Source organism: Solea senegalensis, linkage group LG19 (assembly GCF_019176455.1).
Source record: "Solea senegalensis isolate Sse05_10M linkage group LG19, IFAPA_SoseM_1, whole genome shotgun sequence".
NCBI lineage: Eukaryota > Metazoa > Chordata > Actinopteri > Pleuronectiformes > Soleidae > Solea > Solea senegalensis.
The window spans coordinates 8707767-8851575 of record NC_058038.1 but is presented as its reverse complement, the minus strand read 5'-3'; the positions used below and the strand labels follow the sequence as shown (position 1 = coordinate 8851575).

Here is a 143809-nt window from a genome sequence, read left to right as displayed (position 1 = left end):
AGGGTTCTAACAGACTTGTTGGAACATCCTGATAATAAGGAGTTAGAGTAATCTAATCTAGATGTAATAAAATGTAACATGAACTAGTTTTTCAGCATCCTGTAAAGACAGAATGTTTCTAATTTTCATAATGTTCCGCAGGTGGAAGAAGGCTGTTCTGGAAATTAGTTTTATGTGTGAATCAAATGATTAGGTCAAAAGTAACTCCAAGGTTCCTCACAGTGGAACTGGAAGCCAGGGTGATGTCATCTAAAGTGACAATGTGATTGGAAAGTTTTTCTCTGAGGTGTTTCGGGCCAAATATAATGACCTCAGTTTTCTCTGAGGTTAAAAGTAGAAAGTTACAGGTTATCCAGGACTTAATGTCTCTGAGACATTCCTTAGTTTAGTTACGCTTTAAATTCTGATCCTATCAGTTGGAGGGAAGCAACCTTTTCATCCACAGTTTAATGCTGTGCCACTGAGCTATATCCTCTCATGTTATATTAAACTGTCTGCTGATCAAATGTCTTTTACTGTGTTTTTTGAGAGCTTTACTGAGATTGGACACTACAACTCACACATTTTAATAATAATTCGGCAATTCCAGATAAATACAGTATAGACATCTGTAGTGTGAAACAACAACTCAGTTCAGTTTTAAAGTCTTTAGGGGACACTCAGATTTGAACTGAGGACCTCTTGATGTGCAGTCAAATGCTCTACCACTGAGTTATACCCCGTACTTCTGAATATGCATCTTTTAATTACCTCTGGCTGCACTATATTGTCTGACGTTTGAATCTAATGTGAAACCATGACATTTTATGGTTCCTTTTTTTTTTTTAGCCGAGTAGCATATACTGTAATAGTTTTGGAGTTTCATCACCATAATTTAGATTGTGTAATAATTAACATGCCCTTAGGGGGCACCGAGATTTGAACTGGGGACCTCTTGATGCAGTCAAATGCTCTAACACTGAGCTATACACCCTCCTCTACAGTGAGGTGGTGAGGAGATGTCACAGATGTCATAAACAATGCACACTATATAACTATATATAGCCTAGTGTTGCACACTAATGAGCAAACCATCCAAGCGTCACATGCTCACGTATAGCACAATTTACTGTACACAATTTCAGTCTCTACAGAGGAAACTGTAACCGTCTTTTTTAACCGCGTCTGCTCACAATTTATTTTTGGAACGCACGAATACAAACATTCACGTTATCGCTGTGTAAACACGCACGGGGGAGAGAGTGAGAGTGGAGGCAGCCAGAGCTGCAGAGGGAACCTCCTGACCTGCCGTTAAGTCGTCAGCCTATGAGTTACAACCGTGGCCGTGACACCAGTGGACCTTTGTCCACACATTTCCCTTCTCCCTCTGTCTCCACAAACAGCACAAAACATCATTTGAGCCTTTCTTTTCTTTTCACTTTTTACCAATCACCACCTAAATCGAATAGTTCCTGACTTTGACCGCAACCTTCATGTCATTATAAGCCACCACTTTAGTTATGGATAACAGGATCACAGGATAAAAATGCAGCCAAAAGCATAACTTCCTTTGCGGAGGTGCAAAAAGAGATCAGAAGGCTCCACATCACAGTTTGACAGTGCAGTTTTATATTGTTTGACTCTCTAATATTTACACTGCACGCGTAACTTACAGTAGCAGCTACTATTCCTGCACATGACTGTGTATAAAATATGCAGACAGAGTCGAGAGGTTGCAGTTACTGGTAGGCAAAGTGATTCAGCGGCATTTGAAGTCACTCGACGATGTTGAAACAGGATGTCGGGGAGGAGGAGGAGGACATACCGATGAGAGTGTCGACATCTCTGTTGTCATGGAACCTTTGTGGAAATCCCCCTCACAAGTTGACCACTCAAAACACACCGCGGCGTCGTCTTCTTGTTGAACTGCACAGTTTTTATTTTCATCTTTAACTTTTAAGGCCCGGTTTCGTGATGACACTGCTGTCTCTTCTGCTGCCGCTCATCTATGGCATTAGATTTGTGTCAACAACACTTTTCACAAAGCAAATAAAATATCGATTTAATCATTCAAAAATATGGTATTTTATTGTTTGAAAATACACTTCTTCTTAACGCTCCCTCACTTCTTTGCACCGTAGTTTTTTGTTTGTGGGCGGGCTTTAGGATTGATCAATTTAGCTGGTTACTAAGTTTTGGAAGTAAAGTCTCTGACGTTTATAATCTGACAAATGTTAGATATTTACAATTATTTTGTCGGATGTCGACGGGGAAAACTTGTCAAAACTCAGTAGCCAATCAGCAGGCAGCTTCCTAAGGCCCGCCCACAAACAAAAAAACATGGTCGAAAGAACAAAACAGGGAGTGCAAAGAACAAGAGTATTTTCAATCTATAAAATACAATATTTTTGAATGATTACTTCGATATTTTTCTTTTTTAAAAGTGCTGTTTGCTTCGTAAAAATTGTTGACACAAATCTAATTCCATACTCCCTGAAATAGAGACACATCTGTCTCCTGTTCCCATTTTATTATGAAAAACACCAACAAGAAAGCGACTGACACACGTGTCACTCAAGCCTTCTCATAATGCTTTCATGTTTCTGTGGATGATATGCTGTCAAATGAGCCAAATTATGTTGGCTTTTGCAATACAGGCTGAAGGATTTTGTTAGAGTTAAGCAACTCCATCATAATCTCCTCCGTCCATGATCTGTGAGTGTGATTCATGAGGACGGAAGATTTGAAATGTTGCATTCATTATGACAAGCAGTGACACAGTTAATATGACTAATACCCATGACTACATGCATCATAATACAGTATGTATGATATATATATATATATATATATATTTATACAAAATCTGCTGAGCTACATACTAGTATAATTTTAATACTTACATCAGGACAGATTTATGCAGCAAAGTATTTCTCTACTCAAATCCAAACAGGTAAATGAATTACTCAATTATGGAAAAAGTAATAATCACGATTTTTTGGGTCAAAATTTAAATCACGATTACTCATTGGCTTGAAAGTTGCTTTAAGCATGACATTTTGAAGGAACCTTTTGAATTTACCTTAAAATAACTATAAATTATTGTATATTATACATATCTTTACTCACGCTGTGTGGAATGAATGGATTCCCCTGAATACCTGTGTTCTATTTTTGCCAGATATCGAGCAGGACAGAAAGTCAAACACCATTACAACATTAAAAGTGTTTTGTAACAATAGTTTTGTTTCGATTTTTTCGCTTTTGTAACTGTTTGGGGCCATAATCGTAATCGAAACACAAGTTTTGATTAATAACACAGCACTAACTCCAATGTTTTTTTTCTTTTTCGTCTATTTTATTGCTAATAAACACTTGTCAACATCCAGATGACAAACATTCACTAGTCAGAGATTGTAACACAGTTACCTGAATTAAAACACAAGATTTACATAACAGATCCTAAATCTCCGTTAAAAGTAATCACTAAGACCTTAAAATCTATTCTAATAAATATCGGGAAACAGTGTAAACGACAAAAAACAGCAGTGATGTGATCATGTTTCTTATACCAGTTCTGGGCAGTGTGAAGTCGATCAATAGATTTTGGGCACAAGCAGGTAAAAAGGGCTGTTGCAATAATCCAGCCATGATGATTTTGAGGCGTGACAAATGGCCTCTCTGACTAACTACAATCTGGGAACTTTTCAGCAGCAACCAGGCTGCAATTTGTCTTACCTCCTTCACAGCAGTCGGTGTCGATCGACAGCCTCTGCATCATTAGCGCTGGTCTCTGTCAAGCTCGTCGTGTCTGTAAGGAAGCCAGGACATCATTGCATGAAGGCACCACAGGCGGCGAATAGGAAGTTTTCATCTTTCCAATGCTGGACGGAAGACAAGAAACCCATCATGATTATTAGCTGCTGCACAAAATGGCTCTTCAAAAACATTTGCCAAAACAGCTAATCTTAAATTAAAGCAGTGGAACACGTCGTATGAATGAATGAATGAATGAATGAATGGAGGGGGATGGATGATGATGAGAATGCGACCTCAGGGCCAACATGTAATGAGGTATCAGCATCTCAGATATCTGCTGATATTCATTTATTTTACTTTATTTATCCTTTATTTAGCCAGAAAGGTTCCCATTGAGATACAACATCTCTTCTTACAGGGAGACCTGCTCAAGATAGAAGCACAAATAGTACAAACAGCTACGAAGACAAAACAATTTCACATATAAACCTCACAACAGAATATAGAAGGGAACTAGTTAAAGGAGAATTCATAGAATAGAAGCAAAGAAGGAAAATGCAGTTTTCACGGAATTCTGAGGAACATTTAAAAAACAAAAAAGTTGAGCGGTAAACCTCTGGCTTTGTGTAACAGAAAAGGATGGAAACCGGCGTGGGTTTTTGTAGGTGGAGCCGATCTTACAGCAACTCAAAGCACTTCAAATGTCCTTTTCTGTTGCCGTAGAAACATGGCAGCACAAGATGGCGGCATCCTTAAAGCAAGACCCTTCCCTAAAGTACATATATTCTAAAATTAAGAATATTTAAAGTGATTGTACACATTTACAAACATGTAAGTACATATATGTGTCATTTCTGCCAATAAACCATCTGAAATGTTACATACTGGACCTTTAAGATAATGTATTTGGTCATCACTTTCACCACCAACCACAATTTTAGACACTCCGTAAGTGAGGAAAAGAGATGATGAGATCTTCTGGTGAGATATACTTTGAAAATACTTCTCTTTATCTGTAGTCTCCACTGCAAACAGGAAGTGACAGTAAGGGGTGAGTTGTTTTAAAAAGTAATCCATCACAGAAACCCTTTGGCCGGCTGACTCTGCAAACACGGGCATGGTAAACAAATGAGTTAGTGTTTATTTCTGACAAGTTAGAGTTTGGGCATCACACAACTTCTTAATAATCTGCTGTCAAAACACTTATAAAAGATGCCTTAAGTCTGAATGACTGTCAGTAATTGCCACCATTAGTGCATTAGTGCTTAATGCTCGTCATATAATTTTACCACCAGTGGATTATTTCATTATTTAATTTATTCCGTGATACTTTTGAATAATCATAAGCCGTTATATTTACATCTACATGTCCATAAAAATTCAATATGGTTATTAAAGTGAAACTGTCAAATTATTCAAGGTTACTGCCAGGATGAGAAAATATAATAATTTCTACTACTTAATTTTTATGGAACCCCACACACACACACACACACCCACAAAATGCAATATATTAAAGAAAGTAGTGACTTTGAAGTATGTGAGACGAACTTGATGAGGATTTATACTCGGCACCCAGTCTGTGATATTTGCTGGGTCATTTATAAATTTAATCCCCAGTGACTACAGACCTCTGCACACAATGTCATATCAAACAATCCCATAGATGGGATTAATATTATTATTATTCTTATTGATGAAATCACAGTGAACTGAATATTATTCTTTTTTAAGAACAGACACACACACACGGTCTAATAAGGCGGCAGCAATAATTCCTCCCACTTATATATTTTATGGAGCTCAGACACTTTTTATGAGGTGTTTGTTTCCACTGAGACTTTGTTATACAAACACGTTTCCTTTCTGCCAGCCAATCATACTTTTACTATGTCTCTACTCAGCCAGAAGCATTTAGTATAAAGTACATAAAAGAGATACTTGAGAAAAAGTACAAGAAAAAGCACTTTTTTATAATATTACTTAAGTAAAAGTCTTAAAGTATATGACATTGTCTCGAGTTGAGTTGTCTTTCAACTGGAAGGTTGTGGGTTAAATTCATGGCTCTGCTAGTCTGTATGTGTCCTTGAGCAAGGCAGTTAACCCCATTGCTGTAAAGCAGCTCATCAAGAGTAGAAAAGCACTATATAAATTAGGGACGTATCTACCGATACCGATATTATTCCGATACAGTCACTTATGAACATTTATGAGCGTATCAACACATTTGTGCCGAGTCATTTCAAAGACATAATTCTCCAACTGTGTAACAAATATCGTTCTCCCAAAAAGAAGAAGAGATAAACAGCCCCAACCATGACTCGGTTAAAATACTTTTGCTGATTTTTATTTAAATTGTTTTACAGTCTGTGCAAAGTGAAGCATGCGATGTATTGGAATTTTGGATTGTATCAGATTTTACATTTTCATCTGTCTGACAGCCGATCTAGTGATTTTGACCAGTATCAGACCGATACCGATACTGACCGATACCGATTCCCATCCCTGATATAAATACAGACCATTACTGAAGCTTCTTCTTCTTCTGATTTTATTTGGTCATAAGGAGTAACAAAGACAGTAGTGGATGTACATAAAGTGCACATAGGAGAATTGTGTACAGTAATGAAGTATTTGTATTTGTAGAAGCTTAGAAAAGGTCATGCAAGGTCTCAGCTCAGCAGGCCACATTCATTTGTCTAAAATACATTATTAGGGTTGTAAAGCTTTCTCATTGCTACCCTCACCATTTCCTAAAAAGCCCCGTCCTGTGCAGCTCCTCACTGATGGACAGAGGTTTCAGAAACTCAGTGGCATGTGAATCATTTACCTCCAAAAACCACACACTTCGACTTCCATCCTCTTACTGTCTTTCAATCCCAGACCCCCCCTCCCTTCTCCCTCACTCTGTGGGTCATTAAAACCCCACCATGACCACCACCACCTCCTGCTCATTCATTCTCATCACCACCACACAGACAACACACACCCTCCGCCCCACTCCCCGCCCCCAACCATGACCCAGTTTGGAGAGGATGAGGGGGTAAGTGAGGACCATTATGAGTACCAAAGAGAGAGAGAGAGGCAAGATGTTCTGCCTCCCTCATTCCTCTGGCTTTCAGGAAGAGCTCGCACTTGGTTAAGCACACACACTGAGTCTCTTCGTGAGAGGTCGGCTGCGGAGGTGCATGTTTTGTTTTCACTTTTTGTTGTTTTGGTTTTTTTTGGATGTCAGCTGAGGTTCATGGGAATGTACAGGAGGGTAAGTGAGGCAAAGAATCACAGATGAGGGGCCTCAGGTTAAGAGGCAGAGGACACGGGCGCTGGCATCTGGCAGAGGAGTAGACGAGTGAGTATGACGCTTCATCATTGGAGTTTGTGTTTGGTTTGTGCCTACTTTTTATTATTTTGTATTTTTGTATTCGTTGACATTTGTTAAGTTGATCAGGACAATCTGGACTGGATTAAAAGTCTGGTGTGGTACTGATCTGATAAGTTATAGATGTATACGACTACACACACACAAAGAGGCTGCTTCCGCCGCAGAGATTCTTCCCGTGACATATGGAACCGTTTTTTTACCCTTTGGACACTGTTAATGAGGGAATGTTTTAGTTTCCCACGCACACAAACACTTCCACCCTCCCGCAAAATGAAGAAGAGGAAGAGCAGCTCATTAATATATCCTGCCGAAGAGAAGACCTCATCTCCACAATTACCGACAAAAAACAGGCTTTACGTTCAACCCACGACAAAATAGCATAGTTGCTATTTTTGGACATTAAGATCACCTGATATGAATTCCTTTATGTCTTCTGTAATTGGTATGAGTCAGAGGCCCAAACTGGGGCACAATGTCAACTCAACGCTTTGGAATTTATACTTTATTTGTGTTTCATGGCCACGTGCGTGCCTGTGTGTGTGTGTGCGATCATGTGTGTTTATGTAAACACATGCACCAAACAAAAGTGGTAGAGATTAAGTCTGTGTAAATAATGTGATGAATAACTCTGATAACCTTATATTGGCATGTTTTTAATCACTTCAGGGAATTGTTTTATAGGAAGTTGCAGGTCAGGAAAATAAGAAAAATCCATTTTATACATGTATATATTTCTGAGTGCTTTTAATAAAGGAGCTTATCCAGCTCTTCTGAGCAGGAGAGGGGAAACCACAAAATAAGAAACCCCCTTGTTCTTTTTAAGCCAAGCATGTGCTGACAGTTGCTACCCTGAGAATTCTCGAGCGAAAGCTGTGACCTTTATCGTGACATAAAGTCTGCGGGTCATCAGCATCAAAGCAGCCACGGTTTAACGCACACATGATGAGGATGATGATCTATATCTGAGCAGCTACTGCGTGCGCACGTTAGTTTGATGATCTGTGCGGGAACAGGTTGAAGGCAGTGGCCGTCGAACAACGACAGTCAGGAGAACACGAGCTCTTCTGCAGAACCTGCCTCACTTGTTGGCATTGGGTTCATTATTTGGTAGTTTATGTCATTTTTATTCTTAGTTTAACCCTTAGAACACAGAGCAGCTATGATAATACATACAGTACTGTATATTTTATTCAGACATGTTTTTTCTTTTCATTTTCACAAACTATATCAACACACCTGGACAAAAAGTAAAAAAAAAAAAAATTAAAGATTGAGTTAAATTTGTGAAATTTGATCTGTGCCACGTGAACAGTAAGGGTTAATAGAGTGTGAGCACTGTGTGGCGCTCACATCACAGACCTAGATTGTGCCTGAATTTCTGTCTTATCCCAATTAATTATTCTCGACTTTGCCTAGTCTTTAATGTAAAGGTGTTTCCTTGATAGCCAGAAAATGAAATGTACTTGTATACGCGCACACACACACACACACACACACACCAAACTCTGCAGGGGCATTTTAACAACTGTCACTCAGCATAATCAACCTCTCTCTGTTCTCTCAGTTGGAGGCTTTAATTCTCTTTCTGACTTCCCCTGCCTGTTTCCTCGCATAGATTTATGTCATCTCTGTGACTGCAGATAAACAATCTCCTCAGCTTTCTGTCCTTATCAGCTTACTTCTTCTCCACATATTACAAGTAATACTCAAATTAAAGTTTAATAAATAAAATCATATGTGTCTATTTTCAACAACCATCCATTTTGTATAATAAAAAGTTGCTCACCTAATATTGTTTCATAAATAAACATGGGCATATCATGATATTTTTCAAACATTCATGTAGCTGGTGAAAAATGTATGAGAACACGTAGAGTATCATGATAAAACATCTTTAGGTTGCTGCGTCCATCATGCTACTTCATGTAACATTCATTCATTCATTCATCACGCGAGGCGGAAAAGCCGAGTGCATTTCTGATGAAACAGCAGGAAAAACCTCGTCGCTCCGTAAAAAGACTGCACTGAAAGTAATCAAAACCATGCGAGAATTAGTGTTTTAAAGGCAGCAGCGCTCAAGACAACACAAGATCAGCAGCGTCGGGAGATTGGATTTATGTGCATTTTATCTTATGGATGGTGTTGTGTGTTGTAAGTGTTTGTGGCAGATAATGATGCCTTGAAACACTTTAAACGTTAATGCGCATTCCTGCGCCTTTGTGGAACGAGTAGTGCAGCGGGAAACCTATTTTAAGATTTTCCCCAGCAACAAGAAATGCTGTTTTCTGATTAGCTGATAGGTTGCTAATTCAAAACAGATGTATGAATGAACTACGCAGAGCAATCTGCCTTTGCACCGTCGATTCATAGATTACTAATTTATGTGAGGCAAGTTTTATCGCTGAGAAATGTCACATGTGGCGTGAAATATGACGCGATGCTATGCGTGCGGTTGTTGTTATTTCCACGCTTCGATGCTGGCAGGATTAGATGACAGTAGCCACAAACACCACACGTTACAGCAAGGAAATCGGCACAGTATTGACACTGATGGGCCACTAGGCTGAAATGCACTAGCTAGAACCCTGCTATGTTCAGATCAGCAGAAACAAAATAGTGATAAAAGTAACAAGGAAAAAAAGCCAATTAATGTTTTAATTGATTTGCATTACGTACAGTAATTTGACACTGCAGTGTGATACGTTTCATGTCCATAAATGTATGTTCTTTGCTTTAGCAAGGCTAATCAATATGTTAGCCTTGCATTCACTCATTAGTTTCCTTTACAGTAAGTCCATTATTCAGACAGCCGCTGGCCTACACTCATTATAAATATTGTGGCTGCATGAGTGTTTGTTTATGCATGTTCTGTATCAAAGCTTACGCACGTACAGCTTATGTAGACAAAGGAAGTAACGGAGAGGATTTTCTTTTTCAAAATGTGGTACGTGTACCACCAATGGTACATGAAATACTGAGCTGAGGACTTCACCTTATCTCCCACTCCATCTTAATCCAAATTCACTATACCAGTGAGTGAAGTATATGTGAGGAAGAGGAGGAGGAGATGAGGAATTAATCTGCTTCCTGTGAAAAGTCTTACATTGAGAGCGCAGTATTTTCTTGGGTTTGGGTTTTTTTTTGTACCTTTTTATAGCCCCAGTGTGTGACGAGTCAGTTGAGAGCTAAGTGCAGGCAGGCGAAGAGGCTTTGCCAATGGTTTATTAACAAACGAAGAACAAAAGAATACTGCAACAGGATGTGGGTGATGGTGAGGATAAGACACAGGAGTTAATAGACTGGCAAAAAAAACACAAACAATGAGTAGACACTCGTGTAAAACTGGGACATTACCTGCTAGTTAGACTATAACCTACCATAGCGACGAGTGACTGCAGACCCACAGCATAACGAGGCTGTGCTGACGAGGAGATTGAGAGCAGGTTTGCTGTCGACGCAGGTGAGGTGATTGCATGCAAGAGGAGGGGACGCAGGCGGAGACAGGGGCGGAGCATGATGCAGTATCTGTCGTATAATATTAAGCTACATTAACACAGAAAAATACATCAGACAACCCCACGACTCTCATGTGGAGGATAAAGCAGCAGAGGCAGCCAGATACAGTACAACAGACAAGAGGAAAACATTTTTCACATAAATTGTAGCATAAAAAAAGAAAAGAAATGCTACAAACCGATTTATATTGAATACACTACTACATTTAGCAATTCTATGTGAAATATAGCACCGTGGCAAGTATAATATTAAATAAGGAAGTGTATAATTGCTTTAACATAATAATAATAAAAAAACGGTTTGGTTTTTGCAGCTTTGCACACGTCGTCTTTCATTGACATGTTTCTGCAGAATTGTCTTTAGAAGTGGAAGCTTGCTCTGTAAACAATAAAGAAAGGCATCCTTTCTGGTGTGTAAAGCCAACATAGTTCCCTGACACTCTTGGGAAAGAGAGGTGAGGTGAGAAGTAAGCAGAAAACTCCACCATTTTTTGCCAATTTGCAGTCTCAGTCTTTTACATCTCATTCTTACACACTGGACCGATCTTTAACCCTGACTTCACTTCTCCAAGTATGTTTGTACCTGTGAATTCCCCTTGATGACACACGCAGTGACAGCATCTCCCTGTTATGCAATTACAACACCGTCCGTCCACAACCTGCACTTCTCCCATGGTGGGTCTCATTCCCCTTGTGTGTGTGTGTGTGTGTGTCCCAAAAGCCTGTGGCCGTGCTCACGCTCTGGGTCACCAAAGTTCAAGGTTCAAGATTCAAGAATTTTTTAGTGTCATTATGAGGACATAATGAAATTTTGCGGATACTCCCAGCTTAAGGCACACAATAAAATAGCAAAAATAACAAAAGACTTAACCCTTAAATAAGACACAACAAAAGACTTAACCCTTAAGTAAGACACAACAAAAGACTTAACACTTAAATAAGACACAACAAAAGACTTAACACTTAAATAAGACACAACAAAAGAGAAGGGATGCGAATTGTTAGTTGAAGAAGAAGAAGTTACCCATTTACATTCACATTTGTGTCACTGACGCACATTTGCCTGTGCATGCATGTGAGTGTATACTTGTGATCCTCTGGGATGGAAGGCAGTGACTGAGGCGGTCCCTGCAGTGACATTAGGAGTACAGTTGTAACTGTCTGACTGACTCAGAGCGTGAGGCCGTGATGTGGAGTTCACTGCTCAGGAAACTCTTCTGTTCTGTTAGGACCATGAGCTATGTTGTGTGCTCAGATGCATCAGAGTGACTGATGCTTTGATGACCCATGATTAAACATGGTCACGGTCTTTTGAGCTGACGGCTATAGAGCCATTGATCCTGAATGTAACTGCCTTTCAAAGCTCATTAGTCACCCTCTACTATATATATATCTATATATATATATAGATATATATATAAAACCCCTGTGAACTTCAGCGGCACAGAGCAGAACCAGAGTCTGGCGTTTTTCTTTATTTTCACCAAATGGCTGTTCATTCTTTTACCTGAAAGTGACAGAGCAAAACAAAAACCTGCCATGATTTGTCTGTCTGGTGCTGACTCATCTCGCACAGAGTCAACTTCTCAACCTGAACTGACCCTTGAGCTCTCACATGCGTAAACTGGACGCCTGGTTGTATGTGGTGGGGTCAGCAGGATTATTATTAATTTTGGGGCCGAGGTGAGTCTTGGCTGGAGCATCTGTCCTGGTGTGACAGTTCCTGGAGCCCAAGGAACAGCTCACTGATCGGGACTATTCCAGCTACAAACTGTATTAAACAGAAAAACAGAACCACTGTGCACTTTGAAATATGGTGTGAAATTAGCAAAGAGTCTGGAATTTTAAAAAGACCAAGGAAATGTTCCATAATTGCCAAAAGAAAGAGAGAGAAATATCATATAGAACGATGTTTCTCAAACTTTTTCAGACCAAGGACCACTTAACCTATAACAAAACACTCAAGGACCACCTAAGTCAAAAAAGCCCCAAAACGGTTGTGGTCACAAACCGGTCCACTGCACTGCTCAAGTCAGACAATGCCACAAAACAAATATTTGTTGATTTTACATAGGCTTACTAGTTGATTTGATATTGAAAACAACAACAACACATAAACGCAGACGTTTTGAGAAACACTGACATTTTAAATTTTAAAACATAACATGTTACTTGCTTGTCACCTCGCGGACCACTAGGGGTTGCTCACGGACCACACTTTGATAACATTATAAAAAACATTTCTTAAAGGCTCTGTTTTTACGTGTGTGTTTTTCTGGTCTGTTTTTATGAGATTTTTTTTTCGGGTCTGTTTTTGTGAGATTTTTTTTTCGGGTCTGTATTTACAAGATTTTTTTCCGGTTCTGTTTTCATGAGATTTTTTTTTTCCGGGTCTGTATTTACAAGATTTTTTTTCCGGGTCTGTTTCAGCCAAACTGCAGTTATGAATGCTTCAAAATGGGAGTTCAGGCTCTTAAGGGAGACTATATCTGAGGAAAACCTGTGCTACACAGAAGGAGAAACACTTCTATTTTCTGGTGTTTTTCTCCTGAAATGCAGGAAAAGTCTAAGACTAAGCTCAAACCTGAGACCTGGGACACTGTTCTGACTCTGCAGCTCAGAGATCTCTACAGTTACCGCTCACACCTCATACAGTCATGTCAGTGATAGTGCATACTGTAGTCTACACACACACACACACACACACACACACACACACTCCCGACATCCAACTCCTGTCCCAAGCATTTCCTTATATGGTCAGAGTGATCAATACTCAGCACATGTTTCATAGCAAGGCTTGCTCAAAAACATCCCACCCTCTCTGCTCCTCCTGGAGACACAAAACAGAGGACCTGGGAACTGCTGCTGCTCGCCCAGCTAAATGTCCCCAATGGCTGCAGCTCCAGGTCTCTCATGTTAATCTCTCGACCTGCATGGTGAGGATAGCGTCCTTGGAAGCACTTTAAACCGCAAACTAAGCTCACGTTCACGGTTGGATTTTCCCCTCAGTCTGGCATTACTGCAGCTTCACGATGGGAAGCGCTCTGTGGAGGTGTCACACTCATCCCTCAAAGCCGCCCCGAGGGACGGCAGTGTTTGGGTTCAGCTCCACTGCTTGAGTTAATGTGGGTCTGCTGCTGCCTCCCCGCTCCAACAGTGTGTGCCATGCCACCTGCTGATTCTGCCGGTTTGGAAGGCCTGCCTGGAGCCCAGACCTAACCTACATAGGCAACATGTCCCTCTTCCTTAACTGGTCACACATGCACGAGCACACACACTGTGAGACAAAGAGAAGATACTTGTGACTGGACCATGACTTTTACAATGGACACAAGTGTTTAAAGCTGTAGTGAGTAACTTGTCAGGCACGGATTATTACATAACCCTTTGCTGTTGTTCGTATGGTAAAAACTAAACTAAATTCTGCGCTCACACATACACACACCATTTACCTCCAAACCAGGCAAGTTAATACAATCCTCCAAACTGCACCTCACACAGAAGACGCTTTACTAAGAGGATTTATTTCTTCAAAAAGAGATGTGTGTGCATTTGGCGATAGCAAAATTCGCTGTTCGGATTATAAATTTCTCCCCCTTCTCAGAGCTGCTTGATGGTATTTTTTATACCAATATCCTCTTTCCAACCCGTTTGGTTTTCTAATTCTCTAAAAAGCTTGAACTTGACAGCAACCTCTCTGCGGCTCCGAGCTTGGTCTGTGCGCGCATTAGTCCCGTACATAGCAACAGATCAAATTAAGGACGTACTGATGCCTGAGCTCAGAGACGACTCTCATTTTAATTAAGGCAATTATTATGTCCGTGCCTCACAGTTACATGTTGCCACTGAACTCGCAGAACTAATAGTGTCTCCACAGGGATAAACGTCTGACAGGAAACATTCGGACAAATCCTACAAGTTGCTTTGATCGCATTTGATTTGTTGTGACACCGTACTCCTTTTTCACTTTCTCTTATCCTCTCCCTTCTCTGTGTCTCTTTTCTTTTTCTCCAGAGTCTGTGAGCAGGTGAGAGAGGGACACTGTCTGCCCCACTGTCCAGCAACACCATGAGCTGGAGCTTCCTCACGCGGCTGCTGGAGGAGATCCACAACCACTCCACCTTCGTGGGGAAGCTGTGGCTCACCGTGCTCATCGTCTTCCGCATTGTTCTCACCGCAGTCGGCGGAGAATCCATTTACTATGACGAACAGAGCAAGTTTGTATGCAACTCGGGCCAACCTGGCTGCGAGAACGTCTGTTACGATGCCTTCGCCCCTCTATCTCACGTACGGTTCTGGGTCTTCCAGATCATCTTGGTGGCGATGCCCTCTCTCATGTACATGGGCTACGCCGTCAACAGGATTGCGCGATTAGATGAAGCTAAAGGAGGTGGGGGATCTGTTGCAGTCAGAACACGAGGAGGGGATTACACACACAGGAAGCCAAGGAAAATCTGCTTTGGCGCACAGCAGCACCGAGGCATCGAGGAGGCCGAAGACGACCAGGAGGATGATCCCATGATCTATGAGGTACCAGAGATTGAACCTAAAAGGCCTCGGGATCCACTGCAACCTACGCCCAGACCCAAAATTCGCCATGACGGGCGCAAGCGCATTCGAGACGAGGGGTTGATGCGGGTCTACGTTTTGCAGCTGGTGTCTCGTACAGTTCTAGAAGCGGGCTTCCTTGCAGGACAGTACTTGCTGTATGGATTCCGTGTGAGGCCAGTGTTCGTGTGCTCGGGGGAGCCTTGTCCTCACAGTGTTGACTGCTTTGTGTCGCGGCCTACAGAGAAGACCATCTTCCTGCGCATCATGTATGGCGTCACTGTCCTCTGTCTCATACTCAATGTTTGGGAGATGTTACATCTGGGGATCGGTTCCATCTGTGACATCCTTCGCCGGCGGCGCAGCCCACCTCAGGAGGACGAGTACCAGCTGGGTTTGCTGAGCAACAACAGCGGTGTGGAGGGCTCCGTAGGGGGAGCAGGACCCGAGGCTGGTTCTGAGGGAGGGGTGGGTGGAGATAGTGCCGCTGATTATGTGGGTTACCCCTTCTCGTGGAACACTCCATCAGCTCCACCTGGCTATAACATTGTGGTCAAACCTGAGCAGATCCCCTACACGGACCTTAGCAACGCTAAAATGGCGTGCAAGCAAAACAGGGCAAACATTGCTCAGGAGGAGCAGCAGCAGTTCGGTAGCAATGAGGACAACTTTCCCACCGGAGGGGACGCCCGCGTGGCTCTCAACAAAGACATGATCCAGCAAGCTCATGAGCAATTGGAGGCGGCCATCCAGGCCTACAGTCAGCAGCACCAAGCTGAGGAGCAGCTCGGGGACAACCAGGACGACAAGCCCCAGAGCAACATCATCCAGGCCCAACCTCAGCCGCAGTCACAGCCTCAGAAAGAGCGCAAGCATAAAGTCAAGCACGGGAAAGGTGGCAGCAGCGGAGGTGGCAGCAGCAGCAACAGCAGCAGCAAATCAGGAGAGGGAAAGCCCTCTGTATGGATTTAAGCCCAGAGACGGGGACATGTGTTGAAACTGTACGTATAGATCTTCAAGATTAGATGATGAGCTGTTGCAATCAAGGTTGGATATTTAAACACCACAATGCCTTAAAGAATCCTGCAAGCTGGAGAAGTTGTGTTTAGGTACAAAGGTGTGTAAAAAAAAAGTGATGTTGCAGCTGACGATTCAGTTTTGTCTGGGCTATCACTTTTTAACTTGAAACCTCACACCAACACGTACTGTATTAGGCCAGAGTCTGTCGTTTACATGTCGCCTGAAGTCGTCGAGCAGATTATTGACCTCTGTTGTCATCCCGTCCATCTTTTTATTGGGAGACTGACTTCTCTTGCAAATCAGATTCGTCCTTGATTTGGCGTAGCTAATTTTATTTCCACTCCTCTGCAAAGAAATGGAATCAATGAATGACTGCGTTGCATCACGAGTTACGTATAGGACATGAAAATATAGTGGCATCAAAAAAAAGGAGGCAGTACTGCAAAAAGAAATGACTTCTTATGACATAAAAGAACATTACAACATAAAAATGCAATGCTTGAAGCATTATTCAGTGGCAGCACCTAAAGCAAGGACTTTAAATGCAGCAAGAACATCACCTTCCTGAGGGCTAAGTCCTGTCAGTTGCGTTCTGTGTCAGAATTTTCCTCCAGTGTTGATCGCGGTGTCGTATTACTGAGACTCTGCATTTGAAAGTGTTTCTTTATGTTTTCTGAATGTTTTGAAAACTGTGCAACGCCAGCTGCTACTCAGGAACCTCTGGGAAGAGCGGGTGGATTCTTTTTTTTTTTTTTACTTGTCAACATCAGAAATGTTCTTAAAGTAATCATTAACATGAGGAAATGCCGTTTTTATATCTTCAACTTCTCTGTTTCCATCTCTGGCTTTTAAACAAGGCGTCTCAGTGCGTCACTGTGGCTCTATTTGCCTTGTCATTGACTGCCCCCTAGTGGCTTTTTAAACAGGGTTTCTTATACTGATCAGATGGTTGCCAATGCTACTCATCCAACAGTAGTTAAACCAGCTGCAGAGTTCCTTTTCTAGTGAGTAGCCTTGTGTTAATTAAGTCTTCCCAGTGCCACAAGTTTGCTCCACAAGGCTGAAATATCACCACTTTGTAATGGAAAAGGTACAAAAGCCATTTCTGTAGTGTAACGAGACCAAACACTGTTTGTGTAATGCAAGTGTCAGTGCCAAGATTTTAATGCTGGGCTGCTATTAAGCCCAGCTGTTTGTAGCTTTGGAATACTGTGGCCATGCTACTCCAATTGTGGAAACATATGCCTACATGAGACCAACCCTTTTATAAAAGCCACTTGTTTTTTCTATTACAATACGTCTGTTGTTTTTTTACAAAGGGATTCAAAATAGCAAACTCCAACATGGAGTCATTTTTTTAAGTTTGAGCCTGCGTTTTATAGGAAAACTCGTTTTTTTCAAGGTTTTTTGTAAAAAAGAAAAGAAAAAAGAAAGAAACAAAGGCAAAGACTACTTGTTTCAATGTTGTATTGTGTTTTAAGTTGCCTTCCAATTGTAAAAAATGTGAAATATGACAAAGTATATTTTTATAATGTGTCGGCTAATGTGATGAAAATTTAGAAAGGACAAAAAAAAAAGAAAGAAGAAAAAAGCCAGACTTCTTGAATATAAGTATTTAATAATTGTATGTTGTTGTACCCTCCGGGCTGTATTTTAATAAACAGTCTCACTCCTTTTCCTACATGGTTCTGAGATCTGCTGAACACCTGTGTGTGGGGAGACAAAGAGGCCGAAGGACATGACAGGGTGATTCCTTCAGCAAACTAAGAGAAAGTGCAAATGCTGACACGCTGACACGCTCTGTCCCTGTCCCAGAACAACATCTTTATCCAAAGAGCTGAAACAAACCACAACCATTGTGATGCTGTATGATGTGATGTATGTAAAATAAGAACAACATCAACCCATCAACATGTTACTGTAATCCCAATTCAAACGAGCGAAGGAGAATTTTTTGCGAAATTGTCTGAAACACCACGTTTATACGCTTACATGCACAGAACTGCCACTCTGTCTGTTTCACTTAAATGTTTAAACTATGTTGTTCATTTTAGCGTGTCGGCTATAGACGGAGATTGAAAGTGAAAGTGCGTTTAGGAGACGACAAGGTGAAAATAACAGACTGTAAAAATGTTATACTCTTCACTTTCATCCGTCTATATTTCCACACATTCTCCTCTGGTTGAGATATTTTTGAGGGGGGTAGTGAGGCCTTTAAGGTGGCAATGGCCGTCATAAATCACCAGTGGCTCTTCATTCAGGGCGCTCCCCACAGCAGAGACTGACACTGGCTCCTCTGACACAACTTGGAATCCAATAAGTCATGAACAAAGTTGCTCAACTGAACTCCAAACTATTGAAAGAGAAGGAAACAAGAATGGAGAATGAATAGATAAGATAACGCATAATGTTGTTGGGAGTTTTAATGGAATGCATGGCCCTGAATCTCCAAATATTTTATCTTGTGTGGCTAAAACTGTTGTTGTTTTTTAAAGGGGAACGTAAGTCATTCTGGCAGCTATTCAGGTTAAAAAATGTCACTCGTATGTGTTTGTCTCACCCTGGTCTCCACTGAGAAACAGAAATGACCTTTTTCTTGCTACTTTATGCGACCAAATATCAAAAGGCACAGGTCTTTTTGTTCGACGAGGTGCGACAATGCCTCATGAGATAGGATTCATTTATTCATATTTATTCACTCTGATACCAAATGGCTTTTAAAAAAGAAACGGAAACAGGCACGAGGTTTGTGAACTTTGTGCAACGCCGTATGGGACAATAGTAAACGGTTGATATTTACGGTACTTAGTCGATGTGTTATCAAATGTCACAAATGATTGATCTCTGATAATCGGCTGTGTCTCAAAAACATAATACATATTCAGTCATTCAGGTTTACACCCCACTAGAGGCAAAGGCATTTACTTTGCTAATAAATTTAACTCTTACAAGATTTTCAGTGAACAAAAACAGTGATGTGAAAGAATATAGGTATTTAACATGGTTGTTTTTTTGGTTTTTTTTGCAATGTTCCTCAAAAAAAAGAGAGAAAAGGAATACATTTAGAAAGACAAGAGACAAACATGTCCTCTGAGCACATCAGACACACACCTTAGTCGGAGACAGTCATTATATATAAGTGCAGGTGTGATGCTGCCATTCACAGACACAACAGGATGTGTGTGTTTAACAGCGTTGGAACAATATTGACAGAGATGATCATTCCCCTGTTATTCAATGTGTATTTCTACAGCTAGAGAATCAACACCGCGGATACGTCAGTGTTCATGTCGTCTGTCTGCGTAAAAAAAAAAACAACGTCTGTGTTCAGACGGAAGACTCTAGTGAGGCCGTGTTGTTCGCCCTCCATCTTTCTCGATGTGACAGTGAAACCAGTCGTGTTACCAGTGCAAACGGACTCAAACATGCATTTGTGTTCCTTTTTGTGTGCGCATCCTTTTTTGTATTCCTTTTGTAAAAAAAAAAAAAAATATGTACATTTCTTTCAGTGCCATTCATGGTCTCCCCCCCTGGCAATTTTGATGAATATGTTTTGATTTGCATGTGTAAAGAGCTATTTTCCTACAAAAATAAATGACAAATACATATTGAATGTAAGTCTCGGGCCTCTTTTGTTTTGGCTCTGGCTTAAAAAAAAAGGACCAAACACAGAAAATGAATGAATAAATGAAGGAAAGACTCTTGAGACATTGATTATTGTCCCGCATTTGTTGTCAGTATGAAAAAGTGAGTTTATTTGGTGGAGAGCAGCTCTATCGGGACAATTACAGACACACAAGACGACGACGCGTCCAGGAAAAACACAGGAGACGTAAGAGCTTCTGGTGCAGGAGCAGCTGCAGTGTTTGGTACAATCTGCCAAAAACTGAATTCACTTTCACAATAGAATTATATCAAGTGATCTGTTATCATTCAGCGCTTCCTGGACATAAAAAAAGAAGAGAAAAGAAAGACGATGGTGTTGTTATTGTGGGAGTTCACAGCTACACTGTCTGGAGAAACAATAAAGGGTGGGAAATTATTGTTTGACACTTACACTCTGTAACAATATGGTAAGAACTCTGGAATTGAGAAGTAATATCATGGTAACACCATCTTATTTCAATATAATAGCAAAGTAGTAGCTTGGTAATAACAATGGGGGGAAAAAAAGGATTCATTTCAACTTTGATTCAAAAACAGTTGTATGTGCTGCCAGGTCCAGAGCACCTGTCTAACCCGGGGTGGGGGGGGACTCATTTAGTTCAGGGGCCACAAATGGCACAATTTGATCCCACATGGGCCAGAGCAGTAAATGAACATGAACTCCCGATTTCCCCCCCTTTGTTTTACATGTAATCACATGTTTTTAAGGACATGACCTGGGTATTATAAAGTGATTATCTCCACCGTCAATACCAAGCTGGAAATGTCATTATAAATTAGATACAGTTACCATAATTACTTCCATATTAAAAAGTTATGCTGTAACTTCACTGTAATGTAAAAATAATAATGATAATAACAATAATAATAAAAGAATTTCCCAGAGAAACTAGGCAATGAGAATGAGAGGAGTGCTGCAGCTGGATGCACAACAAGGTCATTGTGAACATAAGTGGAATCCCATGACCAAAGTCTTAAGAGGGCTACTGTGGCAGCGGGCGATTTCCTCTGAAAACAAACAAACCCCCACAGAGATGTCATTTTAGAGCTGGTGCACACAGTCTATTATTACGACTTTGGACACTGGGGAAAAAAAAAACTAGGATATTTCTCATCCCTCACAGATGTGTGTGTGTGTGTGTGACCGTGCAGGACGACGTACAGGGTGCAGTTACAAAAAAAACAAGAGGCCCAATGATTTGGAAATACACGATACATCTGTATTGCAAACCTCGTGCTGTATATGAAGCAGCATTACACTAAGATAATTAATATAATTAAGAATGTCTATAAATGGATGATGATACGATAAGATAATGAATAAGTGGATCATATGTGGTTCCAGTTATGAAATGAGTAAGATGTGCCTTTTATTAAACAATCTTGGACAGAGTTGGAGCATTCATAGCTCAAAGACACTGACATGTTTGGGGAAAACCATTTGCTGTCGGGTTTAGGCAGAATTCCCCCCAGACTTAAATACAAATAACTTTTTTTTCTTCCCTTTAATTTAATTTTCCCTCTCAACCCATGCTGGTCATGCTGACAAATACAAAAAAAGAAATCACAATAATTCACATGATCCTGCCAAGGGCTCAGTGAAAGTTCTCAAGTTTGTTAACCTACAGCTGGCAAATATTTCTTATTAAGTACTTAAATCAGCTACAGTTTTTCACCCACAGTGCACGGGTTCACAATCTTTATGGAGTCTGTAACATTGTCAGCCACTGGTTATCGATGCCCGTCTCTGTGACGCAATGTAAAACAAGGTCACCGTGGCAACACTGTGTTAACCGGTGTTATAACTGTGCCCCTGCTCGGTCCTCGGCTCGATGTCCCACTGTTCCTCAGTGTTTTTACGTGAAGGGACATGACCTCGTACTTCATGTGCGCATCACATCCTGGAGTGTCAGCTTCCACAACCAGTAACAGCCATTTAGTAACGGTGTGTGTGAATAAAGTGTGCGAGTAACGCACATCACCCCCTTTAGTTTATCATGGTGACCACTGAGTATTATTCAAAGTGGTTGTGAAATGTCCTTTTAACATTCTTTACATTCTATGTGCTGGTGTTTCGTTTTTTTTCAGCCTCATGTTGAGAAGATATTAGATTTTTTTCAACATACATTCGGTTTCATCGAAATGTTCGTATGGTCAGTTACACAACAGTCATTACTAAATTATTAGCATAAGGCACTTTCATATAGACCATCACAAAGGCCTGACAAAGGATTCCAAGTAGGAAAAAAATTACCCTCCAGACTCCAGCTGGAACATTAGTGTTAATAAATAGACTTGTACGTACACTACACGAGTATTTACAGTTGTTTTCAACCTGATTTCAGTGCAAATGTCTTGGCTGCTGGTGATTGTTGCATCCTCTTTGCTTGCATACTCTTAATCCATGTTATCAGCCAAAAAAAAGGATCAGTTCAACTATAAGTGCATTGAAATGCGTGTGATTGGCTTCGTCGTGAGAAGGCACTCCGGTCCTTCTCTTTTCAATCCCAACCCAGACCCATCAAACTACTTTTCACCTGCTTGACAATCCCCCAGGTGAAGTCTGAGCACACCCTGACTGTGCAGACGCAACAGGAGGTCAAACTCAGCTGGCATGGCATGGAATTTCTTTTTAGTCTGCCTGTCATCGTAGTAGTGGTTAGTCAGGGCACGGAAGCCGTGTGGGTGATTAGCGAAGGGCCAGAACCCGTACAGGTGCACATTGGTGCAGACCTCCAGCGCCATGCTAGCCATAATTATGCCGGTGCTGAGCCGCACCGCTCTCAGGCCCTGGGAGCGCCAGAAGGCCGCCAGACTCTGCAGGTACTCTGGGTTGAAGAAGATGGGCCGAGTGGGGCTTTCAAAGTCCTCAATAGTGTAGACGGCACGCATGGAGAGCGGGGTGTTGTGGCCATAGGAGAAGGCGGGAAGGAGCAGCAGGGAGTTGCCGTAGCTGCGCAGGCTCTCCGCAAACGGCCGCCGGCGCCCCATGAGAGCCCCATACCTGAAAATAAACAGCAGTTTATTTGTGACGCCCCCAAAAAAAAAAAGCGAAGCAAACAAGGGAGCGTTATCAGGTGAGGTTGCGTCGCTCACTTCTCCACGAATATGCTGGGGTTTGCCGTCACAAGGTCAGTCTTGATGCCCACATGTTTCTCATAGCCGTTCGCCAAAGGAGGTAGGTTGCACCTGAACACGGAGTCAAGACAGGCAGCGGTACAATTAATTGGTGGGGTGTGGGGGCTCAATTAACAGTGAGTCTTTTCAGTGACATTCTCACCTCATAACAAACTGGGCAGAATCGATCATCTGCCCACAGCTGCTGTTGGACAGGATCCCTCCATTCCCAACAACGGCACACGTGTCCCATGTTTTATTTGAAAAAGGATGCTCCTGCAATCAAGAGTCGTGGGGGAAAAAAAGGGGCCACCAATCAGACGCATTCATTCTGAAGTCACAGACAGAGTGCATAATCAGGGGAAGTGTACGCTTCCTCTTCAGTCCACACAGGAGGAAATGCCATTGCAGCACATGCAGTATGCATGCTACCACAAGTCGTTTTTTTTTTTACACCACTTAACACGGAGATCAAATTGAAACTTCTTCCATGCAGGACAACCATGTTGTGTTTTGTTGACCTGCTTATCAAAGAATCATTGCTCAGGCTCATTTGATATTACTGATTACTATTAAGATATTAAGATTACTTTTGAAACCTGGGCAAGAAGCTTTGAAAACAACCTGACTGCGCTGTCCTGACAGGGATCTGACCTTGCTTGTTTGTTAGAGGTGCAAAGGATTTTCCAAACAACAAAAAAGCAACTGTTTTTCCTTAAAAGAATTGATTAAAAATGATTTTGGGAGAATGGCCTCGTTCATTCCCACTCACCTGCACCTAAACCTCTGCCCTTGCATGGTGTGAATTTGGTGGGAACACGGTGGGAAGAGTGATATTTAATCAGACATTCAAACAGCTCTGCATTATTTCAAGAACAATGCAGAGCTGTTATAAGACCGGCCTTTAAGACCAAAACAAAAGTCACGTAACACTAATCTCCTCCTGCAACGGGAGGTCAAACTTAGTCGCCTTGAAAATGACAAACCACTTGTACCGTATCATGCAGTGGTTCAGAGAATCACTGCGATCTATATTCTTTCTATAAACGAAGACAGATAAAGAAGAAGCGGACGTGGCAGCAGTTCCATCAGAAAGTGAAAGCAACAAATTGTCAATCACGATATAGATTGTCACGGCGATGCAGAAACAGACACACAAGCTTGGACTCCGACGGCCCTGTGAGTCATTGCTGCAGACTATGACGGTCACTTCCTCTCAGACTGGATATTTTAAGATGAATCACTTCCACGTTATCACACACACAACCGTGCAAAACGGGGATATGGAAAACAAAAAAAGGAGTAAAAAAAGAAATAAGACCTATAATTCTATTCTTTTCTATTCTAAAAATGTCAACGTTAAACGGTCACATTTAAATTGATATATCAGTTACCAAATCTTTAAACTACCATCTCCATTTTTCAGATATACTTAGCGACAAATACACATTCAACATATCACATATAGACTTTTTGAGCTTATATTATCTAAATATGGCTGCATGGCTGTCATGATGACACAGAGGCATAAAAAACTTACTTTCCTGGACTGAAAAGGCAGTGATTTTAATTTCAAGTAAGAAAAACCACATCCTCGGTGACTAACAATAATATTTATCCCCGTCTGCAGTTTTCATGACTTTCACGCTACATTTTCACTCAATGACATATGAATGGAAAGTCTAATACTTCCAGGTCATGTTACTACATGTCATAGTGATTAAAAAACCAAAAAGACTTAAACTGTTCTTTGGGCTATTCATGAATAACACTGTGCAAATGAAGTCAAGGAGATATTAAACAAATTTGAAGGTGGTTGAACTTGAAAAGTGAAATGAAAGTTCACGTAAAAACACAACAAAGTAAACTCAATTAAATGAATGTTTATAATGCTAATTTACATCTGCATTCCCAGACAAAATCATGGACACAAAAAAATAGTGCAATACAATAAACAATGCAGTAAAAACAAGAGTTCAATTAAAACTTCCTTTTTTGTAGTGCATACCAGGTAAGGCAGTGTCTATCATAAAGTGCTTCCTTTTTCTTTTGTTTTTGATTTGTCCAGGTTCCCTTTTTCATGCGGTGTATTCTAATGTTTGCTTTAAGCCGTTTCTTGAAGGACGAAGAACATGTCAGTGGCGCTCTCTCTAACACCCAACGGCGACGTATGCCAGCGCGTGAATCCTTTTACTGACAAAACATTCAGTGCAAAAGTGGCTTTCCTGAACCGTACTTTCGCAAAAAGAAAAGACTTATCTCAAATAAATGAAGGAGGAGAAAGGTAGAGATCAAGAAGTCCCCAGTCAACAACTCTCACCTTTGTAAAGGTGCTGAAAATCTCAGGCGTCACCTGCAGAGTCCTCTTCTTCTCGCCGTCGTACACGAGCTTTGAGCCCACCGGAGTGTTGGCCTGAGTGATGACAGCCTTGTGAAAACCATGGCACTTGCTGCTCAGCTGAGATCTGCAGAACCGAGATAAGGTCAGGACATGTTCACACCTACTGTGATGTACTGCAAGTCATGTGACGTCTCCGAAGGAATACACTCAGACCATGTGGCAAACATGCTCTGTGCTCAGCAGTGTTGTTATGTTACTTAAGCACAAAATTCACCTATCAGTACTTTGTTATTCATATTTCTAGCAACTTTTACTTTCACTCCACTACGGTTTCCTCTAACTGTATTTGTTACTCGTTACTACCAAATAAAATCAGAAGAAGGAGAGTTGGTAATGGTCTGTATTTATAAAGAGCTTTTCTAGTCTTGATGAACTGCTTTACACTACATTTTTCACCCATTCACCCATTCACACGCTGCAACATGGGGTTAAGTGTCTTGCTGAAGGACACAACCTACCAGTTGAAAGACAACTCTGTTATCAGTTCTGATTAACCTCAGGCGACCCTAACGACTGTGTTTCACCTCAGTTTTTTCTTTCCTCTAGTTCATAAAAATGAGCAAAGTGAACTTTGAACTGTGACGTAGTTAATGATTTTTTATTTCATCAGATTACCTACAGTATAGGTTGTTGCTGAGGGAAAAAAAGGATATAAGACACTCTATATTGCATATAAAGCCTCTGCATATACTGTACGTTTAAACATAGTCATGGAAAAAAGGAGCCAAAATGCTCTGTGTTCTCAGGGTTAAGATTTGTGGCGCCCAAATGATTGTTTGTGCCAGAAAACAAAATGAACTCAGCTAATACTGCATTCTGATTTATGTCCTCCTTCTGAGTGTGGATTTGGCGTAAACGATAGTGTAATTAAAATGGACATGTACATCCGGGGAATGTGACGGCGCTGTGACACTTCAAACCACAGATGAGTGTGAACTTGCACTTCTGAGCCAAAATGACAGATCCTTTTGATAGAGTTTTAACCACAGTTTTGAGGGAATGAATCAACACATTTTATTACACACTCACCACAAACATTCCAACGCTATCGCTATACAAACCACTGATATTTTGCAAATATGTTAATATGTTTGCGTCACTTTGCGTGCCACATATTTCACTTTCATGGCGCGAGGCAGTGCCATGAGGAACATGCGGTTGGGTTTAGGCATGAAAAGCGACTGCTTGCCGTTGAAAACTGATAGTGGTTTTCCTCTTAATCACAACATCCTTCCTCTCTGTTAGAACACACGAGAATGACACTTCATAACTGCAACAAACATTCTGACATTTGGTCTCAAACTGCAGTCTGCTTTGTCCACGCCACTGCAAAACTGCAGGAGATGATGCTTTTAGATAAAGGTGACATACAGAGACCGAATGTGGCGTTAAATGATGGCATCTTAAATGGGTAGAAGATGAAATGTTTGTGAGTGTTGGTGTGCTGATATTTTTTGGCATGATAAGAAATCAAACATTTTTACTGGCCTTAACATCCACACTGTGAAGACATGCGTGACAGTAATCATGCAATGTCCTTTTTATTTGAACTATTTATTTCTACAGTTTTCTTGTCACAAAGTGGAAACTGCCTGAAATGTGTGTCTGACAGTGAAGCAGACAGACTGTCTCCGTGCTGCAGCTGCATCGCTGCTCCTATGAGCGCAACAGCGATAATTATTATCTTGTAACGTTTGGCAATTATGTGTTATTCCAACAAAATGTACTTACTTACTACTTAGCAGCACATGATATCTGCCCTCACATGCAGACGATTCCATTGATAAAGTAATGTGTCGGCATAATGAAAAATATAATGTTTCCCATCGGTTTTCAGAAAAATATAACATAATAATACAAAAGTGTTTGTTTTCTCCGGGGAGAGCAGGCGGCATCTTTCATTTTACCTGAATTTTTTGTAGTTGTCCTCTTGCCTTTTCCAGGTTTGAGAGTAACGCTCAACTACTTTGGTGATGATTTCCCTGTGACACATGCACAAATACAAATACGTCGTTAGATGCTTGAATCTCAGGCATTTTTTTATATGTATATATATGTACATATACATATACATATATATATAAATAAAGGCAGAAGTTTGGAGGAGCGGTGGCGGCGGTCACTCTCACCCGCAGCCTTTGCAAATGTCAGCTGACTGAGGGACAAGGTGCCTCTCAGTCCTATGAGGAGTCGGTCTGCGAGGGTCCACATTACTGTGAAGAAAACAACAAATAGGTAAACAAAGACATACGACAAATAATACGATAGCGGTAACATTGAAAAGGGAAATATGACCGAGGAAAAGCCAGACAAACATTATCATTCACAAATCTGTATTGAATCCAAAGAATGGAGATTCTTAAAACGTAACATTTCTAAATTAAAAAACCCTTGTGTCTAAGGTTGAATTGGAGATAGGGCTGCAAATAACGATTCTTTTCATAATCGATTAATCTGTCGATTGTTTTCTCGACTAACCGAATAATCGTGTGGTCCAGATGTCAGAAAATCTGGGAAGGATGATGTTCTCAAATGTCTTCTTTTGTCCAAAAATGATTCAGTTTTAATGATTTCTTTGTTACATGGAGCAAAGAAACCAGAAAATATTCACATTCATGAGGCTGAAAAATCTGAAAACTTGTTTTAATTCCTTAAAAACACAACATCAAAACAGTTGACTAACTAAAATAGTTGATTAATTTAGTAATCGATGAATAATCGATTCATTGATTCATCCCTAATTGGTATGATATTCACACTTTTACATCCTCAAGTCTCGACTATTATAAGGTAATAGTCCTTTTACCTTAGCCTGCAGGGCTTTTAACTGGAACTCACAAAAGGACGTACATCATGCCCGTTTAGAATCCATTTCAAAATCTTGACCCTAACTTTTAGAGGCTCGCACGGTCAAACACCTCCTTCTATCTCTGACCTGCTACGGCTTCACACCCCGACCCGCACTCAGTCTGAGGTCAGCAGGTCAGATGTTACTTCAAGATGTGAGGTGATCAGTAAAACCTGGACTGTGGAACGCTGTCCCCCTTTTTCCCTTCACACTGTTTACGTTTTTAAAAAGCAATTAAAAACTTTTCTTTTTAATCAGTCTTTTAGTTAGACTCAGGTTCTTAGTGTTTTTCCCTGTTTTTTGTTGAAGCAAACCTGTGTTTTTACACTGTCAGTATTTTAAGTATTTCACTTTGTGATTCTCTATATGTGAAATGTGCTATATAAATGAAATTTACTTGCTTACTATAGTAAAATATGTCAGAACTGGGTGTGCATTTGGGCCGCAATTAACGATTATGTTTAGAATCTAGCATTCTTTTGTCCATAAAATGTAGGAAAATGTTGAAAAATGACCATCAGTGTTTACCAAACCTGGAAATCATGATGTTCTCAATGTCTTTACAGTTTCAATGATTTTTCTTTTGTCAAATTTTGTCAAACGGTGTCTTTCCCACGGAGGTGGAAACCCTGTGTACATGCTGTTGCTGTATCGAAGAAGCCCTGATCTTTTTTCTGAAATGCAGTTCAGCATTACTCTACTACTCTACTACTATGCTGGGCCTGATTCCTTTGAGTTCGAGTCCTCCACCTTGTCATTTCAAGTAAGAATACGAAACGTACGATATGCAGATCGTGCAACGACAGAGGTTCATAAGTGCAGAGGGGAAATGAAAGAGGTACCACAGTCTCACACAATTACAAAATCAAAATGATTTTGAAGCTGTATTTTAAGCTTAAAGAAATTGCTTCTTCCTTTAATAATCCCCCCGAGAAAACTCTAAAGCAAGTGATCAAACTTCTGTTAAAGTTAAAGCGGTGTTCAGTGTTTGATCTTAAATGTTCCATAAATGAACAACCAGTGTACAAACTCACAAGCAGAGAGACCTTTGCTACTTGTGTTCCTCGCACACTAGTGTAAAGTCCCCACTTCCTGTTGTCAAGTTTTCAAAGGGGAATAAAGTAATAAAACAACCTTTGTCAGGTTCCTATGGGAGAACTGTGAAGTGAAACTCTGCCTGTTTCCCAGCATTCACACACAGTGCTATGATGCACTGTTATTAAATATCAGTGTCATTTCATATGGTTATCGCTGGGATTGGCTCACGTTAACCTTACAGAGCATCTCAAGTTCGGTGAGAGACACTTGAATGAATCGCCTGATCAATGTCTATGTCCACATTATTCTGCTGGTATCTCAAGAGTATTGTAAAACAAATCACATCACTCAAGCACATACCGCGTGTGTCCCAGGAGGATCCATGAGGAGAAGTTAAGTTTTCTTCTTCTTTTTTTTCAAGATGTTTAAGACCGAATGTGAAACATTCTTGGAAACAAAATAATAATAACAATGGACAGAATTCCGAGGAGAAAGGTCTCAATTCTGAGAAAACAACTCAGACTTCTGACTTTGTTTTTCTCACAATTCAGAATTGAGACTTTTTCTCAAGAATTTTGACACACCACACCAACACTTTCCACCGCTACTACAGATGAGCATTTCAGCAAAGATGATACTGGGGGAGGAAACAACTCACAATGCCTCTTTATCATCACCATCATCATCATCATCTGTCAAGTCAGCATCTCCTGCCTCTCCTGTGACAGAACGTGTCTTAGCCTCACCACTAATACACCCAGAGTATAAATAGTGACCTGTCTGTGTTTGTATTTGTTACCTCTTTTAAAACCTAGAAACACTGGCCTTTGGCAGGACCAGTAGTCCTCATGGAGACCACAACACGGTTGAGTTTAGATGAGATTATGAATTGTAGTTTAGGTTTGAGAAGGTTTGAAGGTTTGTTAGGGCTGTCTGAAAAATGAATGGAAGTCAATGCAGTGTCCTGAGCAGGATAGCTGTGCAAACCTATGTGTGTGCGTGTGTGCGGGTGAAAGTATGTGGGAGAAAAAAGTCACACACACTTACTTGTCGTTGAACACGTACCAAATGACAGTGGTCAGCAGGCTCCCCACACAGACCAGAGTGAACATCCAAGAGAAGAATGACTTCAAGAGGTGTCCCCTCATACCTCTCCCCCACTAGCCCCTCTCCCGTCCTTTCGCTCTTCTGTCTCTCTCCACTTCACTTCAGCTGGGTGAAAACTAAACTGCCGCCTGCTCTCTGTCACCCCTCCGCCTGTTTTCACATTTCCTCCCTCTTCTCCTCGCTCGTTCCGTCGGCTACAGCACAGTCTATCGCGCGAGTGTTAACCTTTCGCCTCTCCGCTCTCTCTTATATCTTCTTTTAACCCTGTCCCCTCTCTTCCTGTCTGTCTGGCCTGACTCAGTGTTCTCCCCTCCCTCCCCCCTCACTGAGAGAAAGAGCACGCCTCCCTCTCTCTCTCTCCCTCCCCTCCCTCTGTCTCTCTCGCTCTCCCTCCCCGCTCAGAAGCATTGATTTCGCCCATATTCAAAATAACAGAATTCCCAATGCTGTGCTAATAATGTAAACATCGCCTGACAGCGTGTAAAGTAAGTACGTAAGTAAACATTTGTTTGTATTGCACCTTTAAAAACAGCAATTTACAAAGTGCTTTCACATACATGAATCAGAATACACAGAAAAGGATCAAAGCAATGAGATGAAAGGATAAACAGCTGAAAAGATTTCATTAAAAAAAGAGAGCCTCACATAAAAGCAAGTCTATAAAAAATGAGTTTTAAGAAGAGATTTAAAAGATGACACTGAGTTGGCAAGCCTTATCTCCGGGGGCCGGCCGTTCCAAAGCCAAGGCTCTCTGACGGAGTTAGACAGAGGCTTCTCAGATCGTTGGGTCTCAGCGGGAGGTATATCTGTATGTTGTCAGCAGCAGTGGAAAGAGACATTATGCCATTGGATAATTTGGCTGTGGGAGCATGTTAATAGAAAATAAAATTGGACCTAAAATAGAACCCTGCAGTACACCATAGGCTATTTGGGTTGTAGAGGACTAGTAGTTGCCTATGGTGACCGCACAGGTTCTGTTGAAAAGGTAAGACCAAAACCAACCAAGTGCTGTGTCCCTGATACCAACCCAGGATTTAAGACGGTCAATTAAAAAGTTGTGATATATTGAATCGAAAGTGGCACTTAAGTCTAAAAGAATTAAAATAGCGCTCTCCCCTCTGTCTGTAGTTAAAAGCAGGTAATTTCAGTGCAGTTTCAGTACTATGTAAAGCCCTAAAACCGGATTGAAATTTCTCAAATGAATTATTTTGTGCCATAAAAGATAAAAGTTGGGAGGAAACTACTTCACTTTTTCTAAGACCTTTGATAAAAAGAGAAGTTTAGAAATTGGTCTACAATTATTAAAATCGGTGACTCTCGGCATGACAACATCATGCATCAGCTCGCTTGGAGCCTCGCCAGAGCAGGTACTAAAAAAAGTTCCAGGTACTATCGCTAATGGAAAAGCAAATCGTGCCATGCCGGTACCATAGAGCAGAAAAGCGCCAATAGTAATCGGCTCGGCTCACCTCGTCAGAGCTGTTACTAAAAACAGTACCAGGTAAAAAAACAAAACATGCTGAGTCGCGCCTTGCTGGATCTGGTTAGTGGAAAAGCAGACTGCCGGCCACTGATTGTATCATCACTGGAAGAGTCATGCGCACCACGTCCAACATAGGAATCAAAGGTTAGTCATTTAAAAAAGACTTAAAAATCATGAAAACTTGTGTTAATCCCTCATCTCAACACTTAACAGAGGAGTCTGGTATGTTTAGCGTCAGCACTGGCAAAAGCGGCGATCCCTTCCCACTTGAATGACTGTGTCAGGTGACGTCACAGAAGTTTCATGGAGCCGCGCCATGATGGCTCTGCCCATGTTGAGGAGGTTCAATTGTAATGGAAAACGATACCAAACCAAGCAGAGACGAGCCGAGCTGGAACTGTATAGTGGACAAGTGTCCTACGGTCTGCTTGTGAGCTGTTGCTGTAGTAATAGTGCAGCACTAGAAATGGCAGACACGTGTTATTGACAGTTTGAATCTCCACAGCCTCCTCAGGACGTACAGCCTCTGCTGAGGCTTCCCGGTCATGTGATAGGTCCAGGTGAAGTCATCATTGACATGGACACCGAGGGACTTGAAACTCGACACTCTTTTCACTTGTGACTCACTAATATTATATGTCCAGACTTGACGGTGTAAAGTGGTGAATGGGGGTGTCGGCTCCTCGCAGGTAAACTATCCCTGACGGCCAGGTTGTTATTTAGACACCACAGCACCAGGTTGTTGACCTCCCTATGATACTGGTTGTCTCATCGTTGTCTCTGATGAGGCCCACAGTTAAGTCCTTGTGTGACGAGGTACAGTTAAGTCTGTAGAGTGTGTACAGAACCGGGCTCAGTACATAAACCTGAGGAGTGCCAGTGTTAGTAGTTATGCTCCTGGAGGTGATGTTTTCCTGTGTAGTTTGTAAGTGTGCTTGGTGGGGATGACAGCAATAAACAGCATCCTGATGTATGTGTCCATTATGCAAACTGGAGGCTGATGTGAGTGCCACTGGTCGGTGGACATTCAAGGAGGATACTGGGTTTTCCTGATGGAGGTAGTCTCGAAACAAGTTGGCTTGACTGTGGCTTGAGTGAGGGATGTGTTTGAGTAAGAGGTGAAAAACATCAGCCGGTTCTGCAGCTCCCTTCCCGAAAGTCCGTCCAGGGATGTAATTTAAGACCTGCACCCTTATGGGGGTTGATTTTCCATCAGGGTGTTGCAAACATCCGCCAATGACACGATGGGTGGGTGGGTCATGCCTATGTTTGTATACAAGTGTGCCAGTGTGATTTTTTTGTTGGAATATTGACATGCTGGTGGTATTCGGGCTTCACAATCTGTAAAATGCAATCTCACAGAATTATAAAAGGAGTGTTGGGGTACCAATTTTCACTTCCCTTTTTCTGTCCACCCATTGTTCCCCTCTTTTTCCCACATAAACTCTCAGTCCTCGTGACAGCTAGAGCCTGGTCTGTTATCTGCCCCACCTTGGAGCCTCAGCCTTCCTCCCCCCCCTCAGCCCCCCAGAACTCCTTAAGCACCTCTCCCCTTTGCACAGGAAGCAGGCAGTTACATGAGTGCCCGGTACTGATTTAGCCCACAGTTTGCCCCCTAACTAGTGTGTGTGCACATCAGGAAACATGTTTAAACCTTATGCATATCCCTAACTTTAACCTGACCACAATTCTGCCTCATAAGACCAGGTTTTGTTTGCCATGAGGACAAGGTCAGTGTTTATGCCAGAATAGGTCCTAAAGAGGTAACAAATACAAGCATACACACACGCATACGCGTGCATTTTATTGTACTGTTAACTTTTATAGCTCTATCATCTCCACTGGCGACGAAAACAAGTGTTTCTGGGGCAGGGAAGTCCTCGCTTAGCTGGGAGTGGAGTTTGTTTCCAACATGGCAGCACTGCTGGCTGGATCAACAGAGGAAAAAAATGACATTAAAAAGCTCAAGGTTTGAATGAAAAAAGTCCAGGAAAGAGAGAGAAAGACAACAAGGCTGAAAGAGGTTCTTCAGGGATTTGTGTATGTATTTGGATATTACAGTATACACAAATCTGTTTAGTTGGCACTATAGTTTCAGTGCAGGCAGTGATGTACTCCGTGACACATGTTTACGACTGATTTGCCATTAATCGTGGTAAAAAAAAAATAGCAGTGTTTGTATGGTGGCAGCCATCCTAGAATCCCACGTAGTTGCTCCGAGTTCTGACTACAAATGGAATGAGTGTCCAAAGTGGGGGCAGGCGCTTTGTAAGCATAGTGTTTGTTTGATTGTTTGTATTCCTTTTTATTTGGGCATTACAGTGTGTAAATTGCGGTGATTCAGGGTACACTTTTCCACCTGTCTTTCTTTGGGCCACTTATTCTCGTTCCCCACTTTCTCTCATGCGCTCACACACAGACAAACTCTCAGTCTTCACACCAAAACTAGAGCTCCTTGTCTGCTATGTGCCCCCACCTCAGGGCCTCAACCTTCCCTCCCCCAGTCATCCTCCGCCCACATCAGTTTAAGCCCCTCTCCTTGGAGCAGAAAGCAGGCAGTAACATGAGTGCACAGGACTGAATTAGCCCACAGTTTGCCTCCTAACTAGAATGTACGTGCAGCTACTTCCATTCATTTGGACAGTCTAAACAAAGCATTATACCTAACATTAACCATAACCGGTTAATGCTTAACCCAAACCCTGACCTAACCCTAATCAAATTTTGGATTCAAACAGTTCCTCAGAAATAAGATTCTGCCTTATTAAGAGCAGGTTGTGGTCTCCATTAGGACTACTAGTCCTGACAAGGTCAGAGTTCAATCCGGAAAAGGGCTCAAAGAGGTAACACATAAAGAGAATAAAAAGATGAGTGTTTCTCAGTTTGCAAGAAGTGGGAAGTGGGTTGGGGGCCGATCAAAGGGAAGTCCCCACTCAGCTGAGGCCGGAGCTTGTTTCCAACATGGGAACACCACCGGCTGGATCAACAGAGGAATCTGACTTAAAACACTCAAGATGTCACTGAAAGAAGCAGAAAGTCCAGAGAAGAGAGGGAGAGAACGAGATAAACAACAAAGCTGGAAGAGTTTGAGGAGCTGATGCCCAGAGGAACTGTTGTTTGGCTTTGGGAGCGCTGTGTTGCTAGCTGTGCGGTGGAAGGGTAATTAAGACATGGTGGTAAAGCTTAAGGAGAATTATAGGAAATATGGGATGCATTTGAACAATTAACACCCACAAATATAGATGACCACACCCCAAGTGTCCTGAGTGTATTCCTCTGGTTTTAGTTTTCCCGTGGAAAACGTCATGCTGAGCTTTTTTGCAATAAAACAATAATGCCGACTAATGACATGCTGTGTAAGCCGAGCTGTGCCATAGCAACCCAAATACCTGACTCACAGAAGGTCCAAAACAAAACAGCCCCTCGGATTGTTTTGTTTTGTTTTGGCAGAAGTCTGCGTGTTTGCAGAAAAACCTGTGTGGTTTGAGGTCGCTTTGCTCTGAGCAGACAGGGTGATCAATATAAAGTGGTCTGCCATTGAACCAGGCTAATTGAACCAATAAAGACAAAGTGGTGATAAAGAAAGAAACTTGACCTGCTTTTTACTTCCAACACACATCCATGTAACGGGACCTTGACTGATGAGCAGATCTGGTGTCTACACCGAGCAGCTGGCCCTCTTTATGGGGGAGTATGCGGTGTGTGTGTTTGCGATGGTGCAAGTGTATTGCGTTCTTGTGTGTGGATAAAATGACCATCTGGGTTTTGTATATGTTCTGACCAACTCTCAGTCCACACACACGTCTTCATTACACCCAAAATGATCTCTGAAGTGGAAACAAAAGACAAATCACTCTTCCTTACCACGCTGGCATTTTCATATCACGATCTGAAGGGAGAGAAGAAGAAGATAGGAGATAAAAATGTGAAGCAAAATGTGGGGGAGAAGGTAGCGTTCTGGAAAGCCTGGAAACTCCTTGATAATCACAAGGCTGTGGGGAACAAAAACAACAGCCGCTGCACAGGAAAACTGAAAAGAGAGTTCTGCAGAAGAGGCACAGCACCTCCCTTCTGATGTGACTTGTTAAATAAAATGTCCAGACGACGTCTGACCTGGATCCCCCCTCACTACAGGTAATCCTGCTGCCCCTTGCTAACAACAGGTCGTCATTAGTTTATTACACAAAAAGCCATTTTCATCTAAATACTCTATATGCTTATTTAGCCACTTAAGGATATTGTTACACAGGATATTTTTCAGTATTCCATAACTTGTGTGTGTGTGTCCGCAGAAAGGCCCCGATGTCTTTTTCTTAGCATTAATAAATCATTCTTGAGTCATCCAGAAGAGTCCATACAACGTTGACAAACCATAAATTCTGCAACATTCCACAATTTAATCGTTTCGGCATGTGCCCGCAAAATTGGACACTAAATAAGTGTCAACACTGTTTTGTTTTTCCCCCTGTTTGCATGGGCGATGGTTGAAAAACAGGCTCAATGTCCTCTGCACACGGGTGCGCATCTTGACAGGAAGTCTGAATGGAGTGGGTGACTGTTTGCAGGGGAACAAAGTACTTCCCCTCCAGAGTCCATGGAAGGACAAAGGTCCCATTTTCACAGAAACAAAACCTCAACTACCTGGTTGACTTATTTGTCTGTTTGCTCAGCAGTGATGATGCTTCCTCTCAAAAAACAGAGGAGACAGGATGTGAAACAGGTATGCCTGTCTGACATTTCTGCTCAGTATCTCAACAGCTCTGAATGAAGGGTGTTTCCCTGAAAACAAGCTTCCTGTCAGATGCCAAGCTGAGTATGAACACACACACACACACACTTCTTTAATATATTGTACAAAGTGGATATCTAATCACATTGCAGCAAGTCAAGTCGACTTTGTTTCTTGAGCACATTTAAAAACAATCAAGCTTGACCAAAGTGCTTTACAGATTTAAAGGCACAGCAGCATAAAAGGTATAAAACATAACATCAATAAAAAATAGAAGTAAAACGGTAAAAATAGTGAGATAATATAGTAAAATGGTAAAAACGACATACAAGTTTCATCCTGAGTGAAGGCCAAGGAGAAGAGGTGGGTCTTTAAAAGCGATTTAATTTCAAAGTTTAGGGGCAGCTACAGAAAAGATCTCCCTGGGTTTTTAGTCGGGAATTTGGCAACATCTAAAAGCAGCCTGTCATTAAACCCCAGAGCTCGGGATGGAACGTGAAGACAAAGACGTTCCAAATGGGAAGCCAGTGGAGAGAGAGTGCAACACAGGTGTGATGTGGTCTCTATTCTTTTTCCCATACAAAGAATTACAATAATCCAGCCAAGATGTATGGATTAGTGTCTCTAAGACCTCGTGAGGTCTTGTGTGGATTCTTGGGGCCGGAGGACCCAATGCACCCACATCCACTCGATCAGGGTGAGCAAGCACTATCACTTCTGTTTTATTTTCATTGACATCATGAATGTAGTCAAGTATGGGCTGAAGAGAGTCTTAGAGAGTTTTAGTTTCCCCATTTAAGTGGCAGATACATTCGCACGTCGTCAGCAAACCAATGGAAAGATACGCCATGTTTTTGGAATATTGATCCCAGACGCAGCATGTACAAGGAAAATAGGATGGGCTTGGATTGAGGAATGTGGACATGGTCAAGAGGATCTATGAAGTTTAAAGAATGGTAAAGAAAGATGATCCAAGTGACTCTGGGTGTGGCATGGCTTTGATTCCAGAGTGAAACTATTGATTTACTGTGATTTTCACACACAAACATCTCTAGGGTTTACATATTCTGGTATGATGAAAAAAACAGTGAGCGACAGTTCTCTGAGGGAAAATGATGGAGGAGGAGGAGAATTTGTCAGAATGGTTGGAAATGATGAAACTCACAGCACTAACTCAAATAACTTGAAGCAGATGTGTCACAGCAGCAGAAGACCACACTAGGTGGTGAGTGCCTAATAAAGTGGCTTGTGAGCGCATCATGATAATAGATATATATATATATATATACAAACGTGCACACACACATACAGTATGTACACATACATGTACACATAAGGATCGAGTATCAGACAGGATGTGTAGACTGTAATTATGTGACGTGTTTGTGCACTTCTATTTCCAACTTCAGTCTGACTCACATCTGTTGTCTGTGCACAAAATCTTGCAGAAACCACTGCAACAAAATGTCAAGTCGAAGCTCGGTGGGCACAGACCTGCACGGTACTGTACTGTCAGACACGCAAGTTGTACGCAAATAACATCTCTGTGGTGATCAGAGGTGTCAGACGCGTGCATGTTGATATTTCTGAGATGACAAGAGGCAGAGGAAAACAAAAAGTAATGACATTACTGGTCATAGTATAACAACATACTGCAGGTTTTTGCCTCTCATCTGGATTCCCCTCTTTACAGAGAAGTATTGCAGAATCCTGCTGCCTCCTGTACACAATGGGTCATTAACGAATTACAGATAATAACTGAATGTTGGCAAAATCACATGCAATGTGAGTGAATATGAAGATGACCAAAAGGATGTGATACAAAACATCTATTATTAGAAAACAATGTAACAAAGTGTTCCCTAGCAGGCATTGTAGAGAGATTAAAGGTGCATGCTTTGGTTTACCTTTAAATATTTAAACATATGTGACACTTTTCTCATTATCCTCCTGTAGCAGAGATCTAATCCTGAGCTCTGGGACTGGTGGGCCACTTGATGGAATCATTTCCTGGGTTTTGTCCAGCTGTCAGCCTTTCAGTTGGGGTGGCTGATGGCGGGCGAATGGCTCCAGAGGGAGGTGTGATGGGAGAGGCAGGCCTGAGGGGGGCAGTAATGGGGTCATGTGGTTTCGGAGCAGCTGATCCCGCCGCATTCCACAGCTGCTTAGCATGAGATCTGGAGCCGCTGCATGTTCCACAAACGCACACGTAAACACAAACCCCCCACGCTGCACACGAACCTGAGGACCACACTGCCACACACTGTGGCCACATACACAACCACTCAGAGGGACACATGAATAATTTACACTTCCTGCTGTGGGTGTAAGGGGCCCCCATTTCAAATCAATGCCCAATAGCTTGAATTTAGTAGATCCCCGTTGTTAGCGTGTATTGTTATGATTAGATGAACCTTGCTGTTACAGTAAATCCAGATTCGCTGACAGAAATCGCTACACAAATACCTCGGCGCTAAAACAAATACACCACTCATCTGCAGAGAGAGGCGCTATAACTGTGCTGTGTCTGGAACAACAGTGGACTGTGTCATCATCTGGTCCGAGATATTTGAACTCACACAACCCTGCAAAACCTTTGGCAAATCACACACATCCACAGTATGTCCTCCTGGTTAATATTTTTGGACATTTGGACACTTTTATACCAGGTGTGACCACCAGGCCTTCACTTAAAGCTGCAGTGTGTAACATTTGGGGTATGTCTGACTGTATCGCTCTATAAGTTTGGGTGTATTGAATCAGTTTCCTGTTCCTGACTTTTACATCACAGAAAAACAAACAGTGAATGGCGAGATCAACGGTGAGATGAGTTGTGCTCTGGTTCTGTTTCATGCTAACCGTGATACAAATTAGATCGAGCATGGCTCTTGTTGTTGCTGTGTTGTCCGAAGAAAGACACTGCCAGTCAAAGAAGGGGGGGGGGGTTTCACCAAGTCTGACTGTAGTCCGACTAGGCGTCTACATGCAGGAGTAATCAGACTATGAATCACATTATCCAGGTATGTTTCATTTGCCACCCTCTGTTGTGTACGGTGCCTGTTTGCTGTGTGTAACTGCATTTGCTAATAAGAATGTGGTGTTTTGAATTTGTTTGCATGTTGACATGTTTATACATATGTATATTACATTACATTACATGTCATTTAGCAGACGCTTTTATCCAAAGCGACTTACAAGGGAATTGATTACAACCTGCCAGGGGTGGAGTTAACCACTGAGCCACTCCACTAAAAAAACCACCAGCTAAAACAAATATACCAATTACCTATAGGAAGAATACTAATAACTGTGCTGTGCCTATAATAAGATTGAGCTGTATTATCATCTGGCCTTAATGTCATAAAGCTGCAATACCATCAACAGTTGCATTGATGTCTATATTTGTCATAGCAGTTGTAACCACTAGATGGCAGGAAAGGGACAAATACATTTAACTTCTTCCAACTATGTAGTTTTCATCAGTTTTCAACCATGTCAGAGTAGTTGAAGACAGTAAGTCTGCCCCTCACACTGTTGAGCTTGTTGACATCAATAATTTTACAGTCAATATTATGACCTCGCTGCAGTTGCTCAGGCTCCTGCACTGAAATCCCAGCGATCAGATATTTAGTCCCTCAGCTACAATAAATACATTCACGCATACTCTATAACCACTGTTTCTGCACACGGCCAGTCTGATCCTTAATGGGGCCCTAAACTGAATTTAATTTAGCCAGCTCAGAGTTTAACTCATACAAAATGTGTATGTGAAGCTCAAGTATGTCATAAATAATCCAGGTGCGATAGACCTTTTTCTCCAAGGATATTGATCAGTGTTACACTCCAGTTTTAGGAGATCCAGGGTCCTTCGAGTGCAAGGGTAGGGCACACCCTCTAATTGTGTAGTCATTTTAGCATTGCTACAAAAACAAATGTAATGGTGGCCTAAAATTAAATAATTGCATTTTGGGGTAAAAAAAAACGATCAAGTCCAAACTCGACTGTTTGGAGCTTAAACAGATAAGAGATTCTAACTTTGGATCAATCACCACACTGCTGCTGAAATTAAAGCAGTCAACTGCTTCAGCTGGTCTGAAAATAATTGGCATATTAAGGATGATATAGTTCACATTTTCGTCCCCATCTATCTCCAACAATCCAGCAGCTGTTTATAAAGCAAAAGAAGCCAAAAAATTATTGGTGATGGATATTTACTGCATAGCCAGATTAAAAATGTATAAGTCGGAGGGAAAAGACTTATCAAAGACGCACTGAGAGTTTCAACTCTTTCCTTTAACTAGTTATTTCCAGCTAATGACACATTTCCACAATGAGGCAGACAAGACTTTATGTGTCTTTATGTACACTTTTATTGTCAGCACTTGACTGGTGGCAGTCAAGATTACTTCTTGGTCTCCTCCTCCTTGGACAAGTTCTTGATGATCTCCTCCTTCTTGGCCTGGAGACGCTCCTCTCTGCGCTTGCGGGCCTCCTTTGTCTTGGAGCGACGAGCCTCGGCCTGGTCACTGTAGGAAAGAGGAAGTGATAGATGTTCATGTTCACATGTATTTACAGTCAACAATCATGTCCTGGCTTAAAAAAAATATCATTAAATACATAATATGGAACACTGACTGGTCAATTGTTTTTCATTTTTCAATCCCAGGCAAATTAATGATTAACAATTTCGACCAAAGAAACTTGTCAAAATACTGGCCTTACTGCCTCAAATCAAGATTTCAGAACCTGTACAAAACAAGAAACCAAGTTTGAGTGTTGACTTACGACAAGAGCTTCTTGCGGGCCTTGTCTGCCTTCAGCTTGTGAATGTGCTCCATAAGGATACGCTTATTCTTGAACACATTACCCTTGGCCTTCAGATAGAGACTGTGGTACCTGAGGGACAACGGGACAGGACGGGGCAGATATATTAAATTAACAGATCACACAATGTGTCACCATGCTTACATTTACATTGGAAAACAACTTCAGGAGAACTAGTTGATATGAAGTCAGCCAATTGCAACAAATGAAGATGAGTTTCCCACAATGACCATATACTACATCCCCAGAAAGTTTAATCATGATCTTTACAACTTTGCAGTTTACAATCATAACATCTTTGGCAGATGTAACAATACTCAACAGACAAAACAGCGGTCTGACACAAAAGTCTATGAACCTACATGTGCCTGTCAATCTTCTTGGACTCCCTGTAACGACGCAGCAGACGACGCAGGATCCTCATGCGACGCATCCAGATCAACTTCTCTGGCATACGGGCATTGGCTGTACCCTTTCTCTTACCTAAGAGAAGACATCAAATATGTAAGCTCAATTGTACAGTTAATATAACACAGGTGGTATTCATACCACAACACAGCTTAATACATAATTAAATATGGAATCACACAGGTGGCCCTTTAGTCAGTTGCATTTCAACTTACCGACACCCATGTGTCTTCCCTTGCGGCGTGCCAGCGTGTTTTTGCGGCAGCGGGCCCTGGAGTGGACCGTAACAGGTTTACGAATGATGAGACCATCTTTCACCAGTTTACGGATCTGCTGACCTGAACACACAAGGAAGCAATTCTGTTAACACGGTGGCGCTGAATAACACCACTGAACCAATCCAGAACACAATTCAAGACAAACACCACCTCTGAATATGATTAACAAATAACATTAAAACATATATTATACAGACATAAGAGTAGTACAGTTTGGAAAAGTATCCTGATCAGACCTCCAATCCTGCCATGAGGCATGTAGACCGAATGGTAAGACCTGCATCATCTACACAAGTGCGACATCACACTTGTTTTGGGGGGTTTATTAAATAAGGAAACGTAACATAATGTTTAAGATGACATGTTTAATATTTCCATTGAGGCTTTGAAATGTTAATTATGTCAGTTTGACGTGTTTCAAGCTCCAAAGTGATGGGCTACCAATGACAAATAATTGGACTGTATGAATTGGAGCTGTAACTAAGGAATGTCGACAAGAAAACACTGTGTGAGCTATGTTATGAGCGTTTAATAAAGCACAGGACATCCAAGCAAGGACATATACGCAACTACAACACAACTCCATTAACACAGGTATTTTCTACGGTCCTCATTTGGGGTGAAACTTACTCAAAAATCTAATTCAACTCAAGCAAATCAGACATGCTACCTTCTTCAGTGGTGGAAAACTTTAGATTTAAGCAAAATACTGGTTATTGTTACCTTCATATTGTTAATAAATAAATAAAATTTGACAATATTTATACATAGTGTGATACGTTGCCATTATCAGTCATGACACCATGTAGACGGGAAATTAAAAATTCAACTAGTTATCATGACATAAACCAAAATGATCCCAAACTACACTAAGCAAGACTAAAAATGGCAGACCCATCGACGCTAAAAAAAATCGAGAATCGAATAGACACATTAAAAATCGAATCAAGGACAAACGTGACAGGACAGCAAGAATATCAATACACTTATCGACTTAAATTTACTTTCCCGAAGACTGAACATTAGACGTAAAGACAATTTAGCCTGGTGGCGTTAATTGTGATGTAGCAGTGAGCGTTAGCAGTGACAGAACGGTTTTTAAGTCATTAAATGTATATGATATACAGGACAAATAAATATTGTTACTTCACTCACGGGAGTTGGCGTTGGCGATCTCATTGGTCTCGTTGGGATCCAGCCAGACCTTCTTCTTGCCGCAGCGTAGGACGCTGGAGGCCAGCCTCTTCTGGAGCCTGAGCATGCTGCGAGGCGCACAGACAACACACGGTTCAGACAATTAAACAGTCAACCCCGTGCTTCTACGTGTTTGTCATCCATAACACTGCCTCGGTTTTAATTATTTTAATCACTTTATTTTGAGTGAAATAGGGGATATAAGCCGTTAGCCGCACCGGTAGCATTGAGCTAGCCGCCAGCACAACATGGCCTCTCCGTCCGCCACATCGTGTTACACCGACACATGTGAAAATGAAGGTTTTTAATCGTGTATTGAAGCACACGGGTCCAGTATCGACTAACAACACAATCAACAGTCTTAGTAGAGTCACTCGGGGTCGATAGAAGTACATCTTAACCACTAAATAATGTCTTTTATTGTAACATCGGCTCGAATCCTACCTCATGGCTGCTACTTCAATAGGAAAAGGAAGGCTAGAGAGACGGGCTGGAAGATACCATTACAGGGGAGAGTCCATCTATAAACACCAAACAGCTCGCTCATAGCCCATACTTAACTAACACCCTAAACATTTTGAAGTGCTGCTATTTTCCAAAGCTCTAACACATGGATGATTTATAGAGGCAAATTTAATTCGAGATTTACTTTAAAATGTAAACATGTAACCCCCCCTTTGTATAATTATGGCTGCGACCACCGTTTTTGCAATGCATGGTGGGTTACGTAGTATTTGGGTGCTTTCTCAAATTCTACCACGTGGAGGCGGTGTTAAGACCAGCAAAACCAGTAAGATATATATATATATATATATATATATTATTCTCTTGTATTTTTATATTGTTGATATAAGATTTAGATTAAAATAAATACATTAAATATATTTTTTTTTTACCAGGCAATTTATATTTTTATGATAACATGTTTTCAATTCAATGCCAAAAAACCTTGCTAAATAATAACATACATATGTACAATTCTTATTCTTATCATAGATGTAAGTAGTAATTAGTGCCTGCTGCTGCAAGTCATACTAGTTTGTTTTAGTTAGGCTATTAACAGCATTACAAGCTATTAGGCGGAGACAAAAAAAGTTATGTTCCTTAAATACCAGTGTAACTTAACAGCCTGAACTCTTAAGTGATGCACTGTAAAATTCACCCCTCTGAAGATGTGAAAGATGCCCATATTAGCACACAATCAGCAGGGTTAAAAAACAAGTCTTGACGAGGTCTAAAATATGCAGCTCAAGGAAAGTTAAGAATAACGACAAGTTATAGCTGAGCGTTTGCACTCCACTGAAGGAAGCAGCTCAATGGTCCAGACGCAGCAGTTTGCAGGTTTTAGATGTGAAAAAGCCCAGAACCACACACAATCTTTAGACCAATCACATTTCTGTCAATATGAATGCTTATGTTCCCAAGGAAAGAACTGAACAGCATCAAAATAATTGAATAATTTTTGTATCTTGAGTTGTAAATCAGTAAAATGTTCCCGCATACACATTAATATTTGATATTTAGGGTGCTTTGTTGCCTGTGGGTATGAACCAAGATTTATGATTGGACAAAATCTCAAAAATATAAACAGGATTTTTTAAGCCTTTCCTTTTGGGAAGATTGCTGTTTTATTTTCACCATATGCAAATAAGCTGGATTTGTGAGTCAGATTTTGAGCTAATTATTGAGAGGTGTAGTATTTCCAACATTTGATTTTTGATTTGTCATTATTGTTCCACCTTCTGGCATTTATTTTTGCCAGGTTCTGTGGGTTTTTCTTTGATAAAAAAGAGACAAAGAGGAAGACAAGTTTACACACTGTCCCTTTAAAAACAAGACAATTGAGGACAGAAATTAAGTTAATGCAAATTTGCACTTAAAGTGAGTTTTTCAGGACGGCCCCTCAAAGTACAAAGACATTTATAATAACTGGTATATTGCTATTTGACAGGCTACATATTAGGGTTGTTGCAACCTTGACTGTGAGACAGCAGCGTCACCATGGCAACAGTGCACGCTCACTGTGTGGGAGCATGAGGAGCACTTTTACCTCAGATAACCCAGAACACCAAATGAAATCATCGTCTGGAAGTAAAGTAAAAACCCAAAATAGCAGATCAACAGCTGGTGAACGAATGCATTTTGACTGTGTTTTTCTTCCAGTCTAACATTGTTACGTCGCTGATGTTTGTAAAATATTAGTTTTAATTTACAATCACAATGTATGTTTAATCTTGCTATGAAAGCACTGAAATGTTGACCAAACCTCAAAAGCAGACAACATAGTGTACTAATATGGAACAGACGCTACAACATCATTTTTACTCAAACCTGATTTTTGGTCCATCTATTATCACAAGGTGGCAGCAGCAGCAAGCAGTCAGTGAGTGGACTGCATGTTAGTTTGCAAGAGGTTTCTTGAATGCATCTTGTTACTGTAGCTGCACATCTGAGCTCAACACGCTCTAAATCAGGTGTCTCCAGCTCGCGGAGAACATTACTTTCTGAAATGTTGTTTGTTGTTGTTTTTGTAAAAATAAACCCACACAAGATGGCGATAACCTTGACATTAAGTCGTAATGTCCCTGGTGTGTTTTTCATGACTATGGACAGTCAGAGAAGGTATTTTGGGATATTGACAGTAATTAGTCCGTCCATACTCACTTGTTTCAGGTCAACAACACTTATTTGCTTTTAACTTTAGCATTCAAGTAAAAATTCACTTATTATTTTTACATATATTATACTGTATATTATTAAATTCAGATGCTCTCCTGTTCAGGGAAATTGTGCAGCAAATAAGCAACAAGCAGGTAATAAAAACATTTTCATTTTCATTATTTTCCCCCAATTTACATACAGTGTCTTTAAAACAACAATGTACATACAGTATATCTAGTCCACCTCTAGTCGGAGCAGACATACAGCCATGCAGTATTCTGAATTCTTCAACTTTCTAATAAACTTTCCCTTGTCCTACGTCGGAAAACGCTCTCACATCACAATACAAGCATGTAAAATAAAGAGGATATTAAAGGTAGTCAGCGTTGGCTCTTGCTTCTCCGCGACTGCTTTGGCTGCACGGCTATCCACCATATTCTCTTTTTATTAACACAGTGGAGCAATGGATTATGGGTGTGAGCAGCACGACTTCCTGCCAAAATGGTGGTCGTTTTGATTGCTGCTGATGGGACCGCGTGACGTCTACACAAGCACAGAGCATGAGCTAAATGGAGACGCCGCTGTTGACTCAGTGTCCTTTCACACAGTTACCTCGGGCAACGAGCTGAAACGTAAGTGAGTGACACAGCGGAGAGCAAAGTGAAAACTCCCGTGTTTCCAGCTGCACTTTGTTGTCCTTGGAAGCGGATGTGGACAACCAGCTGCAGCAGGGGACCTGGGGACTCAATGGAGACATCATCATAGATACCTCATCGTACACTCGGCGTCCTCCCACCCATTTCTTCCGGAAGTACGTATGCGCTACAACTGCAGAGGATCATCTTCTGTGGGTGTTCAATCGAGTGGCATCATGATCAGCTCCCAGAGATTTCCCTTCACCTCTCTGGGTGATTTGTATGAGAGGTGGACGAGGATGAATCATCCCCATTGTTATCTCACACTCACTTAGTTGATGAACATGATATCATGGTTTGCTGTGTGGCCTTAAAAGTTGTCTTCATGAGAGAGCCACACATGGTTTATGAGTGAATCAGAGACTATAAGCTGGTCTCAAGGATAAATTAGTCACTCGTTGTCAAACGCTTAGGAGCTGGAGCCAAACCCAGCTGACATTAGTCCATCTCAGAGACAAAGACAATGTAGAGTGTCCAATGTTTTTGGACTACGTTTTGTACCTGCAGAGAACCACGTTCACACAGGGAGAACGTTCAACAATAATAACTCATAATGAACACCCTCAGTCGAACCCGGGATTCAAACTGGTGACATGTAGAGAGTTTATTCACATGAATTGGTTTAATTCTTTTACATGAGCCTTTTCTAGGGAGTGGTGGGTGGAGGAGTCCTCCGTTTGAGTTCACTAATTCTTTTTGCCGCAGGGATGAGGATTTGGACAAATATACACATAAATAGTATTACAAAGTGTTTTCATACATGTCTCACTTTTCTGTATGGGTATTTTCTTTCATTTTGTTGCTGTCTTTATCCACAAAAAACATCTTAAACTTAAAAAAAAAATAAAAAATACCTCAGGAGCATTTGCCTCATTCCTGTTTTTCAGCACTCACAGACTGGACGGTCCCTGGAGCTGCTGCAGGGGCTTAGGTGTATATTTTTGGTCAAGGCCACGTCACTTTTTCATCACATGGACAGTTGAGGGAGACACTGGGCCTCCTCCCCTGCTGCTGTAACTAAGTAACTGTGAAATTGAAACAGTTCTCACATCATTACAGCCCACCAGTGGATCAGGACTCTGGATCTCAGTGTGGAGTGGCACCAGTGTCAGTCTGACCACACTCTCTTCCTCTCCTCTTCCTCCTCCTCCTCCTCCTCAGGGCTCTGCTGTTTCCTCCTCATCAGTCGATAAGTGAAGGTGGGGTTTGTTCAGCGGGGCGTGGACCGCGGCTCCCAGCTGGAGTCTGTGGGGCTCGCACACACAGAAGCTACGTCAAGGCAGAAAGAAAACGACAGGACCGAAACGGAAATGACAGTATACTGCCTTCAAAATAAAAGCATGTCTCGCCGTTGGGAGGACGAAGCTATTTAATAACCCGTAGGCTCACCTAGACACACTACTATTACTTACTATATATACATATATATGTGCTATGTTGTGTTAGATTTTCACTACTTTTGTTTAATTATTTATTTTCATGTATTCTTTTTACTTTTTTTGTATATTTACAAGAAGTTTTTTCTGATCCATCTCTGCCCAAATACATTTCATACACACACATATATATAATATTAATATTAATGTCAGTCAGTCATCATCTAACCGCTTTATCCTCCACCAGAGGGTCGCGGGGGGGTGCTGTGCCAATCTCAGCTACATCGGGCGATAGGCGGGGTACACCCTGGACAGTTCGCCAGTCCATTGCAGGGCCACATACAGCTAGAGACAAACAATCATTCACTCTCACACTCACTCCTATGGTCAATTTAGAGTACAAATACATATTTAAACTTATCACTTATTTACTTTCTATGCCCTTTATGTTTTGTTTACATATTGTTTTTGTGCATGGCTCATGTAAACCTCAAACAAAGGTGACAATGATGTTTAAAAAATCTCTTCAACAAACAAGTGGCCAAAGAACTATATTAACATGTTACTGACTTTTGATGTAGATAGGTAGATAGATAGATAGATAGATAGACAGACAGACAGACAGACAGACAGACAGACAGACAGACAGATAGATAGATAGATAGATAGATAGACAGACAGACAGACAGACAGACAGACAGACAGACAGACAGATAGATAGACAGATAGACAGATAGATAGATAGATGCTGGTTGGGCTTTCAATTATATGTAAACCTTGTTGTTTTTTCTAATCATAATTCTGAAATAGAAAAAACAACAAGATTAATACCAGACACTGAATGTGTGCAACACCCAGTCTTGTATAAAGTACAAATATATTAACAGAAAACAACTTAGAAGTTAGGTAGAAGTTGAAGTAATTTTTCGGTATAAAACATACTCAGGTTTAAGAAGTAAAAGTATTAAGGCTAAGATTAAGCCATGGTAGCTCAAGGTGGTAGGGCGAGTTGTCTTTCAACTGGAACGTTGTGGGTTCAATTCCTGGCTCTTGTCCTTGAGCAAGACACTTAACCCCATGTTACAGCATGTGAATGGGTATGAAAGATGTGTGATAACTATAGTGTAAAGCAGCTCATCAAGATTTTATTTGGTAGTAACGAGAGACAAAGAAGATAGTTAGAGGAAATTGTAGTAAAAGTTGCTGGAAAAAAAATAACAAAGTTCAGATGCGTGAATGTTGTACTTAAGTACAGTTACATGACCTCTGCTTGTCATAATGGTGTGTCACCCCTCCTTACGTTTATGCAGACCTTTATTTTGAAATCCGCACACTTGCGTCAGTCCGCGGACTTGACGGCGGCGTAAAAAGCCTGGTGCGCCAGTGTGTAACGCTATAGGCTGGAGGGAAGCAGCTGTAGCAATTATTTCAGCAGGCTGCTCAGATTCATCAGCGGCTCCACCGTCTCTCCACCACAGCAGGAAGATGAGTCTGTCGACACCGACACACACAGACAATATAGATTAAAAATAACAACAGCAATACTACTACTAATATATATATTTAAAAAAGAAAAGGAAAAAAAGAAAAAGTTAAATCAATGGTACAGAAAAGTAGTATGTCCAGGACGCCTTCGACCTCAACCCAGGAGATCCAAATGGACATGTTCGACCATCATCCACACACACAGGTAAGACACACAAAGTACTCACTGCTGTTATTCTAAAGAGGCTTTTTTTGTGTTACCTCCCTTTTCACTAACAGTGAGACGCGTTCACTCCTGGAGATTAACAGGTTGTTCGTGCACTGATTAAACCCGAATATCATGTAGGATGAAGAATCACTGTGTGTGTGTGTGTGAGAGAGAGAGAGAGAGAGAGAGCGAGCTATAACATATATATATATATATATATATATATATATATATATATATATATATATATACAGTAGATGTCTCTTATTTCATCAGCAGCACATGTGAAGCAGGTTATTTGTACGTGTTATTTTTTTTTAGCGTGTGTTTGTCTGTAACCATATGTGAGGACATGATGTAACGCTTGTTTTTGTGCTTTACGCTCATTGGTTCTCGGTGAAATCAGTCAATCATTAATTGAGTGCATGTTACGCACAAATGGTCATCATGTAAAAGAAAAGAAGCAAAAACCCGATGAGAATTTGAGTAATTGTTGGAACGAATTGATCAGTGAATTTACCTTTGAACACATATGTGCACATGTAAAACATTACATAACCGACATATATAAGACTCATATCAAACCCTTCCCCAACATCCAAGAAACTGAACACCACATAATTCAAATTTGAATTGCACAACAGGCTGTTAAAAGATGTAAGCTGCAGAAGAGGAAAAACAGTGGAGCTTTGTGGTGAAATGACCTTTGGACCAACTTGTTTGTAACGTCTAACCAAACAGAAAATTAATGAATTTATGAAGTAGTTCACTCATGTTCCGGTTGCTCCTCGTCATTGACATCAAACCCTGTGTGTGTGTGTGTGTGTGTGTGTGTGCGTTATCTAACGCACACACACACACCACCTTCACAAATCCAACTTCATGTTCCTTTTTTTTATATATTCAATACAATTATATCCCTTCACTCTTGTGATGGTGTCAGGCTTTTCACAGCCACAAATAAACTGCAGGGATGTGACATGATGTCGTGGGCATGTTTAGTCATAACAGCTTAAATGGATGAAAGAGGAGAAAAAAATAAATAAAAATAAATAAAAAACACGATGAAAATATCTAGAACAAACACACCCACGCTGAGCTCAGTCATTGTCTCTCTGGAGAAAACACACACACACACACACACACGCACTGTGCACCACAGACTACCAGTGCTTCCAACCATGCCAAGTCCTGCTCTCCCCCTCTCTCTCTCTCCCTCCTCTTTACTCCCACTCTCTCTCCTCTCATCTCTCCCAGTTCCTCCTGCGTCCACTTTGGATGTCCCACTGTCTCCATCCTGCTCTCTCTCCACATCACCTCATCCTGGCTGTTTTTAGAAATTAGATCTTTATCTGCAGAACGGCTGTGGTGAGAAACAGATGGACCTCCTCCTTGTGACAGGCAGCAGGGTCTGTGTGTGTGTGTGTGTGTGTGTGTGTGTGTGTGTGTGTGTGTGTGTGTGTGTGTGTGTGTGTGTGTGTGGTGTGTGTGGTGTGTGTGTGTGTGTGTGTGTGTGTGTGTGTGTGTGTGTGTGTTACCACCGTTTGATCAATTCGATCTAAAGTTCATAGAGACCTGCAGCAGGTCACACTGGGGAAAAAAAGCATGTCTAATATCATGAAGGAGACGTTTTGAGTGTTTGACCGCGTCTTCTCACTACAGAAGAAGAGAAGAAATGAGTTGAGTGAACTTGAGCTCGTAGCGTCTGCTGAACGTCTCAGTAGAGTTGACAGATTAAATGGATTAACTGCTGTAGATATTGAACAGTATCGGGTCATTTTTTGTTGATACATGTTGATAATGCAGATGTAAACTCAATTGTGTTGTTGTTTTTCCTCTGTTTGGTCCTCATAAATAGAAATGATCTAAAAACCTTTGTATCTTATCTTAAAAAAGGGCTGTGGGCGGAGCCTCGTGTGCTTCTCCTGTCAAATGACCAAATGACTGGGTTTTGTTAAGCATAGAATTTACTTGTTAAACTTTTTCGTGGGCCACATTTTCAGTCGCACTCCAACCAACCTCTTTGCAGCCGTTTTCTCTTTACTAGAAAAAGATAATCACTTCCTGCGTGCAGCGCAGCAATGTCACGTGGCGATAATCGACTTAATCGTTATTGCGGGAACTTGTTTGCCAGTGGTTTGCATCTAATCGTTACATGTTTATATTGAAAAGTAACGCTAGATAATAGATAATTCACTCTCGTCCTCACTTATACTTCACACACTGGTATAGTGAAGTTAGATAAAGACTGAGCGAGCGATAAGGTGACTCATTTGTTCCATTTTCGCCGCACTTGTCAAAATTCCTCATTTAGTATTTCCGAAGTACCACCAGCAGAAGCGCGCGTGCAACTGGAGGTACACGTACCACAGTTTGAGAACCATGGCACAAGAGATTTTAACATATATATATTATTATTATTATTATTATTATTATTATTATTATTATTTATTTCGTTGTTGTGATAATGATGTATAAAACAGTACAAAAAAAGAAGAATTGTGATAATTAAATAGACAAATACATGGGATAGAAAAATTATATAAACAAGAAAGCATTTTTGTTTGAGTCGCTTATTTTTGCCAGTGTAGGAGCTAAAACCCTTTAGTTTTATTTATATTTCTGATCTTTACCGATGTCACTTTGGATTCCTTGATAAACTTGCTTGTTCACGTGCACATGGTAGTTTTTGTTAGACAATGCTGGTGAGTTTGGCTCCGTAATTTTCTGTTGACCAACAATTTCCTATCCATTGGATTTTTTTTGTATCATAATATTCATTTTCATCTGTTACGGTTTGATCATTTTCTTTGGAAAAATTAAATGGACATCAAGATGACTTTTAAAGGATTTATAGTCGCCACAGGCAAGTTCAACAAAGTGAGTTTAGTCTGCTCTTGAGTTTGAGGAGCTGAAAAACGTATGATAAATGAAGTGACACACACCTGCCAGTATACCCCGCCCCCCACCGCTCTGCACACACAACACCCTCGTTAATTACGCTGTTAATCTGGGTCGATGTTTACCAACAGGAAGCTTCCCTCCGCACTGGCACTTTTGCCCTTTGCTGACTGAGATGCACCCCCATCGCTCGGCACTGATCATGAAGTCGACCTCCTCCTCCCTTTTCAAACATGCTATAGTTCCAGCAGAAGAGAAAACCCCAGCACACACGAAGATGACACGAGTCTGATTTTAGAGTTCTAACATTTTAATTGCTGTGATATCTGGTGACAGAGCAGGGTCTCCAGAGAGGGCGTGGGCGGCAGGGGCTGAGGCTGGGCGTAACTGTAAACTGTGTGTGTGTGTGTGTGTGTGTGTGTGTGTGTGTGTGTGTGTGTGTGTGTGTGTGTGTGTGTGTGTGTGTGTGTGTGTGAGTGTGAGGTGTGTGTGTGTGTGTGTGCAAACCCACATCCTGATCACAGCATGTACGATTACTGGAAACAGAAGAAAGAAAGAAAGTTTTGCTTAAAGTTGCACTCTTCAACTTTATGGAGCTCTTTGTCATTATAGTTGTGTGTGTTTGGTCTGTGAACCTAAGCGATGTGTCCTTTATCTTATTTGATCCGTTTATTGCTTGGTTGTTGCTTTTTCCCACGTTTTATGCCTTTTTTAATGTATTTTAGTTGTTTTCAATGTTTCTTATCGCCTCATGCGTGCTTCTGTGCCTTTTATTTATTCCGTCTACAGCACTTTGTGGTCCACTGTGGTTGTTTTTAGGGTTCCATTCACACCAGCTTCTTCTTAATCAAACCCCAGTTCTTTTGCCCGGACAATCCGGTTCATTTGGGGATGTGTGAATGTGCAACCAATGAAGCAAACTCTGGTTCCACCCAAAAAACGCAGGTCTCGGTTTCGCTTCAAGTGAACCACATGCAGGAGGCGGGCTGCAAAGCAGGGCATTGTGGGTAATGGCTGAGCCCGTTGTTGCATATGTTCATATAAAACAAAATAATGAACCCAAGAGCGATGGAGTTTTCTTGTTCATTGTTTGTCTGGTCTTCTCCTTCAGTAATTCTTCTATAATGTAGTTGTGTGATTGTGTGCCTCTGTTATAGGCTGCTGCTCTCTTCAGGGGGTGACGACACTGGCTGTGACAATATCTCAAATCTTTGAATGGAAGTCTCCCTTCTCACTTCAGTTCTAACGTCAGTGGAGTCAAGCTTCTCACTTGCTAGTTTTGGGTCTTGTTCAGTAGATCGTCCAAGTGATTTAGAGGAAAATAGACAATAAAACACAGGCCCTATGAGTGTATACCACAGCCTGGTTGTAGGTGACGTTTGTGAACGTCTGAATTTAGAAGCTGACATGGTGCTGGTCAATTCACAAATCTTGAGGCTTCACAGTTGGGGTTTGCAAGGTGGCGGACAGACTTAAGTGGACTTAAGTCTCAAATTTGAGTACTTGAGACTTACTTGGCTTGGACACTGGTTCAAGACCTCTTAGACTTTAGTAAGAAGACTTTTTGTTTTACGGAATATTCACATATTCTGAAATATTGATGACTTAACAGATATTTACAGAAAACACTTGGTGTCTGCTTTTGCGGCCTTGCATACAAACCTGGCAACCGAGCGACAGCAACACCAACACCGCTAAGTGAAATTTCATTCAACGCTTGTTCAAACCCCACCAAGGAAGGTAAGACAGGAAGTCAGTGGGTTGCTATTTTAATACAGGAGACAAGAGATCCTAATATAACGTGCTAAACACGCTTGAAACTTTGGAAGGCATCAACTTAAGTGTCTAATTTAGGCTGAAGCCACATATAATATTAGCTAGAGATAAAATATGGAATTTAACAATACAAAATAAAGACAGTGAAAATATCCTTCTAAAATAAATGAACCCACTAAATCCTGGCTTGCTGTCCCTGGAAAACATAAATTATATATAACCTGGTGTGAAATCTGTTAAACTGTAATTATCAGTAACGCAAATCATTGAGTTTTTTTTTTTTCTTTTCTCAATTAATTAATTTAAAAGTGTGCGAACCTCAAGGTTAATGCTGTAAGAAATACTGTAAGTGGAGTCAGGAAATGTACTCAAGCCAGACTGGAGATACGGCTAATTTATGAATTTACATTCACACGACATGCCGTCTGGATACTGAGGCAAAAACATGAAAAAAGAGAGGGTTCAGATGAGGTAAAGCTGGGAAGGGTTACAAAGTCATCTCAAATCCTTTAGATATTCATCAATCCTCAGTTACTCAGACTGTCTCTTATAAAGGGAGATGATTTAGTTCTTGTGAGCACTCTCTCTCTGAGGAAAGGAGGCGTCCGGCTGTGATGACTCCACAGGCACAACACAGAATCCTCAATGAGGTAAAAAAACACACACACACACACACACACACACAAGGCCAGCGTAACAGCCAAAGGCTGAAATGAATCACCAGAGCTGGTTAACATCCCACATTATCGAGTGCATCAAGTCCACTGTCCGTGGCAGGACATTTGTGGAGGAAGTGGGGGTTTTTTTTCCAGTATAAAACGACAGCGAAGTGAATGAAGTTTACACCTCACTGTTGTGGTAAAAAGGCACCAAACGTAAACCATGTGACTGGGCAACGTTGCAGTTTAATAATAATGTGTTCGAGTTACATTGACGTCCTGATTGACAAGATGAGGTTTTCCTTTTGAGGTTTACAGAATGCGCTTTTTACAGGTTTGTGCTTTTCAAAGGACGGCGACGGTACAGCGTAAATACTGTAATATGCACGGGAAATGGTGGCGATTATGAATGTTTGTGTCTTTACTTGGGATTTAAGATCAGTACGACAAAAAAAACATGTCATTCTAATCCTTTTCACTGGTTCTCCGGTTTCCGTCCACAGTCCAAAAACATGCAGATTTGGGGACTGAAGACTCTAAGTTGATCGCAGGTGTGAGTGTGAGACAGTTTGAGAGTTTGTCTCTATTGGCGTTTTTCCACTAGCGCGAGTTGCCTGCTTTTCCATTACTGATGGTACCTGGTACCTGCTCTGCCAGACTGAGTGCAACTGGAAGAGACGCCCGACACAAGAATCAAACCGAGCGATGCCGACCTGTAGATCAGTTAATAAAGACTTAACAATCCTGAAAATGTGCCAACATTTAACACAGAAATGTCTTCAAATCTCATTATTTGACAGTGGAGTCTGGTGTATTTAGTGACAGCACTGCTGAGTGTGAGCGACGAGCCCGGTGACTGTGTCAGGTGCCGTCTGTGCTCCGGTCATGCAGGAAGTACTGGACCAATGTTTTTAATGAACTTTTACCAGAATCGCAATGTGGCCAACTGCAATTTCCAAATAGCAGGAGGCGCAATATTTCTGAAAGCTCAAGTGTGTGTGTGTGTGTGTGTGAGAGAGAGTAAAATGACCATGTTAGATGAAATATTGTCCTGACCTATCGCACCATGTTCTACAGACTGAAGAACAAGATCGCCATTTCTCACAGATCCGAGCAAATGAAAATGAGAGTAAAGGTGTAAGAATGACCATTCCCTCTTATATCGCACATCGCAATCACAATGTCAGTCAAAATGATCACAGTTAGATATTTATTCAAAAGAAGATGAGTGAGTGATGGCAGGTGGATTACTGACCGGATTATCTCAATATATTCTTTCCAGTGTCGGGTATCTTGTCCTCATGCATCATCACCTCATCATCAACTTGAACGTCAGCAGTCAGTAAGGGCAGTGGCAGCAGTTTCAGAAACACAGTAATATTGAGGCGTAGCTGTTCATTTGTCATCCAGCTGTGGTTACTCTGAGTGTATGAGGATATTTTTGTGAAATAAAATCCTTGTTATATTGTGATCTGTGTGTGTTTTTGGAGTAGGATTGTGTAACAGATTTGTTTTTCCCTGTTGTTTATCCGTGAACAGTGAAAACGGTGTGAGGTTTGCTTTTCCGTCTTGGCACCAGTTGGTGCTGGTGTTACAGTACAGGTCGTGTTTGTTTGAAGGCAGAAAGACAGACAGATGCAGGACACCGTCGTTCAGCTGAGGGCCTCAGTCTGAGCTTGTTGTGATGTGCGTGATGTGACAGGCTGTCTGTGGATCTCAGCTGCTCAGTAAGGCTGCATCCACATGTCTTATTTAAAATCACATACGTCTGCCCAGTGATGACACGCTGCACCGCGCACGGTTTAGTCGTAGCTCGACTACACGGTTTAATTAGAGGAGTGTCCTGTTCTCGGTGTACAAGCACTAATGGAAGAAGGATTTATTAAATGAACAATGTCCCGCTTTCAGCACTGCAGTCAAGCTAGCTGAACTTTACAATCTGAATCCAAACTAGAACTTGGTTGTTGTTTGTCTCGATTTAAAAACTTTTTTAATTTGACATTTCAATAAAACAGTACAACAATGCTAGTAGTCATAGATGTCTCTAGTCAGTTTTGTTCAGAACTTGTTTTGTTTTTATTGCATCTCAATCTCTTTTTTTAGATTTAAAAAGTGCGAGTGTGGGACGTTTAGCATGAAATTTCTCCAAAATTTTACAGTTGAAATGTTTTATTTCCAGTATGCTAATCATCATAGATGTACTGAACACAACTCTATTAGTCTTTTCCAGACCTTATGGAAAATGTTGCTTTTATTAGATCTCAAACTTGAGGATTTTCTTTACTTAAAAAGTATGAATGTGGGACTTTTAATTAGAAATTTCAATAAAACAGTGCAGTAACAATGTTTTGATTTCTAGTATGCTAGTAGTTATAGATTTCTCAAGTACAACCAAGCCAGAACTTTGTCCAGAAAATTAAGTTTTTATTACATTTTTATTTTTAATTTGACATTTCTCTAAAAACCATTCAATAAAAAAGTCTGGTTTCCTAGTTTAGATTATTTTGCTTTTATTTCTAATGTCATAACCACATTCATTTCCTTATTGGTTTTGCCCAATTGGCCACAATTTCGACTATAAGCTATGAATGAAAGTTTCACTTCCTCGTCGGTTTCATAACTGGGTTACATTGGCATGTTTTCACTCAGATTTGAAACAGGCTGGTTTGTGTGAGCAGTTGTGAGTAAAAAGTGTTAATCCAAGCGTCTCTGTCAAGTTTGGCGAGCGATAACTGTATATCTTCTGTTCCAGCATCTCGTTTCTAGGAATATTTTCTGGCTCCTGCTTAATAAATGTTGCAGAATCCCATTCAAACAATGGATTTTTTTGATGAGAATGTGTTTATTTGATGATCCTTACTTTGTGAAAACATGATCATTTAAATGAAGATAAACGCCACCAGGCAGATGAACGACCAGCACTGGGAATGGTGTTGTCACCATTCACGCAGATTAAAAAAAAATCCCATGTGTAACTACTAATTCCGGTGTGAAACCAACAGGATTATGATCTGTTAAAACATGAAACCGGATCATCTGAATATCGTCGTCTTTATTTCTAACCAACACCCCTTTTTTTTTCTTCGCATTCAAAGAACAACAGAGTCACTTTTCCGATTGCTCACAAATGTGATTAGTCTGCATTGTGTAACCATGGCGATGCATGCAGAGTGGGACCATAATGCAATGTGTGGCCTCTGTCCAACCCGGATAAGCCGTTTGCCAGGGGGGCCGCCAATCAGATTACAAGGTCCCAGTTTGCATCAGAACATGAAAAATGAGAAGTAATGAAGACACTTCATGGACACAGTAGACGCATTTTCTCTGGGCAACTTCCTGTGTGGTCTGGGACTTGTGCGCTGCCTCATCTCTGGTTCTATCTGACCGCTTGATTGAATTCAGAGGCTTTTAGCAAACTCTGAGTCAACTCTGGATGGTTATTGTGCTCTATCCCAATGTGGTTTTCCAAGAAATATGTCAAGATGTTTTTATGGATCAGGATGATTAATCTTTTTTTCCTCTTTCTTTTACTCCCCAAATCCTCTTCCCTTCCCCTTTCCCTGTCTGGGTTACAGGGAAAGTATGCCAAGAGGAAGGGCCGATTTAAGCGCTCGGATGGAAGCACCTCCTCCGACACCACCTCCAACAGCTTTGTCCGACAGGTAACGTTTCACTCCGTCCGTCTTTAACCCGGCCTCAACTTTCCACTCCGCTTGTTTAATGAAGAGTCATGTGAAAGTTTAATGAGAGTCAAAGTGCTGGCAGATCAGTGGCTCCTTGGGAACGTTCTCCTCCTACAAATGAGTTTAATCTCCTCCCAGCATTTTAAATGTGTGCCTTTTATTATGAACTAGCAGAAACTGTAACTGGACAGATCTGAATTTCACAGTTGGATCCTAACCTCGAAACATTTTGGGTACAGGATGTTTAACCGTTAGAACACAAGATGTGAACATACATAAACACCCCGTTAGGTCCATATAAGGAGTTAAGTTGCACCTGTGGCAACGATCTGCTCCGCATGAGCACGAAGGGTTAAATAAATGCGATTATACAAATATGAGATATAATGCAGACCCTCAGGAGATTGAAAGAATGGAAATAATTGAAAGATAAATAGTTTGGTGCCTATGGTAACAGGAAGAGTCTATTTTTATGTCTTATCTTTTCACCACACTTTATCTGCCATGCCCCAGTTTGTTGTTTTGTTTTTTTTTTGCCAGTATTTTCCACTGTGACAACCTCAAAACTAAAACCCTCTATTTTCTTGTCTTAAAACCCAGTGTACCTTTCTCTCGCCTCAGCGTTGGTGTGTCACAGCAACACTCTCTATCTAACACATTTAAATAGCTTTGATAGCATCGGCGGCGACAGTGACACCCCCGTGACTACAGTTACTCGCCGAGGTTAGCATCGACAGCGGTGGAGCGTGACAGCGACGACAGCAGAGCTTTGTGAGGGATGTGACGCTGATTATCAGTCCCCAGGTGTTTGGACTCCCCCCCCACCCCCTGAACCATGACCCCACTCTGCGCAGATGTATATGCATTGATTTGGATGTCGGTGCATAAAACCTGTCACTATTCCATCAGCAGAGATTAATTACTCATGTTTAGTACGGGTCAGGATCATCTCCTGACCTCTGGACATCAGTCCTTGTCTGAAGCTTTTCCATCTGACCTCTTCATTTGTGAGGGAAAAACAACATTTGCCCCGCGCTGAATGACATTTACCTGTGCAGTGCTTGTTGCTTTAGGGGGAAAAAAGGAGGAACCCTGTCGACATGGGGAGCTGAACTCTCCCGTGGCTTTTAAAGGTTATAGCCTCATCCTTGTCTGCACACGTCACGCTTCCCTCTGCCTTCCTTATCCTTCATTAACTCTGGACGTCCGGGTGGTGAAGGACCGCGCGCGGCGGGGCCAGCACTCTTTGAAAAACTCATTACGCTGCAGTAAGGATGATTTAACACTTCCTGAGATAAATATCCGCCCGGTGTCATGCTATTCGCATCATTTCTCTCATTAAGGCGGTCGCCACATAATCCAAAAAAATTAATTTAACAACTCAGCCAATTTGCTGTATTTAGTGTCTATTAGCGTTTTTATACGTGGACATAAGTCCTATAATCTTAAATCTTGCCCTGAAGGCTTTTGTACGTGAAGCTTATTTTAGCTTCTCCTTGAAGAACAGAGAGCAGAGCTCTGTATAGGCTTTACAGTCTCACACACACCTACGCAAATGCACAGTCACTTACCACACACACACACACACACACGTATACACGAGCACCACAATCAGCCAACGGTAGAGCTGGCTGATACACTCGGTCCGGTTTCCATGGCAACCGGGCCACTGAATCTCCCTCAGTGTTCAGACACAGTGGGATGAAGAGACGGAGGGGAGGATGTTTTTACATGGGTTTTGTGTGTGTGTGTGTTTATTTCAAATGTGTGTAAGGGAGGAAGGGGCGACATGTTCGCTCACTGTCGAGGTTCAACAAAAACACACTCCGTCTTCAGGTGTGTGTGTGTGTGTGTGTGTTTGGACGAGCAGAGACTGTTTCTGCTTCTTCTGCCGCTGCTCGATGAAACAGGCAACATGTCTGCACACACACACACACACACACACACACGTTCATACAGATTAAAAATCAGAATATTTTATTACAGTATAAAACCAGATCCATAGGAAGACTGCGATGATGGATGATGTCGAGCGAAGCTGAAGCTGCTCATCCTCATCTCGAGTCTCATGATAGAAGAAGAACTGTCGTCCTCCTCCTGTCTTTTACCAACCAAGGTTCATTGTAATTGCAAATGTAAATTAAAAGACATGACATTTCTCCTAAGTGCTTCACTAGCGCAAAGCTGAACAGTTACATTTACTGTACATTAATGCATTTAATGCTCGGCTGCCATTAATTAGACTCGGCAGCAGCGTTTTTCCAGGCGATGTAACGTGTAACGTGTTACATCGCCTGTGTACATATCAAGACGCTGTCAATCTCAAAATATCTCGCTCTGTTCACTTTCTGTCCCTCCCTCACACACTGATCTCCTGGGGACTTTATCGGGGGGCCTTGGCCTCTATTTCTTCTACTTGAAGCTCTTACTTTCTACTTGAAGCTCTTACTTACTTCTAGCTCTTATATGTACCCAAATGTTTAAATGCACTTTTGTAAGTCGCTTTGGATAAAAGCGTCTGCTAAATGACATGTAATGTAATGTAATGTAATGTAATTTCTCCAGTGGCTTTCCAGTCGTGGAGGACGCTGTGCCAATCTCAGCTGACATGGGGAGAAAGGCGGGGTCACACCCTGGATAGGTCGCCTGTCCATAGTTTTTGAATTTTCAGTCTAGGAGTTATGGCGATGACAACGTACACATGCCAAATCCTGTCAGCGACGACAGGATTGGTCACAGAAGGGTCATAAACCAGGGGTTCTGTTTTTTGAAGTTTCCCGGCTCCAACACGCCTGACTCTAATCATCGGCTCTTGTTTTGGGAGCAGGGAAACATCTGTAATGTGAACAGTCCAGTGTGGAACACATGGACGATACATGTGGATGTGTTTCATCTACGAAGAGTTCTCACTTTGTAAATGAATTGAAAAGACGGCAGTAAAAGAACGCTGTGTAAAGGAGATCATATCTGGGTTTTGCTGCCATATGTGGAGGATTAGGAGGGGCTCACATGCTGGAGAGAGACCAGTTATCCTCCTGTCACTGCTGACATATGAACACCAGTTGCTGCCGTGTGTGACTTCACAACAGGAGCCGACGAGTGGCTCTGCTCGCTGCTCTCTTTTTTTTCTTTTTTTTTTCCACCTTTCCCAGCTGGCTGTCATGTCATCAGCAACTCACACAGGAGGAGGGAGGAGGAGGGGGAGGAGGTTGGGTCCGTCACCATGGAGAAGCCCCCAATTATTGTGTCACAGGTCGCCCTCTAGTGGACAATATAGCCCACCAACCACAGACTGTCCAACCACACCTACTGTATATGCCTGTACACCTCCATCCTACAGCATCGTGTAGTTCCATTAGTCTCTGATTTAGCCGTTAACTTGTTTATTTATTTATTTCAACAGAACTCAGTGGATTTTTGAGCAACACGTCAAAGGCCTACGTGCTTCAAAGAGTTCGAGCCCCCAGTCATGTCCTCAGTTCACTGCTGGTGCCCTTTCCCCTGCCCCTCATATCCATATTAATCCCTCGTCTGATACCCTGATGAAGACAAAGCGACAGACAGACAGGCAGGCAGACAGACAGACAGACAGAGGGGCTGGGAAGAATGAGATCAGGACCGAGGCTGACAGGACTGAGGCAAAGGGAGAGAGAGGGAGGGAGAGAGAGAGTGGGGGGGTTTCCCTGGGCAGTGTCCAGGCCCTCTCTCACGTCAACCAGGGCATTGAATGGCTGACGGCTGCATTCCAAACCTGCCTGTGCGTCTCAGTGTGTTCGCGTCCCTGTTTCTGTCCAGCCAGGGCTAAATATATGTCCCCAGTTTGCAAATGTAGCACAAGTCCTGCAACCCGACCCCGAGCCAGCCCCGGCTCCCTTCCTCTACACAGGGTTCACGTTCCTCTGGGTTGTGGAGGAGGAGGAGGTGGTGGTGGGGCTAGGTGAAGAGGGTGGGCGTGAGTGTGTGTGTGTGTGTGTGTGTGTGTGTGTGTGCGCGCGTGTGAAGAGGTTAAGAGAGCGCTCTCCTGGTTTCACACATACGCACTCTTTCCTGGCTACCACACGCGCGCGCACACACACACACACACGTACACTTATGCACTTGTCAGACTAACAGGCGGACACTCACACTAGTTGCCGCTCTCTCTCTCTCTCTCTCTCTCTCTCTCTCTCTCTCTCTCTCTCTCTCTCTCTCTCTCACACACACACATACACACACACACCAATACACATAACTCTGTGTGTGGACTCCGGCGCTGCCTCCTTGGTTTGCCGTGGTGTGGCGAGCGTGGCAAACGAGGTATGGAGAGAAATGAGAGGATCCAAAGGCCCGTCGTGGTAAGAAACCATCCGGACGAATGTACAAGCTGTGCACTTTGTGCTGAGATCAGAGTGTGTGTGTGTGTGCGTGTGCGTGTGTGTGTGTGAGAATAAGGACTGAGTTTTCAAAGTTCTGCAGACACTTTTGCTGTGCGGTAAGATAGAAGACGTCGCCCCGTGTCCTGACAGCGCTGTACCTCACGCTTGGCCGTCTCTCTTTGCTCCCCCTCTTCGGACTGAACTGTGCGATTCCATTTTGGGCTGGGCCACAGCTGCTGGAGAGACGCTGTGTTTTTAATTAGACTTCCAGTCCCACCGGTTGCCTCTGCTGCTGTGTGTGTGTGTGTGTGTGAGTGAGCATTGCCCCGGCTCTGTGGCCGCTGCAGTGGGCTTGTGCCACCGCTGTTGCCCCGGTCCCACACAGGCCTCACTGTGACAGTGTTTGTCGGGCTGTAATTGTTGAGTATTATCCTCTGGGTGCTGTTCAAGCGCTAACTAACACATACAGCAACAAGTATTTTTAATTTCTAGCAAATAATTCAGAAGTAAAAGGTCATTAAACCTGAGAAGTTCAAAGGCTGGACTTTCTAAGTTTGTCACGTTTTTTAAAAGTATGATATTTGTATACAAGTGGAATCATCTCGCACAAGTCTGCTTTTTATTTTAAACAAAGATTAGTTTTTTGTTGTTTCATATTGGCGTTTGCTTTACATTAGGGCAACAATTAATTATACTCATTATTTTGGTTTTTGATTACTTAAGTGAATTATCATGTCTGTAGTGACGCTGGTATGATCAACAGGATCAAAGCTAAACAAAGTGCTTCAAAGTGAGTTGAAATAGAGAGATTATAACTTTTTTTACTGTATCTTCTTACAATCGCCCATCGATTTCATCTCATTTTATAAATATCAGTTGTGAGTGTAGAGCAACATGTAAATCGCGTTTGAATCAAGTTTAAGATCCTTTTTAAACCTTAAAAAGAATCGTTTTCATCTTTCAAACGTGCGCGCGCGCACACGCTCTGTCCAGCTGGTTGCCATGACGCTCCTGTGACAGAGAAAAGGAATATGGCCATTTACAGCCACTGGCCATGAGCTTTCAGACAGGAAATGTGTCCTTTGTGAAGCCTGGGTTTGTCCACCTGCCTGTCCTTTGAGACCCATTCCCCTTAATGTCTTCCCCCATTTACTCCACTCGTCCTTTTTTCACTGAACTCCTCTCACTCTTGATGTGATGTGGACGAACCGTTGGCTGTTTTAAAATGGGAAATCTTTTGTTCCTGGGGCAATAACTGACCTGAGGAGAAATATAATCCAAATGGTATGAAGGAAATGAGATTTTATCTTCTTCCCCCCCCCCTCGTTTATTTTAATTCCACATCACGCGAGCTGATGAATCTGCAGATATTTTTATCTGTTTTTAATTAGCCGGGCAGGGGTTGGGAAGTGTATGTGTTAGCTCGGAGATGTTATCACGTCTTAGTCACGCACTGTGAAGTCTGTCAGCAGCTGCTGTTTATGGCCGATCACGTGATTCTCTCTTATTGTGTTTTGTGAAGACGATTCAGAAATGTAGAAAAACGTCCAATATGTTGCACGATATGGTGAAAAATCTCATATTGCAATGATTCCGACAGATGTCGTGATGGAATTATGAACTCTTGGTACGATTGATCATTCGTCTTCACAGTATTTTGTCAAACAGTCATTTTTATTTGGCATGAAAACATTTTCCTCCACCAGCTCTGGAGATTTACAGCGTAATGATGTTGTTGTCACGATTTAATCAAAATGCAGTGTCTTTCAAATTGGATTTTGCACTTTGTCGCGCTGCAGTTTCGATGATTTTTGTGATTAATCCTCGGTGGAGAGTGAAGACAGCGATTCTGGGATAATTCATATATTTCATCAAAGCTGTAAAGCGTTATACATCATGATATAAGAGGTGGAGTGCAGACTTTGGCGTCGTGAAGTGATGACACTGCAGGCTAAAAATGTCTTTAATGAAGCAAAGTCACACAGTTGTTCTGAACATCAGCACGACCGCGCCGCCTCTCCGCCGCGTGACGTCGACGTTGTCATCAAACACTTTTTTAACTGTCGGAAATTAGACGCAGCAACACACTATGATGTGTTTTTCTTTCTTTCTTTCTTTTTTTTGTTTCACCAGTTACACGGCAAACAAAAATAGTTACACAACCAGATGGACCTCCGCTGTTGCCTAGCAACACAGGTCATGTCCACGTTTATTTGTCTGTTGAGAGTTAGCATCAGTGGTTTGTATGAATCTGGGCAGTTTAACCCACTTGATAAATGGTTACTTTATTGTTAACGTTCAGATTTGCAAAATGGAACACTTTTTCCTTGTCCTCTCCTGACAACCATCCGTCCATCTTCTACCGCTTTATCCTCCGCATGAGGGGTTGCCAATCCCAGCTGACATAGGGGCCAAAGGCGGGGTACACCGTGGACAAACCAACCATCCACTCTCACACAAATCTGCATGTTTTTGGACTGTAGGAGGAAACCGAGGAAACCGGAGAACCCGGTGTACTTTGGAAGGCCTGGTTCACTCTGGCTCGCGTGTCTCCCCGCACCACCAATATGTTTATCTCTGGCAAAAAAACGTCACATGATTTTTCTTTACTAAGACAGAGAAGGAGAGAGAATTACAGTGGCTGAAATGATTAAATTTAACGTTTTCTTTTCTGCATTTACACTCATCTTAGACGCTAAAACTACTTTTGAAAGGTGTCAATTTCATGTAATGTCCCAGCTAATCTGTCAATGTCATTATCTACAGATCTTTTCTGGGTCTATTTGGGAAGCACATGCACAGAACAAAAAGTAGGAGAGAAACTCAAAACGCTAATAACATGAGCCCCCGATGCATGCACGACATATCCAGTGTGAACCAGGTGTTCCAGTGCAGGACTTCCAGAACTTAATTTCTTCTTTATTTCCCCCTGAAACTATTCACAGAAGAAGAAACACTATTATCTCATTCCCTCACTGCAGGGCGACACTCTTTTCAACCCTCATTATTCCAACACACACACACACACACACACACACACACTATTCAATTACCCCACCCCGCCAGTTCTGTTGCTCTCTTCCCCACCATTTATTCATTATCAATGCTAAGAAGGTGTAAATTCATCACGGTGGCAGAAAATGGAACAGAAACATTGAAGCTTCATTTCCATATTGACTGCTGAACCTCTCCTAATGCACCGTTTGTGTTTCCTGTGACGGCACAGGCGAGTTTGAATTTCATGGTCGTGTTGTGGTTATTATTATTGTTGTTGTTGTTATTATTATTATTATTATTATTATTATTATTATTGTTATTATTCTCCAGCCTTCTGACCACAGTGTGGCCTCACAGCTCTAACACACGGATCATTGATCACCTGTTGCGAAGCTTTTATGTAATTTCCCCCACCGCTTATTACCCTTCAGGGTATTTTTTTATTTACTATTGATCACTATATCCTGTGTCTGTCTCTTTCCTGGTGCGGCTCTCGCCGGCTGCTGGGTAAATAAGCGGCAGAGACGGTTACTATGACACTCGTGGTGGGGGTCTGGAGGCGCTGCCAATGGGAAGGCAGCTCCGCCATCAGGTGGCCTGCAGCTATTTTGAACAGGAGCTGTATGTGAAGTGAAGCAAGCAGCTAAATTAGAGACACAACCCACTGACACGAGAGGAGAGGAAGAGGAAGAGGAGAGGGAAGGAAGGTGAATGTAGGGGAGGAGAGGGAGTAAATTTGTGAGGTTTCGGGGGGAGAAAGAGAGCAGAGAGCTTATTGATTCGTTACTATTTTGTGTCTCACCGTCATCTATTTTTATTGACTGTGCCGACTTGTATCTGTATCTGTTTTTCTCTTTCTTTTCCGCCGGTGACGTGATTCGAGTGTAAGAGTGACTCAGACACACAAATATGCACATGCACACACACACACCCACTCGCTCGCTCTTACTCTATATTTGCTGCATCACTAACCTCTCGCAGTGAGCTCGCTGTGGTCCCGCGTTGTTTTAATTTGTATTTGTTTTTACCTCCTTTTAAAAAAACAAAACAAACACTTTCCCACCATTGCTTCCCCATCATGGTTTGTTACCCGTCAGTGAGTGAATCCTCGATGATGGGATGCACCTGTGTGCACTCTGATGACTCAGAGCTGCTGTGACGGGGGCGGCGGTTACTGTCATCATCAGATACTGAGTGTGAGTAAAATGAAACAGGAAGTGGGGACGTTTTTGTTTTTTTTTTGTAGAATGCCAAGCAAGCTGTCACCGTGGCAACAGGGAGTGTCTCCGCGTTTCAGCGCAGAGTCACAGAATGCCTGAGTGCGACAGGTGGCAGAGCCCCCAAATCAACGCTTCTGTGTCTGGTCGATTTCATTTGAGAGCAGTGAGTGAGAGGTGGACGGCGGCCGAAGTCATAGACGAGCGTTAGTCACACGTACGTGCACGTGTAAACACCGACCGCTGCAAAGACGCTTCACTCTTTCACACATGAGGGGTGGAGTGGCTCAGTGGTTAAGACCCTACCTTGTGTACCAAAGACATCATGGTCGCAAGTTCGATTCCACCCCTGGCTAATTGTACTTGATTCCATTGTAAGTCGCTTTGGATAAAAGCGTCTGCTAAATGACATGACATGTAATGTAATGTAATGTAACATGACCTGTTTCCATGTCTTCTCAGACGTACAGTAGGTCTGTCCTCATTCTCCATAGTCCAAGTAGTTGGACAGAAGTAACCCAGGGGGCGACTTGGTTAGTTGCAACAGAATTCAGATTTAAGTTGCTCGTTTCAGGTCTTTTTCAATCAAACATCTACGGTTTTGTATATTATGTTCCCATTCAAAAGGGAAATGCACAATAATGCTTCACACATATGAGAGCACACCTGATTCAAACGCTCGGCTCACCAGCAAGCACTGCAGAAACCTGCTCACAGGTGTGTTTTGAAGGAAGGAAATTCAGAAAAACATGCAGGGAAACCCTGATGATACTGTAGGTGCCTGGTTGCAGGTGAGATGTGGAAATTCACCTGTCAAAGGCTTCATAGCAGGAGTCCATTAAAAGTCAAATATGATCCGTAGACGTTAAATATCACGTAAATGCTTTAATAAATCCAGGTGACGTGTTTTTGATCGATGTACTGTACGTGCACATGTCTGCTGCACTGTTGGAATGTTGGGTTTTTAGACATGTCTGGTTATGATGAAGCGGTAAATGCATCGGCACAAGTGCATTGTTAGTTTGTTTAAAAGGGATTAAAAAAAGACCGTATTGGCCTGATAGGATAGAGACGTCTGTAATTGTAGTCGTCTGAGGGCTCTTGTAAAATGTCTGTTTGTGTAGTCTTCAGAGGTTGTTGGGGACCTGTCGTGATGTCCCAGGATGCAGAGCTTAGTGGACACCAGGACAACTCATGTTTGTTTTCTAATACAAAAAAAAGAGAAGATGCCAAACAATTTAGGAAAAGTTGGCAGGAAAAAAACCAGAGTAATATTGGATTCCAAATTGCATTTTTATTTGGTTATTAGATCTTGTGCAGTTTTACATCCTCGTCACTACTTGTTAAAAGCTTTGTTATCAGGCTACAACGCTTAGTTATAATGACATGATCATACAACTGTAAAATAGTCAATATAAGTTTTGTAAACACATTTTTACTTTTCTTTAATGGTATATTTCCATTAAAAAAACGGAAACATTAGCTTATATTTGACTGATTCTTAATGTATGTCAGTTGTGTATTTATCATTTTTATGGCATCATATTTTGTGAAATGGCGTTGTTTAGATATCTGCAATCAAACGGGGTTGTTGTTGTTCTTCTTCTTATGAATACTAAAACCAGTTTTAAACAATACTCAGATATTTGTTGTATTCTCTGACTACACATGTTCAGAGAATCTTTTTCATCGTCATCCTCATCACCGTCACATATGGTGTATGTCATCTTTGCGTATTCTCACCTCTATTTTAAAGCCCACACCTAGTGAGTCATTTCTTCTTCTGCCTGGCACATTCAGCTGTCCGCATTCTTGTCAGCACCTCCTACAAAGCGCCAGGCAGCCTGTCAGCTTAAAGGAGGAAACGAGAAAAAGCTGCAGGAGGAGAACAAGTGGGATTGTTATATAAATTGAACACTCAAACACTTCAGAAGTTCAGGCCGCCTCCCTCGCTGCAGCGCTCTGCTGAACAGTACAGTAGGCCAACGCCGCAGGCTCACAGGAGGCTTGGGTTTTTATTGTGGTATGGACGAGGGTCACCAGGATAGAGTCAAGTTACTGTGCATGAGTGGTGGATGTGCTGGAAACTGTATCCACTTCATGAGAAATTTATATCTGCACTAATGTTATAAACAGTCCTCGGGCCATTTTTTCCCTCCAGATCTTTCTTTGTCTACTTGACACACCCACACGCCCAATCTCTTGTACCTTTGCAAAACAGAAAAAGAAAAAAAAAAAAAGATTAAACACGACGGCCTCACTGACGCGGCGGTGTTCATGTCCACCTCTTGTTATGCGTCCCTCTCAAATTTCACAGAGTCAGCTTTCACACAATATGAAGGGTCAGAGCCTCTTGTGATTATGTACACGGCACATGCTTCGCAGGAGGGACCTGGCGAAACTACAGACTGCAAAGGCAGAGGCACGAGCTTCCCTCTTCATAGTCCAGACGACTTGAAACGAGATCAGAAAAGCAACGGGAGAAACGTCGGGGGGGGAGCATCTTAAGATGAGCAAACAGGTTTACAGTGTGGGCAGAAATTCACACGCACACCCAGAGTTTATCACTGAGTTCAAGAGGTCCATCGCTATTTCTGTTCCCTCCTGATGTCGATTCACAAATCTGTGGTGTGCATTGTCATCCTTGTCTTTGCTCCTCATGTGCTCCTCCTCCCCACTGTGAACTCCAGGGCTCTGCAGACTCCTACACCAGCCGGCCGTCGGACTCGGACGTGTCCCTGGAGGAGGACCCCGAAGCTCTGAGGAAGGAGGCTGACAGACAGGCACTCGCCACACTCGAGAAAGCAAAGGTCAGAAAACAACCGGTGTTGTTGGGCGTTGGGCTTGACGGATGTAATTGTTGCACAATCGTCACGTGGGCATCGGCAGCCAGTGTTTTTGTCACCGGTGAACCTCTTCATCCGTGTCAAGTGGGCCGCTCAGTCTGGGAGTGTCCGTCGCGTCGCTCGCTGATTACTAAACTGGCTTTTGCTTTCCTCTCCATCCCCACGTCAGACCAAACCAGTGGCGTTTGCAGTGCGGACAAATGTCGGTTATAACCCCGGCCCCAGCGATGACGTTCCTGTGCAGGGCATGGCCATATCCTTTGAAGCCAAAGACTTCCTGCATATTAAAGAGGTTTGTATTACAGTGCAACACACACACAAGAAATGATATCAGATTATACAAACCCAGCATGACACATTGTATCCAGAGAAACTGATTGAAGAAGTAATACAGATAGTTTATTTCAAACATGACAAACATGACAAACAGTAGGCAGTAATATACGTAACCCAGTCCTATTGCACACAACTCAATTTATACTTACTTATACTCAATTTATAATTTATTTAGACTACTCTAGCCTATCACCAACTATTTACATATTTACACAGTGTTTTATAAAGTTTTTAATGTTCTTGCAAGAATACCTCTTTAAGGCTTTAAACACGACCATCCATCAACGTCCTGAATTACTCTGATTTCACTCTGCTTTAATTCATCTGTGTAGATAATTTAACCCCCGAGATTGAAACACACATACTTTTTAAAGTAGTCCTGGCACACATGCTGCATTTTTAAATGTAGTTGCCCTCTTAAATTATATCCCCCTTGTCTCTCTGAGAACAATTATGCAAGTTATTTCCTATTAGAACGAGTTCATTTGTGTGGTCTCTACATCCATCGTTACTTCTGATGGAATATCACAAGCCTTAAAGCCAGTGAGGACTCTTTTTTTCTCCCGTCTAAAAGTCATTTCAATAAATAAACATAGTTGAATATATACTGAAATATTAGGCATACAACCGTATAATTAAATTGCAACAAAGTGTGCCATAAAATGTGTGAGGCAGTGCCTTTTATGTACTCTGTATAGTCTCACACTGTTTAAATAAGTGTTTGAAATGGAATGACTTCATTTGCATAAGCAGGATGTGTCACTGTTATTGATGGCTGCCCTTTTTCCTCCGTGCAGAAGTACAACAACGACTGGTGGATCGGGCGTCTGGTGAAGGAAGGCTGTGAGGTGGGCTTCATCCCCAGCCCGGTCAAACTGGAAAACACCCGTCTGCTGCAGGAGCAAAGGATGAGACAGAATCGACTCAGCTCCAGGTATAGATGAGAGGAAATTATCCAACAGGTCGAACCTCTAGACAATGTAAAACATCCTAAAATAGACAAAAACACCGCATGGAGTCACACTTTTCCCCCACACACATATAAAGCATAGGGTTCAGATTAGACATATGAAATATCTAGTTCAATAATTGCATTCATTCTTTAAAAATGTGTCATTAATGTATTTCTCCAGGCGATAATTTGAGCAATGTTGTGTCCCTGTTGTAGTAAATCTGGAGGAAGCTCCAGTCTGGACGTCGCCACGGGAACCCGCAGGCCTACCCCACCTGGCACAGGTGAGATCACAGGGCCTCCCTCCCTGCATGTTTGTGTGGGCGCTCGCTCAATCCCGTCAGAGAGACGGCGGCGCAAGATGAGACGGTCTGATATTTAGATGAAGATTTTAATTGGCCTGTTAGTCGGGCGTGATGATGAATCATGCCGCGTCTCAGCGGTTCGCAGTGTGAAGTGAGAGAGAGAGGTTTTTTCGGAGGTCTGTCAGGACTGGAATAGAGCCGAGAAAAGGCTGCACTCATTAAGCTTGATAAGTATGCCTGCCTTGTGTGTGTGTCTGTGTGTGTGTGTGTACACCGCCAGGACATACGACACACAACGGCTGCTTGGTATCCAGAGAAACAGCAGGAGAGAGGGAAGTGAAAAAATAAACAACTCTGACTGACTTCAGGAGGTTTTATTAATCAAGCAGAGCCACTGAACTCTACTTAATAGTTATGGCGCTTTTCCATCATAGAGTTCTAGCACTACTCGGCTCTACGCTGTACTCGGTGAAGTATCACGCACGTCGTTCTCTGTTACTATAGCACCTCCTCAATGACGAAAACTTCCGTCACATCTTTTTATACGAGACGCAAACTAGTGACGAGCAAAGCAGTTCGTTCTCATTGTACTGAATCCAAACCATGTTAATAGCAGCAGTTCACACTGCGTCAAAGAAGTGCGTCTTAAGACGAGCTTTAAAAACAGGAAGTGAAGGGGCCTGACTAGTATCAGGCCCCTGAAGGCAACTCATTCCAGAGTTTGGGAGCCAAGGCTGCAAAAGCCCGGACCCCTCTGAGCTTTAGCCTGGTTTTAGATCCAGTCCGAAGCAGCCGATCCACAGACCTGAGAGACCGCGATGGAGCACAGCAGTGAAGCAAGTCAGTGAGGTAGCGTGGAGCAAGGCCATGTAGACATTTAAAAGCAAACAAAAGTATTTTGAAATTGATCCTGTCCTACACCGGGAGCCAATGAAGTGAGGGCAGAATGGGTGTAATGTGCTCTTGTCTGTGAGCTCCAGTCAACAGGCGAGCAGCATTTTCATTGTAACTCATTCATCATTAGAATCAGTTAATTAAAAAGATTAGTTCAGTACTTTCTGCATGACCGGAGCACAGAGAATTAAAATATAGCTGAACGGGTTGTGATTCGGCTCACGATCGCAGTGCTGTCGCTAAATACACCAGACTCCTCCGTTAAATATTGAGATTTTAGACATTTCCATGCAAAGTGTTGGAAATTAACGCACGTTTTCAGGATTTTTAAGTCTTCTTAACTCATCTACAATTCAGCTTTGTTCAGTTTGATTGAACTTGGAACTGAAATATGATTTTAGATTTATTCATTTATTGATCTATACACTGCACAAATGTCTCAGAGTAATCACTTTAAATATGTTTTTGGAATGAAAACGAGAATGATGTAAAAATGACCATCCCCTCAGATATCGTCCTGTCAAAATAATCCCAATTAGATATTTGTTCAAAATTGTATTGTATTTTATAATTGTAATTGACCAGAGCAGGTCCTACTATCACTTATGGAAAAGCAAAAAAAACGTATATTCGAGTATATTCGACCGGAGTGGTGCTTGAACTGTATAATGGAAAAACACCATTAGAAACCACATCTTTTACATTTTAATTGGCTGAAAGCAAAACGAAAACACACTTTTTGTATCCTAATGAGAGAGTTAGTCAAGAAGATCATTACCACTCTCACCTTTGTGTATGTTAAACATGAAACCACAGCCAGTAGCTTAACTTAGCTTAGCATAAAGCGTGAAAACAAAGGTAAAGGTCTATCTTTCTGCTTCTAGCACCTGTAAAGCTCACCAAATAAACTATTGCAACCATGTTTGTCAAACACTGAAGTGAAAAACCTATAGTTTACCTATTTTACTGAATTCCATGTTGTTTTACAAAGGATTATTAGTGCTCACGGACCAATAATTGGAAGACTCAACATGCTAATGACTAGCCACCTGCTAAACCGGAAACTGCTAAATCCGCCCTCTCAGCTCATTAGTATTAGGCAGAGGCAGTCACACTTTATTCAATAAATTGATTCTCCATTAGTGCATGGAATTCTACTGACTGTGCTAAGCTAAAACTGGGGCATACCAATTTGGGAAAACTAGCAGTCAGGCAACTGTTGTCAACTGTCAGTTTAAAATAAGGAGTTGTTCTATATTTGAAGGATAAAATACACGTTCCATATTGAACAGATATGGAACACGCTTTGTTCCTTATTTTTGATAATCAAGTCTGCAAAACCATGACAGAAAAATGACAGATTAGTAAAATCCTCCTCCTCCTGCTGTCGGGCCCTCTCAATTTGTCTGTCATTCATTACTATACAAAACAATATTAGCTCTTTTAATCTGTCTTCCCAGTCACTGTGAGTCCTGTGTATCGTAGCAACGGAGACTCTGTGAGATGTAAAGGTAAAATGTCAACAGACTGCAAAAATATAATAGTAAGATTATTATAATTATATCCATTTTTAAACTCATTTGGTGGATGGAAAGTTACACACATAGAAATACTGTTGCATCTTTTATTCAACTGTCATAGTGTGTGCGGGTAATGTAGCCTTTGTAATGTGCACATTTCAACAACAAGCATTTCAAAGTGCTTTAGCCTACAATAAAAAGAAAGAGAAATGCAGCAGCAGCAGCATGACGGATACAAACGGCATGAGAGAACACAATCAAATCATTTAAATAGAGAGGTAAAAGAAAGGGAGAGAATATAGGAAAACAAATGAATGTCCTCTATGTTGTCAGAACACAACATTATTATAATGATATATGCAAGTAGTCGTCTTCCTCTGAATGTCATTTTTATAATTACACATGGTTATGCTAATCTTGCCTAATCCAGCTGCACAGTAAGCATCAAGTCATAAAAGTGGTATCGATCTTTTTATCTATCTCTCAGCAAAATAAAAATACAATTTCCCAATCTCCAAAACGAGACACATGCCAGCAAACCTCCATCCCCTCCCCCATATACCCACTGATCATACCCATTTCCTTCTTTCCTATCTCCTCTTCCATTCCTCCTTTCCTCCTGTCTCCTCTGCAGCCACTTCTCTCACATCCACACTTCAGTGAATCCACTTTTCTCCTTTGCTGTCCACGTTGTTATTTCCCACTCCTGTGCCCGGCTCCATGACAATCTTCATGTGTCCTTCTTGAATCTCTCATCAATGTTATTTCCAGTTTCCAATCATTACTGTGTCACCTTTCTTTTTTTTTTCAATCTTAGTGTGTGTGTGTGTGTGTGTGTGCCTCCTCTTGCAGTTTTCCTCCATGCCTCTGTCTGGATGCATCTCACACACTTCCTTCGATTTACTCTTCCCTTTTATTTGGAATTTCCCCCTTTTTTTACTTCACCCTGTCATTCTCCAACCTTCTTCTGTTCCCCTCTTGTCCCTCTCTCTCTCTGCGCCGCCCGTCCTCAATCCTCATCAGCTCACATGGACTCGTCCACTCTGTCATTTGACGTTGACACCCTCGACCTGGATGCTGAGGAGCCCCCTGAGTCCCAGGGTGACCCTCGCTCCTCCAAGGGCATGTCAGGCAGTGTAACATCCCCTCAGGCCAACACCCACCGACTGCCCTTCTTTAAGAAGGTAAAGTTAGGGTTTGAAGACACGTTGCCTGTCTCCATATACTCACCTGAGATGTGGTCAGGTCTAACTTCTCCTCCTTCTCCTCCATCTCTCACTAATACTCACCACTGCTGCCACTGAAGCTCCCGAACCTAACGCTGTTTGGCCTCCAGTCCCGATGGTTACGCTGAGATGTGTTTGGATGTTTGTTTCCGTGCTTGTCAGCTGGGTGAGCTGTTGAACTAACTGACAGACTCTGAAATGGCTGCTGCTGCGTATCAGTCTGAATCTGAAGCCACAGAAGAGGCTGTCAAAATAAACTCTGGTTTAATCAATAAACAGATCGTCTCCTAACCTCCCCCCCTCCCCCACCCTAGCCTGTCAATAACCGAATGTGCTCTTGTGTTGTGCTCTTGTTTTTTTTTTGTCTCCTTTGGCTTGTTTTTACATGGAATGCTTCTGTAGGCGGCCCAGCTAAACAGAAACAGAAGTCGGTGAGTGTTTTCAAGACTAACCTCTAACGCTTAAATTCTCTCTTCACTGTCTCCTCATCTTTGGGCGTCGTACATTTTTTCTTATTGTCGTCTCCTGTGCTTTCATTCACTGCGGAAAAAAAGACCTACTAGAAATTAGACAAAGGGCATCAAATATCTTCTGCTTTTAAGGAGAAAAGTCTGCCAATGGGGTAAGAGAATGTTGCTTGGTTAGAAAACATTTATAAATCATGTAAGAAGGTTGTACTTATTACAAGCAAGGGAATTCTGTGGCTCTTCTTCCTTTTCTTGATGAAGCTGACTTTAAGAATTTATACCGTAGAAGTTCTTATATTTGCACACATGCTAATAAGTGATAGCATATTTTACTTCTGTATTCAACACATATTTAATAGAGACCAGTAGTGAACACAGAGCACATAAACCAGGAGCTGGAGCAGTTGTGATTTACTAGTAATTGAAGCTTAAAGTAAAGCTGTAGGATAAACAAATTCTAATATTTTTCTCTTTAGGCAAACAAGTAAGAACCATTTCTCCAAATGTATGCTTATTTTAGTTTCTTGGAAATCTGTTTTTGTAGTGTTCTTCTCGAGACACATGTAGTCCATGGTATTGATGGAATCATTGTGTGATTGTCAAACAGAAGCAGGTGCAGATCCATCTATTCAGCCCCTGTTACTCAGAGTGTGACAGTAATCCATGCAGACATGACGGTAGCTGGAAAATCAGCAGTTTTTAATGCTTTTCAGCTCAATTTGAATTCCATTAATACAAATTAAGTTGTTTTTTTTTCAATAGTCAAAGCACTGAGTCATCAAAGTTTTAGAATTTACAGTCATTCATTTCTTAACCTTTAAGGTGAAACAAAGTAGTTATTGTTAATACATTATATTTTAGAAATGTGTTAAATGCAAAGTCCCAGGTGTAGTTGTGAATATTTTGTCTATGAAGAGACAAAACATTTAAAAATAAGTGGGGTTTTTTGCTGCTTTAGATGATATTTCAAAGATATGAAATACACTATTTTCATGTCTTAAATGACAGAAAATGGAAATCTAGTGATCACTGCCTGTGTTCATAAAAATGTTACTGTGCTCTTTAACTGTCAACGTGTTTGCACTTTTAAACCACTGTTTTACCTTAATCTTCTGTTTAGAATCTGTTGTATTTGTGTTATTTATAAAGACGTGTGCTACTGACGTCTTGGCCAGGTCACCCTTGTAAATGACATGTCAAACCAAATGGGTCTTTCACCAGGTTAGATAAAGGTTCGTTTAAATAAAATATACAAACATTTGTTGATATAAAACACTTGTTAAAAGTCAAATGGACCAAGGAACCAACAAAGTTTTCAAAAACAATTTATGGTTCTTCAGTTTTGCAGCTTAATATTAGACAAAGATTCTTTATCACTAATATCTTGACATATTATGTAATCGATAAATGTTAGTACAGAGTTACCAACGGCGCTATATTCTGCTCACCGTGCACCTATGATGTCACTCATCATGTTACTCATGCTGCTGTACTCGTGTGAGCACTGTTGTTATGTTGCTGTGCTCCATCGCTGCCCCCTCACAGACAAGAGCCATTAGGAAACTTTTAAAATATGTATTTTTAGCTCCTGTGAATACAAATGAGGTGAAATGAGCTTTCGATTCTCTGCTTTATGTAATGTAATGTAGTGGAACGGGGCAGCTCGAGTACTATCTCCTGCCTGAAGAGCTGTGCGACACACACACACACACACACGCACATAGATCAAAAAAATCTAAATGAGAAATACTTCCAATTTCACAGTGCATATTTCACATTGTGACGGATGCGGTCCTTTTATAGATGAATCACTCCTTTCGTGATTCATAATATGGAGATGTGCAAAAAGTTCAGGGGCTGCAATCTGGATTTAGTGTGGGTGTTTCTGTGTTTTCCATTTTTAGTGTAAATACAGTGGTTAACAAATGTACTAGACCACCACTCAAGGCCACAGCTGACCTAAATTAACAGCATTGGTAATTATGAAAATCATTTTTTTATGTATCAGTATGTAGAACCTCTTTGACCGAAATTATACAATGCTTTTAAAGACTTTTTTGATATTATTATTATAATTATTATTATTATTATTTTTCCTCATAATAAATCACATTTTTGAGGGCTTTCTATGCCCAAACTCACCGATTTCCACATCAGACCTGGTGAAAATTTACGCCTGAATGTGGTTCGGTGAATGTGCGTCGAAAATTGGATGTGGGAGGGGCAAACAAGTGCCCCACCCACTGACCAAATCTGCCCCTAACAGCACATTTATGCTACATGCAACAATGATTTATGAAATTATTTATTTTTCCTCCTTTTTATCACAGGTGGTCTCATGCATTTGCTAAGCACTTGTACAAATGACTATATTGCTGCGGCTCTTTATGTTAAATTTGACTTAAACAACAGAAATAGTCAAATAAAAAGATATAAGAAAACATCTAAATAGAAAATATAATTATGGAATTTCTTAGAATTAAAAGCACAAATCTAAAAAAAATATATACTGATTCATACCAGCAGAGGTAAGTGTGAAGTGCTGTATAATGTTTGTGTGAGAGCTTTCCTGACACCCTGGAGTCTGGTTTAATTATGGACACTTTAATTATGTGAGAGACTGCAGACACTCAATAAAACGTGTGTAGTCCAGTGTCTGAAACTCACCGTCCATCAATCACGGCTCTGAAAGACAGACCGGGGAGGGTTGAGGGCTTTTGTGTTGATGAATGTTGATTTATGTCTGAGGGTGTGTTTAAAAAAAAGTTCTTGGCCTCAGTTAGAGACATTGTTTTTCCAAGAATCTCTTCTTCAACATCACTTTGGCACCAATGTTGGGTAAATGAGCTCAAAGTCAGGTTTGGTTGTTTTGCCACGGAAGATGTGTGGCTTGTCTAAAGCGGGGCAACACACTACACAACTTTCTCTATCCATTTTGACAACAACCTTTGATTGTCCCACCATGTCCCAAAAACTGAAAACACTGAGGTTGGATCGAGTCTGTTACCCTCACACACTCGCCGTGATGACTGTCCACAACGAGTGCTGACCGGTGCTGACTCTGGCCTACTGTGAATCATGGGTAAAGTCTTGTAGTGTTTCCCCAGCTTAATAGGTGCCTGTTTGCAAGAGATGTGCATTTAGATAAGTGTCAATATTATCAAACAACACTTTCCCCGATTGATTTAATCATTCAAAATTTGTAAAAAAAAAATGCATTTTATTTGTTTGAAAATGCACTTTTTGTTTGCAATGATCAGAGTTTGGAGCACATTTAATTTGCAGTTTGTGTGTTTTGATTTTGTGGTTCATTTTTGTTTTGCTCAATTCACTTAAGTGTTTGTTTGATTATATTGACGCTTATCTAATTCCATCAAAGAATGCTTCAAAAACAGGAATCCAGATTCTTATGGGTGATGTCATAGATTACAGTTACATCCCTAAAATGGGACTTAATGCTCCTTGTTTCCAGGATGAGGCTGAGAGCTGTTTTTAAGTTACCCTCAAAGAACCTGTGTGAGTGTACATTTAAAACACAACATCACGACATAACATAACTGTTGTCTTGTCCTGGCTTGTCCTCAGATGGAGCATATCCCTCCCTATGACGTGGTCCCCTCCATGAGACCCATCATCCTAGTCGGGCCGTCACTCAAAGGCTACGAGGTGAGGAGACGATAAGCAAAAACATCTGCTTTTATTTGTAAATGTCCCTTCCATCGCACATTGTCTCACGCCTCGTGTTTCGCCTCCAGGTGACGGACATGATGCAAAAAGCGCTCTTCGACTTCCTCAAGCATAAGTTTGAGGGCAGGTAAGAAGATAATGAAGTTTCACGGCGTCCACGTTCAGGGTTTTCTTTCCCGCTTTAAACTGGTTCACCGCGTCTCTGTTTCAGGATATCCATCACGCGGGTGACAGCGGACATTTCTCTGGCCAAACGCTCCGTCCTCAACAACCCCAACAAACACACCATCATCGAGCGCTCCAGTACCCGCTCCAGTCTGGGTGAGAAGAACATGCACGTGTTTGACTTCTATTTGAAGGACAGTAGGGTATATTTAAAATGTGGAGATCAGGCAGTGAGGTTACATTTCTGTTCATCACGTCACATTCATTGAACTATCTTCCTGTCTGTGTTTCACATCTACTCTATGCTTTGTTTGAATTATCAGCAAAATTCTTGGATTCAAGTGGGTTTAACGAATTTATCATTGATAATGAAATGACACAATATCAGCGTCAGATCTTTTTTTTATTCCTTTAATTGGCAGCTTGGTTTTATTTATTTTTTTAAAAAAGACTGGAAGGAGATGAGCTATTGTCAAAAATCATATGTGTTTTCTACACAAACTTGGACCACTGTCACTTAAAGGTGCAGTGTGTAAAAATATGAGTGACATTTTGTAGTGCGATCATAAGAAATGGAAGGCCCCGATTTGTCTGTTTGGGGCGTGGCCTAAAGTATAAAATATAAAAGGCTTATTTTAAGGCTACATAAACAAAAGTCTAACTTTTGTAAAGCAGTTACACAGAGGTAGAGAATTCAATTTCTGCACGTAAACCCCCCCAAATGTCACACCCTGGACCTTTAAAAGAACCGACATGACAGCTTGTAGCTGTAACGACACCCAGCAGTGATGTTCATCACGGCAGTAAAATAAGAGCGGCTTGTTTTGTTGCACATGAAGTCTTTGTCATAACATTTTTTTATTTTTTTATGATTAATTTCAGATTAATGTAGTTCCAGGTCAGAGAGTGTCAAGTTTTTTCCTTTCTTATACCCACTCCCACTGCCTGAGTCTGATCCTTTCTCTCTTCATCCTGTCTTCCTGCCCTTACCCATCCTTCCCCCTTTTCTCTCCTCTTCCTCCACTCTCTTTTGATTCAGACGTACTGGGTACGTATGCTCTCCTTCCAACAGAACAATGACGCCTCCCTCCTTCTCCTCTCCTCTCCTCTGCTCTCCCTCGTCTTCTATCTTTATTCATCATCTGCTCATGCATAGTTTGTCTGCCTGTCTGCTTGTCTGTCAGTTTCTCTGTTCCTCACAGTTCTGTGTGACAGCCTGTAGTCTCGGAAACAAAAAGAGAAAAGAATCACAAAACCAAAGCCGGAACAGATCTGTGGGAGGGAGGGCAGCAGGGTGGCCGGTCGCTGCAGAGAGGAACCTGCTTCTTTCCATGAGTTTATCTTCTAGAAAAGCTTGATTTAAAGTTCTTTTCCTCAGTCTAATCCACATTCACAGAGTCCAGGTCTATGTGCAGGCTATAATAGAACCCTTCTTTTCCTATATATGAGTTAAGTTCATGTTTGTAATCAATGTCCAGCTTTTAATTCTCTTTTTCTCCGCCGTCTGGAGGCAGGCCTTCGTTTCTCCACAGATTATCGCTGTCTGCGGCTGGGTTGCCAGCTCACACACACACACACACACACACACACACAGAGGCGCTGAGGTTTGACGTGAGATATACACGCAGGACATTCTGGTTTCCACCGTGCTCCTCGCGCGTCAGCGGGCTGATAGAAAATGGGGGAAACGGTGAAATGTTAAAGCACAAGCTCACGGAGGCTGTTCGGTTTCTGAGGAACACTGAAAACAGAGCAGTTCACCTGATAGAGTAATTACTGCTGTGCTAATTAGCGCTAACACAAACTAACGTTCCACTTCATCTGTTTGATGAGGGTGATTTCTTCCTTTTTGTTTGCTTCTGTTTTATTTACATGGTGGAGATTTGTGTCCCTTATTATGAGCTCCTCCGAGTGCCGCCTGCAGGCATCTCATTCTAAACGGGCCTCCTTCATTTGCTGTTGCTGGACATACTAATGGCCAGAAGCAACATGAGGATACCCCTAAATGTCAGGAGGTGGCAACAGAATGAGGATGCTGCACTGCTCCATTTAGTTGTGTGCATAAATGGAACTTTTAACTGTGATTCAATCTAATTCATATGCTTGTGTGGAGGGTTTTTTTCCCCCTAAGACTTCCACATGCATGACTAAGTCCTAACATGTCGGTTCCTCGGTTAAATATCCACACTCTCACTTGTACTTACGTGTCTTATCTGTTTCCCCCGTTCCTTCAGCGGAGGTGCAGAGTGAGATCGAGCGCATCTTTGAGCTGGCCCGCACTCTGCAGCTGGTCGCTCTGGATGCGGACACCATCAACCATCCCTCTCAGCTGGCTAAGACCTCCCTCGCTCCCATCATTGTCTATATCAAAATAGCCTCACCTAAGGTACGGCAACTGAAGGCTGCTGTAAATGTACTGGCCTGAATTTCCCTGTGTTTTTGTCGCTGTTGTCTTATTCTTCTGTGTATCGGCTTCTTCTGTTATTTCTGGGTGTTAGTGGGGTTCAGTCCAACTGAAGGTATACATGTAGTCGTAATTCAAGTCGGGCTAATGTGTTTACATGTATGTCCAATGCAATTTTGAGGCGGGATTAGTTTTACATGGGTAGATGTAGATGTAATCACTCACTCACTCACTCACAGTGATGTCATCAATCTCAGCTGTCATAGGGTGGAAAGGCGGGGTACACCCTGGACGGACAGGTCGCCAGTCCATGACGTACAGAGACAAACAACCATTAACACCAGTTCACACGGGACACGAAATCTCAGTAAAACGACCACAAGTGGGCGGAGTAAAGTCGATGTTTGTCCTGTGCGTTTTGCAGCAGAACCACACTATTTTCCAAGAGATTTATTTACCTGATCGGAACGGTGTGAACACCTGAGCTTTGTCACAGACTTATCCAACATCCAAGTCGAGTGAGAAACTGAATGCTTCACTTGATAACTACTTGTAATATTTATGCACACATTTACTGCATGGGATTAGCATTACCTGGGATAATTTTCAGAATCTTTTAACCCAAAGAAAAGTTACTCTAATCTCACTGACATCGTCTGGTAACGACGTCCGGGACTAAATTCCCTCTCTGATAATCCCCACCTCTCCATGTAAAAGTAATCCCGTCGGATGGGGGCTTAACCACGTGATGTTAACGCACTGACAAAATAGTTGGTGATTGATTTAGTGACCGATTATTAAACGATTAATTGTTGCAGTCCCCGTGTTTTATAACCTCCTTCTTTACTCTGCTGCATTGCTATATTTGGTGTGCGTGTACCACCAGCAGCTGTTGAGTAGTGCAGTAGGGTGAAACCTGCAGGATGTGAATCCCACACACACACACACACACACACACACACAGACTGTGTTATTGTGTGAACCATGATGCAAAGGAAACACAGAGCCACTTGGAAAAGTCACAGATGTAAAATTCAACCAGAGACCTCTTTTAATTTGTCATTGTCTTTTTCTTGATCGAGATAAAATCACATCAGCACGCGCGCACCAGTGGATGAGTGAGCGTCTTCCGTGTATATTATCACGACGAGTAAATGTTGTATTAGTAGACACGGTGCTGTTTACTCCCTGCAGGTTCTCCAGAGACTCATTAAATCCAGAGGCAAGTCCCAGGCTAAACACCTAAATGTGCAGATGGTGGCAGCAGACAAGCTGGCTCAGTGCCCACCTGTGAGTTTATGTTTTTTTATGATGGATTTCTTTCGAGCGATATTCTAAAATGTGGAGAATAACACACTCGTGGCTCTCCTGCAGGAATTATTTGACATCATCCTGGACGAGAACCAGCTGGAAGACGCCTGCGAGCACCTGGCTGACTATCTGGAGGCCTACTGGAAGGCGACACACCCCCCGAGCAGCAACCCTCCCAACCCTCTGCTCAACCGTACCATGGCCACGGCGGCTCTGGCCGCTTCCCCCGAGCCCGTCTCCAACCTGCAGGTACAGGTGCTCACCTCCCTGCGCAGAAATATGGATCTGTGGCCTGACATGGACGGTGCTCTAGCCATTGAGGGCAAAATGGAGGAACATGCTCTTTGAAGCCCAGTCGAGAGAAAGAAGGTGGAGGGGAGGGGGGAGGGGGAGGGGACTCCGGCAACTCAACCTCAATCCAAACCCAGCAGCCTGATTTACCCTGAAGGAGCGGTGTTTGCTGTATATATGAAAACACGACACCTAACACATTCAGTTTAATGTAAGGAGCCTGTTTTCCCACATTTGCACAGCTAGTTTGAAAACACCTGTGAGTAAAATGACATAGTCTTTATTTTTTCAGTTCATCTTACTTTTTTCTTTCCCTGCCACCCGTGAGAGCGGCTCAACTCAAAGCACTCTGGACCGATATGGCACCTCCAGCCGTGGCCTCCTCCATTTCACTGTAATCAACAGTTAAATGATATCTGCTGCCCCCACCCTGCCCCCGTTTGCTCCGTGGCCTTCTTTCTGCAGCACTTTCTGTTTTCTCTGGGAGGCTGAATCCAGTTTGCTGTCCTCCTCCGTGTTGCCATGGTACCACCCCTGAAAACAGCAAGTCATGTCCGCCTCTTCAAACAGAAACACTTAGTTTGGTGGAGGCTGTTGCTAACACTTTGTCCAGTTTAATCCATTTTTGTTTTATAACAACAGCTACATACTAATCAGGGCCAAAGTTGTCCCTGGCTCCTCTCTAGACGTGATCAGATCTATACTGTCAGAGATATTCAGGCTTTAATATGAAATCATTTGCACCGATGGGCTGAAAATGTCTAACATTGCTGAGTCAGTTGCTGTAGTGGCAACAAAAATAATCAGATAATCTCATACATAAATGAGTGAATGAATGGAATTATTTATTTTGGGCATGAAATAAAAAGAAAACCCATAAGTAAATACATATAAGAGAAAAGGGAGTAAAACCTTTATGTCCCTGTATCCTTATATGTCTCTATTAAATAATTAAATGGCCTCTAATATATTTACACGACATAAATATATAAATTATTTATCTGAAACACCACACAAACTAAGTATATAAAAGTCCACTGTGTGTCAACATAAAAAGAACAGTGAAAGCACAAAAAGAAAAGAAAGAAAAACTGTCTGTGTATTTTTGTTTGAACTGATTAACACTTGTGCTTTGCTTAAACCCGCCTCCCCGTCCCATTCCATAGTTTGACGCCACAAACTGAAATACACACAGTCTTCTGTGTGGCATGAACACTGTGGGTGTCTTTTTATCTTAATCTAAAGTGAACTGTCTCCTCATTTACATCATGGGTTGAACGCACTGTGCTCGGTGTGTCAGTATAAACCCCACACGGTGTGCACTGTGAGTTAAATTAATGATGTAATCATTTGGCAGTTCCTGCCATAAGATCAGTCAGCCAGTAGGTGGCACTGCTTCTTTAGTGGTAGACACTCAGAATGTTCTTAAGATTGCAGGAAGGGAGTGTGTTTAGAAAAAGTTAGTGACACTAATCTGCTTGTGCAGACTGTGTGTACATGTGTTAGTGAGATTAACTTAAAACGTGTGTGTGTGTGTGTTAGACTGATGATGACGGTTCGATGCTGCTAATGAACTCTTAAGTGCCTGGTGTTGTTGCCCTCTTTGACCTTCTCCCGCTGCGTGCTTTGCCCTCTCACCCTGCTGACTAACCACTGACAGTTTGGTCTTGCTTCTGTTGTTTGTGTCTCTGCATGGTTGTGGTGTGGCATGGTCGTTGCCGGCTGCAGGGGCCGTACCTGGTGCACGGCGAGCAGAAGCGGGAAGGGCCTCTGACAGAGTGCGGTGGGAGCGGCACTCTTCACGACTATCAGACAGACCTGGGTGGGAAGCCTCAGCAGCAGCAGCAGCAGCAAACGTATCTGCGCTCCTCTCGTGGTCAGCTACGGGGGGGGAGCGGGCGGGGCCTGTCCCGGCAAGACACCTTCGACTCTGAGACCCAGGGTAGCCGGGACTCTGCCTACACCGAGGCTGGCGACTCCTGCATGGACATTGAGACCGACCCCTACGAAGAGCCCGAGCCCTACCGAGGGGGCGGGGGCAGCCGGCTCCACCTAGCGCAGCATCACGGCAGACAGGCGTCCTGGGAAGACGAGGGCGCCGAGCCGGACCAGGAGAACCTGAACCACCCTCCGATGCCGAGCCAGATGCAGCCGCATGGACGCGCCAAGCTGAGGGAGCGCTACTGCCAGGACCCTGTGGACACGGGGGCCAACGTGAGCCGCAACAAGAATCAGGACGACTGGGGGAGGGACGTCTACATCCGCTGAACATGCGTCATACCACAGAGGCGAGTGTGCCCCTGGACAGACTGAGGACGGAGGGAGGGGAAGGTCCACATTCTCGGTTCAAAGTGAACTCGAGTGTGGGTTTGGGGCCATGCAAGTCAGGCTAACCAATTAATCTGTTTACATCCCTGTACTATGTAAATTAAGACATCGACTGCCAGATGCCATTCTCATCACCTTCTTCTTCTGCAATTGAGTTTATTTATGTTTAGAAAGATACTATTATTGGTCTTCTTTTTGTTTCTTATGTTAATACTGCATGAGTATCACGGATTTCTATACTGACAGCACAAGGACAGTAAGTAAGTGTTGTACGATTGTGAATCTATGATTGTGATCTGTGTGCGTCAATCTATCCTTCAGCTGTAGAATGTGAAGGCTGGTAAAGCTGTCGTCCATCCGTCCGTCCGTCCGTCTGTCCTCGGCAGTCTTAAACAGGGTCTAAAGTCCACCGTCCCCGTGTACAGCATGTACAGTGTCAGGGTTCTTCTGTAATCTCACTCTGTGCTTTTGGATGTCAGGGTTTTCCTCCCATCATGAGATCCAGGAGTCTTTTGAGTCTCTCACCTCCACGTTTGTATCACCCAGACCTTAAAAAAAGCGGGTGGAGAAGTTGCCATATTTTAACAAGAAAATGTGTCGCCGTTGCTACACTCATGTCAGCTTGATAACAGTAAAGAATACACTCCAAAGATGTTTACTTCTTCTTCTTCCTCTTGCCCAAACTGGTTCAGCCACTGTACACGTCTGAACCAGTCCTCCCCGATTTCCACTCACCCCCACCGTCTTCATGGGTGCTGAGGACGCCTGAAGTCTTCACCTGTCCTTTGGTTTTTCTAATGTGGTGTAGATTCAGGGGTGTAACTGCGATTATCGGTCATGTGAATCGTGTCCTGCCTTAGACACTCCCACCCTAAAAAAAACAAAAAACAAATCACCCTTAATTCAAGAAAACTCCGATCACAAGTGCCGGAATGTCTCACCAAGCCATGTCCACCACTGCCATGGTGGGATGTCTTAACTCTTGTCGCACTCGTTTTCATACCTGTGTCTCTGCGTGTCTCTGTGGCTCCTCCGCAGCATCGTCTTGTTTTCTTCGCACCAGCTTCGTCTTCTGTTTATTTCAGGGCTAAAGGTCATAGAAAAAACACGTACTTGTGTGTGGTTAATCACTCCAGTCAAACAGCTATAGCTTGTCTGATATTAATTACCACTCTCTTCTTACTCTTGATTTCAGACTACATTAGTGTTGTTGTTTTTTTCTTTTTCCTGTGGACATTTGCAATTTTTTATTTGAAATTTTAAAATTCTTGTGAGGTAGTGAGAGGACTGTGAGGAGGGGGTGGGGTTTGTGGGGTGGGGAGGATCAGCTTAGGTCTTTGATCAGTTATCTATAATGAAGAATCCATGAATGTCTTCGGCGGGCTGCCTCAGCCTTGCCCGTCCTCAAGTCGACATAAATAGATATTAAATAATGATCGGTGAATAATGTTATTGTTGCGTTATCGCAATTGTTAAAAAAATATGAGATAACCTGTATCATTGGTGCCTGACTGTAGCTGCATTTTGCTTTTTCTGCCTTTCATTTTTAATCTGTGGATAAATTCGTATTTTAATTAAAAAGTTTAACCAGGAAATGCCACTGTGTCACCTTAATTTACACGGTGAGAATTTAAGAACGTAAAATGTGCATGAGCACTGTTTTGGCAATCAACAAAGATGGTGGTGTCTCTTAAGGGGGCATGCTAAGAGGTTTTTGTTTGGGGAAAAACAGAGTTTGGGGAAGTAAGCTTTTCTTTCCTATCTTCTCCTTTATTTGGAGAGCATAATCCTGACCTTAACCATAAGCAGTTAATACCTAACCCTTACCTTAACCATAGCATTATTTAAATCTTAGCCTACTGACCTAACCTTAACCTTACCATTCAGCATGTCTTCACCTCAAAAGTCCCCATAATTGTAACTGTGAACACATGTTCGACATACATGACATTGCATTGACTGACATTCATTTCCCTAACCCTAACCTTAACCATAATTACTACTGGCTTAATCCTAATCCTAACCTCAACATAACCTTAAAACATATCTTTACCTTAAAATTTAGTAATTGACTTGCTTTTTGTCCCCACAAGGAAGACAAGTCCCCATAATGTGACTGTGTAAAAGGTCCCCACAACATTAGTAATACCTGGACACACACACACACACACACACACACACTTGTTTACCCTTATCCTTACTGTAATGCATAACTCTGAACATTAACCTTAACCCAGTTTGAACCCAATTCTTTATCACACTTCTAATCTCTGAAACTAAATCTGTACACATAGAGAAACACACACACACGCTGGTTTTGCATTCTTTGTGTGGACACACACAGACATAAAGCATTCTCTTACCCCTTACCTTAACTATCACAACTAAATGCCTAACCCTAAAACCAGGTCTTAACCCTTTAAAAAGCCCATTAAAGTTGTGTGGACCAGCAAAAATGTCGTCACAAAGATAGTTTTGCTTGACAATTGTTTCACAACATTGGCCTCCATTTATTTGGACACCCTCAACAAGTCTTATCACAATCCTTAACCATAACATGCCTAACCCGAACCTTAACCTGAACCACAATTCAAATCTTTGCCAGTTCCTCAGAAATGAGTTTCTGTCTCATTAGGACCAGGTTTTGTTCTCCACGAGGACGACTGGTCCTGACAAGGTCAGTATTTATGCCAGAAAATGTCCATAAGAGAAGACAAATACAGGTACACACACACACATACACACACACACATAATCCAGTCTATGTTCTTTTGTGGGTGTAAACCTGCAAAACCAGAACAAAGACAACAAATGTAGGTTTACCACCAAATGCAGATCAAGAGGAATTTCACAGAATAAAGAGGCCCTCGTCACTTCATTGTTCCATATCTCAATTAATGTTCAAAAGACTGAAGTTAAATCCAGGATGTGGTTTTTATTTCTCGACATCAGCGTCACCTCATCACTTGCAGCTGTGCGATAACCTGCAGTGGAGGAAATGTCACACAGATGGATGTTTTTGTTTTTCTGTGCTTTTCTTTCCTGCAGCTCAAACGTGAGCCCTACGTCAGAGTGTGATTGAACAAAGATGACAGCAGCAGCAACAGTCATTTCAGAGTGACACAGATTATTAAACCTTTTATATCCTATTATATGTAAGCAGTTCATTGCTTTTATGGAGCTCATTGAAACTTCTACTGTTGGGCAGTTTACACCCGGACATATTGTATTTGAGAATTTTGAGTGGAAAGTCCAGGGGATTCCTCATGATATCCAGTTTTACTTTCTGTTTGTTCCAAAAAAGTTTTCCCTGGCACTGAAAGAGGAACAAGAACAGTTTCTCTTTCCTATCCGTATATAGAATAGATCTCCAGCCACTTCTTTGTCTTACATCATTGGAAAAGAACACAATTTTCTTTGACTTGAACAGCTATTAGCTAATTAGATTAACAGTGTAATTATGCCACAGCAGCAGCTAATTGGCAGGTTTCCACTTGGCATTTTAAATTTCACATTGTGTTCTAAAGAAAGAGTGATAACAGCTGTGTGTTCCATTCCACGGAAAGAACAGACGGGTAACACAAGTAACACAACAGTTATTATATTATTATTAAACTGCATCACCACAACACCTTTAATCAACACAAACTTGAGACACAAGTTTACGACAATCCCTGTTGTGTTGCTTCTTCTGTTGTGTCTTTATTATGTTTTCAAATTGGCAAAATCTCAATTTCAACACACACACAGCACATTTTCAATCATGCACTTGTTTACGTTTACTTTGGTGGCCCTTGTCAGCTCATGTGCTGAGATTCTGGTATTTCCCACAGCACTTGAACACAGCGTTCCTATGTCCTTTGTCCTCTGACTCTGAGAAAGAAAGAAAAAATGAGTTCACCGTGGCTCCGCCCCTGTAGAAACTGGTCTTATAGGTGTAGGAGCCTCATAGCTGTTAGTCTGTCAGTCAGCTGTGAACACACACACACACACACACATACTGAAGTCTGCCGTGTTTACTCTGCCTTCATTTATTTATATATTCTTTCATTCATCACACACCTGTTGGACAAAATGGGATTTGTGCTCACCAAGATGATGGCTGTGGTGTTCGGTGACAAAGGTAAGACACTTTTATGTTGTCTCAATATTATTTAATCAGGTCTAACATATGTGTAAATATCTTAAATGACAATATTTGAGTGGGTTATAAATTGGAATCAACATTTTTTTTTTTTTTTACAAAGTATAAAATATTTGTTTTCTCCCACTGACTCTCGGTGAAAGTGTGACGTTCAGCTTCCTTCTCTGACGTACAGTATTGATGCAATGTGCTGACGTAATTGACCTCATCTGAATTATCTTATCTGTGTGTCTTATGTGGTTTAACCACCCATACACCTCTTAAGATTAGACAAGTGTGTGAATTTTAAATGTTTTTCCTACAGAGCACAAAGTCATCCTTGTGGGTCTGGACAACGCAGGCAAGACCACCGTCCTCTACCAGTTGTAAGTGATGTGGCTACTTTCATATCATATAAGTCACAATCGGATGTATGTGGCACCTTTCAATGTACCCAGTATACTCATCAATATCTGCTTTTTACCTCGATATGAGATGAGAAAACAAAACAATGTCTCCTCTCTGTCCCGTCACAGTCTGACAAAGGAAGCCGTCCACACAACTCCGACCATTGGCAGCAACGTGGAGGAGATCACCGTGCGCAACACGCACTTCTTGGTCTGGGACATTGGCGGACAGGAGAGTCTGCGAGCCAGCTGGTACTCGTACTTCTGCAACACAGAGGTTTGCATCCTTCACTGGACTCACATCTACTGTGCCATGTGACTCTGAAAATCCAAAATAGTTGAAGTTTCTGGGAGTGAATTATAGATTATTAATAGCATTATAAATGTAACTGGGGAAACAGGTTGCCAGAGCTATTTTTTATTAACCTACAATCTCATAGTCACCCTCTGCCCCTTGTATAGATAAAGCCAGGTACTGTTATATAATTCCTGAACTATATAACACACATGTCAGTAGCACTCTTCTTCTTTCCGGCTCTGTTGATATGTGACATCTGCTCACTCTGTGTGTGTGATGCTTTTTCTTTCCTGTAGATTGTTATTCTGGTCGTGGACAGCACCGACCGGGAACGTCTGACTCTAACCAAGGAGGAGCTTCATCGAATGCTCGCACATGAGGTATACACAACACAAATATACAACTTTAAAATGGGTCTTTTACCCAACTTCATATTGTCAAAAGACAACATACAGTTGAGTTAAGCAGAGAAAAGGATATTTAAAGTCTTTATTGTCATTTATTTTTGATAATGTGATGATGATCATGTGTTATAAACGACTCCATGAGGCCTAAACTCATCACAGAGCTTCACAGCAGAATATGCTGAATATTCAAAAACACGTTTGTTTCAGCTGAAACTCCCCGTCTGGTATTTGATGATCGAGATTATGCTCCCACTCTCTGTGGCGGATTACGTCACAGTTTAGGCACTAACCCATGACACAACACCATGAGGAAGTGTCAGTTCAGACGGTGTGAGTCAGCGCGTTGACAGACGTGTGTTTAAATGTTTTTCCGCTGACGCTGCTCTTCTTTGTTCCCCTAAGTGACATGGAAGAAACATTTTTGGGTTATTGTTTTTTTTCAGCTGACTAAATATAAACCAATGTTTGTATCCCGTTATGATGCAGGACCTACAGGGGGCGGCTGTTCTCATTCTGGCCAACAAACAGGACATGAAAGGCTCAATGACGCCGGCTGAGATCTCCCAGTGTCTCACTCTCGACTCCATCACAACACACTCCTGGCATGTCCAAGCCTGCTGTGCCCTGACCGGAGAGGGGTGAGTCTAACACACGACTCACACACTCTCTCTTTCTGACTACGATGTTCATGAGTCAGTCCAGTGAACACTGACTAACACACCCAGCAGCAAGAAATACCTTTCCATTCATCAACATGAGCTGCAACAACCACATTCTGCACCGCCTCAGCCAGATAGAAAAACCTACTTGTTGTTACATGTACAGTTTCTTATGATAAATAAAAGTGACAAATACAGAAAATAATTAAAAGTGAATGAGTTGTAGAATCTGCGTGGCCTTCAATTAGCATCAAAACTCCAAAGTTGGTCCATTGTGTGCTATTATGAGAACATGGTTGTCCACCATGACGGCCTCTGTAGTGCTCACACAGCTCCTGATATGAATATAAACATTTTGTAATAAAATGTAATACAAAAAACAGCTATGTCACCTAAATCTTACACTAACCCTTTATTTGTACTTGAATATATGAATGTATGATATATCTGTGTTCAGAAAAGATCACAAATCCAAAAAATATAAAACTACTTCTTTGTAAGTTAAGTCTGAAACGAGTAGGAAAGTTGTTGTTTATATCTTTTTGAAACTTTCCTTTCAAACAATTCATAAAATAAATACAAAACCACGATAACCAGAATAAGTTGATGACATAATCTACACATCTTGGTGCTTTACATGAATGAATAAATATAACATAGTGGACTGATTCACTATGTTATATTTATTCATTCAGTGTGTTGAATTAGGGATTACCTGGTAAAACCTTGGCCACAAACTAATTGTGTTGAACAAGTCACTATTTATTACACTATCTATTTCTATTATTTATCTTTGGCTTGTCTATTGTACTGTATGTTTTTAAGGTAGGGACACAGGAAGACTATAGCTGTACTTAATTAAGGGCAAATATAAAGGACATGCTAATTAATAAACATAATGAGACACGATGGCACCTCCTCACTGTAAACATTCTCAATATAGAACCATGGTTCTCAAGCTGTGGAACGTGAGAATCCTCTGGTGGTGGTGGTTGGGGGGCGGGGTATCAGAAATACTGTTCTTCCGTGTATATATCAGGGTACGTGTGGAGTGGAGCGAAGGAATTTTGATCGGAGTGTGTATAAAATAAAAAAACAAATAAAAAAAGAACTTTAGCGTTGGTGATAATGTCAATAATTCCAGAGCTGGATATCTTCTTGGTATAATAACCACAGATCTAGTGTATGTTTTGAAGGTGGCGCCCAGGAAGACTATCTTTACTTAAGGGCAAAGATAATAGTGATCCTAATTAATAAACAAACAAATAAGCATAAGCAATGACGACAAAAAACTGTCAAGGTCACAAAACGACACCTCCAAACTGTAAACACTCTCAAGAACTCTTGAGAACATATTATACTTTATGCACATTTAAAATATGCTTTTAATCTGAAAATTCCTCAACAACAATAGCTCTAAAAGTGCTTTTCTCTTTCTTCTCTCTCCCTCCAGTTTACCTGCCAGTCTGAACTGGATGCAGACGAGGGTTGTAGCAAACTAAGACCACCGGATCCAAGGCGCCCCAAACTGAGCCACCCTTGAAGGCACAGGCCTGCCCTGTGTCACATTTTATTTATGCCTTATTTAGTCTTGTGTGTTGCCAGACCTACAGTACAGTATGTCTCATCTGAAAGTAGGCCATCAGCACCACACAACCCCATTCCACCCGGAAACTGGCTGAGCATGCACGTGGATGAACCACAGAGAAACCTGGTAGATTATAGGCTTTGGTCAACGAACACCAGCCAAAATGTGAGGAATCTGGGTCTTTGTGTTTGTACACAGCGAAAAACCACTAAGTGGTTTGATTATGTTTTAGTAATCTGGCAATGACCGCGCTTCCATAGTCTATAACTTGCTGGATACAGAACAGCTCTTGAATCACAAAGTGACTTTCGCAGATTACCTCGCCGAGCATCGAACACTGTAACTGAAGAGGAAGCACACAGTGACATGGAATCATGCCTGAAAACAAAAGGATTGTTTTGTTAAACCTGAACATATACAGTCATATCATATGTATTATAATTTATTTAAAAACGACTACAACCACAAAGCTATTTCATCTATATACTGTATGTTACAGCTATTTCCTGTACAGAAAAATTAACTAGCTGCAAATGATTTGTAAATGATATGTATAAGGTGTACTGAATATTGTTATGTGTAATTTTTTTTTAAATAAATAAATATTCTTGTAAAATATGCATTTTAGGTGTTGTCTGTCTGCAACCCATGACGAATTTGCAAAAAAAAAAAAGTAGGGGGCATCCGGATTTGAACCGGAGACCTCTTGATCTGCAGTCAAATGCTCTACCACTGAGCTATACCCCCTTGCGTTTGCACGAGGGCGAAGGAACTGTACTTATATTTGTCTCCAATATCATATACGACGATTGATTTTTGTGTTTTTATTTACAGTTTGATTTTACCGACACGACAATCCCTATGTTTTGAAGCTTATGTAACATGAAACACTACACTTTGACCACGAGGGGGAGAATGAAACTGCTAGCTCCGTAACTACAGTTGACATTTTATCAGGTAAGTACGTTGCATTGTGTAATGCAGTCACGTATTTTTTTAAAATAAGATTATAATCATCTTTAATCCTCATGATTATATTGATTGTTACCTTAACGATCAGAAACGTGAACCTGTTTCATGACATTCAGTTTCGTTTACTTTCCTCTGACACAAAGGTCCCCAGCACAGTTTAATGTCATTTATGTCTTAAAATTGAAATGAGTTGTTGTAAGTAAAAGCTTCAGACCTGAAAATGAGAATAAAAATATTTTCTAAATATTTAGACTGTCTTTAAACATTTTTTATATATTTATAATAAGATTTTTTCCAGTTATACATCTACTTTCATTAATATGTCAAAAACCTTATTTGCTGCCACAAAACAAGGATGAAACAAAGTGCCTTGTAAATGTAAAAGAAAAATAATTTGGTTGTATCAAAGTCAGAGTAAAACACTGTAGGTTTGTCAATTCAGATAAAAAGTACTACTACTAAAGTAGTTTTTACATTTCTCAGTGTTTTGACTAATACCAAGCCTTTTCTGACCTTTTGGTCTTTCATGTACATTTTATGTAACATTTCCAAGAACTGGAGACAAATGCTGCACACCTACAGTACAGTATGTCTCACCTGAAAGTAGGCCGTCAGGTCACACCACACCATTCCACCTGGAACTGGCTGAACTTGCACGTGGATGAACGACAGAGAAACCATGTTGATTATAAGTTTATCAAATATCAGGAATCTGCGTCTATGTGTAAATGAAAAGTACTTGTTGTTTCTGCATAACATTTCCCAGCTCCAGTGTTTAGACTAAAACCAAGCCTTTTCTCACCTTTTGGTCTTTCATATTAATTTTATATAAGTTTCCAAGAACTGGAGACAAAATGCTGCATGTTATTCCAAAACTTGCTCTCTTTATGGATCAATCTCTGTCTAATATACCAGATGTGTTTTAGAAATCTGTCACTGAGAATGATCTAGAGCAGCTTGTGTTCGTGCAAACCGTAGACTATAGATGGGCTTTTCTTTTACACTGCAGACACACAGGCTTGTCACAGATTGTACATTTCCAGTTGTGACTGGTGTTTTTAGTGGAAAAAGAGTCAAGTCTCATTAGGCACGTTTAGAGCCGCAAACTCCAGCGACATCTGGTGACTGATGCCGGTAACAACAGCGAGTGAATGTGAACAATTTCATGTTGCAACTCCTGGAATGTGAGAGTCACTGTAACTGTTCCTGTCGTCCTCAGCTGCAGTGACCATGAGGCTTCGACAGGCTGATTTAAGACATGAAAGTTGGCAGCTAATATTCTGTGTTATGACATGACTGTGAGTTGATGCAGCTCGGCAACAAAACCGCTTTCGTGGAAACTCAGATAGTGAATTTCACAACTAAAATGGCCTTATGTCTGGGACACACCACACAACCCCTTCCCCCCTCCAATTAGTCTTTGCAATCTTATCTTAACAGTGCGTTCTGTTTTCACATCCATTAGATAATAAGTGAAATGACACACATTTTCAGTCCGGTTTTCTTGACACAAATGTCTTTCTCTGTAGACAATGTATACAGTAAGTAAACATTCTTTTTTTTCTAGATATAGATAAAAGATATGTATATGGTTTGATTGATGGAGTGGGTATGACCTGTCGTATACGCTGCACTGTACGCGGTCCAGATCACTGAACATGGTACTGATTGCCTCTCCAGCTGTGACCCTGATAAACACTCGGCTGTCATGGAACCCATGTTTTTCTAGATAAAAGAGAGACGTTGGCCTCATAAAGCTTGTTTTATTGTTCATTTACACGCCATAAACATCACAGAATTTATTTATTTAGGACATTTTACATTAGACTGTATGGGAAACTGCAACAAAGGGGATTCTTCTATTCCAGGTGAACCGCAAAAAGATGATGAGAAAATATGCCTGTTGTTTTTAAGCGCTATAAACAGACTTGATGTGGAATATGTGCTATCATAACTCACACTGATTAGAGGCCTGGCCTTGGTACTTTGTCTGTGCTTCATGTCTAATCTCAGGCATCAAATTTCTCAGTGTGTTTGCAGCTGCTTTTTGGGCAGAAGGAGGCGCCATACTGCCAAAATCACATGGTTTTATTTGCACGTTCATCACACCGTGTGATGCCGTGATTTCAGACAACTGTACTGGAATTTCAAAATCAGGGGAAGACATTGTGTAATTTCAGAACGAGATCAGAAAGAGGACAAGCAAATGTTCAGGCACTGCAGATGATAAAAGTTTCCTCCTCCCCTTCTCCAAAGCCTCATCAGCTCTGTAATCACCATGGCAACAGACGGACAGCACTGAGGAGGAGAGAAATAAGGGTGTAGTTAGAAACAGGGTGGTGTGTGGAGAGGGTGAGATTTGGAGCAGCCGGTGAAAGTGCATGAGATCACAGCAACAGTGTTTCTTTGCAAAAGGGGAGGAAGAAGGGAGACACACGAGTGAAGACAAATCTGTGGCTTTTATTTTCATTTGACTTTCTCTTGCTGTGCAACATGTGGCTCAGTTTGGTGATGCTGTTCGTCTGTCTTCCCTGGACAGAGCTGGCTGAAGTTAGGACTCAACAACAAACAGGTGAGTGTGTGTGTTTCCTCCCTCCATCATCACTGTCTGCTCAGATCTCAAACTCTGCTGTAACATTTACTTTTATTTCATGCCGAGAAGTATAATTGTTTTTCATGGTAGTCTCTCCATTTGCAGGATAAGTTAAACTTCTGATTTATTGATTTTTTTGTGTGTGTGTCGCTCTCTCTCTCTCTCGTTGCTATTTTGACTTACTGTAAACCACAGACCTTAAATAGAAATCTTTGTGGAGCAGCAAATGGGCATTCCACACTCGTTTCATTTAACACAAGAAAGTAATTGACCTACTTTACAATAAAGTGTACAATAAAAAATACCCTATTCCGCAAGAGTCTAAACTACACCCCACAAACAGTATGTCTCACGTTTAAAATTAGACTTTGTTTTTCTTCTTGCCTTGCAGCCAGAGTATAAAAACATTTATGCATCAGTTACTGTATTTTAGATTCAGAATGAAATGCAAGAAAGACGTTTTAATTCATCTTTGCTTAAAGAAAGGTAAAATTATCTGCATTATGAGTTCACATTTGTTGCATATGAAAAGCACCAGCGGGTATGTTCTTCTAAACGAGGTCAGCTGTACGCTATGCTCAGCTGCTCATTTGTGAAACATGACTTTGGTGCTGTGAGCGTTATCTCCACCATCTGAACCCGACTGTAAAAACACAAAACAAATCCCTCAGCTGAAGTTGAATTGTGTGCCGGACACTGACCTCAGTCCTTAGCCTCTTGTCTCTAAAAGGTTTACTTAACAAAGTGGCTGAAGCTGATCCAGAATGCTGCTTGAGCTGAAATAATTGCCAATAAGCCAATTTGGATTGTAATAACAAAACAGAAATATAATGTAATTATATTTAAATAACTATTCTTTCTCTTTTTTTTCTATTTTGAAAAGTGCTATGTGTGGGAAAAGGTTTCAGCCTATACTCATACTGACACTTCCATTATTTTTCCTTATCAGACAAATAAAGCAAAAAAAGAACATATTAGCTTCTTGCATGTAGGGATTGAGTTTCACCATAACTCACGCATTTCTGTTATCTAAACTAAAGATGACCAAAATTGGAATATCTCTACCTCTTTTATTGTTTTGTTTTCGTATCCTCCCATGTAATTTTTCAAGATTCCGGAGTGTTATTTATTAGGGGTTTTTACAGCAGTAATAACAACCTTGTGCTTATTTAAACTTTAAGATAAAGTCTCATAATTCTAGATTAATTTAATTCTGTGGAAATAAATGGCAGAGTTGTATAGCTACACTGCAATCCAACTCCACTTCTTGAAATGAGCAGTCCATGTTTACTGCGGGCGATGTTGAGGCGTCCGTGCCAATTGCTCTAGCCTCTGTTCAGGAAGGGTGTGTCCTCTCAGACCGCTGTGAGCTGACCACTCACAGAAAAAGACAGCTAAATGTTGTGGTTTGGTAGCAAAAGTCTGGAGAAAGGTCAGAGTTTTAGCCAGAACATCTGCCCTTCCATTGCCTATATTTGAAAAATGGTTCCTGTTTAAGGGTTAGTGTTAGGGTGGACTTAAACCTCTACTTGCTGTCATTATTTTCATCAGTGAAAGCTGCTCCCACTGTTTCACTGTCCCAGTGTGAAGTGGATTTATCACCGACTTAAATCAGTTGTTCTTCTCATTGTTTTTTTGTTGGCTGTGTTGCACAAGATGAACAGCGTGAGGGTCAATTCTTCAGCATGTATCTTCAGACTGAGGCACCACCCTGCTTCTTCTAATAACAATGACAAGAATTACTAAAACAAACCAAGGTCCATTTTGATTAACTGCCTTTGTATATAAGTGCGATATCAATGTGTGTTGCGTAAGCTCGCAGAATTAATTCGTTAATACATACATTCATACGATTAGTCAATAGTCAAAATGAAGTTTGAAAAGGCAGTTTTTCACTTAATGTGCTGTTTTGAATTTATGGCTATAAAATACTTGGCAGTGGGAGCAGAGTTGTGTCTGATCCAATAACTGGTGTCATAACTGGTCTTCTGCCACAGATTTTAATACTAGTGAAAGGGGGAATGATGACATGTGCAGCTATAACTTTAACACGTTTGACACCTGCACCCATAGCGACTATTATAATCCAGGGTGCATGTGTATCTGCTGCACTGCAAACCAAAACAACAGTGTATCTCGCCTTACCTCATGGATGCCACAACAGGGCGGATCCAGAGATCACACATGTAGGTGTAACAAATGAGCTGCCACGAAGGCACTGACGCATTCGGAAATTAAATCAAAGGGTGGAGGGAAACACCCATGGACAAATACATTAAGCTCCTAGCGATGTCAAGTGTGGGGAGTCACTCGATTGTCAAATGACGCATTGTGAGTCTCAGTGGCTGCAGAAGACATCAGTGATAGACGTGGGTGAATGCAGGCTAATGTCTAAAGCAGGCCTCACCAGACGATGACCTACGCTGCAGCGCTGGGGGTTTGGCACCGCACAAAGTTAAGGGCGCAACAGGCCTGTGTTTGCCTCCCACACTTAGGGCAGAAATGCAGGCTTGAAATCAGCATCAACCAACATTTCACTGGTGTGTCAAGAGAAGCTCTGGGTCCCGGAGCCTCCAGAAATTTGTTTATGAAAATAAATCCACATTTAACATTTTGATAAAATAGTGTCTGATTATAATTACCCAATTAAACGAAGGATAGCTCATTGACATGGGCTGGTGAACCCTTTAACAGGTTCATGTGGTCAGAAAGGAAGAATATCTGCATATCAATGTTCAACACCAATAATGTGTGTGTTATTGAGTAGGTTTTTGGCTTTTATTTTCATAACTTGTGAGCTGCGCATTTCACCCCCGGGCAAGTGGATTCAAGTGATGAGGTTTTGCAAATATCAAAATCTGGCTTGATTGCAAACATCTTACTGAACTCGCACCACCACACCATCTTTATTAGGTTTGAAATGGCACGACATATTTCAAGACTGGTCCACATTACATCGTATTACCGTAGAATAGGTTCCAACTGGGCAAAGCAGACAACTGTGCAGGGGGGCCAAAAAAGTCCCAAATGTGTTCCAAGTCATTTGCGTCAGCATAATTTGATAAACTGCAAATAGTTTGGTTTTGGGTTTTTTTGTTTTTGTAGAAATCTGAACCACTGAGAAGAACATAACAATCTCAGGTGGGTCTTCTATCTTATGGTCTGGCCTTGAAAGCAGGGAATGTAGCTTTTAGGCTTTACTTGTCTTAAACCTGTCCCACATTACAGGATATTTGGCAAGGTTTTGGTCCCAATCTGACCTTTCCGACAATCACGGGTGCCTTGTGATTTTATACTGATTTGAACAGATTATCTGGCCAAATTGTCCTGTAGTGTGAGAGGTTAACAGACACAATTTTTTGATCTAGCTCCTTAACATGTGGGGGTATAGCTCAGTGATAGAGCATTCAAATCTGGGTGCTCCCTCTCTCTTTGAACAGGTTAAGTATGTCAAGCCAGAGCCGCTATTATAATCTAAAAATCAAGAACTTTCACGTAATAAATCTGTTGAAAACTACTTTCCGATGTTACTCCCATAAGACTACTTTAATATAGCTTATTCCTCTTTTGTAAGTCACTTACTGCCAAATGTAAATGTACATTTGAACATCATTGGACACACCAGTCTTCCCGATTTCAAATCGTGATATTTGAGTGAATTGTTTGGGCGCATGAGCAGAACTACACAATAAGAAAAGTTAATTTCGTCTTCATCGATAGTCCACCTCTGTGTCTGTTTATATTCACATTAGTCACATTAAATCAAGCAAGTTTCTGTAAGATCCAAATCACTGGAATCTCCTCCTTGAAATAGTTTGATTAATTGCAAAGTGTTTGGTTCTGCGTCATGACTGGATCGTCTCGTCTGATTAGAGCACTGAAAATCGGTTACAAAGATTTGAAAATGCTCTTGTGTGGGGCAGGATTAAGCTGCCTTTTTCTGACCAAAAACAAATCAAAAAATTATCACTTCAATATCCTAAACTTGCAAATATTCACATTTTATAAGTTGGGGTAAATTGTTTATAGGGGCATTTATACACATACATTGATTATATTACCCATACGTGTAAAATGGCTTTAACATAAAAAATATTCAGTCTGTCTAGCCTTTTTACGTCCAACAAGGTCTCAGTGCCACCAGGTTTTTACATCAGACCTGATAAACCAGCCACAGCACAATTTTCTTTTATTTGTTATACAGCTTCAGTTGTTGTAATAATACTTTTGGGTTTAGAGTAATTGTTGGTCTATTGTTGATACTACTAATTCTTGAAGTGAACAAATATCAAGACAAGATGAGCAACTACCTTCTAACCAAACCCGCAAGTTAAAAAAAAACCTTACCACGTGGTACGAATGATATCATTAATCAAGCCATTAATCAGGTCCAGGTGTGTGTGTAGCATCCGAACATGCAAAAAAAAAGTGTAACGTTTGTGACAATAACGCAAATTAAGAAAATGTCAGCGTTATAATGAATTAATTTACATTTTACATTCCACTTTGACATTGTGCGTTTCAACTGTGGAACACCTGAGTCATGACCAGAGTCTGAGGTGATTAGTGTAACTTGGCAGTACTAAAAGCTAGCTAGCGTTAGCATGGATCGTAAACCAAGCTAACACACGTTAGAAGACAAACGGATTTGACTCAACGGTTAACAGGTGTTTGAGCGTGGGACTCCTACACGGACCACTGCAGGTCCGGTGGACTCGCCCTGCTCAGTTTTAATCTGCTCAGTTCCTGAGACTCCCGACATGAAGACACCGGAGCAACAGAGACGAACTCTTCGCGGCAGCCGGGCTGACCACGGCAGAATTTCACGGTGTTCCTGACGGGAAACTGAACGTGACGGAGTGAATCCCTCGGCTTTTTTTCCCAGGTTCGTAAAAGGTTACCGGTGCTACTTCGGGAAAACACCTCCTGTAATCTACTGAAAGCCAGAGAGGAGAAAACAGTAGACGTTAGGTACAGGAGGGGATTCCGATCTAGGGTTAGAAGAGACACCCCGCGACTAGGCAGCGCGTTGTCGGGGGTTTATATAGTATGCCGTGACGTCATCGTCACATCCCGTAATGTATGTAAACAAATCACCAACAAATTACCGTAATACTCTAAAAGAAAAAAAGATGTTTTAACTAAAAACATTCAAAATTCGATAGACAGAGTGGTTTCTACCAGCAATAACAGCAGAGCAAATTATGTGAGTCATGTGCCAACACTCACAGTAAATACATATTATTTTTCACTTCGTGCTATACTTGAATGATTTTAGAGTCCTGTTGTTGTTTTTTATTCAACTGGGAAATCACACTGAGATCATAATCTCTTTCTCTAGTGAGGCGTAGTCTTCTCAATGTCTTTTGTCTGTGGGAGAAAGCTAGATATTATCCTGATTTAAAGCTCAAATGACATTTGACACAGGTTTAAGAAATTATTGTGTGGATGGAAATAATTGATCCCACAGTGTTGTGTGTTCTTAAGGTTTCAGTCAGTGGGCTGCAGAAGATTGTCAGGGGCTGTGATGTTGTTGTTGTTGTTGTTGTTGTTGTATGGGGGACACACATGCAATTTCGGTGTGCATGCATGCGATGAACTAGCCTTGATACTCCTGTGCGATGTCAGCAAACCACAACACATTTATTTTTTGAGTCCCAACACTTAACAGTGAGGTAGGCCATATTTCTGGGACATTATTCATCATAAATTCAATAACATTGTAGCCTTCTATAAAAATGAAGTGATCTGAGATAGAACTACACTTGTGCACCTCCTCTGGGCTCGATACTCCTACTGCCTGTTCCTCTAAGTTGCTCTGCATTCAGATTCCTTCTTTGAAAAAGTCTGTTACTCTAGCACACCCAACCCTGGTCCTCAGGGAACATCAGCTCGTCATCAAGCTCTGGAGAAGCCTGATAACGACCCATTCATTTGAATCAGGTGTGTTGTAGCAGGGCAACATCTAAAACATGCAGGGCAGTGTTCCAGGGTCCAAGGTTTGGAACGCTGCAGTGCCTATGCTGCAAAGAGAAAGAGGGAAAGAGGGTTATTAAATTTAATAAAATGTGTGTCAATACAAGTTCCAGAGATGGGGAGATTGCCTGTTCATCTGTTGCACATGAACTTTTGTGAGACAAGCTCAAGATAGAGAGCTGAATCCCAAATTGTTGGTATCATAACATCCTGGGGGTGATAATTTTTTTCTCCTGTAAAGATTAGGGGTGACTCCAAACCAAACTATGTTTTCCTCCTCTGTGTGGCCTCGCCAGCTGCTGATGTGCCAAGCAAAGACCTACAGTTTGTAGGTGGCCCATGCCTAAAGCAGACCCTGCGTCCTAGACTTGATGTAAATGTTCCAGCACTTCACACATGCATTTTCAACACTCTACAGAAAACCATAGTGCTAAAATAAACATCTTCTACAAAGGAACCCCCTGCGTCAGTGTGGCTTTTGAATCACAGCCTCTGTTCCCTGCTTTAAATATGTGGCTTGAAGGAAAACCATCCCACCCCTGTTTTTTACCACATATGGTTTACATTGTTTGGATGGATTCCCTCAGAATGCTTCACTAAATGCTGCTTGTATTGTTTTCGTCTTCATTCAACAATGGATTTAACAGACAAGGCCACGACTGACAATTTCAAAAGCAAATCGTAATTCCTCGTTAGGCTGACAAACCGAGCTCTGAGCCTCAACTGTAAACATCAGTCTTAAGAGTTTGAATAAATTTGTCATCGGTTTCACAACAGCGTGTGGTTCTGCTGTGCGAGCAGAGAACACAAGCTTTGCTGTGATTTTGTATCTGTGTTATACTGAGAATCAGTGAGTTTAGAATCTGAGAGGTAAAAATGCACAACGGGATACTAATCTGATATTTTTCATATTTTTTTTTCATTTTTTGACAGATTATTTGTACAGTGTGACCTCAGAGGAGCGTGACGAGATGACGGGAGGTGAGGGTCATCCTCACAGAGCACAGAGGTCTCCCTCGGGACACGCTATGATAAGCAGGGGGGTCTTGGGTGGAGAGCTAACCATCGACACCCTTCCAGACAACATGACACGTGTAGTGGTGAGTGTTGCACCACAGTGTTTCTTATTAATATAATGGATTGTGACGTTTATTATGATTTGGGCTCTTGACATGTTCTGTTTGTTTTAGTTGGAGTTAAACACCTCCCCCTTTTTTTGGAAAGCAAACTTCACTTTTACTTTTCAACACTCACTTGGAGAAGCACATGACAGCATATGATTCAACTGTGTATATTATAGTGAACTGCTAATGACTGTATGACATAGTCACACCATGGCAACCTCTGATCCCCTGTGTTGTTCTTTCTGGAAGGAGGATTCTGGCAAATATTACACATGGCGTAGCTTTGGCCCCGAGGACAAGCGCGCACAGGAACTGTGGGTAGACATGAGTGACATCCGGCACGGCCAAGTTAGAGTCCATGGAATTCTATCAAATTCATACAAACAGGCTGTGGTAAGTCTCTCACACATAAAAAAACACAAGTACCTCTATATGCTCTGTTTGAAAATAGTATTTCCACAATTACCAATCCAATAGCACATTGTAGTGTTTATGTTGGGGGGTATAGCTCAGTGGTAGAGTATTTGACTGCAGATCAAGAGGTCCCTAGTTCAAATCTGGGTGCCCCCTCTCTCTTTAAACAGGTCAGATATGGTAAGCCAGAGCTGCTACTCTACATATCTATAAATCATGGGCTACCTGTTTTATCAACTTTTACCCATTAAATCTGTTGAAAACAACGTTACACATATTCATTCTCTGATGTTACTGGATTTTTTTCTGTGTGACACAGCAGAAAAATCAATTTTCTTCATTTTTCTGGTCAGGGAGGTTGTACAGTACTATAACTGCTATGCTTTGTCCCAGTGCTATGCAGACTTACTGATCTCAAAGCAATCTGCATTATTTCTAAAGCGTCCAGTTGCCTCTAATTAAACACCTGAAAGTGCAATAGTCTGGAAGACTTAGAACCTTGACAGACATCTCTCTTGTGGATGTACATTCTTCTACGTGCTACCCGCTATATCAACTTTATAGAGAAAAGATATGAAAAGATATTCGATGGTTGCTTGTTGGGATCTTAAAACACATTTTTATAACAATTATTTAAAGTTTTATTAAGAAAACACTAGGAAAGGGGGGTATAACTCAGTGGTAGAGCATATGACTGCAGATCGACAGGTTCCCAGTTCAACTCTGGGTGCCCCCTGTGTGTCTGATTGTTAGTGAGGAATCCTCTGCTGTGCAAACAGAGTTTGTAGAGAAAGCACATGTTTTCAATGTTCATGTTGAGACACTGCTGAAAGAGACCATAACAGTACCCTCTTTATTATCTGAAAGATGCCTCCAATTCAGAATTAAATTCAATCTAAAAATCTGCAGCTCTGTGAGTACGTGAATTACAGTAAAACAACTGTATTTTTGGTGTTAAAAGGGATCCACTGCACTGGAAACCCAGAGTATGAACTTTCTAAACCTAGATAAAATGCCGAAACAAAGTCCATTATCATATTATGTCATCAATATAATCAAATATTTAAATTAAGCCAAACTAAGCACAGTTTCTTTTTTGCACAGGCCAGCAGGCTAACATACTGTTTTGATAGCAAGATGTGTTTTTACAGGTTTCTTTGACTGATAGTTTGTAAGTGGAGCACTTTCAAAAAAAGTAGTGTGTTCGACCAAAGTACACAGTTCATTTTCAAATGATTTGTTATCAAGTCTATGTGTCATTTATTTTCAATCATATTTAACAGTCCAAGCAGGGTGTGTGTCACTTCGGATCCAGAGGTTCCCTTGTTAAATTCTGTGTGCCCCCTGCTTGTGAAAACATGCAGCCCAGAAGCTTCTATTCTGGGTTTTTTTCTTTTCTTTTTTCTTTTTTCCATTTTTAGGTCAAATGGTCCAGTGTAGTGTAATGTAGTGCAAGCGGTGATGTGGCTTTTATAGCCAAACATTTCTTTATCATCCATAATATATATAGCAGGTATGTATATATATATATATATATATATATATATATATATTGTGAAGATTATTATTTTTTATTAGTTATCTATTAAGCTCATGAGCTGACAGTTGCTGGTTAGTGGTATAGGGGGTATAGCTCAGTGGTAGAGCATTTGACTGCAGATCAAGAGGTCCCTAGTTCAAATCTGGGTGCCCCCTTTCTTTTTAAACAGGTCAGATATGGTAAGCCAGAGCTGCTACTATATATCTATACATATCTAAAAATCATGGACTACCTGTTTGACGGACTTTCACCCATTGAATCTGTTGAAAACTACTACACATATTCATTCTCTGATGTTACTGGATTTTATTGCTGTGCAACACAGCAGAAAAATCAATTTTCTTCAAAATGACAGTTAAATTAATATGATCATGCAGTCAATGAGCTGTAAGACAGGTTTTTAGTGACAAACTTTTTTTTAAATATGTCACTGAATTCTGCATGATTGTGTTTTTTTTGTGTGAAGATTATCAAATCATTTCTGAATGTATTTATTGAGCTCATGAGCTGTCAGTTGATGGTCAGAGGTGTAGGGGGTATAGCTCAGTGGTAGAGCATTTGACTGCAGATCAAGAGGTCCCTAGTTCAAATCTGGGTGCCCCCTCTCTCTTTAAACAGGTCAGATATTGGGTTAAGCTTTTGTATAATGATCCCTATGCAGAAATTATTACAAACAACAACATTTTGAAACCGATAAAAATCAAAAGAAGCTGTACACAAGGTTGCCCTCTGTCCCCTCTACTTTTCATATTTGCAATCGAACCGCTTGCCATGTCTGTGAGGGGACATAGAGGTATCACGGGTATACACATCGGAGTATGTGATCACCGAATAGCTCTTTACGCAGATGATGTTATTCTTTCCTTAGAAATTTGGATAAATCTATTCCTTCTCTCCTGAACCTAATTAAGTTATTTGTCTATAAAATGAATACTTCCAAATCTTCCATAATGCTTCTCAACTCTGGGGAGAGGTCAGATCCACCCTCCTATGTTCGCCATTTTAGATCAGTGGATTCCTTTACATACTTGGGCATTCAAATTGTTCCTAAACTGAAAGACGTAGTAAAAGCTAACTATAGCCAATATTCAATTATGGGTTAGTCGGGTCTCTCTGATTGGTAGAATAAATATACTTAAAATGAACGTTCTCCCCAAACTTTTATATTTATTTCAGAATATCCCCCTGCTGCCTCCTTCAGACTTTTTCCCCAGAATGAAAGTAATTTTTAATAACTTCATATGGAATCACAAACGCCCTAGTTTTCGCCTGTCATCTTTTATACCTACCCTATGATAGAGGAGGGTTACAGTGCCCTAGTTTGTTGCGGTACTTTTGGGCAGTACAGCTAAGGATGCTTATGTTTTACTTCAACAATGACGAACCCTTGACATGGAAAGATATTGAATCACACTCCCTAAATCTCCCATTCCCCACATATCTATACTCGGATAAATCTAAAAAACTCAAAATATTGTGCCCTAATCCCATAGTTAAAAATATGATTGGGGTCTGGCAAGAGGTTAGGAAATACTTGACCCCCTCCCTTTCTTATTTCATTGTCCAAGAATGAGGGAGTTTTGGGGGGAGGTTAGATTGTACATACAGGAGATTCTTTCAATTAGTTTAGAACTGGAACCTAGGCTCTTTACCTAGAGGGTCATAGAACAAAGATGCATGAAAATATGTTTAGAAAAATATGTTCCCTACAAGCAAAAAGGACTATAGCCTTATCATGGAAAAACTTTGGTAAACCCTCTATTGCTTTGTGGTTAACTTCTTGTTTACCGCTGGAAAAAATCTCTTACACTCTCAAGGACAGACAGGAGGTATTTCAAACTGTATGGGGTCATTTTATCAATTATAAAGGATAATGACTTGTCACGCCTGATGGACGGGCCTGGAACAATATAGATGCACCCTCTGCACAACCTAGTTTCTTCTGCTCCTGTTTTCTGGACTATATGATAATGTCACTTCTGTAGATTCATGATTAGGTGCCTTCACTGGGGACTGGGGAGGCCCCCACACCGCCATGTTGTTTGTTTGTTTTTTTCTTTTGTTGGGATAGGTGTTTGGAGTAAGCATGTATAGATTGGCAAATTTGCCCTGACAGTGTTTGTTTATACACTTCTGTAATTTTTTTTACACATTTCTCTGTGGCTGTGTGTTCTTGTATGTTGTTTTTTCCTTTTTCATAAAATGAAAATTCAATAAAGAGATTGTTTAAAAAAACAGGTCAGATATGGTAAGCCAGAGCTGCTACTATACATATCTAAAAATCATGGACTACCTGATCTTTCACCCATTAAATCTGTTGAAAACTACTACACATATTCATTATCTGATGTTACTGGATTTGTTTTATTTGTGAAGATTATCAAATCATTTCTGAATGTATCTATTGAGGTCATGAGCTATCAGTTGGTAGTTAGTCGTGGAGGGGGTATAGCTCAGTGGTAGAGCATTTGACTGCAGATCAAGAGGTCCCTAGTTCAAAGTTCATTGGCATACATCTATAATTCAAATGTCTGTGGATTCATAGTATTTGATGGAACTAAACAAGTTCACTTTTTTATGAAATAATGCAGTACCAAGAATTTAAAAACACAGTCACTGATTTGATTTGTCAAAGAGATCATGCTCTGCCACATTGTGTGAGGGTGGGTCTATTTTTTCAGATTTATTTTTTCATCACTGCTCTGGGAGCTACAGGACTGGCGCATGTTGGGACATGCCAAGAGCTGCAGGCCTTCCAGTGGATGTCAGAACCTCAACCTCTGTTTTCCAACACCTGGCACCTGTGCAGCACACACAGCTCCCTTTAATACAGGTCACGCATAATGCATGAACATAGGTGGACTGAAGCCAGGATTTCCCCAAGTTTATCTGGAGTACAAGCAACACCAGTCTAGGAGACGGAGCAACAGTTCCTCCATCAAACTATAAACAAAGTTAGAAAAATATGCTTGCAGGTTGGGAAATCAGTTTGGGTTTATTTTGATATGGTTAAAACTGCACTCAAACGTCCTCGTCTTTATCGGCGGTTCCAGCTGCAGCTTTCCCACTTGCCCATTGATCCTGAAACTGATAATGTGAATTTTGCAGAAAAATCTTCAGTAAAATATCTGCTTTTGGAAAGTTTGCAGCCATGTATGGTCAAGTTGTGTCTAGGTTTTAATTTGATCTTTTGCAAAATAGTTACATCAGACTGGGAAAAATGTTTGTCACAACAAAGTGGCTTGAGAGTGCTGCTCACTTGTACAGTATGGGTTTATAAAGACGCTTTCGCAAGCCTTGAAGAAGCAACTGGAATTAAACCAGTGACACATAAGTGATAGATATTCAACTCAATCACACTACTTTAGTACTTGCTGATGAGGTGACAGCCGTGTTATAGAGAGCACTGAGAGCATTTGACCTCCTAAAAGGCAGAGTTTACAGTAAACAAAGTGAATCTGAATACAATGACAATACAGTGAGATGTGACTGTAGAGAAATAGGATAAAAACTTAAAACCTCAGAATCAGACACTGCTATTTGTCAAATGTTGATTCAAATACAGTTACATTCAAATGTCTCTCTTTCCCCTGTGTCTTTGTTTGTATCTGCTCCTTCTGCAGAGGGTCGCCCTGTCATTTGACTTTCCCTTTTACGGACATTACCTCAGGCAGATTACCATAGCAACGGGAGGTACATTTTTTTATTTCTAGCAGATGCTCAAATGACCTTTACAACATATGTTCAGAGTGTAAACCAGTTGTAAAAGCAGTGCATCATTTTTCATCTGGATTTTTTTTTAGGGTTCATCTTCACAGGGGACATCGCTCACCGCATGTTGACCACGACACAGTACATCGCCCCGCTAATGGCTAATTTTGACCCCAGCTTCTCCAAAGACTCCACTGTGCAATACCTAGATAATGGTAAGATATAATTAAACATGTCATGATACTTTTAGACTTCCTTGTCACTTGTTTGACGGTGTTCTCTCCTCAGGTGAGATGTTTGTGGTCCAGTGGGAGCGGGTCAGACTCCCGGGCAAAGAGTCAGCAGGAGGCTTCACTTTTCAGGCCGCACTGTACAAGACGGGAACCATCACGTTCAGCTACAGAGACGTGAGATGCTCTCTTTTACTCCTCTGCAGCCTTTCAAAAGCACTTATCCTAGTTCTTGTTCTTATTATACTGAGCATAGGTGGGTTATCTTTTCTCTCTGCTCACCAGATACCACTGTCATTAGTTGTGATCAGTTCCACTGAGCATCCAGTGAAGGTCGGTTTATCCGATGCCTTTATGGTCACATCACGCCCTACTCAATCACCAGGTGAGAGATAATGTCCTGCTACATATACTGTACATTTCCATTGACTTTTGTGATTGAATTGTCCAATAACTTATTTCTGACAACAGATTCCCGACAGCGGACGATTTACGAGTACCACCGGGTCGAAATGGACACGACAAAGATCACAAACCACTCTGCTGTTGAGTTCACTGCACTGCCGAGTAAGTGAACCATTCCCATGTAAATGAATTGCAAAAAATGTGAATTTTAACCAAATGTTTTCTCACTTCTTGTGTCCTCCTCTATGTCCAGCCTGTCTGCGACACGACAGCTGTGAGCTCTGCCTCTCGTCCAACCAAACCTCAGGTTGTAGTTGGTGTCATGTTCTCCAGAGGTGTGTGAGGTATTCTTATGGCTCTGTTATTAAAATAATACAGGTTCCAGTGTTTGCATTCACGTGCACCTGGTGTGTTTTAGGTGTTCAGATGGCATGGATAGACACAGGCAGGAATGGTTGGACTACACCTGTTCAGAGGAGGTATTCCTGCTGCATGTCATGTAAGAAAACCTGCTCATGTATATGTTCATTTTTGAGACCCAAGCATCTGTTTTATTCTGTGTGGACAGAGCAAAGACGCGACCTGTGAGGATTACACGGGGGATGACAGCCCCACTGGCTCCTCTGTCACACCAGAGATTGAGGATGTGACACATCTGACGCCTCTACAAAAAGGCTGTGAAGGTGATGGTGAGGTTTTTTGTTCTTTTACTTCTTTTTTTGGCTTCCACCCCTGAGGGGTCGGCACATTGGATAATCTGCCTCCATCTTGCCCTATCCCTTGTGTCCTCTATTTTTGAATCAGCTAATTTTTCATGTACACTGCACACTCTGGTGCTCAAATGTTGAATTAGAACAACTTAAATGATTTGCGTCTGTCTTTTCCAGATGACACCAAATATATATTTAAGACAAGCAATGGTGAGTTAAAAATCTGTATTTGTCTTAATACATGAGGGGATTTTTTTCAGGTTTTCATGTTCATATTTTTAATACAGATGTGAAAACAGATTCTTCAGTCAAGAGTGAAGGCTTTGTAAACACAGGAGTGATAGCTGGACTTGCAGTGGCTCTTGCGTTACTCTTGGCTCTGATACTTGTCGCTCTGTATATCAACTGCCATCCTAATGTTGCGTCATCACTCTACCTCATTGAGGTGAGCACTAAATAGAAAACACCACCGACTCGTGACTCACTGGCATGTACAGTATGTCCTCGTCACACATATTTAATCCATTGTATGTTGCTTTGTTTTGTTTTTTAAAGCGACAGAAGAGCTACTGGCCTTCACTGAAGTTTCAGAAGCAGCAGTCCGGTTACACAGAAGTGGACGAAGGACACGAGAAATACAGCATTGTTGAAGCCGGGCCCTGTTGAAGCCATAAATAGAAAACCTGGAATATATTTACATTGGACTGATCTCTAACAGCATTCCAAGACAGACACTTGTCCAAAACCAGCCCTTTTTATTCAGTTTATGTTTTTTTAAGCAGCATTGCAAAATGGATGAGATTGCTTTGATTGTTTGGCTTGGTTATAGCAAACCACAAATTTAGCTCTCTACTTCAATAAATAGTAGGTGGATTTCACCTTTTATACTGAGTGCACACTTTGGAAAAATACATCAGCTAAGCTGTTTAACATTAAATAAATAAAGACCTATGGGAGGGCTTCAGTGTCAGTTCCTGCTGCTTATTAATGATCTTTTTAAGTTCCACCTTTTGTTCCTGATATCTGCTAGCAAGTCTCATAATTTGGTATGTTCATGTCTGATCCGGCGTTTTTTTATTCCAAAGAGGTTGTGTGTTTGGCCATGTTTGACTGTGAGCAGTAGAACTACAAAAATATATTAAAGATTTGGATTACATTTCTGGATGTATGTAGGTTATGGCCTATGGAAGAAAATGTTAGAATGTGGTGCTGATCTAAAAAGTGATCCAGATTCACAAATGTATCGACACTTTGCTTTAGATACTCTTATGAGTAACTGTTACTGTTGCCTTTCTTTCATTTCAAACCAGTCTGTCCATCCTTGTCAGGGCCTCTGCTCCTGCCTAGCTGCCAGACTCTCTTTCCCCCCTCCCCCTCTCTGGTGTGTGTGTGTGTGTGTGTGTGTGAGATTGCCAGCGTGGAGTCAGGTGTGTAGGAGCCAGGTGACCAGCTACCATGCATCCTCGTCAAGCTCTGCTTACAAATACACGGTTCCTCTTTCAACACAGAGTCTACTTTTTGGATTTTGTTTCTTATGCCTTGTTCCTCTGCTTCTAGTCTCTGACCTGGCTCCTTTCTGCACCCAGCTGGCTTGGTTTTGGAACTTGGCTCCATTACTTCATATCCCTTGGCCCCCCTTTTCTGGACTCTGAGATCTCAACACTCCTGCTAACCTGTTATTACTAATAATTTGCATTCAATTTAATTGTTCTTTAATACAGCCTGGCTTCCTCTGCGTTATGCTTTTGGAGTTCACCACCTGTAGTAACAATTCTACTATAATCTCTGGCATCAAAAAGGCACTTTTGCCCCAAAGATTTGCAGTTTCTGAAATACTCAATGCCATGTTCAAAATCGCATAAGCTTCCCCTTGATTAGATAATGATGCTAACTTCCAGCTGAACAATTGTACTTAATAAAGTTGCATGTAAGTGTATTTGGAGGGTGATACAGTACCACCTTGTAATCAGCAGGTGTCGCCCTAACCAAATGCATCACATGGACATAAAGTGGGACGTGCAAGTGAACGTGGCAGATGTGTAAAATGTGAGTTGGGATCCCCGAATTGGTGAAGTCCCAAAAATCTGTAATAAACCCAGATGAGTCCATGAGTTTGCTATGCAAGTACAGATGGTGGGGGGACAGTGATGTTTTCTTTTCCCAGTTCACTACAGTGCGACGCTAAAATGTGTTGAACCACGCATCAGACTCTGAAGCATCAGATGATTATGTACATTATAAAGACGTCCTCGTTCGTAATAATGAGACGTTTCTTTCAGGTATAGATATATTTGAACCTCTCTCACATTTAGCTTCTTCCTCTTCTGCTGCTCGGACACGCGCGGACGAGGCAGAGAGGAAGGGAGGGGGAGCCGCGAGAGCGCGCTTTCCGTGTCTGGTTAGTGGACTGACAGCCAGCTGTGTGTGCAGCTACAACGACAACAGCAACCTCCTGGATTTGCCACTCACAACTAGATTAGTGTTGGCCTACTACTGATATATGATCGTGAACTATAGCTAGTGTTTAATACTCGACGGCGCACGGCTACAGTGAACGGCATCGGCGGTTTCCGCGCTAACTAGCACAGACGAGCATTCCTCCAACATGAATCCGGAGTGTGGCAGATGTAAACAAGTCGTTTACCCCACGGAAAAAGTGAATTGTCTGGACAAGGTAAGAACGCGGTTAAACCGGCTCGCTTTCTCCCCCTTTTCTTCTTTCAATAAAAACACCCCGCACGAGTCTCGCTAACCATGCACTATTGCACGGACTTGTCCCCGCTCCCCTAAAATGAGCGATTTCACGTATTTTTTGTGAATGAATTGAACGCACCATGAGAGGACAGGTATTTCGCTAGCTGCCATAGCAATCGGCTAGCTACCGTCTCTGGGAGGCGATGGCAAAGAAACCGGAAAGGGAACACATATCTCGCATAATGTGCACATTTTTTTTATCACTTTATGTATTGATATTTAAGTGTGTGTGTATATATATATGTTGACTTTAACAAGACTGACTTGAGGCCGTGGTTTTGTTTTACGCTTAACTAGCACCGCGCAGTGTTTCCGACAGTCGAGGCATGGAAGGGCCCGGTTAAAGGAAACTGATATGTAATACCTCCTCATTATCCGAGAGAGAGAGAAACCCGCATAAAGCGATTTCCCATATGACTATCCAACAATAATGATGTTTTACAACGAACATTGAAGTCAGATAACCATTATTTTAATGTCCACCCCTGTTGATAGCAGCGTGGACTGATGTCTGTGTCCAATTCACGAGCTAATCCAAGTCAGGGATGATCAGTTTCTCGTCAAAGGCTGTGGATTAATCTCAGTCGAGGTGGTAATCTCATCAATCGTACCCACAGTGAATTTGTCAGTCATCAAAGTGACACAAGGAAGAACTTGAGAAAGCGAGTCAAACCTCCATCAAGGCCGCCCTCTTTCCCACACTCCCTTATCTCGCAGGGTTAACTGTTGTTTTTTGAAAATAAAATTCTTAAATCTATGTCTAGATTATCACCAAAATGTAAACTTTTCTTTCTTGGACCTTCATCTACATTCCCAGAAAATGTAATCCAACCATAACCTCATTAGTAGAAATAATAATGTGGTGTTACTCTTTAGAATTGGGGCAGGTAAAAGACCATATTGTACTTATTTGCTGTTCTCATTCAGACTGTTACTTTGCATCAACCAAGCACAGCACCACAAACTTTAACTACCAAGGTGGGTGGAGTCTGCTTTGCCAGATATATGTTTACACAGTTTTACAAAAGCATGGCTTGGGGCAAGTAGATAATTCATCTAATGGACGTCTGAACAGTTATTGAAAATCAATCCTTGTTGAGATGTACTTATCTGGTGGGGTTGACAGACAAGGAAGGTGGAGAAAGAGCACATAAAGCACATTATCTAAAGTAGCATCAGCTCTTGATTGGATGCATTATGGCTCTGCTGCCGTGATGTGTTCTTGAATGCACCATGACCGATGTTTTTCCAAACTGCTTCAGGCTGGAAGTGATTTTTCCCAAAAGAACTCCTCTCTCTAGAATACGTACAAGCAAATTCACTAACATTACAAGATGTGTAAGCCTGCGAGAAGCCTGGTATTGATATGAACCAAATTGCCACAAGTAGTCAGAGAAAGTGCTGGGGAATCTGGCCTGTAGCAGTGCATTCCAGCAGACACTCCCATAAAACGTGCTTTGTCAGAGGCCCGTTGTACTGTCTCCTTTCTCTGAACCACTTACAGCGGAGTAGCCTACCGTCTGTCTCTGCTGCCATTCTGCATCAGTGCTCACCCCTTCAGATATGCCAAAACACCCCACCCCCACCTCCACCAACCCGGCACACATGCACGTTTTCATTCCCGTTTGTGTAAAGCAACAGAGCTGATGTTCGCTGAGGTTTTTTTCCCACATGCTAGGCTAGCTCAGGTGAAGGCAGCAGAGTCCAGCACTGCTAAATTGGTACTCTCTGATGATGAATATCTTTACCTCACTGTCCTCTTCTACAGTATAATACACCTCTGTGCAGAGGCTGAGCCACAGAGGCTTGTGTGTTTGCCAGCTTCATTCCACTAAAGCAGGGCTGGGCCCAGCTTAGGGGGTGGGTGGCTGAGCACATGCAATGACAGGAAGTGAATTTTAGTTGAACATTGGTGGCACTTTTACCGTGTCGGTTGAATGTAGGATTTTACAGCTGCATTTTTGGCTTAAAGGTCAGCCTTGTATCTGTCACAGAAGATGTTTTTTCTGCTTGTTTTACCTTTAAATGGATGTCTGCTGTTGAGCTGCAGCCAATAAAACATATAGTAAGGAAGTAGGAAGGAAGCCTATTCTGTTTTATATACCAGTGTCTAATAAGCAAGTCAGATTTGGTTTATGAAGTGAAATGATTGGTATGCATGTCGCTTTAAGATTACTGACCATTTTCAGCACTCAGGAAGTGTGTATATTCAAGATAAATGGAGAGATTTGTTTAGAGTGGTTAGGCATCATCATCTCTCAACACTCTTGTCTGCTGTGTCTGTGTACTTATTAGCCCCATGTGCTGTCTGCATTACAGGGCCTCTTTCGTTCCGCAGGCGGAGACACAGTCTACCAACATCACTGAATACGATCCATGTTCATTTATAGTGAAATACGTCCAGCCATCGCGTCATGTTGGCAGATATTTTAGACTTCAGCTTGTGATTTCATAAACCATTGGTAGAGAACTAAGCCATGTCGGTTAAATCCTTATCATATCAGATGATATCAAATCATGTCTCATATCAGCTTAATTGGCAGTTAATATCAACTAACTATTTAATGTTGTGCATCAATTATTCTGCTGTCTTGTTTTTGTTGCCTTTTAAACCTCAAGGGAGACCTTTTCAAGGGAGACCTGGCCAAGAAGGGAAACTATACATTAAGCAATGTCATATAAGGATTGAAAGATGTTCACATAATTTCCTGATACTGCAGTTGTTTTACATTTCCTCCTCTGTTTTGAATATATAGCTTGCTGATGTGTGTCCTGTTGGTTTCTGTGTGGCCTTTCTGGTTATAGAGTGTGCCTCAATTGTTCTGCTACTGCCTTTCAATTCCAGGAAATTGCTCAAAAGGGTGGTTAAAGTTTAGACGAGTGCTTTATTCACATTGAGTGACTCTGTGCTTTCTTAACTGAAAGCAACAGCTTAAACAAGTAGACTGTGCTTATAAGCAGACAACTGAAATGACATGAAACCACTAAAGCTTGACCTTATTATACTTGTTGTTACTGTATTCTTTATAGATTACATTTCACCACTGAACAGTTTTGTGCAGGCATTTTGAATTAAAGTCATGAATATTTTCCCAGTTTTGCCCTCTCGTGGCTCATGGAGGTAGACAACTGATTAATAACAAATTTTATTTTTAAGTGATGCATTTTTGTTCCCAGAAATTTGATAAATGTTTCTAACTCAGTCAGTCAGTCATCATCTAACCGCTTTATCCTCCACCAGAGGGTCGCGGGGGGTGCTGTGCCAATCTCAGCTACATCGGGCGATAGGCGGGGTACACCCTGGACAGTTCGCCAGTCCATCGCAGGGCCACACACAACTAGAGACAAACAATCATTCACTCTCACACTCACACCTATGGTCAATTTAGAGTGTCCAATTCACCTAATCCCCTGTTTCTAACTCATTAAAACTTAATTTTCTTAAAGGTTTTCTCTTAGTTTTTTGATGATCTTTTTATGGATTAAATATTTATTAGTTTAGACATTCTCTTTTGATAATACTATATATAATTGTACTGAAATGCACACATAAAAGGTAGATTGCAGAGACAGACCATTAGTGTTGTGAAATGACTGGTTACTGAAGTTAAGACTTATTTTTGTATAATTTAATACATTTTATCAGATGGGCGGGAAAAAAAAGAAAATCAGCCAAATCAGTTGTTGAGCTTACTTCACACTACATTTACCCAGATTATTCTGAGTGCTGATTCATGTGGTCCAAATGCTAAAAGAGGTGAGAAAATCTGTCCAGCCGCCACCCATCGCCTTGCTTTGATGACTCACAGTCACAAACGCATGTTACCGTCAGAATCCCCATACCGAGTGGCCTGGTGCTTCTCCTTTGTACATTTTTGTCAGAGAAAAAAAATGGAACAAGTGTATGAGCTCTGTTTGTTTTCCCAATATAGTATTTTTATTTCTATTTTTGCTACAACTTCCATTAAGATAAAACAGAAGACATGTCTCACCTATACAATTTTACATGATTGGGTGTTTTTATTTTAGTGTGTTTATACAGATGATTTGTTATAAGGCAGTTCACTGTTATTTGAATGTCTTGTGTGTGTTGTTAGGTGGACACGACAGTCTGTGGTGTTTTAGAGAGTGTGTCAAGTACATACTCTGCTCTTGTGTCAGAAGCCTCTGGCTTTGGTGAAAATTGAAGTCATCAGGTAGTCTTATAATTAACCATCATGCATTAATGGCATAGAGTTTCCTCTATTAACACCAGCCAGATGTCGGCACTTTGTCTTTAGGCATGTTCTGTCTCACACAAGAATAATCTCTCACACTCACACATAAACAGAGTTAACTGCTGTAATGGCCCACTTAATGTGTTTGTGTCTCTTTTGGTGTTCATGGTCTACTGTTGGTTTTAAGAGATGGTTTCAGTCTAAGAGCCATCACAGCATATATCAATCTGTGGTCCTAATCAGCCTTTAAATGTATAAAGCGGTGGTTTTGACTGAAGTTAATTGCTTCTGATTTGACCAAGAGTGTCTTAGTCATTTCATCAGGGTCCCATTGGATGTCCTTCAGGGTTACATGGTGCAAAATTCCTCTGATACTTAATTGGTTGGTTATTACCAGAGGACTAGAGTATGCAAATTAATTTAACATGGGTTATAGATCTGGAAAAGTCATTATATTGTTAGTAATTTCCAACTGGCATAGGAAACATCAGCAAAAACCATGTAAATCACCAGATGTGTGTTTCTAACTACAGCTATTGCAATTATTCAAACACTAGATTATTTGCCAGGAAATGATTTAGCAGTTATTATGAAAGTTGTTTGAATTTAAGTGTGCTCCTGTTTTCAAATGATAATAATAAATAAGGTCCAGTTTCTGAATTATAAACACTTGCTATTGTGCTCAGTCTTTGGTGGTAGTAAATTAAACTGGATATCTTTGGTTTTTTGAGAGATAGATTTATAATTTGGACTATATATATACAGTGCACATTTCACTATTTCCTGACAGTTTATTAACCCAATGCCTAATCAATTAATTGATCATGAAATGTGTTCACATACAGCCATAGTTATCAGTAAAGGTCAAATGACAACAATGTTTTTGTAAATGTGTATAACTGTTGTTAGTGGGCCAGAACTAGTGAGTAATGTGCCCTTTAGATTACAGATTAATGTTGACACAGGAAGTGGTTGACATGACAGGCCTGCAGCATTTTCAAGCCTTAAGCTGGGCACCTAATTGTCCTCTATCAGTCTGTAGTTGATATGTGTGGTCAGAACATCACCAACCGTCACTCTGTGTGGTATTTATGTGCGTAAATGCAGTTTGAAATCCCTCTTATAGCTGCAGGGTTACTGTCCAGGCCAACTTGTTTCTGCTTCTCACCAAAAAGGAGCTGTGAGCCTGACTGAGCATTTTTGCTCCTGATGGGCTGAAATGCATGCATCACACGCTGAGACACATAACCTACATAGAGTGGTGTATACACATGTACACAGACACAGTCATTATAGTTTCACCCACATGTGTACACATTGACTAGTGTGTCCTTGAGCTGTGCTGATGCAGGGAGATGGTGGTGTGTTTTTTTTTGATGGGTTTTTTTATTTCCAGAGCTCTGTCTCTGCAGTGTCCTCATTTTCCAGCTGACTATTAGACCCAGTGCCTGGGCACCCAAGAGCCAGGTTTTCTTGGAACAGGACAAGGCTAACTGCTGGATAGCCTCTGTAACAAAAAAACTATGGGCTGTGTTTTACCCCACATCTCCCTCTTTGTTTCCCTCTGGCATGCAGTCATCTGATGCTAGATCCCATAATAAGGGACTGTATATAATCCTACCAAAAAATCAGATATTCAGACTGTGACTTGCCTAGGTGAAGCTCAAATGGGTGGTTCATTCTTGGCACTAGAACGTGTCTGTATTAACATCGATCCTGAAGGATCCAGTCATGCGTGGGCAATGTTATGGACGACTGGTTAGATCTGGCATGAAACTGTATATTGGATGCTTCCGCTGTAACCACATTAAATCAGATTTGGCTTCACCTGCTCTGTATTTAAAAAGACACTGATGTCATGTTTGTTCACAAGAACGTGTTTATTTTTTCAAACAATTTGACTGTAAAGGTTTGCGCTGCTGAGTGGAGTGGAGTGAAGTAAAGCTTAATCTAAATCCTTTATGTTAATTTGGCAGAGGCTACTTTTACATCAGTGTTTGGGTGCCGAGACGTGTAAAAATGCTGTGAAACTGCAGCGGGTCAATGGATTTCAGCTGAGGAGGTGGGCTGTAATGCGTCTTGGAGATAGATTGCGTTCATACATGCTCAGGAATGTGGCTCCATGTCGTCCGCAGACCATCTCTGAATGTCGTGTTTGTGATTGGATCACTCGGGACTAAATGTATTACCAAGTCTGAACGTGGCCTGTGTTTCACTTGCCTGCATGCATTAGATATTATCTGGGTGATTTACAAATACTATTTAATGTTTAGCCATACATGTAGAGAATACGCCTGCTATGCCAGAAAGAAGAGCTGAATAGTGGTCCTTTGAAATTGAGAGGGAAGTGTTTAACTTTTACTGTTGGCAGTAAGGTGAACTGTGGACACATGCAGCCCTGCCTGCTTTCAAACGAGGCCTGAGCGATCATATCCCAGTGTGTACTTAGAGCGGTGAGTCTGTTACTTTATCTAAGGGACAGCCTCGAAGGTTGTTATCCATGTGAAGGTGGGAAGATAATGAGGGTTTTCCCAGTGGAATGTGGGTTAGCAGGTTGGATGAGGCTTAGGAAAGGTTTTCTTAACAGTTGAGTCTTGGTCTCTGGAACAGACCACAGGTTAGTGTTTATTTTGAAAGCAATACCAAAGTCCAAAGTCCACATCAGCTGATAGACTCACAAAAACCAAAAAACCATTTGCATTTACACAAATCCTCTGCAAGGCTTAGACTTACCTTTTTTATTACAGATCTGGAAAATGAAAAGTCGGCTGTAACCGGCTGTAGTGGTGGAGAGTATCGCACCATACTGGGCTGCTGCCACAATAGTAGATGCACCAGTCAGCCACCACAGCTGCAAGTCAGCTGAAGCTACAGGAAATGGAATCTGTCTGCTGTATACTGTTGTTTGTAATGGGATTTGCTATTGCAGTACTGGCCAGAACAATGGAGAGGGAGAGCAGTGGAAAGAGTAACAGAAAGTGTCCGTGGGCAACTCCCTCAGGCCTTGATCCGACTTGGATGTGGAGTGTGTTTGGCTGTGGATCACAGTTCTACTCCCCAAGAGCCCACACTTGGTTGTTTCTCTTTTATTTTTTACGAACATCACAACAATATTGCTGCCTCACAGCAACAAAAACCTGTGTTAAACGCATAGACTTGTCTTTTGTCAGTGCTTACCACTCTGTGTGGTCCATTACATCCAGACAGAACTGACAATGCTGCTCTTAAGACCAGAAGCCTGAAGCCATATTGTATGCCATTCACTAATGGAATGAATGATGTCTGAAGTGAAATGTGCATTGTGCTGCCTGTTTAGTCATGTTTCCATACTTAGTGCTGCGTCCTCTGTCCATCTGCAGCTTCCACAAACATCAACATCCTACTACTTATAGAGTCAGCTGTGAATCTGTGCCTGTGTTATCACAGCACCTTACCAGTGCACAGAGAAATTATACAGCATCACTATTGTGTTACCCTGTGGAATCAAACCTTCATGATGCTGCATATGTTTATAATCCATACGAGATGTTATACTTTGATGTGCAGTTTTCCCCTCTGTTTTCAATCATAATTCTATGCTGTTTGTATATGAGATTAGTGTTTTGTGTGTGGGCAATTGGTGTAGAAAGTGATAAAGAGTGGGTGAAAGAATGAGGGATGCCGGAGCACCCCGAGGCCATGTTAATAAGGACTCTTTCTTTCCCTCCCATTATTTCTTTCCCTCTCCATGTCTTTGCACTCCTCCCTCCCTTCCCTTGATGATAGCAGGAGCAGCCAGATCATTGCTTCACATTCTGGCGCTTTCTCTCTCTCTCTTGCCCACCCCTCCCCTGCTTGCTCCCTTCCTCTTGTGCACTCCGGCTCCTTCCTTTCATGTTTCCTCCCTCCCTCCTTCCAGTTTTCTTCAATCCTCCCTCCCTCAGTTCTTCTTTGAAACCTCAGGCCACAGATCAGCCCAGTGCCAGGAGAGGAGAGGAAAGGAAAGGAGGCGAGAGGGTGGGTGGGAGAGAGGGTGGTGAGGAAGACTGAGGCACAGCCTCTTGTGAAGATGGACGGTGAAGCTACAGAAACTTGTAGGCCTGCAGAGATGAACAGACAGGGAGTCAAAGGGTGGCTCTCAGATTGAGCACAGTCTGTTGCTGTGCATGTACAAAACACTCATTTTCAAATATATCAGCCAAGATCTCAGTCTAATTGAGAACAGATTAGATGGCAAAAATGCGCATGGATACTTGACGATCACAAACGTAACAGCTCCTCTTCTGTCTTTCAAAAATATTTCAGTTTGTTGCTAATAGAGGAAGTTTTTGTAACTGTCCAGTGTGGGTATATTCAAACTGTTTCCCCATTGCTTCACCTTTTAACAGTCAATATTCTTCCTGTCTGCATCCAGTGTGTCTCCCTGTGAGATAAAAAATTACTTTTTATACATTTAGTTTCCCTGTGTGTGTTGGTTTATGTCTGTTATTGTGTGTTTATGATTGGTATAGTCTCCTATTGTGGGAGACAGGTGGAATCAAATGTCTCGGATCTCATTTCTCTCTCTCTCTCTCTCTCTCTCTCTCTCTCTCTCTTGATTTTTGACAGTACTGGCATAAAAGATGCTTCAGCTGCGAGGTCTGCAAAATGACTCTAAACATGAAGAATTACAAAGGCTTCGAGAAGAGACCATACTGCAATGCGTAAGTTGTTCCTATCTTATCATTTCAGGTTTTATGCAACACTGGATCAGCATTTATACCACAGACACTGGCTGTAGTGTTTAATCTGTCCACAAACTGAAATAGGACTCTCTAACTGAGTGTGTTTGTGTGCATGTTGCAACCCAACTACGGCCCCTCTCTCCCTCCTCTTCTGTTTATCTGCGCCTATTCCAGCTCCCCCCTCAGAGAGCAGTCCTATATGTGGTGTGGGAAAGTGCCTCAATTCCTCCTCCTCCTCCTCCATGTAGGGGAGGGGGGGGGTCAACAAAGGAAATTCCTAAAGTTCCTCTACAGTGACACAGGCCGACACTTTGAAAACTAGCATGTCCACTCGCGCTTCAGCACATTGTCTCACATGAAAGGCTCATCAGGAATCCTCCTCTCCCATTACTTGGAATGATTTCCCCTCCTCTCAGTGCATGTTCGTGAACATGAGTGCATGGCCTGAAAGGGAATGCAGAGAGAAGGCGTTGCTTCATGTTTTGACAAGCTCTTTTTGCATGTTGTTTTTCTCCCCCTGAAATGGCACTTTATTGCTAGGGAATTAAATCAAGACTTGTCAGGCTATTATTGTCATTTTGTACTCTCGTGGAAACTCCATGGTAGCAGACGAGCTTGTGGTTTGACATGTTCTATAACATTTGGCTTCCATTATGATTAATACCAGGAGCCAGTTACTTGTCTATATAACAGATTTCTTTTTGTTTTTAAAGAAAAGGCACATTTCAAGTGTTCCCCAATTACAAATGTGCCCTTCTACCTAAATGTACAGGAGGGATAGTTTTGTCTTTCTGTGTTCATTCAACTTTGGTTCCTCTTTGTTTCTCTTGCATTCACTTATTGTTCTATTGAACTAATCTTTGCCCTCACTTTCATAGACAAGCACAAAAACACACTGACAATGAACCTCCCTGTTAATCCTCCATGTTCATATTAATTCCTTAACTGTGATACTAAGACTCAAATTGCTAATCCTTCGGAGGCGCACAGACGTTCTTGACCACAGGTTTTTAGCAGAACAGGGATCCTAGCCTTGAGTTATTTGGTCAGCTATCCTGTAAATCAGTTCTAGATATTTCAGGGTTTGAACCAGTATGCTGAAGCAGCAACAGAGGGTCAGGTGGGGTTAGCTGTAGCTAATGAGATTTAGGGAGAAGACGAGGAGGAGGACAGCAGCCGTCAAGCTGCTGTGGGAGAGCCAGTTAGGGCAGAAACAGGTGAGATCACCCAAAAAACGAGTTGTAAAAGTTACATACAACATGTAGCTAACACAACATACAAGCAGAGCGTGGCTCATGGATTAGGTGTAGTAATAAATAATTTCTACGTTAAAGAAACATTTCTAAAAATGAACTTTCCACACGTGAACTGTAAAATAACATAACACAATTAGCCTTTTTGTAGCAGATATTATATAGGTTGACATAGTTGGGCAAGCTCTGGCGTTGCTAATAAAAAGCAACAACTGTGTGTCATTGAGCCAATACCAGGAGCCTACTATTTGTGTTACTAACACCTGTGTTTTTCCTTTCTGGTTTAATGCCTCACTGTGACCCTGTGACCTCTACATTAAGGCATTAACTAGGGCATCATGATAGTCGCTAAAATGAAACACCTCAATCTGAACAATGCTGCAGAGGAATCACTGAAGACCGTACAACCACACATGACGTCACCTCCTAGTGAGACTTTATACAGACTTAAGTGGCTTCTTCTATTCCCACTCTTCTTGTTCCCACTCCCTGAGCCTGCAGGAGCAGGACCCTTCACTGCCTGTATATTATGGCTCCTTCCGTTTGTTTAAAAGCAAGTCATGTTCAAGTAAACATCATCAGTGGAAGGGCCTCCCGCTTCAGGAAAGGCATGCTAAGATGAAGGCTGCGATCTCTGTTATTATTCCGTGGTATAACTACTTTATCATTACTCTATATTTGGCCCTCGTAATTGATATAGGAGTGGTTTGTTTTTCGCTGTATTCCCATCCACCTCTTCCTTGAGAATCTCATCCCTGATTAGGTACTCGAGTCACAGAAGGGGCTTGTGAGAGATTTGGGAGTGCAGATAAGAAGACGGTAAAATTCTTCAATTCCCCTGAAGACTGTGGCAGCCATTACTTGGACACTGCCTTACCGATGGATGGTGTGATATCACTCTAGGCAGCTATGTGTCGACATTAAAGCTCATCACACAATGTCTTGATTTGGGTTTGTTCTTCACAGTTCCTGTCGACTTCCACTTCCACTCCAGCTTGAATCGAGGATGAGGTCATGTGTTAAAATGCAGTTAATGAGTAACCAGTCAGTATGTCACTGCTCTTTTGTAGTCTTTTGTTTAGGGGTGCAACGGATCAAAAAACTCACGGAATCGGATCGTTCCGCGGATCAGAGTCACGGATCGGATCAGCAAAAAAAGTGTGAAGTGGGTGTGCGACGGCGCACCGTCGTAACGTGACTCAAGCACTTTCAGCATGTGTTTAAAGCCCTCGTTTTGCACAACCTAATATGGCCTCATGTCTGCACCTATAAACACACCGATAGTGTTTGTAATGGCTTAAGCCCGGTCTGATTTTGCAACAAGGGGCTGCTTAAATGCCACGGTGATAAGCGGTTGTTGAGCAGCCTTCGTTTTCACTCCTGTCAGTGAAACACCTGTGTGATGTCGGTTCAAATGCTTGGCCATGCTTGATGTGTTTCCACTGTCGTATGGCTTTCTTGTGCCACAGTGCCTACACACCGTCACGGTTTTATCCACAAACCTCTTTCCTTCGTCATTATATTTGACAGGGAAGCCAAAATGCTCCCATACAGGGGATTTAAATGACGTGGGTCATTCAAGCTCCTCCGTTCCTCCACTCGCCATGACCAAGCTGTGTGTGTGTGGACTGAACATGCGCACAACTTTTTTTTTTTTTCATAAATCAATCCGTGGATCACACGTGTGCCGAACCGAAGATATTGATCCGAACGGATCACGGATCAATGATGATCCGTTGTTTGTACTTTGTCTTTTGCATTCATGTTAAGCGGATCAGAGACCTAGTCATTTAGTAACTTCTGATACAACGGATAATACGTTTTTGCCCGTCATGTACAGCTTATTTAATCCTATGTCTACCGTCTCTTCTTCTCTGTGGTGTGTGTGTGTGTGTGTGTGTGTGTGTGTGTGTGTGTGTGTGTGTGTGTGTGTGTGTGTGTGTGTGTGTGTGTGTGTGTGTGTGTGTGTGTGTGTGTGTGTGTGTGTGTGTGTGTGTGTGTGTGTGTGTGTGTGTGTGTGTGTGTGTGTGTGTGTGTGTGTCATCATCTCTTCAGTCTGAATACTCTTGTTTCAGTTGGATATTCTGTACACGCTAATGAAAATGTTCAACCTGAATGATGTATTACAACCTTTCCAGGTCTTTCAGGGTCAACCTTTCCACATCTCCTGGTCCTACAATGCAAACAGACCTCTCCTCCTGCACAGTAGGCGGTTTGTGTGTGTGCATCTGTGTATGCCTGTGTGTGTGATTACACATGCGTGGCTAACAACCTTCCTCCTACACCCCGGCCATGCCTCCCCTCCATTTTGATCACTCCCTATTTTTAGAGTTCACTGGGCTAACTGTGTTTGTGCATGTGTCACCCACTCCTGTCTGCGACTTATTACCTTGTTATACAACATGACAGGTTGTGGAGTGTTCTTCTGACTCATCCATACCGTCAAAGACGAACCCAAGCATGGTCTGGTTCCACACACAGACGACGCATTGAGATCCCACTGAGTCACAAAGCTTGTATTATGTGTGCAGCCCTGTTGCAATCTACTGCTCATCAAGAGCAAGGACAGTTTGAAGACGACAGCGAGGCTGTTGACACAGATGTGGCCGAGCTGAGCTGAGCAGAGTGTGTTGAAGCCCTTAAGCCTCTGAAACATATAAGCAGGGGTTTGACAGGAAGTGTGTTTGACCACAGGCCAGCCACACCCAACTCCAGAGAAAAATGAACATATATTACCAGTTTGGTAGCTTTGATCGAGGGACATCCCCCAGAAGGAAAAGATACCCTGTCAGTGCACTCATATAGGCAAGTGCCTGTATGAGTGCTTCAAGTATACAGCATAAAATGTATGTTAAGATTACCTTCATATAGATGTGCACTCATCAGATGTAGCTATAATGTCATGCTAGTTGGCCCTATTGATATAAAGATGGGGTCTTACCTCAGTTATAATTGTTTATCAGTGTAGACGGACAACAGCACATCTCTCAACAATGAAATCATGACCTTATTTGAATTTTTTTTGCATCAATCAGCTTGTTAAACACCCTCTCACTGTCCAACAGAAAGGCGACATTCAGATGTAATGTTTACATCAAGGAAATTAGAGCTACCAGTTTTTGTGCGTGTGACCTGTGCTAGCAGGAACAAAGTGCGTTGGTTTGTCATGGGTTCACAGCAACTTCTGCTCTTTTCTGCTTCCCACTTTTTGTTTTCAAATGATAATATTTAAAATGGCAAATACTTCATTTTTCAGCATGGCTTCATGTGAAACACATCACGTATTGGACTGTGTATAGAGTACATCTACTAAATATCCTTGGGATGAACTCCAAGTCAACCAAGTTGGTTTCTGTGTTGTCAAGAAAACCGTAAACATATTGCCTGAATGGGTTACCCAGAGCCATGGATTGAGGATTTTTCAGGTCACCCAGTGCCCTGCAGGCAGGCTGGGAACTGCAGGTCATATTAGATAAGCTGTGATGGGGCTCTTCCCCTCCTGCTGGATGTAAGCCATATGTTGTAACTGCCGTAAGGACCACACTGAACTGGCTGGCACCGTTACTTGTTGACCTCAAGGCTGCTCGAACACACGAGCCTCCAGTTTATAAAAACACTGCCTTATGCTTTGCACGTACATCAGCAAATTAGGTGATCAATAAGTAGTGTGTGATGACGAATGGCTTTTGGAGCTAAGCTCGATGTGCTGCACGTGTGCATGGAAAATGTGCGTTCGTGCTTCCTTTTTGTATATTTACCTTTGTCATATTTGTTTCAGACAGAGCAGTGGGAGGTCGGGTGGTTATGGGTCTGCGACTGTCAAGAAACTTCCCAGCATCCATTCAGAAAAGAGATTGGTCCTCGTGTTGTGCTGAAGGGGGCTGCCCATGACATAATTCACACTCACCCACTGTCTCTTTGACCCTGTTGTGTCTGCTGCATGCTGTTCCTCTTCCTGTTATCCCTATAGTGCCGTGCCCATCAGTGTGTGTGTGTGTGTATGTGTACTGTATGTGTGAGCACTTGGAAGGATTTTTCCACACCTGCTATGGCTCGCCTCCAAAACTTTGCAACCTTGAGGCCCTTTCTTCCCCACACACACCTCCTGTCTGCACTTCCTCTTTTTCAGACTACCATGGCTCCCACTGACAGACCATTGTGTGTTCTACTGACATGCCTTTTGTCTACAGGGGCTTCTAACTCAACCTCAAGACCACCTTGAATAACAAATGCCCTACTACGGGCCCACAGACTGCACACTGTTTGAGTAATGGTGTTTTTTTTCTTAGAGTCTTGGCTTGAGCGTCACAGTGGGAGTTTGAGCAAATACTGGCATCTGCTTGTGTGTTAGTATGTGTATGTGTGTGTGTGTGTGTGTATTTATGGTTTACTAACGTTCTTTACTGTTTTTTTTGTGCTTATTTCACAGACACTACCCCCAGACAAAATTCACCTGTGTGGCTGACACTCCAGAGAACCTCCGCCTCAAAAAGCAGAGTATGATACAGAGCCAGGTAAGTCTTTGTGCTTGTAGCTACTTGTTGTATTCACAGCTGTACCTAATGCACATTTTCAAACACACACAGTTTGTCCACACCTTGGCATTGTTTCACAATGGAGATAATATAAAGATATACTTGATTTGGAAACCCTGGTTTGATTTGACCCAAAAACTGCATCTGGCTTTAAATACTGGCACAAAACCAAAGTCTAATTCTGAACCTAGTTTAGACGTTCACAATAACTTTGTGCTCACGGCTTTAAGACCCACCTGTTGAAGAAGTCGAGTGTGAAATTTATTCACAGTAGACAAGTGGGAAAGGGTTGTGTGGGAGCTGCAAGGCCATGGAGTATTATTTTATTGTAGTGTTGCAGTGTAGCGCAAGATTGTAATTGCATTTATTTGAGTGATTCTTTGTCCTAGTCAAGTGTGGTACGGACTCAACAAAAATGCACTGAAATATGAGGAGTGCACTTTAGATTAAATTTAAAAAGTATGGAACTATCAAATAGAACATTACTTAAAACTTTCATAACACTCTTCCGTTTCCTGTTATCACTAGCTGAGACACAATGTGTGTTACACAAGGAAGCATTGCAGTGTTGTTTATGTGTATTACACTGAATATAAGAACCATTAGCTTTGTAATTGTAACAAACTTGAGGAAAGCCATGCCTTTCAGTTGCATATTTGAATTATGTTTAGGACCAGCCTGAAAGTTTGCCTAATTAGTACGAGTAGTCCAGAAAATGTACCATTTTTCTATAGGAACTAAGTGGTGTTAGTTTGGGGGAAAACAAATTAGACTTGGATTCTTGTATCTTTGGATTTCTTTTTAAGCCCAGGGTTTTTTTTGTCTACAGACTTGAAACAAAACCTTTTGTCAGATTTGCTGCCTCTATTTTGGCTGACTTCTGTTGCTAAACTCCAGAGTCTGAGGACAGAAGAGCTTACACACTTTATTTCTGGGACAATCCTTCCATCAGAATTATGTATGTATGGTCTATCCTTTGTATGCCTTTTTAAGATGGTTTCAAAACAGGATTATAGCTCCATACATAACACTTTATTGGCTCAAAGTGCAGTAATACTGTAGCTAATGTACTGTTTTTCCCCTCAGCATCTTTTGTTGCTCTAAATGGACTGTTTATAGTTCTGATTTTTTAACTCTAGATATACTTACCAAAGCTGTAATATGTGAACCTTACACGAAGACCTAAATAGATTCTGTGAGATTAAAAAAAAACCTCATTGGACCAAAAATATCCATTTGAACTAGGTCATGTGTTATTGCCTTAATGAAGAGGCTCTGACAGAGAGTCAGAGCGTTTTATACTCAACAACAGACTTGTAACAATGTTTTTTCCCAGTGTGGTTTCCTGTAGTTAAAGGAAGAATAACGATTCACAGATAGAGCGTGTTTAAAATGATGCTTTGTTGCAGCAGACTCATCAAACATGAAGGCTGCCATGTCAGGTTTCACTTCTCCTATTATGTTTCTTAGTAGCCAAGGAACTTGTCTATCAGTGTGATCTCAAAAACAACCACAGAAGAAGCCACATAATGCATGTTAGTGGAAAGCCAGACAAAATAAATGTCAGTTTCCCAAAAAATCTTCCATTGACATAAAGTCATTTTCGGGCTTCCACAGCGTGGAGGTCCCACTGAATGATCTACGGGAAAATGTTGATGGAGACACTTTTCCTCAGCCTGTAGTAGAGGAGGAGTGAGAAACCAGAGTAGGCGGGGCTTATGAAAGAAGGCAGATCACTCATCTTATCTGAGTGTCGGTGTCAAAGCTCTACACGTTAGTCTGGGAGTGGGGGGATTGGTATTGGGGTGAGCGCATTGGTCTTAAGGGCAGGGAGATAACTGAGGGATTGAGGGACAGATGGTGTTTTTCTACATGGATTGTGTGTGTAACAGCCCTCCCATCACTGCCTACAACACTCCACCATACACCAAGACACAGTGATCAAATTCATGGTAAACAGTATGGTAATACAGCGTAAGCCTATCTTGCACAAAAGATTTTTGCGTGACTAATGTGGTCATGAAAGTTGCAGTTGTGTGAGAACATTAGTCGGTGGACACGAATGCCCACAGCTTTAAATGAATGGCCTAAAATAGTTTATAATCAATGGTGCTGTCGACTGTAATTACTTTTGAGTAATCCCATTATTTTCTTGCCTGTGAAAAAGAAAATTGTGACCCTTTTTGTGTCCAGGACTTGCGTCCAGGCTCCTACAGAGTGAATATGACAACAAATTCGCTTAAAATATTCTTTTAGTTGCACAAAGTGTAGAAAATTAGCTGTTGATTAGCGCCCATGTCGAGCAGGTAACTTTTGAAGAATTGATAAAATGATAAATTAATATAGAAACTCAAGATGATGCACTCGAATTACATAAATATTTGTAGATGTAGAACCGAGCCTCTAGCACTGTGATGGCTGTTTGCTGACAAACACACACTTTGCAAACAAGTTGACTGTGTTTGTGGATAACTGTGGACAACTAAACCCATACCATTGCTGCTACTTTGTTGCCACGGGAAACCTATTGCTATGGTAGCAGGGTAGAGGTTTGTCACACCTCATTACAAGACTTTGCAGCGGGAAACAGAATGAAACAAGATGGAGAGAGGGAGAGAAATTAAGAAACTGGAGTGAGCAAATTTGGGAGGAGGGAGAGCAATGAGGCGCACATGAGCAAGAGAAGAATAAAGAAGAGACAGGAAGGCACCAAAACAGAAAGGGAGGAGCGCAGGGGGAAAAAGGAAGAGATAAATGTAAAATCCCTCAAGGAAAGAAAGCCAGAGGAATGCAAATAGATGCAGATAGAAAGATTATTACGAGGGAGAGCTCTGGCTCTATGGGATGTCTGCATCTGTTGCTGCCGAAGCAGTAAAATATGAATGAATGAAAAAGCAGCAGCGAGAGGGACGGCAGTGTGGGTGGGTAAAGAAAGCAGGGACATGATTGGAGGAGGAGAAGGTGTTGCATGGTTCCAAGAAGACAAAGGAGAGGAACTGGCAAATGAAAATATGGGGGGGACACTGTGAATGAAGGACACATTAATGTTCTTTGTGTGCATGCTTGAGATCCATGGAATTGGAATCATCGATTTGATTAAACTTGGTCTTTCGGTGGACTTTCTGCTCGGAGGTGACAGCAGATCACACTGCATCACACACTGAATCACAGCCGTGTCATCACAGGATGAGAGGAGGACTGGTCAGCACTGTGTTTAGCAATGTCAGACATCATGCGGGCATTGTGGGAGCGGATATGCTGTGCAGCGAGGCTCTTTTCTTAGAGGAGGGCAGGATTCAGTGTGAGGGGGTGGAATCGAGTGATTTGTCCCTGTTGAAATGTCATGACATGTGTCAACGAGGCCTGTAGCACAAACGGCAGAATGTGTCGCCAGTACTTTGGGTTAAAAATAAAAACACTTGCCTGACTTTCTGTTTCGTAGACTGGTGAATGTAGTTGTGGGTTTGAGTGTTCTGCCACAGGGCAGCGGTGAGGTTGGACATCCATGCATTGTTTTTTCTGATACTCATCTGATGCTGTGTGGGCTGGACACTTCCTTCTTTGCCCTTAAGGTCAGAGCAGGGTGCAAAGGCTGGAAAAACAAACAAACACACACACACACACACACACAACCTAGTTGTCATACACTACCTCACACTTCTGACCTTATATGGTTGCTGCCATGTCCTGTATATGAAGCCGTCACGCCCCTGCAAACAGGAAGCAATCGTCACCACAAAAAACTCTGTTATACACACATTGGCCAACCCAACTTTGCTAGCACATGAACACTTGAAACGCATTCAAATGCAAGTGATAGTTTATGCAGAAGAAAAACACTGATTATTTCTGCCTCAGAAAGTTTTTTGTGGTTTGCTGTGCTCATCAGAAAATAGGGAAATACCGCCACTGCTGAAATATTACGACACATTCACCCAGCACACACTAGAATACCAATGTCCTAATGCCAAAGAAGGTTTGAGGTCATTTTAAAATAAGTTTAAATGGAAAACTGCAAAAGGTGAAGGTGTCAACAAGAAACAAGAATCCTTACATTGAACATCATTTGTTAAGGAGTAGTTCAGAGTGTAGCTGTGTGAGATATTGACACATTACCCACGGCATCTGTAAGCTGGTCACTCCTGTCTAACCATGTTTTCACTCGGCGTTTGTTGGTGCCATGTGTGTTCCAGGCACTCGGGTCAACGTTTGTAAGACCACACCTCAAAAAAACAGAAATATCCCTTTAAAAATGCTGGCAATTCCAGCTCATCTGGACATGATTCTTCAGTAATAACTTGCTGTTATGTTTTATCAGCTTGATATCAGTACCGTATCGGCTGTAAATGATTTCAATGTGTTGTATTGTCGCTGAACGTTTGGTCGATGGTGAGACAAAGGACCAAACCAATACTGTAAATAAGAATAATATGATTACAGTAGCATTTTAAAGTCTAATAAAAATATAGGATGATCTTCTAAGGCAATCGTCAGCTCGGAAGTAACATCAGCAGAGTGTTCGTTTGACTAGAGGTGACATTTAGGGCTTTCATGTTAGGTATCTAATGGTGTCAAGCAGCAATGAAGTCGATGGTATAAAACATTTTCCTGCTGCTATAAAAGTATTTTATCGGGCCAACACACAGCTCATTAAAACGTGCAACAGATCCATTTGCCGTTTGCCATTTTCAGATACTTATTAGGGGGGACCCTGATGCCAAAGAAACGGTTGATAAAGCATTGTAATCTTTATTTTTGAAGAAAGCAGAAGATGTGTATGTAAAGAATGTGTCTACAAATAATAATAATAATGATGATGATGTTTCCATCTTGACAAACAAGAACACATTGAAGCTGCTCATTTTGACAGTTATTCTTTTTTTTTGTTGCATTTTTAACCATCTCTTTTACTTCTGTTGTGGTTCAATTTCCTTCTCCAGGTTCTCTACAAGGAGGAATTTGAGAAGAGTAAAGGAAAAGGTTTCAGCGTGGTTGCTGACACACCGGAGTTGCAGAGAATTAAGAAAACGCAGGATCAAATCAGCAATGTAAGTTTCAACAAAGCAGTCAACACATGCACCACCACCACCCACATGGATGGTGTTCATCTCATTTCACTCAATCACAACAGATGAGCTCAAAAACAAAGACAAAGTGTTGTTGGCCTGGTATGAATTTATTGACTCTAACCTCTTTTAGTAAAAGTTCATTGATTGTTTCTGAAATTCACGGAAAAGGGCAACTGAGAATTAGAGATAATCAAAGCCAGCTTTTGGCCAGGTCAAGCTAATCTGTTGTGCAAGTAAAAGACCTGGCAGAATACAAATGTTAGCACTTACAGACTTACCAGTAGAAACTAACAGCTTTCAGATTTGCTGTTTCTTAAAGAGTTCATTGTTCCTGAGATCGGCCGCACTGCCACCATCACGTCAGCCCCCAGAGCTTTACTAGATTAAGAACCAAAGCTTTATCGTGTTCTTCATCAAGTCTTTGTTTCTCATCCTCTCACTGAGTCACTACCACTAGTAAATGTCAATGTCTCCTCTTCGTTTATTGTAATAGAATTTCCCTCAAATCCCTTTCTGCGTGGACCGATGGCCTCCACGCTGCCTCCTCTTTCCCTCACCTCCTGTTATTGATCTGCGATTGCGCTGTAAATACAGAACAGCGATGGAGCAATGCACTCAGTGTTTAACCTGTGTCTCCAGACGGTTTAATTCAGCGGTAAAGGCTTTTATTTGCATGTGAAACACACTCAGTCAGACACAAAACATTCGTCCTTACACAAGACCGGCACCGGCCTCACTAATGGCATAATTAGTGTGGAGGGTGATGGATAATTACTGCTTTCGTGGGATGAAAGATCCTACGTGACTGAGATCAAGGGACTTTACTAGATGGTTGAGCGATGCACGTATATGTTACGTATTTTTGGGTGCACACAGACGAGCCACGTCAAGACAACAAGTGCGTTCTGGGAGAACTGATTTGGGCACTTCATGGTCGCGTGTGTCATCCTGATAAATACGTCATCTGACTGCAGTCATCCAGTCAGTGTTGTCTTCAGATGAATGCCGTCCTCCCCGCTTGTCACTCGGAAACAAACCAGTTGATCCGGCGCCATTTTCAGAATGTCAGCAATGTGGAGCCTTTTCATTCACGTCCACTTGTCTACCAGTTCACAACAGCAGCGGTGCCAGACAATTCCTGTAAAAGAAGCACCGCTCAACCTGCTCCTTCAAAACAAACCTGAATTATCATCTTCACACACACACACACACACACACACACTCTCTCTCACGCAGCATATTGCACTTGAGAGCAGCCACTGTGTTGCAGTCACTCACTCACTCGCTCCACTGTCTTTGCACTAACACTCCGTCATCCCATCCAGTCCTGTGAACACACTGCTTGTAATTGCTGCCGGCACAGTGGGCTCTTTGAACGGAGACAGAATTAGAGTTGTAAATCTTGACTGGGACACTGTGAGTCAGTCTGGTATCAGCCTGGTATTAAGGGGACGGGTTATTTAGCGTATTCATAGAGCAATCAGTCAGACTTGGCTCCATCATTGTGGCTCTGTTTCATGTCGTGTCACTGAATGCTGCCTTTTGTTGCACCAGCTACAGAGGTTAAAGGGGATCATGTCATCTTTTTTTCTTTTTTTTTGTCACACCTATAATTCACAAAGCCTTTAATTCTGAAATGGAGTATTATGGCTGAATAAAGTCACACTTGTATTTAGTCATATGATTGCCCACCACTTTGTCCTTTCAGTGTTTCCTGTTGTATTTAGGTGGTTCATTCTGTAGTCTGTTCCCTTTTCCCCCTCGTTTTTACCTGTTCCTCCCTCCATGATGTGTCGTTAACGGTTGCTATGCAACTCTGAGCGCACACTACTTCCGGCCGCTGAGATGTCATTTCCTGTCAGCATCAAGGTGCTTCCTGCAGGCTTTGCTGCACGTTGTGCGCCCCACCTTCATCTCCACAAATGCAGACATGTTGGAACAAGCAAGAACAAGTGGGAGCCCCCTGGTGGTTGAAAAAAAGAACTGGAGAAAAATACACCTGTAGATTTAAAGCTCTTACCTAAATATTTTTTTTCCATCTTGCAGTTGGACAATAATTTTACTTGTAGAGTGGGGTTTATATGCATCTCCTATATTATTTTTTTTAAACCTCAAATATATAGAAATTATATGCTGACCTAAAATGAATGGGATATGATTTAAATTGTTTCACCAGTTTCTTAATAATCCTGCTGCTTATCCATTTCCACATTGTTTTTAATGATTTATTCATGATATTTGGCGGTATTCATTTTATAATGTTCACTAATGTCAAGTTATACACATAATAATTCAAAGCAAGGTCTTAAAATGCCCTTCATTGAATCTGGTGAACCAGGAGAAATCCTGTCGTAGTTGAAGAGGGATTCTCTATCTTTTCTGTGAATCATCCTTGTTTCTCTCTTGCAGATTAGGTACCATGAAGAGTTTGAGAAGAGGAAGATGGGAGGAGAGGCCCCATATCAGCCAAGTCACCCCAGCCCTGATCATTTTGAAGAGGCGGCAGCAGATGGGCGTGCTAAGGCGGGAGGATGGACAGCATCTAAGAGTACAGAAACTTCTTTAAAACATACACATTTATTGGGGATGAGTGTTGGATCAGAGCTAAACTGGGCTTTTTTAATGCATGGCAATCATACTGATCACCTCTCTCTGATCGTTTACTCCAGCTACTGAGCTTTCCACATGCTCAGAACCTTGATGTCTCACAGCTGCAGACTGCAGCACGGGTTTATTTGAGGTAGACGCATTGTGGCTCTTCCCTCTCTGCCTGGTGTGTTGTAGCACTCAAGCGCGCACACACAGGTTTTGTGCAGCTAACTCTTCTTAGGAAACGGCATTGACTTTCATTCATCTGGGCAGTCTAAACAAATCATTATTGCTAATGTGAATCATAACTAGTTAATGCCTCACCCTAACCGTACCACTCTTTATTTCTTAGTTTAAATATCGTTCTACCTCATTCGAGCCAGGCTTCGGTCTTCATGAGAACTGCTGGTCCTGACTGTGTTTATGCAAGAAAATGTCCCTAAAGAGGTGACAAATACCCATGTTTTGTTGTGTACCAAAGCAGAGACTCGGAGAGAGATTGTACAGACAATAAAAATAAATGTTCAGATTTTAAAGCACCTGTTTAACAAACATGGAGAGAGACAACATTTTCACTATTTTGGTCACTGTTGATTGACATGTTCTGTCCTCTGTCTTTCTCTCCCAGTGGTCCCTGCAGCCTTGCTGCAGGAGTCTCTTCTTCTTTCTCCCTTAATTTCACTCAGGAATAATCTCTGACCTTTTTTAAAAAAGGCAAATATCAGTAAAGTATCAGAGTAGACTTGGTTATTGGCAGATACTCTATAGTGAAAAGAACGGGTTGGGATATGATCGGCTGATAGGGACAAAACCTCCTTCTTTCGGCTTCTCCCTTTTAAGGGTTACCAACGGATCTTCTACCTTAAAATAAATCCATCCATCCATCCATCCATTTTCTACCCAGGGTTGCGCGGGATGCTGTGCCAATCTCAGCTGACATAGGGCGATAGGTGGGGTACACCCTGGACAGATCACCAGTCCATCGCATGGCCACTTACAGAGACAAACAACCATTCAACCATTCACTCTGACCGTCACACCTACGGTCAATTTCAGTGTCCAATCTACCTAACATAGTGGGAATTTATCATTGCAACAAAATCTCTCAAAACATTCAATATATAAAGTTACTTATTTGTACGGCTGTGTAACAAGCTTTTGTGAGAAAGGTACAGCGAGTACAGTATGAAACTTTCCCTTCAGTTCTCATGCCTCATGTTTGGCTCCTTCACTGCCACAGGCTGCATGAGTTCACTCCACTCAGGGATCTTGGTTTTAACTTGTTCATCGACCTCTTCTCTGTGCTCAACCCACTCAGCTGCTGCAGAAGCTGCAGTGTATGTGTGTGTGTTTTTCACCAGAGTAATTCATTCAAAATGTTTAATTCATCGCTCGAGCCAAAATAAATTGTTTGTTCAATCTCCGACCGGGGCAACATCGAAAGTAATGAAAGAGAAGCGGCATTTATAAGGGATCACGTCAGAAAGTTACTTCCAAGTAATTGGATGAGTAGTGTAGCTGCAGGTCTGCATCTTAAACACAAATGACTCACAGCTAAACACAGCTAGGCATTGTTCACGAGGTTGGGTAACAGGGAAATCTGGAGCTGCTGGATACACGTATTGACTTGCCATGTTTTTGAATTCCTCGCTCTGTCGCCGTCTTGCAGGCTGGAGTAAACACACCTGGCAATGACTCTGATTTCAATGTATGCGCTGCAAGTTCTAATTAGCAGTTAGCTGCTGTCATTAGAGGAAATGTTTGCTGCATATGAATTTACCCGCCTGTCTCACCTCTGTTTTACCAGCAGCTCACCAGCCCCCTGCAGGACCTCAGAGCTTCAATTATGACGCTGTTCCTGAACCGGTGAGCCAGGCGGCCGCTGGCCCTCCTCCCAGTGCCGGGGTAGGTCCCCCTCGTTTGTTGCATGAAAAGACAGATTGATGAATTTTAAAAACTGTAAAATGTCGGGAGAGTTTTTGCAATTTGCTCTACATTCCAGAAAATAATGATGTTTGCGACTTTAAAGATTAATGTTAACACGTTTGCACAAGCCCAAGAGGAGAACACCTGTACATAAGTCAACAACTCAAACATATGTTATTTTAAATGTTGTATACTGTTCAACTTTCAAAGTTGACACACAAAATGTGTTGTTCGTGTGCAACTACAGTGTCGTTTCTCAATAAAACCTTTAGGTTTTCTTCATTTTAAATTGTTAAAAAAGTGATGCAGTAAAACACGCAGTAAGTTGTAAATAACTGCCAGATATTGAAAGTTATTCTGGAAAAATGGGCAAAAGCACTATTACATTTTAGTTACAGGACATTTTATGACCCCTTTTTATGGTTAAAATAAGCAAAAAAGTATGAAATAAGCAATTTTATTTGTTTCAGAACAGTAAATATTTGCTGGACATCTGTCGGAACTCTGGTTGAACAAGAAATATTTGTCAGTAAATTGTCAAAAAGCCTATGAAGTGATCAATCTGTTGACCAAAGGACTTTAACACTGATGCATCTAGAAAGCACTCGACAGATCATTCAATAATGAAAATCATCATTGCATTTTATTTCAGTTTACCTTAGTGTTTACAATGACCTTTAGATCAGGGATGTCTCAATACCACTTATTCGTGTTGGATATCCCAGCCCAGGATCAATAGAAGTCCAATACTGAATAACATTCATCTGCGCTGCTTTTTTATGCACATTGTTCAATGTCCAGAATCGTCAGAATCTGCCACACTGCAGTGATAATGTGGTGTCACATTTCTCTCTATACATTTATGATGATGATGGTGATGATGGTGATTTTGAGTGATGTGATGACGTCTGTGTGTCCACAGAAGCGGTACAGGGCAGTGTACGACTACTCTGCTGACGACGACGACGAGGTGTCCTTCATGGAGGGGGATGTGATTGTAGATGTGCAGCCGATCGACGAGGGCTGGATGTACGGGCGTGTGGATCGTACCGGCCAGCAGGGCATGCTGCCTGCCAACTATGTGGAGGCCATCTGAGTGAGAGGAAAAGAAAAAGAGGGAGGAGGAGGAGGAGGTAGAGAAAGGGAGGGAAGGAAGGAACGGAAAAGCCCAGTGCCATCTCATTCTAATGCCGCTTTCTCTTGATTTTACTCTTGTTCCTTAATCTGTCCTGTGAGAATTTGCCCCCCCGCCCCCCACCCGGCTTCTCTATTCTGCTCTCACTGTTCAGCGTGCCCACAAGACACCCTCTGTCTGTTTGTCTGTCTGTCTGTCTGTCTGTGCCGACGTCCGTCTCTGTTCTGAATGTGCCATCATCGTGTCATCTTCATCCTTTTCCTCTAACCCTGGCTCCACTCTCACGTTGTCACAAGTGGAAAATTTAAAAGTCTTAAAAACCTAAAGCTCGCCAATCAGTACGTCAGGGAGAGTCATGGCGTGTTACACAGCTGCATCACAGCTATAGCACTTAAAACAACCCTGACGCATCATGCAGAAACAAGGAAAGAAAAACAAATGTTAAAAGCCCGACTTTTTCCCACATCTGTAGACATGATGCTGTGGAGGAAGTGAAGTTTGACGTGTGGGTGGATGACATTCATATTATTTGTTGTGTGTTTTCCTTTCTTTACTTTTTGCAGCGTGATCTTGGCTAGACTGGAAACACAGTGTAGAATCTCAGTCAGAACCAGGCTTGAATATTTTGGAACTCGTGTACATTCCTTTAACCCTGTTGCACCCAATCAGCGCCAGTTTTCAGTCTTAACAGAGAGGATTTTAATATATTTATAGACTGACACACACACACACACATCTCGCACTCTTGTGCTCAACGAGGCACCGCCCATGTGTTTAGCACTGCATTGTGGGTATTGTAGTGAAACTGGAATAGCAGCCTAACTGAAGAGCACCTCCTGTGGCTGCTGCCTTTCTTGGATGCGCCGGGTACAGGAGGGATCAGGGAGAAGTTAGGGGAAATTATGAGTCCACGTCTTGCAGCCACACTGAACGCACCACCTCAGTTGGTGTGGATGTTCTGTCTTTACATGTTTATTTCTGCCTCTTGCAGCCTAAATGCCTTCAGTCCTCACAAAGAATCACAATGAACTATTGAAGGTGACGGGAACAGGAACAGTCCCTTTCCCTTTTTGCTCCAAAATTTGAATCAAAGAGAACACATTTAAAAAAAAAAACAAAAACAAAACCAGAAGGCCAAGCACAACTGTTATCTCAATTATTTGTTTTTATTTTAAATTCATTCCACTGTTTTTTGTGAGTGAACATTCCAATATATCCCCCCCCCAATTTAATGTAATGGTGGAACTTTGCCTTTGGTGAATGTCTTTGATGTTTTTTTCCCCCTCAAGCTTTTCTTCATTCTTCATCCTTTTGTTCTTGATATTGTTTTTAAAGGAAAATGTTAGTGTAATTAATAAATAAATAAATAAACCAGCAACACAATTTATGAATCAAGACAGAGGATTTTCTGGTCTTGTGAAGTCCTAGTCTTGGGTCACTTGTGGGATTTATCGGCCTGCAGTTTTAAGCCAGAACAGTGCTGGCAGCGAAATGCTCCCACATTAAGTCTCTGACCAACTCATTAGTACTGTTCGTTATTCAGGAGCTTCTGCAAAAACAGTTAGAGAAAGATGCTATTAAAAAAGCACCTGGAATGCGGTTTTATTCAATGCTTTGGCCCTTCAAACATTTGAATCCCATTAATTGTCATTTATTTTTGATATTTGACTAAAGCTTTTTATTTTATCACCAACACATGCAGAAAAAAGATTAAAGTCACTGGTTGCTGAATCATTCCGCCGCTTAAATACTGTATTTCTTTGAGGACGTCGTCAGACTTTTAAAAACATACTTGACCATCTCTCGGTGGTGTAAATAGTCAAAAACATTTGTCCATGACCATACCGACCTCTTCCCCCTTTTTTTCCTCACTGTTCCATTCTCCCTTGTGCACTGTGATTGTCGGACACAAGCGATCAGGGCAGGTGTGGTGTTTCTGTGGGGTGGGGTGAGGGGGGGCCCGTGGATATTTCAGCTTTATTAAAAGAAACAAGGCTCTCACTATGTAGCTAGACAACATTGTACAGTTGTATATGAATCATACAGTGGAGTTAGGGACATGTTTTACAGGTCTTGGTGCTCTGGGCCTGCAGATACAAAAAAAAAAGAAATAAAAAAAAAAGCGGCTCATTTTTTTTCTTTGTGTGAATGTGGCAGAGGGGGAAGCTTTTATCATAGAAGTTGACTCATGGAGACGTTCAGTGTGGTGCACGTTGTCAGTTGATGATGAACATTCGTACGAGAAAAGAAAAATATGTTTTGCAACTTTCTAATGTGATAAATTGTGACCGTGCTCATGAAAATCATTTACTACCACCTCAAACTGGTTAACAGTCTGCCAAACACAAATGAATGAACACACTGTACAGTATGTAGGCCTGTATTTTGCATTGAGCTAGTTTTAGTTTATGTGCAAAGCAGATGCTCCATCATCAAACTGTCACTCGCGTTGGTGTGCTTCACTTGGACTTGGAGGTTTCGCTTGAAGTGACTCAATCGATGTTCCTGAATTATGATGTTTGCTCGGTTTTAATTTAATAACAAAGCTACTCACACTCGTAGCCTCTTTATCCATTTAGACTTACTGTTGTCCCGGGTCGTCGTCGATCCGCGTGTGTGGCCTGGATGAAATAAAAGCGTGGCCAAAGACGGTGTGCGTCATCGTGTAAATGTGGCTCAGGATGGGGATTTTTTTTGTGTGTGTGTGAAGGCAAGGTCAAATTTGACCGCGTGATGATGCAATTGTGCTTGGCTAGGGGGCGACGGAGAGCAGCAACCTCATTGCTCTCGATATCTCCCAAACTGTGAGGCAGGACAAGTTGTTTGTCTGACCTGGATAATACTGCTCTTCTGCTCTGGCGTCACTCGTTTACTGAACCGTAACGACATATCATAACCCTGTTTCCGTTCAGTCTCTGTCTAGTATCCTGTCCACTCATCTGCTGTCATCCCTCTTTCCTGCAGTCTTCATCGCTGGCTCCTGTGCTTCTAGTCAACCCCCCCCCTGCTTCTATGATAATGGTTATATACTGTAGACTTTGCAGAGTGAAATCATGTAATCCACATCTGCAGGTTTAGCATTCAGACCAGTTTTGTGCATTCCATCTTTAAATCATTTTGTTTTTGATATCATTTTGTTATTTTTTAAATGTAAAAAAATAAAAATAAAGATACCGTATGCATATTGACCTACAGTACATGTGTATTCAAAACTCATACTGGAATACAAACTCGGAACTAAGGACCTGATATCATCTCCTGTTGCCCTGTTACAGCACTTCAAATTTTACTTATGATTCTGCAGATTCAATAAAATGTCATTTTTCTCAGGCTGTTGTTTGTGTCGCATCTGTTAATGTGCAGAGCAGATATTTTCGTCCTTTTAGACCATCAACGGATCAACCCGGAATAACATGTTGTATGGTTACAATACAGGAAAAACTTGTATTTAGTCCAATCACCAAAAAGATAACATAGCTACTGATGTGAGACAAATCTGTGTTTTATATCTCTTGTGTAAAGTTTCAGTGTGTTAGAATTACTAACATCTAATGGTGAGACTGTAGATTGTAAATAATTGGACTCCTCACGTCACCGCTCCATTTCCCAAGTGCATGTGAAATGTGAAACACACGCACTTTGGTTTGGGCTGCTGTAGAAAGATGGTGGCCATCTCTCGACCTGAGTAAAAAAACAATCGGTTTGAGAAAAACAAACTGTTGTAAAGGGAGTGATATGAGCTCAAAATCATATCACGATATTTCATAATATCACAGAAACAATTTGTAGGATGGTATTGCACAGCATTTCAAAGTAAAAGTGTTTGTTTTTGAATATAGAATGACATATACTTCACAATAAAAGCCATAGTTGTTGTGAAAAATTATTTATCTCCTGCCTTAAGGCAAGGCCTTTTTTAAATGTCACCCAATAAACTTAAATCTTCAATGTTACACACAATCTAATCTAGATTAAGGCCAAGTTAATTACGTTAAATTGGCCCTGTAACTGCTAAGGGATGTATATCATAGAATACTTTCTCTTTTTTACGTGTAGCGTAGTCTTTTATTTATTTATTTTTTAGTTCACCACCGCATTAAACTTCATTATTTTGTACTTGACTATATGAACGTTTAATGTTGATGTTAAAAATGTGATTGAAACTCTACAAGCGAGGTCAAAATGGGACAAAAGAAAATTCCGTACATCCACTTCCTGTTTTGGAGGAGGAGGGGGGAGGGGCATAAGAGGGGCCGTCTCGCTCCCCGAGCTGTGCCGATCTTTGCCGAACTCTCCCGCGCCGGAATCGAGCTGCCCGTTCGTCCGTCCTTCCTTCCTTCTCGCACCTTCTCCGTCCATCCCTGACACCATTTCCATCATGGTGGACATTTTGATGTTGATGTTTTTCGCCATCATGGCCCTCGTCT

The 143809-nt window shown here is 41.6% G+C and overlaps 7 protein-coding genes and 4 non-coding genes across 23 annotated transcripts in view; 8 read left to right on the top strand and 3 right to left on the bottom strand.

Moving 5' to 3' along the window:
- The window catches only part of gjc1 (gap junction protein gamma 1), a 797916-nt gene extending 780961 nt beyond the window's left edge, over window positions 1-16955 (top strand). For 2 of the 4 annotated variants that reach the window (XM_044050458.1, XM_044050457.1), the window contains one exon: window positions 14653-16955. In XM_044050458.1, the coding sequence (XP_043906393.1) occupies window positions 14707-16158 (1452 nt within the window). In that variant the 5' untranslated portion in view covers window positions 14653-14706 and the 3' untranslated portion in view covers window positions 16159-16955. Of the gene's footprint in view, window positions 1-6815; window positions 7088-14652 lie in introns of those variants that run through there. The other 2 variants (XM_044050459.1, XM_044050456.1) reach the window with 2 other exon arrangements.
- Window positions 16956-19933: 2978 nt separating this feature from the next.
- st8sia6 (ST8 alpha-N-acetyl-neuraminide alpha-2,8-sialyltransferase 6) lies at window positions 19934-30684 on the bottom strand. 2 transcript variants are annotated; one of them, XM_044050479.1, is made up of 7 exons: window positions 30324-30684; window positions 27520-27603; window positions 27298-27372; window positions 25310-25454; window positions 23153-23265; window positions 22969-23061; window positions 19934-22876 (listed from the first exon to the last, which is right to left on the bottom strand). In XM_044050479.1, exons 1-7 carry the CDS (start codon window positions 30422-30424, stop codon window positions 22399-22401), a joined length of 1089 nt encoding a protein of 362 aa, XP_043906414.1. In that variant the 5' UTR covers window positions 30425-30684; the 3' UTR covers window positions 19934-22398. The 2 variants fall into 2 exon arrangements, with proteins under 2 accessions (XP_043906414.1, XP_043906415.1); XM_044050480.1 differs by having other exon boundaries at window positions 30342-30684.
- Window positions 30685-40947: 10263 nt separating this feature from the next.
- LOC122784672 (60S ribosomal protein L19) lies at window positions 40948-43815 on the bottom strand. The gene is made up of 6 exons (XM_044049970.1): window positions 43744-43815; window positions 43261-43367; window positions 42043-42165; window positions 41782-41902; window positions 41381-41491; window positions 40948-41121 (listed from the first exon to the last, which is right to left on the bottom strand). Exons 1-6 carry the CDS (start codon window positions 43746-43748, stop codon window positions 40998-41000), a joined length of 591 nt encoding a protein of 196 aa, XP_043905905.1. The 5' UTR covers window positions 43749-43815; the 3' UTR covers window positions 40948-40997.
- A 5762-nt stretch (window positions 43816-49577) lies between these two features.
- On the top strand, window positions 49578-87290 carry cacnb1 (calcium channel, voltage-dependent, beta 1 subunit). Of its 5 annotated transcripts, none has more exons than XM_044050814.1 (15): window positions 49578-49721; window positions 58636-58722; window positions 70003-70122; window positions 70328-70450; window positions 71292-71428; window positions 71663-71730; window positions 75794-75822; window positions 79444-79524; window positions 79614-79672; window positions 79757-79866; window positions 80750-80758; window positions 81945-82096; window positions 83309-83404; window positions 83489-83674; window positions 85445-87290. In XM_044050814.1, exons 1-15 carry the CDS (start codon window positions 49632-49634, stop codon window positions 85982-85984), a joined length of 1887 nt encoding a protein of 628 aa, XP_043906749.1. In that variant the 5' UTR covers window positions 49578-49631; the 3' UTR covers window positions 85985-87290. The 5 variants fall into 5 exon arrangements, with proteins under 5 accessions (XP_043906749.1, XP_043906746.1, XP_043906750.1 ...); XM_044050811.1 differs by lacking the exon at window positions 75794-75822 and adding an exon at window positions 75189-75349; XM_044050815.1 differs by lacking the exon at window positions 80750-80758.
- Window positions 87291-89993: 2703 nt separating this feature from the next.
- On the top strand, window positions 89994-94144 carry arl5c (ADP-ribosylation factor-like 5C). Its single transcript, XM_044050196.1, has 6 exons — window positions 89994-90167; window positions 90493-90553; window positions 90704-90851; window positions 91169-91252; window positions 91766-91917; window positions 93392-94144. Exons 1-6 carry the CDS (start codon window positions 90119-90121, stop codon window positions 93438-93440), a joined length of 543 nt encoding a protein of 180 aa, XP_043906131.1. The 5' UTR covers window positions 89994-90118; the 3' UTR covers window positions 93441-94144.
- Window positions 94145-94201: 57 nt separating this feature from the next.
- Window positions 94202-94273, bottom strand: trnac-gca. The gene has a single exon. It is a non-coding gene; the product is annotated as a tRNA-Cys (tRNA).
- Window positions 94274-96650: 2377 nt separating this feature from the next.
- On the top strand, window positions 96651-112297 carry LOC122785401 (plexin domain-containing protein 1-like). 4 transcript variants are annotated; one of them, XM_044051162.1, is made up of 14 exons: window positions 96651-97070; window positions 104001-104167; window positions 104441-104584; window positions 109769-109838; window positions 109949-110071; window positions 110145-110263; window positions 110372-110471; window positions 110558-110653; window positions 110745-110826; window positions 110910-110970; window positions 111060-111174; window positions 111379-111411; window positions 111489-111646; window positions 111757-112297. In XM_044051162.1, the coding sequence occupies exons 1-14, from the start codon at window positions 96992-96994 to the stop codon at window positions 111865-111867; spliced, it is 1458 nt and encodes a 485-aa protein (XP_043907097.1). In that variant the 5' UTR covers window positions 96651-96991; the 3' UTR covers window positions 111868-112297. The 4 variants fall into 4 exon arrangements, with proteins under 4 accessions (XP_043907097.1, XP_043907096.1, XP_043907098.1 ...); XM_044051161.1 differs by having other exon boundaries at window positions 111060-111180; XM_044051164.1 differs by lacking the exon at window positions 96651-97070 and adding an exon at window positions 101733-101976 and having other exon boundaries at window positions 111060-111180.
- Window positions 104690-104761, top strand: trnac-gca. Its single transcript has one exon. It is a non-coding gene; the product is annotated as a tRNA-Cys (tRNA).
- Window positions 106229-106300, top strand: trnac-gca. The gene has a single exon. It is a non-coding gene; the product is annotated as a tRNA-Cys (tRNA).
- On the top strand, window positions 106678-106749 carry trnac-gca. Its single transcript has one exon. It is a non-coding gene; the product is annotated as a tRNA-Cys (tRNA).
- Window positions 112298-113577: 1280 nt separating the features above from the next.
- Window positions 113578-142711, top strand: LOC122784960 (LIM and SH3 domain protein 1-like). Of its 2 annotated transcripts, none has more exons than XM_044050418.1 (7): window positions 113578-113875; window positions 122760-122854; window positions 128558-128642; window positions 133604-133711; window positions 136142-136280; window positions 138132-138226; window positions 139170-142711. In XM_044050418.1, exons 1-7 carry the CDS (start codon window positions 113807-113809, stop codon window positions 139341-139343), a joined length of 765 nt encoding a protein of 254 aa, XP_043906353.1. In that variant the 5' UTR covers window positions 113578-113806; the 3' UTR covers window positions 139344-142711. The 2 variants fall into 2 exon arrangements, with proteins under 2 accessions (XP_043906353.1, XP_043906352.1); XM_044050417.1 differs by having other exon boundaries at window positions 138129-138226.
- The last annotated feature ends 1098 nt before the right edge of the window (window positions 142712-143809 follow it).

Bases quoted from the DNA above. Each gene is read 5' to 3' on its own strand.
- LOC122784960 (XM_044050417.1), top strand. From the start codon at position 113,807: ATGAATCCGGAGTGTGGCAGATGTAAACAAGTCGTTTACCCCACGGAA. The intron at 128,643-133,603 runs GTAAGTCTTTGT...TTCCTTCTCCAG, and splicing joins AGAGTATGATACAGAGCCAG to GTTCTCTACAAGGAGGAATT. The intron at 138,227-139,169 runs GTAGGTCCCCCT...GTGTGTCCACAG, and splicing joins GCCCTCCTCCCAGTGCCGGG to AAGCGGTACAGGGCAGTGTA.
- LOC122785401 (XM_044051161.1), top strand. From the start codon at position 96,992: ATGTGGCTCAGTTTGGTGATGCTGTTCGTCTGTCTTCCCTGGACAGAG. The intron at 97,071-104,000 runs GTGAGTGTGTGT...ATTTTTTGACAG, and splicing joins TAGGACTCAACAACAAACAG to ATTATTTGTACAGTGTGACC. The intron at 111,412-111,488 runs GTGAGTTAAAAA...TTTTTAATACAG, and splicing joins TATATTTAAGACAAGCAATG to ATGTGAAAACAGATTCTTCA.
- arl5c (XM_044050196.1), top strand. From the start codon at position 90,119: ATGGGATTTGTGCTCACCAAGATGATGGCTGTGGTGTTCGGTGACAAA. The intron at 90,554-90,703 runs GTAAGTGATGTG...GTCCCGTCACAG, and splicing joins ACCACCGTCCTCTACCAGTT to TCTGACAAAGGAAGCCGTCC. The intron at 91,918-93,391 runs GTGAGTCTAACA...CTCTCCCTCCAG, and splicing joins TGTGCCCTGACCGGAGAGGG to TTTACCTGCCAGTCTGAACT.
- st8sia6 (XM_044050479.1), bottom strand. From the start codon at position 30,424: ATGAGGGGACACCTCTTGAAGTCATTCTTCTCTTGGATGTTCACTCTG. The intron at 27,373-27,519 runs GTGAGAGTGACC...CATGTGTCACAG, and splicing joins GACATTTGCAAAGGCTGCGG to GGAAATCATCACCAAAGTAG. The intron at 23,062-23,152 runs GTGAGAATGTCA...CTCCGTGTTCAG, and splicing joins TCTGCCCAGTTTGTTATGAG to GTGCAACCTACCTCCTTTGG.
- LOC122784672 (XM_044049970.1), bottom strand. The intron at 41,492-41,781 runs GTAGGTTCATAG...GTTGTCCCTCAG, and splicing joins AAGAAGATTGACAGGCACAT to GTACCACAGTCTCTATCTGA. The intron at 41,122-41,380 runs GTAAGTCAACAC...TCTTTCCTACAG, and splicing joins GCCCGCAAGAAGCTCTTGTC to TGACCAGGCCGAGGCTCGTC.
- cacnb1 (XM_044050811.1), top strand. From the start codon at position 49,632: ATGGTACAGAAAAGTAGTATGTCCAGGACGCCTTCGACCTCAACCCAG. The intron at 71,429-71,662 runs GTATAGATGAGA...TCCCTGTTGTAG, and splicing joins CAGAATCGACTCAGCTCCAG to TAAATCTGGAGGAAGCTCCA. The intron at 79,525-79,613 runs GTGAGGAGACGA...TTTCGCCTCCAG, and splicing joins CGTCACTCAAAGGCTACGAG to GTGACGGACATGATGCAAAA.